The sequence below is a fragment of the Lissotriton vulgaris genome, chromosome 5 (assembly GCF_964263255.1).
Source record: "Lissotriton vulgaris chromosome 5, aLisVul1.2, whole genome shotgun sequence".
In the NCBI taxonomy this organism is placed as follows: domain Eukaryota; kingdom Metazoa; phylum Chordata; class Amphibia; order Caudata; family Salamandridae; genus Lissotriton; species Lissotriton vulgaris.
The window spans coordinates 1,798,458,519-1,798,602,697 of NC_141693.1; the positions used below are offsets into that span (position 1 = coordinate 1,798,458,519).

Sequence of the window (144,179 nt, forward strand, 5' to 3'; positions counted from 1 at the left end):
GTGAGGGTGAGTGAGGGGTTGAGGGTGAGTGAGGGTGAGTGAGGGGTTGAGGGCGAGTGAGGGTGAGTGAGGGTGAGTGAGGGTGAGTGAGGGTGAGTGAGAGTGAGGGAGGGTGAGGGGTTGAGGGTGAGGGGTTGAGGGTGAGGGGTTGAGGGTGAGGGGTTGAGGGTGAGGGGTTGAGGGTGAGGGGTTAAGGGTGAGGGGTTGAGGGTGAGGGGTTGAGGGTGAGTGAGGGTGAGTGAGGGTGAGTGAGGGTGAGTGAGGGTGAGGGTGAGTGAGGGTGAGTGTGAGTTAGGGTGAGTGTGAGTTAGGGTGAGTGTGAGTTAGGGTGAGTGTGAGTTAGGGTGAGGGGTTGAGGGTGGGTGAGGGTGAGGGGTTGAGGATGAGTGAGGGTGAGTGAGGGGTTGAGGGTGAGTGAGGGTGAGTGAGGGTGAGTGAGGGGTTGAGGGTGAGTGAGGGTGAATGAGGGGTTGAGGGTGAGTGAGGGTGAGTGAGGGTGAGTGAGGGTGAGGGGTTGAGGGTGAGGGGTTGAGGGTGAGGGGTTGAGGGTGAGGGGTTGAGGGTGAGGGGTTGAGGGTGAGTGAGGGTGAGGGGTTGAGGGTGAGTGAGTGAGGGTGAGGGGTTGAGGGTGAGTGAGGGTGAGGGGTTGAGGGTGAGGGGTTGAGGGTGAGGGGGTGAGGGTTGGGGGTGAGGGGTTGAGGGTGAGGGGTTGAGGGTGAGGGAGAGTGAGGGTGAGGAGGTGAGGGGTTGAGGGGGTGAGGGTGAGGGGATGAGGGTGAGTGAGTGAGGGTGAGTGAGGGTGAGTGAGGGTGAGGGGTTGAGGGTGAGGGTGAGTGAGGGTGAGGGGTTGAGGGTGAGGGGTTGAGGGTGAGGGGTTGAGGGGTTGAGGGTGAGGGGGTGAGGGGGTGAGGGGTTGAGGGTGAGGGGTTGAGGGTGAGGGGTTGAGGGTGAGGGGTTGAGGGTGAGGGGTTGAGGGTGAGTGAGGGTGAGGGGTTGAGGGTGAGTGAGGGTGAGGGGTTGAGGGTGAGTGAGGGTGAGGGGTTGAGGGTGAGGGGTTGAGGGTGAGGGGTTGAGGGTGAGGGGTTGAGGGTGAGGGGTTGAGGGTGAGTGAGGGTGAGTGAGGGTGAGTGAGGGTGAGTGAGGGTGAGGGTGAGTGAGGGTGAGTGTGGGTGAGGGTGAGTGAGGGTGAGTGTGAGTTAGGGTGAGTGTGAGTTCGGGTGAGTGTGAGTTAGGGTGAGTGTGAGTTAGGGTGAGGGGTTGAGGGTGGGTGAGGGTGAGGGGTTGAGGATGAGTGAGGGTGAGTGAGGGGTTGAGGGTGAGTGAGGGTGAGTGAGGGTGAGTGAGGGTGAGTGAGGGGTTGAGGGTGAGTGAGGGTGAGTGAGGGTGAGTGAGGGTGAATGAGGGGTTGAGGGTGAGTGAGGGTGAGTGAGGGAGAGTGAGGGAGAGTGAGTGAGAGTGAGGGAGGGTGAGGGGTTGAGGGTGAGGGGTTGAGGGTGAGGGGTTGAGGGTGAGGGGTTGAGGGTGAGGGGGTGAGGGGTTGAGGGTGAGGGGTTGAGGGTGAGGGGGTGAGGGGTTGAGGGTGAGGGGTTGAGGGTGAGGGGTTGAGGGTGAGGGGTTGAGGGTGAGTGAGGGTGAGTGAGGGTGAGGGGTTGAGGGTGAGTGAGGGTGAGGGGTTGAGGGTGAGGGGTTGAGGGTGAGGGGGTGAGGGTGAGGGGTTGAGGGTGAGGGCGAGTGAGGGTGAGGGCGAGTGAGGGGTTGAGGGGGTGAGGGTGAGGGGTTGAGGGTGAGTGAGTGAGGGTGAGTGAGGGTGAGTGAGGGTGAGGGGTTGAGGGGGTGGGGTTGAGGGTGAGTGAGGGTGAGGGGTTGAGGGTGAGGGGTTGAGGGTGAGGGGGTGAGGGGTTGAGGGTGAGGGGTTGAGGGTGAGGGGTTGAGGGTGAGGGGTTGAGGGTGAGGGATTGAGGGTGAGGGATTGAGGGTGAGTGAGGGTGAGTGAGGGTGAGGGGTTGAGGGTGAGTGAGTGAGGGTGAGGGGTTGAGGGTGAGTGAGGGTGAGGGGGTGAGGGGTTGAGGGTGAGGGCGAGTGAGGGTGAGGGGGTGAGGGGTTGAGGGGGTGAGGGTGAGGGGTTGAGGGTGAGTGAGTGAGGGTGAGTGAGGGTGAGTGAGTGAGGGTGAGTGAGGGTGAGTGAGGGTGAGGGGTTGAGGGGGAGGGGTTGAGGGTGAGTGAGGGTGAGGGGTTGAGGGTGAGTGAGGGTGAGTGAGGGTGAGGGGTTGAGGGTGAGTGAGGGTGAGGGGTTGAGGGTGAGTGAGGGTGAGTGAGGGTGAGGGGTTGAGGGTGAGTGAGGGTGAGGGATTGAGGGTGAGGGGGTGAGGGGGTGAGGGGTTGAGGGTGAGGGCGAGTGAGGGTGAGGGGGTGAGGGGTTGAGGGGGTGAGGGTGAGGGGTTGAGAGTGAGTGAGGGTGGGTGAGTGAGGGTGAGGGGTTGAGGGGGAGGGGTTGAGGGTGAGTGAGGGTGAGGGGTTGAGGGTGAGTGAGGGTGAGGGGTTGAGGGTGAGTGAGGGTGAGGGTGAGTGGGGGGTTGAGGGTGAGTGAGGGTGAGGGGTTGAGGGTGAGGGGTTGAGGGTGAGTGAGGGTGAGTGAGGTTGAGGGTGAGTGAGGGTGAGGGTGAGGGTGAGTGAGGGTGAGTGAGGGTGAGGGTGAGGGGTTGAGGGTGAGTGAGGGTGAGGGGTTGAGGGTGAGTGAGGGAATTTCACGGTATATTAATCTAATTATTATACCAACCAAACTTCACAAGCACCACACTACCCAAAACACACCTTCTCAAAACAATCTTTCAAGCAATGACCTCAAGCGATGCCTCGAACTGGAAAAAAATTACGTTTTCCTTACTCTAAATATGGCCGACCTGAATGTAATATGCTAGAATTGAAATTGCCCAATTAAAAATGTCCGCCGGCGTCTTAGACTCTGCTACGGCAAGCCAAAGCTGCCAAAATATAAATGCACTTAGCCGCCTGCCAGTTTGACAAAGTTCACTGAGGTAAAGTTATGAGCGCAAATTAGACAAAAAGACATTTTTTTTCTTAATTTTCCCTAAGTAGGAGCTGAATGGAAAGCCGCCCCCTTGTAACGCAGTAACTTTGCATGGACAGCTCGCATGGTCAGTCATGCGTTATCGACAAGCAAGCAGTCTGCAAACGCTGGTATCTTCTACGCGGGCAGTGAAGGCGGGAGGCTGTCAGAGGGAGCCTGGCTGACGAGCTGGGAGAGAGGGTGAGAGAGACGGCAGGATGAGAGAGAGGGTGAGAGAGACGGGAAGATGGTAGGGGGATGAGGGAGACGGCAGGGTGGGAGGAGAAAGGGTGAGAGAGAGATACCAGGATGGGAGAGAGAGATGGGAGAGAGGGTGAGTACAAGACGGAGGGGAGGGGGAGGAGAAATGCGACACGGCGGGAGGGGGCGGAGCGGGTAAACAAACACGGACGTGCACGCGCTTTTAAGGTCAATGCGCATGCGCATAAGCTCAATGCGCATGCGCATTGACCTTAAAAGTCACGGGCACTGCAAGGAATCGCCACGATTCCTTGCAGTGTGGATAAAGAGTGGATAAGTCGCAATAGTCTCGCTTGCTCGATGCGCATGCGCATCGACAGGCGAGACCTAATGACTGACCTTCCACTAACCTACCAGATACCTTCAATCGGCTCCCTCGCCGACACCCGTTGGATCTGCTGAACCAACTGCAGAGGGCTTTCTTTCTTGCACCTTATTAGCCAAGACTTGGGACAACCTTCCCCTGTATTTCTAGCAGTTCAGGAGAGAACTCAACACCTGAATGTTGGAATGAGCAACACTACAGGAACACTTTTCCAGTGCCTCGAAAACCTCATGGGTGATGTACCACGCTGTATAAATGTCGGATTGATTGACTTGCATGTGGTGGTAGGTGGGAGTAACCTTGATTCTAGGGTCTCCATATACATTACCAGTGCATGCAGAATGAGCAGATAATAATGCAGTTTATAAAAGTCGGCCATGTGTCCATCTTCTAGACTATCTATATGTAGCTATATGTATTGCCTCAATGTGCAGAGGTGCAACTGAACCCTGCCAAGATTGGAATGTATCCATCTATTCATACAAAGTGATTTCATACAAGCGTTGCTTATTCAGTAGGTAGTTCACTGTGGATTGAAAACAACACAATTGTTTGTATTGCGTGGCAAATGTTTCCAGTATTTCTCCACTTTGAACTGTCTTTGCCTTCATCATTTCTTGTAGCTATGCTTATATTTTGATTGATTTGTCTTCAAAGAAAGCCACGTATAGCCAGCCCAACTGGCTCCTCTCTGTACTTCCTGTCGGTGACATCTGTACCCAGAAAGACAATTTCGCTGTGAGACAATTCCTCGTAGTCAGATAACAGCAAGTTGAATTCCACAAGCAGTTTTCTTTCAGCCCAGCAGCACTGCGCTTCTCCAGATCTGCTAATTTCAATTCCCGCCTATCCAATTGAACACATAGTGACTAAGCACCACGTCTTGTTTGGAAATGTGGAACCCTCTTATAATTCAAACAATTCCCATACCGTGGCATATTTGGGCAAAGTTCTCACATTGGTATCAAATAGTCTTTGGTAGCCATAGCAATTTCCTGCTTAAACACTGTCTTTCAGAGCCCAGAGGGAATGCTCCAAAATCTACTTTGTACTCCTGAGAGAGGTACATTTAAGCAGTTTGTAAAAGGAGAATGATTTAAGTGAGCAAGCGATTGAGGGAAATAATATCTCAGTCACTGATAGGAATCTTGTTTAGAACCTAGCCGTACATCTATTTGTGAAGAGTAGTGTACCGTATAATAATAATAAGATTTTATTGGGGTCTGTGGTCAATCTCCAGATAGTCACCACCTCCAATAGTTAATGAATGTGTGTTACAACTGTTGTCGCCAAGCTGGTAGAGCAGTGAGGCAAGTGGAACCTCTCTCAGTTATCTAATACTAGATTAAAGTGTCAGTAGAATATTAAGAGAATTATGGCACCTACACACGTCCAATATCAAATCACAGAATTCAGAAGTCAACACTGGGCAATAACACGTTGGTTAATGTGTTGGGTGTGTCATTGAATGAGCTCTATGTAAACAAATACCTTACAGACTTACCAGATACAACAATGCTACACTCATTTAAAGGTATTATGAATGATAATCAGGTTTTCATGTGATATAACATAAAGCCTGGTGGGGTATATAGGGCGACTACAATTTAAGGCAAGATATAATTTATACTCTCAAGCAAGACGTGAGCTTGAGTACATTGATAAGACACAGGCCAGGTGTTACAGGAGAGAAGTTTCTACCTGGGTGGACTCAGAGTTTGCAGCTTAAAGGAGAAATGGAAGATTCTTTGTACTCATGAAAAATGGTGATTGTTATTCATAATACCTTTAAATGAGTGTAGCATTGTTGTATCTGGTAAGTCTGTAAGGTATTTGTTTACATAGAGCTCATTCAATGACACACCCAACACATTAACCAACGTGTTATTGCCCAGTGTTGACTTCTGAATTCTGTGATTTGATATTGGACGTGTGTAGGTGCCATAATTCTCTTAATATTCTACTGACACTTTAATCTAGTATTAGATAACTGAGAGAGGTGAGGAAGTGGGAAAGAATAATTCTGTTGGTTTTATGCAACATAATCACCATTTTTCATGAGTACAAAGAATCTTCCATTTCTCCTTTAAGCTGCAAACTCTGAGTCCACCCAGGTAGAAACTTCTCTCCTGTAACACCTGGCCTGTGTCTTATCAATGTACTCCAGCTCACGTCTTGCTTGCGAGTATAAATTATATCTTGCCTTAAATTGTAGTCGCCCTATATACCCCACCAGGCATTATGTTATATCACATGAAAACCTGATTATGTTGCATAAAACCAACAGAATTATTCTTCCCCACTTCCTCACCGCCACATTAATTTTCTAACTAATCAGTAAGCCCAGCATACCAGTTATAAAAAAAGATTGTCCAACATTTACCTAACCAATTTCTAGTGAAGTACACCAGGGAGTGTGGTGTAGTCACACCATCAAATCAGGGACATTTGTATGGCGCACATATCACTCGGAGGTCTCATGGCGCTTGCAGACGGCTCTGATAAGATACTTGCTTATTTGTCAAATAGCCAAGATTTCAATTTCTTTCGAAAAGATCTTGAGATGGTGCATAGGTGAAGAGGGAGTTTATTCCAGAGCGCAGGGGCAAGATGGGAAAAGGACTTTCCTCCATACCTTGCCTTGTGTATTCTAAGGGGCATTAGGAGGGACTCATTACTTGATCTATGCAGTCTACCCAACTGGTACCATTGTAGTTTTTTGGACCAGTAACCAGGGCCTTTCCCGTACATGTTTTTATGAGTCAGACAGAGGGTCTTAAATTGGACTCTCTGTCTGACAGGGAGCCAGTGTAAAGGTCCCAGACAGGGAGCAGACGAGGATCTAGGCAGAAGGTTCAGAACCAATCTTGCCGCTGTATTCTGCAGGATTTGGAGTTTAGTTAAATAGGTTTCATTTATCGATGACAGCAAGGCATTTCCATAATCCAGGTGGTTAATTATCAGGCCCTGTACTAGTGGTTTCCTGGCCTCCATAGGGATCCATTTGAAAACCTTCCGAAGTTGACGCATCACTCCGAAACATGAGCCAACTATATGGCTGATCTGATTTTTCATTGACAACTGACTGTCCATATAGAAGCCTAAGTTTCGCACTGTTGATTTGGGTATTGGACATGAGCCGAGATTCAAAGGCCACCAGTCATGAGACCAATGCTCGCCAGCTTTGCCAAAGAGCATGATCTCAGACTTACCTCCATTTAGTGGAGATGATTTGAGCTCATCCACCTGTCGATGTGAGACATACAATTTTTAAAACGCTATTTAGTTTCTGATGGATCTGGGCCCAGGGTGACCAAGATCTGCGTGTTGTCAGCGTATAACACAACATCAAATCCATATAATCTAATCACCCCGGCCAAAGGGGTCATGTACAGATTAAAAAGAGATGGACTCAGAATGGAGCCCTATGGCACTCCCATCTTAACCTGCCTGCTGCTTGAGACAGAGTTTCCGACCTGGACCGTTGTAACACGGTCACTTAGATAGCTCTGGAATCATTTTAAAGCGTGCCCCTGGACGTCAATCTCCCAGAGCCGATGTAATAAAATACTGTGGGAGATGGTGTCAAAGGCCGCGGAGCGGCCCAGCAGAACCAGAATTTTTGACCTAGCCATCCCTCAGCCTGTAACAAAAATGTACACGATTTGTGATTGAAACTTCTGGAGTCCAAATGGATCATCTAGACTTGAAGAACCGGATCAGCAGTTTAGTAGGAAGTGTGTTCGATTTAATCATGAGGAAAGCAATTAATGGTGTGTATTATTATCCTGTCTGTCTCCTAGACTCCAGAGCAGTCAATATTGCTGGTTTCGTGCAAACACCAGAAAGCGGTCTGTGATTCCATTTCCTCTCTCCTCTCCGTTTTATTTTCCTTTAAGGGTTTCTTGATAAATTTAGAGGCGTTCTCTGGTATTGTACAGGTATGCATCTTGCCATCCCACCACACACTTGTTCTGTTTGGGTGTACCATAGCGCACTATCTACTTCATGTGAACATATTTTTTTTCTTGACAGATCTGGAATCAACTACAAAGATTGCCTCTGAGTAGCAGCCTTGGAGGTAGAGGGTTCTACATAAACATCACACCAGATTTGCAGGGACAGGAAAAGGGTAGTGAGTGAATAACGGTGACATTAAAAAGGAAACTCTGTGCCGCCCATCTCCCCACTCCATTCTGAGAAGAGAATGTTGCCTCCCATCACAATAGGTATGACTAGCTTTCTTTGGGGCAATCTACTTCCGTTGACAGTGTCTTGGTATAATTAAATGTGCTGTTCGGTTAAAGCTAACATAGTCCGCTATTTTCTTTTCTATTCAAATGATGACAAACTTGACTCCATAGTGTCCTGCTGAAACAGTTGATATTAATGGTAACTTTTTATGCAATCTACTTCCAATATTACTACAGTATTCTTAATGTTATCATTATTAAATGTGTATGTTTGTGGTGCCTTTTTAATGTACAAGGTCACTCACAGATCCCACTGAATTTTCTTCTACACCAAAATCTTAGACAGTGGTTGTGAGTGATTGAACTTGGATCTGTGGGATTCAAATCTACTGGGATTTTATTATTGAAAGAGAGTTAATAAAGTAAGTGTGATGTGGGATCCGGTCAATTACTGTGTCCTGACGAGTGGGCTTGTTCAATTACGTAGATACCCCACAGCACTCTCCTTTCTGTTTCACATTGAAATGCTAATAGTTAGAATGCTGAATTCCATTTGCTTTTGTGTTTATTGATATTGTGAATAACAATAGCTTTTGGTGAATAGTCTAACAGTTGTATTTTTCAGGTGCTGGAAGTGGAGTAGCATGGCCTTTAGTTTACCCATAGGTTACAAATCAGAGCTCAAAACAGGAGATTAGCTTGTCTACAAGCCTCACATATATGTTGAACAATGGCTGATTGAGGAACCTTAAGGGATCCCCCATGCTAAATGGCCCGGACCAGATCAAAAAGGTCCCAAATGCTGAGGTCTGTCTGTCAACAACCAGATGAGAATGAATGAATGAATGAAAGAAAATGTATAGAGTGCGAACTAAGCCCAAGGGCATCAAGGCGCTAGCCATTGAGGACTGTACCTCCACAGCCTGCCTCTGTTAGCTGGTACTACAGGATTCCGAATTCAGAGGGAAGAGCACTGCAGAGAGAGATATAAGGGCAAGATGTATAAAGCTTTTGTTTAGTTCGCTAATCGTTTGTGAATGAAAAAATTGCATTTTCCAATTTACAAAGGCCCAATTTGCAATTGGGTAAACTATTTCTGAATCGCAAATTAGGTTTGCTATTCTGTATCAGGAAGGGGCGTGTTTAGGGCGTCCCTTCCTAATACAGAATTTCAATTGTATATGTGAATGTTTTGCCACCGAAATGCCCCATTAATATCCTTTCCCATTGGAGGGCGACTCTGCTGTAGGGCATGAATAAAGCATGCCAGGGTAAATCTGGACCATCTTCTATGAGAAGTGTATAATCCTTTAGTAGCGATAGGGGGATATTAGCTAAAGGAATAGAGAAAGCAACAAAGACCACGGAACTGCAGTTCGGGGTTCAATTTCTAACTCTACACAATTAGTGAAAATAGGGTCTAATATATGCCCTTGCTGGTGTGTAGGGAGAGTGGATTTACGTATTAGCTGAAGGACAGCTGGTTCCTGCCGTAGAGATTGGGTTTCATCGTTAGTTTGGTCATCAAAGTGTAAATTAAATTCCCCTAAAACTATCAGTTTCTTATAGTGCAGTGCAGGTTGTATCATTTGCTCCACTCAACTCAACTCAAATTGTCAAAAAAGAGTCTGCCTTCAGAACACAAGGCAGGAAATGGCACAAGATATCTTGTTCTAACTTAGAACAACATTATCATAACAACTTAAACCCGTTTCCTGACGATCTAAATGAAGCGGTTCACACATTTAGCAATGATCTTACAACTGCTATTGAGAAATTAGCTCCGTTACAAACCCTCACCTCCCGCAGACAAAAACCGTCAGCTCCCTGGTTCACTCAGGAACTAAGAGATCATAGAAGTGAATGTAAAAAGATAGAACGAAAGTGGCGGCAGGCTTATGACACAGAAGTCAAAGCGCTCTACAGACAAACCCTCAAAGAGTTTCGTAAACTTAAACGCAACTCCATGAGCACCCATTTCGCGGACTACATTGCAAATGCAAAAAACTCTTCCAAAGCCCTTTTTAATATCGTTAAAGATTTTACCAAACCCAGTACTATGTCCACCTCAGTCCCCCCTTCCCAAGCACTGAGTGAAAATCTATCAGACTTCTTCGAAAAGAAAATATCCAAAATTGCGGAAACTATTCTTCAGAACGCCACCATAACTACCAAGGAACCTGTCATCATCAGTAAGCATGCATTCACCGTTTTCAACCCTCTTACTAAGGAGCATGCCCTGAACCTACTAGTGAAATGTAAATCTGGCTCTCCTCTAGATCCATCTATCATGAACAAAATTGCCCCACTAATTATTGACCCCCTCCTTGAAATATGGAACTCTTCCCTACTCTCAGGTATGGTCCCTTCCGCCTGGAAACACGCCATGCTTATCCCAATCCAAAAAAAACTGGCATTGACCCCTCCTGCCTAAGCAATTACAGGCCAATTTCACTCCTGCCCAAGCCCGCTAAGGTGCTTGAAAAAGCGGTCCAAGAGCAACTATCCCAATACCTTGAATCCAACTCTTTGCTTCATGATTGTCAATCTGGATTCAGACCGGATTTTAGTACAGAGTCAGCTCTTCTTGAGGTATCTGAGTTGATTCGAGAATGCACGGATACGGGTGAGGAGGCCATGTTGGTTCTCTTCGACCTATCCGCAGCATTCAACACCATCTCCCATGACATACTACTGTCTCGTCTGCAAGAGGTCGGTATAAGCGGAACTCCCCTCACCTGGATCAAATCTTTCATCACTAACAGATTCCAACAGGTGATGCTGGGTTCTTTCCATTCCACCAAGAAACCACTGATCTGGGGCGTTCCGCAAGGTTCTGCTCTTAGCCCGCTTTTATTCAATGTATACTTAAAACCTCTGGCAAAAGTGATTGAATCTTGGGGCGTCAAAGCAACCTTTTACGCCGACGACACCCAACTGGTATTCTCCTTCAAAGACCACTCCGAAAAATCCTTTCATAACTTTCGCCAATGCATGATGAATATTGCCTCTTGGATGTCGGCTAACAACTTAAAGCTTAATACGGACAAGACTGAGGTCCTATTTTTTAATCAAAAATCACCCATACCCTCCACCCTATGGTGGCCGAGTGAACTAAACCCTCCCCCGGACCCAGTTCAAACAGCCCGTAACCTGGGCTTCCAATTTGACACTGCCCTCTCCTGTAAGACGCAAATAAATAAAGATACCTCAGTGTGCTTTGGAAAGCTACGCATGATAAAAAAATCATCCCATACCTGCCAATAGACTCAAGTAAAACAGTTGTCCACTCTCTCATCACAGCCCACCTGGACTATGCAAATAGTCTATACGTAGGTGCCCCGGCGTATCTCATAAACCAACTTCAGAGAGTCCAGAACGCAGCGGCCAGGCTGATCTGCAACATCCCCTTCCGCCACTCTATCTCCCCCCATCTGATCAAACTTCACTGGCTCCCAGTAAGACGCCGCATCCAATTTAAAGCCTTAATTCTGGCCTTTAGAGCGATGAATGATCGAGGCCCTCTCTACTTGCGCCACAGAATTAAACACTCACAAGATTCCCGAAACCTCAGATCCAACCATCTACGCCTTATGATCTGCCCCCGTTTTCGCCTGGCCCGCACGGGAGGAAGAGGTTTTGCAGTGACCACCTCCAAACTGTGGAACCAACTTCCCATAGAACTTAGATTCTTGACGTCGGAGCCTCTATTCCGAAAAAAACTCAAGACCTGGCTTTTCTCCCTTGTCTAAATTATCCTAACCCAGCATCATCCCACTGACCCTTGAGAGGGTATATCTTCAGCGCCGGGACACCTCCGTTGGAGGTAGCTGTGCGCTCTACAAATTGCTAAATAAATAAAATAAATAAAGCTGGGCATAAAGTTGGTGGCAGGACCAGGAGATCGATAAATCAAAAAACCCTTCACAGTATGATTACCAGCTGCTGTGATTGAGAAAAAGGCTGCTTCACTTTTATCTATGTTGCCAATATCCAAAACATTGTAAAGATAATTTATAGACTATGGCTATTCCTCCCCCACGATTAATCTGGCAATCCATTCTAAGGATGCCATAATCCTGTAGGAGGGCTTCCAGGAGCAGAGTCCTCATTCAACCAAATTTTCATGAGGAATAAGGTATCAAGATGGTTATCTAAAATGCAGTCATGAATTTGATCTTGTGTTTGCTAAGAGACCTGCAATTAATGAGCATTAATTTCAGCTTATGCCTTGCCCCCGGTCCTACCTTATGAGCAGTGGTTTTATATGTGCAGTGGGTGCAATTCAGAGGCGCTGCCTCCATGAGTAGATTGTGCTTACAGAAATCAAGAATCAGAGGACATAGTTCTTTTAATTGCTCTGCTGAGTATATTCAATGCTAATTTAACCCCAAACAGACAGGGGTTCTGGCCCGTAGGCCTAACCGGCTGCGGACGGGCGCAGAGGGGCTTGCCGGTGGCACGTGTCCGTTCCTACATGCGTCTGAAATAGACGCCCAGCCGGCAAAACTAGCCTGCTAACTTCGTAGGCTCAGCGGAAGCGAGGAGTAATTAAGCAGAAGTGAGCAAACACCTGGTCCGCTCTCTGCTCAAACGGCACAGCAGTCGCGGCGGAACAGGGTGGGAGAAACAAAGAGGACCAAGAAGGAAGTAGGTAAGAGGGGTAGCAGAGGGGTAACAGAGTCTTAGACCCAAAATGACTTTAAAAGTTAAAAGCACTTAAAACCAGTTAAAAGCATGGGCAGAGCAGGCGTACCTGAACACCGTCCATACCTCCTTCGCGAGAGAGTTATGCGTTAAGCAGACGCTGCCACTGTCTGCGTCAACTTCAAGTCCACTCCTGCATGGGTCTGAAATAGACGCCAAGCCGGCGAACTAGCCTGCTAACTTCCGTAGGCTCAGCGGAAGTGAGTATGCCACATCCCTCTTTTACATCATGAAACAGGGAGGAGGCCATTCATTCTTACTATCTTGGCAAGCGTTAGTATTGAGTGAGCAGACCATAGCCCAGGATATGTTCTTCCTGGTCTCCATCAACAAAAGGTGGCAAATGGAATGCTTGAATTAATATCATCCTCTAGTAATTAATCTGGAACGCTTGCAATAATCTAGCCCACTATTAACTAACATCGATTCATCTAAGCTCCATCATTTTTTATTTCATTAGGCCCCTACGGACAGGCATTTGCCTTATTGGAAATCAGTTTAGGCCCTGTCCTAAAAGACACAATTCAGCTCATACTGCTAGGCCCTGTCTTTTCCTCTGCACAAGCAACGCCAGATGTTTTTGGGCTCTCTTGGGCCTAATCAGTGAGGTGGAGTTAGAGGCAGTGAGCATAGGGCACCATGGGGGCCCAAATATCATTACACCCTTTACACGGATGGTGACTTCATAGAAAGGAAAGAAAACATTTTGTATGGGATGCTTCAATTTGAATAATTGTTGTTTTGCTCACTATGGAACCACACAGACGAACTATATACAAATCACTCTTCGTCCAGAACTAAAGAGCAGTGAACAGATTGAGTAGACATATACACTCTCCACAGCAAATGGGACTAAGTCTTCAACACTTTGAGACATTATACTCGTATAAATAGACATAATCTGAAGGATCTTAATTAAAAAATGCTATTGCATGCCACCTGATGGGCAGGAGTTTGGGATTCAGAGAAGACTAACTCATTATGGAGCAGTCAGACTTTTTTTGCCTTTCCTCCAACTCCTCTGCTACTGAGTGTTCTAGAAAGGCTCAACAGTAGTCCTGGATACTTTGGTCAATGTTTTGGCTGGAGCAGAGCCCTTAAAGGTCTGGTTCTCAGACATCATCTATCGATGCATGTACATATGTATGAATGTGGTATTAATACAGCTCGAATGTAGCCAAAACGCAGGGGAAGCTCTGTATAGGGCCAAATCTTCAGCTGGAAGCCATTTATCTTCCAGTGAGGCAAGACCTGCAGACTAAAAATGGTGATGTGTTCCACATTTCTCTGTAGAATTCCTCAGCTTGAGCTCCTGAGGATGTTGACTTTGCTCACCGGGGCTCTTCTCTTGCCACCTAAAGAGAATGGCTGGCACCAGAGAACCGAAAGACCTCATCCAATATTATAAGACTTACTTGGTGTCCAATTGACTCATAAAACCAGGGTAATAATTCCACCGTTAATATGGCAATCAAGCACCACCTGACTAGCTCCCTGTATCTCTTTCAGCCAGTCGGAAGGCCAATTGCTAGATAGCATATCAAGGATGTCCTATCTCTTCTTCATGACAAAATTTATCAAACAATGATGTCCTCGCCATCGATTTCCCGTTAACATTCCTTTTTCCATTCACCTTTCACTAACTATACAGTCACCATTGAAATTGCATTCATCATTCATTCATACAACATGAGCTGCCTTTAGATGTTCAACAAAGAGGTTCTAGGTTTGCAAATAAAGTCTACATTTTTCTTAAGCCTGTGCCTAAGGGCCTAATTTAAAGTCTGATGAAGTAGTGTATGTCGGGATGGTGGAGAACTTTACTTCTGCCACCCTGAGGGTCCTCCATCTGCTAAATTTAGAGATGACCGCTGGCCTGTGGTCATCTGTTGTCACAGTGGTTCCTTGCAATGTACTAAATGTTTGCTGTATAGCGGCCATCTGTTTTGACAGCCATACACAAAATGTCAATTTTTTTTCTTCTTCAAAAACAAACTCCCATTCTGGGAAAACTAATGACCTTACGGCCTGGGAGCATTTACCTAAGACAAATGATTGTTTTTCCCTATCTCTGAGAGATTGCAATAAAGGATTACAGTGTCACCCTCTAACTAGGGAAAATTGTGTAATGTCCTTCCTCTGAAGGCCCCTACCCCATTGGGCTGTCTAAGTTAGTATTCCTTTGATGGAACCAATGGCAGCTCTGTTGACAGAATAATTAAGGTCTGCCCATTTCTAGATGAAGCAGGCGGGCAGGGTATTCTTGCGACTGAGTACCCCTTCCACGAAAATCCTAATTAGGTCGTAAATTTTTCCCACATTTCTGAGTTTCATGGAATTCTCACAGATTTCCAGAACTACTTCTGCAAAGTTGGAATGTTGCAACTTTATTGAAGTGGCTCCATGCATAAACTCATCAGCATTTTGAAAACTACAATGTGTACATTTCCAAATTGTTGATCATAACACACTCGGGCATCTGCTTGTTGATGGGAAAAACACTATACCTTTAGGGAAATCCATTCCATCACACCTATATCCTGCCCATTTCCACCCTGAAAATGGATTTACTGTTGCTTTTAATCGGCATAAATCTGCAAAGGTTTTGAGGTAATGAAACACCCTTCAAAAGTTGTGCGCATTAGAGTATTCACCACCTTTTAGAGGTGAATTTACCAGCGCAAATTGTAAATTACAATCTTCAATAGTAAGCGAGTTTTCCTTTGTAGTTTACTTGCAGCCATGTTAAGATTTTAGTGCCTTTTTAATTCGGTATGAGTGCCTTATCATATTCTGAAATAGGGGCCAGGGGAAACTTGAACAATTCCACAGCATTCAGCTTTTCTGAACAAATATGTACATAAAAATATGTAATTAGCAGTTAAAATAGTTTCTTCCATATAAATCCCCACCAATAAATAAAGAATATACCTAAAAACGTGTTTTTTGTCTATATCACTGTTTTTTTTGGAGTTTATTTAAAAAAAATTCCATGGATTAATACATTTTTATCTGCTGGGAGGTCTTTATTGGCTAAATGGAGTTGATCATACTGGTAGCGTACTTGTAGAAGCCGAAAATTTGACTTCGTCTCGCGATGACAGGCCAACGAAGTTGTCTCTCCGAGCTGAGTATTCCCGCACGTTGGCCAGCCCTGGCACAACGCAGCAGCTCAGAGCGCTACGGTAGATGCTCATGTCACGCGCATCGTACCACTCGTCAGTCTTTTCGTCGTAGCATTCCACGTTGAATGTGGTGGTGAAGCCGTTGAAGCCTCCCACCACAAACAGCAGGTCATCTACCACCTCTATGCCAAAGTTGCTGCGGGGATTGAACATGGTGGGAATGGTGCGCCAGGTGTTGGTGATAGGGCTGTAGGCCTCGGCGCTGCGAAGGCGGTTGGCTCCATCAAATCCTCCTACCTGAAGATCCAGAGACAAGAGCAAGTTAGTTTTTTTTCCATTAAAGTGTATATAGCTTACTCCTAAATAAAGCTTTCAGATAGCTACACGTCAGTGGGACACCAGTTTTCTAGCCCTGGAATGTCCTTTCGCAAATCATTATTTGTTGTGTTAATCCACCTGGTTCCATTGAAGCAAATTAAAACTAAAATTCCACCAATGCACTGAATTTTAATAAAAACCAATGACTGAAAATACGGTGTTTTAACGGCAAAGGCACTAAATAACATGTAAAAATGACTATGGGGCAAGAAAATGCTAGACGAATGTATTAAAGCCTTGAAGGAAATGCCCTCACTAATAGAACTTTTTAAGTCAAAGGGCAGAGATAGCAAAATCTCAGCCAGCACTTTTCCTTGGTTCGAGCATTGTAAAACCTGAAATTAGCTGCTGGTTGAAACTGAGCTGAATCTAGGGGTGGTTCTTATTCAGAGCGCTGCGGCTATGCCCACCCCTTTCCAGCATTCTCGTATTAGCATTAATCAGTGCAAGGTTCATAAATACCTCAATGAGCCTCTCCACTATTCAATGGGAACCGAGCCTGTGCTGCTGATCCAACTTCACTGCGCATGTGTGAAGAACCGCAGAGATGAAGGGCGTTTAGCCCTGCATTCTAGAAAGAAAGGGGCTTATTTACAAGTACCTTGAGCACCCGGTGCGTCATGTTGCGTGGCTTTATGTGTGCTTGTAAATATCGTCCCTTTTCACGCAACACTTTGCGTGTTAGGGGCGTGACATGGGTGTTGCCGTGGGTTTTCCCACGGCAACACCCATGTCCACTGATGCATTTCTATATATACGAGCAATCGTAAACCTGGAAATGCGTCAGAATGCTATACCACCTCAGGGGGGGGGCGTAGCGAGGCACAATGAGGAGAAATGTTTTAATTTCTCCTCATTTTTTACCTCTTTCAATGCATGCTGCATTTTACAGCACGCATTGGAAGAGAAAATCACCTCAATTAATTGTTTTTGTGCAGGAAGTTGCCCCTTCCTGCACAAAAACAATCTCCCCACATCGCAGGGGTGGAAGGGTACCAGTGCATGGCAGCTTTTTGTGCCCCAGCCCAGGGAAAAGCACAGAGATGCAACATATTGTTGTAAATATGTTGCATCCCTGTGCTTTGAAACTAACACAGCGTGGCACAGCAAAATGATTTGTGGTACCGCGCTGAGTTTGTTTTTCGTAAATAGGGCCCAAAGTATTTTTAAACCCCTTGGGCGCAGCTCGGTCTATGTCTGTAGGAGGAGCCATGGTCCAAACATGCCTTTCACTCTGTCCCTTCATATGTCACATGCCGGGTGGAGTTATATTTTGATTTCCCTGCCCACAGCATTTGATGTAGCATTAAGTTGGTACATGCAAGAATCCTTCAAAGGGCCGGGGGGGGGGGGGAGGGAGGGTTATTAAGCTGTGGTCATCTTCTGCGTAGATGAGCACAGTACATGAGAGACGCCACAGCCCTCTGAGATGAGTAAGTTGCCAGTCAGCCTTTCTCTCAGGCAAACATGACCAAGATTGGCATTAAGCAGTGCGACTGGTGCAGCCGCACCTGGCGCTGACCTCTGGGTGTGGCGCAGTGTTTAGAAATAAAACAGGTTTAAAAGTGTCAAGATAACTCTGAGTAATGTTCCTGCTGACGCAAGATTAGAGTGTTGTCTAGCGGCAGTCTTCTCTCGTGCTAAAGTAGCACAGTGGGTTAATATGCCGACTGCAAAGAACGTGTACCATGCAAATGACTGAATTGTATTTTATGTACATCACTCAGTAGGTTACTGCTTTCATCGCAAAGATCCTTTTTACTTGCAGTTCATAGGTTACAGCCCTAATATATCATAGTGAGCTATGAACTGTCATCAAGGAGTGCATGCAAACTGCATGGTATAGGTTAGAACGTCATTTCCCCCCATACCCTCCCTTGTCTTTCATTATCCTAAAGTTGCTAAAAAGGGTTCAAATTGGGTAGAAATACATTCTTATTAGTAAAGCCAACTACTATGGTTTGTTTTAAATCTAGAGTTTATATGTATTTATTTAAAAAGTTTTGTATAGCGCGAACAAGAACCCGAGAGGTATCAGAACGCTTCACAGTAATGGGAGGGGTAACAAGGTAAAAAGGGAACATTGTAAGGCAATAAATAGTGGAGGATAACAAGATAAGCTAATAAAATGTACAAGGAAGCGCACAAGAAATTTCTTGGTACAATAAGGTGGACAGTACTGGGTAATACAAGTCTTGGAGAAAACAAGAGTGGATGGTGGCCTGCAATGAACAGCAGAAAACCTGCATGTTTGCATTTCTAAATAAGAACTTTTTTAAACAGCGGACTTAAAAAAAAAAAGGTTTCCTGGTTGGGAGTGCATCTGGAGGAGCAGGCAGTGGTTCCCTGGACCCCTCCTTGTCCCCCTAAACCTTCCTTCCCCCCACGGAAGTTGCAGGACCAATTTACAAAGGGGAAGATGTCCTCAGAGGACACTTTCCCCTCTTGTGAATGCGTTGCCATCTATGAGATGTTGGTATGTCACAAACCATTGAGACATGCTTCTACAATTCGCAAACAGGAGTGGACACTCCTTTCACACTCCCCCTTAATTGTGATTCAGAATGGATCACAGAACCCATTTTGTGAGTCAAAAAGGCTTGTCAAACTGGCAAAATTGGTTTAGTAAACAGAAAAAAAGCCATTTTTGAGGATGCAAACCCGGTGATTCTGTGAATAGCAGAGTTTGGGATTGCAAAATGGCTTTGTACCTTTGGACCTGTGTTTGTGAAACTGAAAGGTAAACAAAATATAGGCCTTGCAACTGCATGGCTCAATTCATACCGCGTATACTTGGTCTCCATAGGCAATGACGCCTATTCCACTTCTTCTGCTTCTCATGGGAGCTATTATGGTCCACTGATTGGTCTCAGGGCTGTACATCTCTGCTGTGAACAGGCACTCGTTTCCGTTGAATCCACCACATATATATACCTGTTCAAAAAGAAACCAGCACCTGTGTGAACATGTATGGAGGAAGATTGGTAAGTTGGAGAAACGCACGCGCAACAGCCAGCAAAATATCTCAAGGCAAAGAAACCAACTTCACAACACACAGGCACCACTGGGCTTCTCTGAAGAGCAGCAAATAATGCTTCGGCTTCAGGGGCCCAACTCTAAATCATAACAATCGAAAGGGGTGGATATGGTCCTGTGGGTTTTTACTGTGAGGAACCTAGACTGTCTCTTTATCCCACCTCATACTGGCCTCCAAACTGTAGTCCCTGATGGTCTGCAGCCTTCCTGGAAGTCCTTGATTGCAATTCTATCTCGTTCCACCTGGGCATGAGATACCCTAGCTAAAAGCTTTGCACTGCGGAGGACGCAAAGACTGAGGTCCATATATGTGAGTGTCCCTAGTCCACTGTTTCCTTAACCCTTTCGATGCTGATGACGAGCTCAGCTCGTCATCACCCAAAGGTGTCGTGTGCTGATGACGAGCTGAGCTCGTCATGAACAAATGGCATCAATGATTTTCCAGCACAGGGGGGGAAAACGCCCAGCAGCCATGTGGTTAACAAACATAAGTGCCAGTGTGCTTATCAGGGGGCCACTGCAGCTTGTACCACCCATTGCCTGTACCGGAGCTGGTAATGACAGTACCAACTACAACCCATCACATCCTTACAAGTGTGACAGCCTGACTGTTCCAAATCCACAAAGCTATAAAAATCGTTGGCTGCTGATATTAGTACGTTTTAAGGTATATTGAATTAATAAACAACTGTTGCTGTGCTCATCTCTAAATTAGACAAACAGTGCCACTGTGTGGCAGACTATCATAAATGCCAGTGTTGACAATAAAGTGCTGGTGCTGAGCACCAGAAACTACCAGCTCAAATTAAGCACTGCTGTTGTCCCATTCAGGCTAACCTTAGTAAAGCCCTTTGGCGTTCACAAGCATTTATCAGCCATGAAGTGACCTATGGGCTTTTTACTGCCATTTTCTATGTTTTTCCAGAGACGTAACTCTGCTCCCTTTTATCCTTTCAAGGCTCATTTGCATGGTGTGTCAATATTGGTGCTGACATGTACCTACATGATTTTTCTTGTGGTCATCATCAAGTGTGTGCAAGGGGTAGAGATAAATATCAAACGTTATTCTTTTTTTTTTTTAAAATACATCTGTGCTTAATCCTGGTTTTCGAGGCCTAGAAACACACACTTCCAGAAACCCAACATAAGTGCAACATCCGCAAATCAAAACTCACAATTTAGTGAAAAGCAAACACAAGGAGATGATGGCCGGAGCACTGAAACTTTTCAGACACTCACCCCCAATCACAGATCTGGGTTGCATCCATCATCGTTCTTTAGCTCATTTCGCCACCCCAGTTCAGACCCAGCCATATGCATAATTAAATCAACATGCTCACTTTGCCACTGAATTCAAGCTAACCTGGCTGATGAGGGCTGTTAGCCCGAAACCGATCCCAGGATGCTTGTTTCCGATCCAGGAAAGACCTGGCTTGGTAGTTCAGGCTGGACTGTTTCCATGATGCACAGGGTCAAGACTGATTTGCATATAGCTGTGTCTGAACTGGGATGGCGAAGTGAGCTAAAGACTAATGATAAATTAAACCCAGATCTGTGACTGGGGGGTGAGTGTCTGAAAAGTTTCAGCGCTCCGTCCATCATCTCCTTATGTTTACTTTGGTGGAAAGGCACAATACTCTGGTGGTGATTCACATATGTGTGCTGCTTAATACAGATCATACTCCTGGAGCTCTCTGGCTTCATTGCAAATCAATCTGAATTACATGCAAGGTACCACCACCAAACTGTATAGCAAGAAACACGCACAAGCAGTGGCGGCTCCTCCGCTAAGGCGGAAGACCGTCACCCCACTGCTTTTATAGCAGTGAAATAAAGAGAAAATAAAATGATAAAAACACATTATTATCATTTTATTTTCTTCTACTTCTGCAGCTTTGCCTGAGGGGACGGGGGCAGGCGAGGAGTGGTAGCACCCTCCTTAGTGCACATTGACTGCTTGGCTGGCCCTCTCGGGCTGCCCAGAACAGTCTTGCGCACTTTGCATGTTCTCAATGCAGGCTGCATTACAGCCTGCATGGAGAACATGCCCAGGCTCCAAGTCAGTGTCTGCACGCCTAAACATGGCGCTCAGACCAATCACAACACTGCTAAGGTGGCGTTGTGGATTTGCTGACTGGGAGCCTGGGTGTGCTTCCTGTTGTTCAGGTCACTGAGGGAGGACTATGGAGGAGAGGCGTGGAGAGGAAGGAGCGAGATGGTACTTTTTTTTAGGGCTCGCAAGAGAGCCCTTTTGTAGGGAGTTTCAAAATTTACTTAGAAATTCCACATGCTTGTGCATGTGCTTCTCTTTTGTGTTATGGGATCGGCTTGTGAGTGTGTGTATTACACAAACAGAGCCCCAATAGGCCAAAGCGGGGCGCATTGCTCCGCCCATGGCCTATTGGTGTCTGTTACGAGCACCGGCCGTCATGTGGCTGCAGTTTTCAGGTCTGCCTCTTCTATCACCCTTTCGCTATCTCCCCCGCCCTCCCACCTTCAGCCTCTTCCTCTGCAGTCTCCGCTGGACCTGCCCTCCCTTGCCATTGGTATGGACAGCACACTCTCTCCCCCCTCTCTCCTCCTCACAGCACTACACGAAGGTCGGCACCCCGGCTTGGGACGCACATCAGCCTCGTTCTATTCCAGCACACAGCGGCTCCGCACAGGCGCCGAGCGTCTCTGTGTTAGAGAACCTTGCATTATTATTATACATTTGCACGAGCGATTTTTCTGATATTTTTTGCAGCAACATCTCCAACAATCAGACATAATGGGGTCTTCTGGCCCTAAACAGGGGCCAGAGCAGAAAGACATCTTAGGGAAGGGAATGGACTGCAATAGTTCAGAAATAGACTAGAAATCAGGCTTTCAGTTAAGATAAAATATATATATATATATATATATTTGCCCTCAAACTGCGTACATTTTATCTTTGACCATATATTATGGATATATTATGTGCATGAAAATTCTGAAATTCATGCATGGGAGCCTCCATAGATTGATCATTTGATAAATGGCGAAAAAGCAAGTTTCCTGAGGTCATCACTCAAAATCCAGCACAGGATGGTGGTAAATGGATGGTGTTTCTGCCTGGAGTGTTTGTTGAGTAAATGATTCCATCTTTTTTTCTCATGGTGGATTATGTTTTGCTTTATCACAACCTTGAATGGGTGTACTTTTGGAATGCTTCCAGTTTCTAAGCACACCACCACACACACACACCACCAGCCATCAGTGCACGCTTCCACCACACACACACACACCACCAGCCGTCCATGCAAGCTTTCACCAGGCTCACACACCACCGGCCGTCAGTGCACACTCACCAGGCACAGATACCATCAGTCGTCAGTGCACGCTTTCACTGGGCACAAACACCACCAGCCGTCAGTGCACACTTTCACCGGGCACAAACACCACCAGCCGTCAGTGCACGCTTCCACCACACACACACCACCAGACGCCAGTGCATGCTTTCACCAGTCACACACACACCACCAGCCGTCAGTGCACGCTTTCACCAGGCACACACCACGAGCCGTCAGTGCATGCTTTCACCAGGCACACACCCCACCAGCCGTCCTTGCACGCTTTCACCAGGGATACACACCACTGGCCGTCAGTGCACACTCACCAGGCACAGACACCATCAGTCGTCAGAGCATGCTTTCACCACACACACACACACACACACCACCAGCCGTCAGTGCAAGCTTTCACCAGGCACACACCACCAGCCGTCGGTGCACGCTTTCAACAGGCACACACACCACCAGCCATCCGTGCATGCTTTCACCAGGGATACACACCACCGGCAGTCAGTGCACACTCACCAGGCACAGACACCATCAGTCATCAGTGCACGCTTTCACCGGGCACAAACACCACCAGCCATCAGTGCACGCTTTCACTGGGCACAAACACCACCAGCCATCAGTGCACGCTTCCACCACACACACACCGCCAGCGGTCAGTGCACGCATAAATTGTTAACGCATCCACAATTAACTATTGTAGCAATCGCAGTATGGCGCACTTTACTTTTAAACATGTCAGTACACACTTTTCCACCAGGCACACACACCACCAGCCTTCATTGCACGTTTCCAGACACGCACACCACCAGCTGTCAGTGCATGCTTTGCCACCAGGCACACACACCACCGGCCGTCAGTGCACGCTTTCAACAGGCACACACACAACACCAGATGTCAATGCGCGCTTTCACCAGGCACACACACCACCAGCCGTTAGTGCACGCGTCTACCAGGCACACACCACCAGCCTTCAGTGCACGCTTCCAGACACACACACCACCAGCCGTCAGTGCACTCTTTCACCAGGCATACACAACACCAGCCGTCAATGCACGCTTTCACCAGGCACACACAACCAGCCGTCAGTGCATGCTTTCACCAGACACACACACCACCATTCATCAGTACATGCTTCCACCAGGCACACACACCACCAGCCGGCCAGGCACACACACACCACCAGCCGTCAGTGCATGCTTTCAACAGGCACACACACACCACCAGTACACGCTTCCACCAGGAACACACACCACCAGCCAGCCAGGCACAAACACACCACCAGCCATCAGTGCACACTTTCACCAGTCGTCAGTGCACGCTTTCACCGGGCACAAACACCACCAGCCGTCAGTGCACACTTTCACCGGGAACAAACACCACCAGCCGTCAGTGCACGCTTCCACCACACACACACCACCAGACGTCAGTGCAGACTTTCCCCAGTCACACACACACACACACCAGCAGCCGTCTGTGCACGCTTTCACCAGGGTTAAACACCACCAGCCGTCAGTGCACACTCACCAGGCACAGACAGCATCAGTCATCAGTGCACACTTTCACCGGGCACAAACACCACCAGCTGTCAGTGCATGCTTTCACCAGGCACAAACACCACCAGCCATCAGTGCACGCTTCCACCACACATACACCACCAGCCGTCATTGCACGCATCAATTGTTAACGCATCCACAATTAACTATTGTAGCAATCGCAGTATGGCGCACTTTACTTTTAAACATGTCAGTGCACACTTTTCCACCAGGCACACACACCACCAGCCTTCAGTGCACGCTTCCAGACACACACACCACCAGCCGTCAGGGCACTCTTTCACCAGGCATACACAACACCAGCCGTCAATGCACGCTTTCACCAGGCACACACAACCAGCCGTCAGTGCACGCTTTCACCAGGCACACACACCACCATTCATCAGTACATACTTCCACCAGGCACACACACACCACCAGCCGTCAGTGCATGCTTTCAACAGGCACACACACACCACCAGTACACGCTTCCACCAGGAACACACACCACCAGCCAGCCAGGCACACACACACCACCAGCCATCAGTGCACACTTTCACCAGTCGTCAGTGCACGCTTTCACCGGGCACAAACACCACCAGCCGTCAGTGCACACTTTCACCGGGAACAAACACCACCAGCCGTCAGTGCACGCTTCCACCACACACACACCACCAGACGTCAGTGCATGCTTTCACCAGTCACACACACACACACACCAGCAGCCGTCTGTGCACGCTTTCACCAGGGTTAAACACCACCAGCCGTCAGTGCACACTCACCAGGCACAGACAGCATCAGTCATCAGTGCACGCTTTCACTGGACACAAACACCACCAGCCGTCAGTGCATGCTTTCACCAGGCACAAACACCACCAGCCATCAGTGCACGCTTCCACCACACATACACCACCAGCCATCATTGCACGCATCAATTGTTAACGCATCCACAATTAACTATTGTAGCAATCGCAGTATGGCGCACTTTACTTTTAAACATGTCAGTGCACACTTTTCCACCAGGCACACGCACCACCAGCCTCCGTTGCACTTTTCCAGACACACACACCACCAGCTGTCAGTGCATGCTTTGCCACCAGGCACACACACCACCAGCCGTCAGTGCACGCTTTCAACAGGCACACACACAACACCAGATGTAAATGCGCGCTTTCACCAGGCACACACACCACCAGCCTTTAGTGCACGCGTCTACCAGGCACACACCACCAGCCTTCAGTGCACGCTTCCAGACACACACACCACCAGCCATCAGTGCACACTTTGACCAGGCATACACACCACCGGCCGTCAGTGCACTCTTTCACCAGGCACTGACACCACCAGCCATCAGTGCACACTTTCACCAGGCATTCAACCCACCCGCGGTCAGTGCATACTTTCACCAGGCACAGACACCATCGTCGTCAGTGCACTCTTTCACCAGGCACAAACACCACCAGCCGTCAGTGCACGCTTTCACCGGGCACAAACACCACCAGCCGTCAGTGCATGCTTCCACCAGGCACACACCACCAGATGTCAGTGGACGCTTTCACCAGGCACACACACACCACCATCCATCAGTGCACGCTTTCACCAGGCACACACCGCCTGCCATCAGTGCCCGTTTTCACCAGGCACCCACCACCAGCCGTCAGTGCACGCTTTCACGAGGCACACATACCACCAGCCATCAGTACACGCTTCCACCAGTAACACACACCACCAGCCAGCCAGGCACACACACACCACCAGCCATCAGTGCACGCTTTCACCAGGCACACACCACCAGCCTTCAGTGCACGCTTCCAGACACACACACCACCAGCCGTCAGTGCACTCTTTCACCAGACATACACAACACCAGCCGTCAAAGCACTATTTCACCAGGCACACACACCACCAGCCTTCAGTGCACGATTTCACCAGGCATACACACCACAAGCCTTCAGAGCACGATTTCACCAGGCATACACACCACCAGCGGCCAGTGCACACTTTCACCAGGCACTGACACCATCAGTCGTCCGTGCACGCTTTAACCGGGCACAAACACCACCAGCCGTCATTGCGCGCTTTCACAGGGTACAAACACCACCTTCCATCAGTGCACGCTTCCACCAGGCACACACCACCAGACGTCAGTGCACGCTTTCACCAGGCACACACACCACCAGCCGTCAGAGCACGCTTTCACCACACACACACCACCAGACGTCAGTGCATGCTTTCACCAGACACACACACACACCACCAGCCGTCAGTGCAAGCTTTCACCAGGCACACACCACCAGCCGTCGGTGCACGCTTTCAACAGGCACACACACCACCAGCCATCCGTGCACGCTTTCACCAGGGATACACACCACCGGCAGTCAGTGCACACTCACCAGGCACAGACACCATCAGTCATCAGAGCACGCTTCCAGACACACACACCACCAGCTGTCAGTGCACTCTTTCACCAGGCATACACAACACCAGCCGTCAATGCACGCTTTCACCAGGCACACACAACCGGCCGTCAGTGCACGCTTTCACCAGGCACACACACCACCATTCATCAGTACATGCTTCCACCAGGCACACACACCACCAGCCGGCCAGGCACACACACACCACCAGCCGTCAGTGCATGCTTTCAACAGGCACACACACACCACCAGTACACGTTTCCACCAGGAACACACACCACCAGCCAGCCAGGCACACACACACCACCAGCCGTCAGTGCACACTTTCACCAGTCGTCAGTGCACGCTTTCACCGGGCACAAACACCACCAGCCGTCAGTGCACACTTTCACCGGGAACAAACACCACCAGCCGTCAGTGCACGCTTCCACCACACACACCACCAGACGTCAGTGCATGCTTTCACCAGTCACACACACACACACACCAGCAGCCGTCTGTGCACGCTTTCACCAGGCACACACCACCAGCCATCAGTGCACGCTTTCACCAGGCACACACACCACCAGCCATCCGTGCACGCTTTCACCAGGGTTAAACACCACAAGCCGTCAGTGCACACTCACCAGGCACAGACACCATCAGTCATCAGTGCACGCTTTCACCGGGCACAAACACCACCAGCCGTCAGTGCATGCTTTCACCAGGCACAAACACCACCAGCCATCAGTGCACGCTTCCACCACACATACACCACCAGCCGTCATTGCACGCATCAATTGTTAACGCATCCACAATTAACTATTGTAGCAATCGCAGTATGGCGCACTTTACTTTTAAACATGTCAGTGCACACTTTTCCTCCAGGCACACACACCACCAGCCTTCATTGCACGTTTCCAGACACACACCACCAGCTGTTAGTGCATGCTTTGCCACCAGGCACCCACACCACCAGCCGTCAGTGCACACTTTCAACAGGCACACACACAACACCAGATGTCAATGCGCGCTTTCACCAGGCACACACACCACCAGCCGTCATTGCGCGCTTTCACAGGGTACAAACACCACCTTCCGTCAGTGCACGCTTCCACCAGGCACACACCACCAGACGTCAGTGCACGCTTTCACCAGGCACACACACCACCAGCCGTCAGAGCACGCTTTCACCACACACACACCACCAGACGTCAGTGCATGCTTTCACCAGTCACACACACACACACCACCAGCCGTCAGTGCAAGCTTTCACCAGGCACACACCACCAGCCGTCAGTGCACGCTTTCAACAGGCACACACACCACCAGCCATCCGTGCACTCTTTCACCAGGGATACACACCACCGGCAGTCAGTGCACACTCACCAGGCACAGACACCATCAGTCATCAGAGCACGCTTCCAGACACACACACCACCAGCCGTCAGTGCACTCTTTCACCAGGCATACACAACACCAGCCGTCAATGCACGCTTTCACCAGGCACACACAACCGGCCGTCAGTGCACGCTTTCACCAGGCACACACACCACCATTCATCAGTACATGCTTCCACCAGGCACACACACCACCAGCCGGCCAGGCACACACACACCACCAGCCGTCAGTGCATGCTTTCAACAGGCACACACACACCACCAGTACACGCTTCCACCAGGAACACACACCACCAGCCAGCCAGGCACACACACACCACCAGCCATCAGTGCACACTTTCACCAGTCGTCAGTGCACGCTTTCACCTGGCACAAACACCACCAGCCGTCAGTGCACACTTTCACCGGGAACAAACACCACCAGCCGTCAGTGCACGCTTCAACCACACACACCACCAGACGTCAGTGCATGCTTTCACCAGTCACACACACACACACACACCAGCAGCCGTCTGTGCACGCTTTCACCAGGCACACACCACCAGCCGTCAGTGCACGCTTTCACCAGGCACACACACCACCAGCCATCCGTGCACGCTTTCACCAGGGTTAAACACCACAAGCCGTCAGTGCACACTCACCAGGCACAGACACCATCAGTCATCAGTGCACGCTTTCACCGGGCACAAACACCACCAGCCGTCAGTGCATGCTTTCACCAGGCACAAACACCACCAGCCATCAGTGCACGCTTCCACCACACATACACCACCAGCCGTCATTGCACGCATCAATTGTTAACGCATCCACAATTAACTATTGTAGCAATCGCAGTATGGCGCACTTTACTTTTAAACATGTCAGTGCACACTTTTCCACCAGGCACACACACCACCAGCCTTCAATGCACGTTTCCAGACAGACACCACCAGCTGTTAGTGCATGCTTTGCCACCAGGCACCCACACCACCAGCCGTCAGTGCACGCTTTCAACAGGCACACACACAACACCAGATGTCAATGCGCGCTTTCACCAGGCACACACACCACCAGCCGTTAGTGTACGCGTCTACCAGGCACACACACCACCAGCCGTCAGTGCACTCTTTCACTAGGCATACACAACACCAGCCGTCAAAGCACTATTTCACCAGGCACCCACACCACCAGCCGTCAGTGCACGCTTTCAACAGGCACACACACAAAACCAGATGTCAATGCGCGCTTTCACCAGGCACACACGCCACCAGCCGTTAGTGTACGCGTCTACCAGGCACACACACCACCAGCCATCAGTGCACACTTTGACCAGGCATACACACCACCGGCCGTCAGTGCACTCTTTCACCAGGCACTGACACCACCAGCCATCAGTGCACACTTTCCCCAGGCATTCAACCCACCCGCGGTCAGTGCACACTTTCACCAGGCACAGACACCATCGTCGTCAGTGCACTCTTTCACAAGGCACAAACACCATCAGCCGTCAGTGCATGCTTTCACCGGGCACAAACACCACCAGCCGTCAGTGCATGCTTCCACCAGGCACACACCACCAGATGTCAGTGGACGCTTTCACCAGGCACACACACACCACCATCCATCAGTGCACGCTTTCACCAGGCACACACCGCCAGCCATCAGTGCACGTTTTCACCAGGCACACACCACCAGCCGTCAGTGCACACTTTCACAAGGCACACATACCACCAGCCATCAGTACACGCTTCCACCAGGAACACACACCACCAGCCAGCCAGGCACACACACACCACCAGCCGTCGGTGCACACTTTCACCGGGTACAACACCACCAGCCGTCAGTGCATGCTTTCACCAGGCACACACACACCACCAGCCATCAGTGCACGCTTTCACCAGGCACACACCACCAGCCTTCAGTGCACGCTTCCAGACACACACACCACCAGCCGTCAGTGCACTTTTTCACCAGGCATACACAACACCAGCCGTCAATGCACCATTTCACCAGGCACACACACCACCAGCCTTCAGTGCACGATTTCACCAGGCATACACACCACCAGCCTTCAGAGCACGATTTCACCAGGCATACACACCACCAGTGGCCAGTGCACACTTTCACCAGGCACTGGCACCATCAGTCGTCCGTGCACGCTTTAACCGGGCACAAACACCAGCAGCCGTCATTGCGCGCTTTCACAGGGTACAAACACCACCTTCCGTCAGTGCACGCTTCCACCAGGCACACACCACCAGACGTCAGTGCACGCTTTCACCAGGCACACACACCACCAGCCCTCAGTGCACGCTTTCACCAGGCACACACAACCAGCCGTCAGTGCACGCTTTCACCAGGCACACACACCACCATTCATCAGTACATGCTTCCACCAGGCACACACACCACCAGCCGGCCAGGCACACACACACCACCAGCCGTCAGTGCATGCTTTCAACAGGCACACACACACCACCAGTGCACGCTTTCACTAGGAATACACACCACCGGCCGTCAGTGCACACTTTCACCAGTCGTCAGTGCACGCTTTCACCGGGCACAAACACCACCAGCCGTCAGTGCACACTTTCACCGGGAACAAACACCACCAGCCGTCAGTGCACGCTTCCATCACACACACACCACCAGACGTCAGTGCACGCTTTCACCAGTCACACACACACACACCAGCAGCCGTCTGTGCACGCTTTCACCAGGCACACACCACCAGCCGTCAGTGCACGCTTTCACCAGGCACACACACCACCAGCCATCCGTGTACGCTTTCACCAGGGTTAAACACCACCAGCCGTCAGTGCACACTCACCAGGCACAGACACCATCAGTCATCAGTGCACGCTTTCACCGGGCACAAACACCACCAGCCGTCAGTGAATGCTTTCACCACACATACACCACCAACCGTCATTGCACGCATCAATTGTTAACGCATCCACAATTAACTATTGTAGCAATCGCAGTATGGCGCACTTTACTTTTAAACATGTCAGTGCACACTTTTCCACCAGGCACACACACCACCAGCCTTCATTGCACGTTTCCAGACAAACACACAACCAGCTGTCAGTGCACGCTTTGCCACCAGGCACACACACCACCAGCCCTCAGTGCACGCTTTCAACAGGCACACACACAACACCAGCTGTCAATGCGTGCTTTCACCAGGCACACACACCACCAGCCGTCAGTGCATGCGTCTACCAGGCACACACCACAAGCCTTCGGTGCACGCTTCCAGACACACACACCACCAGCCGTCAGTGCACTCTTTCACCATGCATACACAATTCCAGCCGTCAATGCACGCTTTCACCAGGCACACACACCAGCGGCCGTCAGTGCACGTGTCTACCAGGCACACACACCACCAGCCGTCAGTGCACGCTTTCAACAGGCACACACACCACCAGCCATCAGTGCACGCTTTGACCAGCCATACACTCCACTGGCCGTCAGTGCACACTTTCACAAGGCACTGACACCACCAGCTATCAGTGAACACTTTCACCGGGCATTCACACCACCGGCCGTCAGTGCACACTTTCACCAGGCACAGACACCATCAGTCATCAGTGCACGCTTTTACCGGGCACAAACACCACCAGCCATCAGTGCACGCTTTCACCGGGCAAACACCACCAGCCGTTAGTGCACGCTTCCACCAGGCACACACCACCAGACGTCAGTGCACGCTTTCACAAGGCACACACACACCACCAACTGCAGTGCATGCTTTCATCAGGCACACACCACCAGCCATCCGTGCACGCTTTCACCAAGCACACACCACCAGCCATCAGTGCACGTTTTCACCAGGCACACACACCACCGGCCATCAGTACACGCTTCCACCAGGCACACACACCATCAGCTGTCAGTGCACGCTTTCACCAGGGATACACACCACCGGCCGTCAGTGCACACTCACCAGGCACAGACACCATCAGTCATCAGTGCACGCTTTCACCAGGCACAAACACCCCCAGCCGTCAGAGCACGCTTTCACCGGGCAAACATACCACCAGCCGTCAGTGCACGCTTCCACCACACACACACCACCAGCGGTCAGTGCACGCATCAATTGTTAACGCATCCACAATTAACTATTGTAGCAATCGCAGTATGGCGCACTTTACTTTTAAACGTGTTACTGCACACTTTTCCACCAGGCACACACACCACCAGCCTTCAGTGCATGTTTCCAGACACACACACACCACCGGCCGTCAGTGCACGCTTTGCCACCAGGCACACACACCACCAGCCGTCAGTGCACGCTTTCAACAGGCACACACAACAGCAGCCGTCAATGCACGCTTTCATCAGGAACACACACCACCAGACGTCATTGCACCTGTCTACCAGGCACACATCACCAGTCTTTAGTGCACGCTTCCAGACACACACACCACCAGCCGTCAGTGCACTCTTTCACCTGGCATACACAACACCAGTGGTCAAAGCACGCTTTCACCAGGCACACACACCATCAGCCGTCAGTGCACTCTTTGACCAGGCATACACACCACCGGCCGCCAGTGCACTCTTTCACCAGGCACTGACACCATCAGTCGTCAGTGCACGCTTTCACCAGGTACACACCACCATCCGTCAGTGCACGCTTTCACCAGGCACACGTCCCACCAGCCATTAGTACATACTTCCACCAGGCACACACACACACCACCAGCCGTCAGTGCACGCTTTCAACAGGCACACACACACCACCAGCCATCAGTGCACTCTTTCACCAAGCATACACACCACCGGCCGTCAGTGCACACTTTCACCAGGCACAGACACCACCAGACGTCAGTGCACGCTTTCACCGGGCACAAACACCACCAGCCGTCAGTGCACGCTTCCACAAGGCACACACCACCAGACGTCAGTGCACGCTTTCAACAAGCACACACACACCACCAGCCGTCAGTGCACGCTTTCACCGGGCACAAACACCACCAGCCATCAGTGCACGCTTCCACCAGGCACACACCACCAGCCTTCAGTGCATGCTTTCACCAGGCACAAACACCACTACCCGTCACATCACACTTCCACCAGGCACACACACCACCAGCCATCAGTGCACCATTTCTAAAGGCACACACACCACCAGCCATCAGTGCACACATCAATTGTTAACTATTGTAGCAATCGCAGTATGGCACACTTTACTTTTAAACATATTCATCTAAAGCACAGCATGCCACCATTGCTACAAAAAAAAAATACACATTTTTTTGGCCTACAATTTATAGACTTTTGTTGCAATTGGTGTAGCAATATTTCGCAATGCCAATAGCTCAAACTACTTAATTAATGCGAGACCTATTGCATTGCAAATGCTTGTTTTATTTTTTGCTGCCTGCTTCCCCCGCAACTACTTTTCAGTCTTAGCTGGAGAATTTAATCTAAAAGTGGCAATTGGGAAGCCACCCCTTGTGCAGAAAGTGATTGCTTGTCGGCAAGTGCTAATACCAAATTAAATGAATATCTGTCAAAGCCAATATCTATATCCAGTTAGAAGGGTGGCACAGATTCAGTTTAATTGCAGTGGAGATTCTGTATGAAGTGAACACAGTCTACAAGTGCTACTGGGTGTCGTTTTGGCTCTTTTTAGGAGTAAATCTTTGGAGGAACACAGCCCTAAGCACAGCTACAGGGGAAACATCACTTACAACGCAACTTTTACAACGCAGTGCCTTTACGACGCAACTTTTACAACGCAAACCATTACTACTCATTGCGCTGGGGGGTGCTCTAGGATAGGGAATAGGTTTAATTTACTGTCCAACTCCTTCCCTACTATCCACGGAGACTGAAGTTGGAATAGCAAATTAAACTATTCAATATCCAGCGCCCCAAAGCACTATGCGTTGTAATGGTATGCGTTATAAAACCCGCGTAAAAGCATGCGATGTAAAAGCATGCGTTGTAATGTCGTACATCCCAGCTACAGTAACCTTAGTTTTAAAAGGCTTTTATAGCTTTCAGGGAGGAAGCACTAGGGTTGGTGACGCTTGTCGTTATTCATTGATATACAGACATGGCTACTTTGCTTGACTTTTTCCTTATCCTCAAGAAAAGAAATTAGAATCACTTGTTTGTTCAGCAGTTTTTTTAAACCGGTGGACAGTAGATTTTGCTCCCATAGGGTTTCTACCTGCAAATCTCGAAGAGCTGCGGACAATGTTGAATCCTGTTTGTGGCCCCAGCCGCATCTCCTTCCAGATGTAGGCTTTGAATGAGGAAACTTTTACATGCCTCAGAGAGAATAGATATTTAATCAATGATTATTTATTGTTCTATTAGGCTAAACTCAACTCTCACCTGAGCTTGCAAGGCATTGTTAGCAAGATGGAATAATAAATAATAATCTTTACATTGAGATATATTTAGGAAAGACCCAAGTTTGTCTGGATAACCTATGGAGGCAAAAGACAGCACTGGCAGGAGTTTAGCCTTAATCACACGAAGTGGCGGAGTACATGATGGGTTGGAGGATTTGAGGAAAAACTCTTGAAAAGCGCGAATTACGTCAGCCAGCATGGGTTTTAATGTAAATGTAAATTGATACTTGTATAGCGCACTACTCACCCGCAAGGGTCTCAAGGCGCTTGTACGAATACCGCTGTGGAACCCATCCTGGCTTTCCCTGTGAGGCGTCCACTCCTGGGCACCCCCAAGGTGAGGCCAGGCATCCTTAGCGTTGTGGGGGCCGTTGTGGAGATTAAGCAAGCTATTGTCCAGAGTTGCAGAGTGGGACTCCATGATTGGAATAGGCACCGAGGAGAGAATTATCAGGTCTGTGGAATTTTGAGCCCAAGACCAGCCGAGGCGGGAATCGAACCCTGGTCCCGGGCTAGACCTCTGCATCAGGGTCTGCTGCTCTAACCATTGAGCCACACTTCTCCACTAATGGATTGAGGTGCAGAAGATGCATACCACAAGATATTTATATGTATTGCTCCTTGTAACCGGTGTCCCTACAAAGTGCCAGGAACCTTTCTTATTCATTGTTTTTTGACAAAAATTAGAATATTTGTTTCCCCAAAGTTCACTGACATTTAGTTTTCCATACAAAATTTGTCCAAGGTGTTTAAAAGCCTCTGGAGGCCTATGCCAGTTTTATTAAGAAGCACTACTCCATCTGCATATTGTAAAGAACATCACTCCCTGGTGCCTATGGTAGAAAGGCAAGACTGTGCTTGATTTCAAATCCGAAATAAATAGATCAAAATGTGTGTGGGTGAGCACACATGCTTCTGTATGCCAGGGGGTAAAGTGTTGTTCCTCCACTCTGCCCAAGTGGTTCAGCATCCTTTGACTGATTTAACTGCTTAATATGGTCTGTCCATGTCGATTCGTTGATGTTATTGCCTGCTAACTAACTCTGGCCTTTATCTATCCGGTTGATAAGGCTCCAGAAGACCTTCTGCTTCTTTGCAGGCCTGGAAGAGGTTCAGCCAGTTTTGCTCTTTTGCACTTAGTCTAGTCTCCCATACTGCTTTTTTCTAAGCTTTCTATAGTTCCTTTACCCTCTTGGAATTTCCCAGCTTTTAAATGTTTTTGTTTCTTGGTCCAGATTGTTTTTGTTTCTTGGTCCAGATTGTTCCTCTGGGCCTTAACCGTTTATTATGATGCGTTCTCCTTTAGTAATTAGGTTGCCATTCTGTATCTCTTAACTCCCTCTGCATTACTTCTCAAACAGAGATGGGGTCTTTCGGCTGTCGCATAGCTGTGTCATCTGCTCGCTTCCAGGTATTGTACTTTGTTAGCAAACCACTATTCCAAGATATTCTCTTCCATTTGTAGTCCATTTGTTCAAAACTTCAGCTACAAAGGTGGTGTTTCCACTAGGTATGTAGTTGATGAAAGATGGTTATGCTTCCTATTACAAGCTCCTCTACACGTCCACTCTAACTAGGGACCGGGGAGACTAGGGTGCATACATCAACGAGATAGCTATGGTGTACCTGGAAAAAGGTATGCAGGAATTTTTAGCTACACCCATCACTCAGGATAGTATAGTCGAAGGCATTGAGGCGTTGAAGGGTTCCTCGGCTCCAGGCCTAGACGGCTTTTCTGCCGAATTTTACAAAGCCTACAAAGAGGACTTAGTTCCGCGATTGGTGGAAGTGTATGCGGAGGCACTTAAGACGGGGTGCCTGCCGCCCACGTTCAGAGAAGCAGTCATTATTCTCCTCCCCAAGCCAGGCAGGGACGCCACTTTGTGCAGCTCATATAGACCCCTTTCTTTATTAAATTTCGACTACAAGATTTTGGCTAAGGTCATCGCCATTCGGCTCTCTTTGTTGATGAGTCTATGATATCCCCAGCACAGTCTGGATTTGTCCCGCATCACTCCACTTCTTTGAACCTGAGGACCCTGTTCTCTGTTTTGCATCTTATAGACCCATCCACACCGGCTGCCGCAATCCTTCTGGACGCTGAGAAAGCGTTTGATTCCTTAGAATGGCCCTTCTTCCTGTCCATCATGAGATGCATGGGTATGCCGAAATGCTTTGTTTCCACGGTTGCATCATTGTACACCGCACCCACGGCCAAACTGCGGTCTCAACGGCACCATAACTGAATAGTTTTTCTTGTCGCACGGCACACGTCAGGGGTGCCCCCTATCCCCGCTGCTTTTCATCTTGGCGATGGACCCCTTGGACCGCCACTTTCAGGAAAAACATCTGCACCGGGGACTCCAGTTCCGCACTGGTCTTCTTTTGGTTTCTATATATGCGGATGACACAATTTTGTATGTCAGAATGCCCCACATCAATCTGGAACCTCTTATTTTGGAAATAACCCGCTTCGGCACATTTTCTAGTCTCCGCATCAATTGGCACAAATCAATCATTTTTCCGCTTACCCCGAGAACCACGGAGTGGAATTGCCCGTTTCCTCTTGAATGGAGTCACGACTCAGTCAAGCATCTTGGGGTGCATGTCTATCTGGATACTGTAGCCATCATTAGACTAAATTATGGCAGCGCAATGGATTTTTTAAAGGGCCAGATTGAAAGGTGGATCCGCCTCCCTCTGTCTATGGCTGGGAGAATAATCAAAATGGTTGTACTTCCTCGTTTTTTATATCTTTTTAATAACATCCCGTTTCCTCTCACAAAGATTTTTTCCCCCCAATTGCTCTCAATGTTGTTGCGGTTAGTTTGGGGTGACAAAAATCTGCGGTTGTCCTGGCGGCTTTTAACCCTCCCATATGAAAGGGTTGGTTTTGGCGTTCCTGATTTTTATTTATACTTTTTAGTTGCACAATGCTCATTTGCATATTCTTGGTTCCGCCCAGACGCCCGCATTCTATATTTAAAATCCGAGGCGGACTTGGTTCTGCCTGGATCGCTTTCCACGGTTCTTCCTAAGGGTTTCCCCCGAGACCCGCAAGACATACAGACGGTTTAATCTGCCTGTTGGGCCTGGGATAGAGTGCGCAGGCTCCTTGGCCTGGACCAACTGTATTCTCCTGCCCTTCCACTGCCCAATGCATATTGGCTCCCGATTACAGGAGAGGCAGTGGTCAAACACACCCTGGCCAAATTCCACATCTGCACTATAGGCGAGCTTTTCCCTGAAGGGCATGCTTTTTCTACATCTGAAGACCAACGATTTTCTGATCGCTCATTCATGGACTCCTTTGTTTTGCTCAGACTGCGATCCATGCTGCGAGCCGTGTTTCCCACATTCCCACTCGCTCCTGAGGACGCCCCCCTTTCACACTTATCATCCAACACCCACTGGGAACGCACCTGATTTCTAAATTATATAGATTATGCAGCGCCGCACTTCCCACTCTGGACACAAAGGTTCGCTCTGCGTGGGAGGAAGATTTGGGAAAGCCCATAACGGACGATCAATGGGCCCAGTGGTGCAAAGCTACAAGGGAAGTATCTCTAAACAGCAGACCTAAACTCATTCACTTTAAATTCCTCTGTAGACTTTATCACACCCCAGCACTTTCACACAAAATAGACTCCAATCGCTCACATCAGTGCCCCAAATGTAAGGCCCCCTACGCTGACTTTGCCCACCTATCTTGGACCTGTCCCCTTTTACATGACTATTGGTCTCAGGTACACCACACCTTCAGTGACATGCTAGGACTGAACCTGACCCCCACCCCAGAAATAGCATTACTGGGTTACGTTTCCAACTTCCCACGCACTGTTCGCAAACTTGCTGCATTAGGATTCCTGTTGGCAAAAAGGGAGGCTGCGTTACTCTGGTGTTCTAAACGAACCCCGAGTCTGAAGTCCTAGCTCAGGAGCATGGCTTTATGCAATATTAACTGCGTGGAATACTCGACACAGGTCCCTGGGCCGTCCCGCCCTACTGATATTTGGGGGTCATACCGCTCCTACATTGCTAAGATCAGGGCCGGACTGAGAATAAAAACCGGCCCTGGCAAAGTGTTCGGCCGGCCCCCTGGGGGTGCGACCGAGCTCTTTGCCGGGGCCGGTTTTCGGCCGTTTTTGTTACAGGGCCGATTTTGCAGCTATGCTGCAAAAATGGCCCTGTAACAAAAACGGCCCCCAGGGCCCACAACCGGCCCCCACCCTTGCGGCCCACCGGGGGATTGCCCGGTGCCCGCAATGACCAGTCCGGGCCTGGCTAAGATCACGGCTGATCAGCAGTCTCAGTTGGAGAGTCACATAGTCCCGGTGGGAGTGGGTTGAGATGCTGTGCATGTTTATAATTATGCATTTATATTTTTTAGTTATTGATGACCCTTTGTGCGGTTCCCTAGATTATTTTGATTATTTGGTCGTAGCATGTGTGATGATGTGTCAATATGGTTGTATAGGCCTTTGTTCTTTTATTTTGTTATTTTTCCTTTTTCACTTCCTCACGAGTAGCACCATTTAGTATTATTGTACGGCTAGTGAGATGCTATAAGATTTGCAGTGCCTTATCACCACGATGTATTTTGATATGTGGTATGTGTGCTACCTCTCCACTTTTGATATCTTTCATATGCTTTAATATGTAACTCATGATGCATCCTTGGCTTATTATTTGGAAAATGATCAATAAAGTTTTTTAAAAAAAAGATGGTTATGCTTATGCCTCTAAGCAAAGTTTCAGATTGAGATAGCATCCTTTGAGATACCAATGTGGCATGGAATTACAAAGAGGATAAGACTTTGTGATGTCTTTTGTGATCTGTAGTATCTTCACAGTGATTTGCTATAAGTAGCTTGGTTAGGTAGGAATTTGGGAATCTGAAGCCTGCAGTGTGAATGGCCTGTGCAATTTTTGGGGAATCAGGGATGATAGTCATTTTGGTGATGAAGATTGCTGCAGATTTTGACAGAGGTCATTTGTGGAGTGAATTTTTTTTAAGTCTGATGAACTGGGAAAGAGAGTTTAGGAAGTGTCGAACATCTAACTGACTTCTTTTTAACCTCTGTAGCATTTAATGTTGTTTTGTTTGGGGTTTAGATTCAAGACTTACGGTCCTAGACTAGTCACCAGCAACTGATGTCCTAGGGAGACAATTCAATAAACATATCCCACTTTATTTATACATTTTTATTCTATTTAAACTTTTTTTTCTGGAATTCGGCACACTGCTTAACTTGGTGGCCTCCTTGTGTGCCAACTAGATGGCTTCCCCAGTTCCTTATTTTCTTGTTATGGTTAGATTGTTTAGAGTCATACATGGTGGCCTCTTAACCCTGAATCAAGTTGTTTCTTGGAGGAGTAATCTAAGAGTGGCATAAAGTGGGCTGGGCATGTACTTCTATTGGGGCTTGCTATGATACTAACTGAAACTAAAATGGTGGGCCTGGAGTAAGGTTACGGTTGAGTAAGTGCCACAAGAATGCCACAAGAATGTAGCCATTTCACTCTGCCTTCACTCAAGTCCATGTCAATGACCATGAACATAATGCGAAAACCTTGTCCAGTATCTGGCTGCTATTATTTGTGTAAATAAAATGCCCAGAAGCATTGCAAGAGGACTAAGGGCATGCATATGAGTTTTTCTTTGAGGTGTGTTTGGAAGCATGTGTCTGGCTGTTAGTTCTGAATAATCTTGCAGAGATATTCTAGTGTGCAGCAGTCTAGTACTTTGGAAACTAGGAACGACATGGATATCTATTAGTAGTACCCATTTGTCATCTGCTATCTCTATCTGACAGAGACATCTAGCCGCAGATTCCTTAACTTAGAATATCCCCAGGCATCAAACTGGTCCGGAAAATCTTGCGTAGCAGCAGCTCTGCGCCGTGTGGCTCCGTTCTGACGTCGTCCATGGACGTGACGTCAGCGGAGCCATATATGCCCCGCCCCGGCGCGCCGACATCAGTTTTCTTCTTTTCCGCGTCACGACGCGGATCCTGGAAACCAGCAGTTCCTGGCCTAGTTTTGGGCCTTCTCGACACCGTTGGTGTGGTACTGGAACAGTGTGCAATGCCCCTGGGTTCAAAGGCTGTGAGGCCTGTGTGCGTCAGATGCCTGGCACTGATCTGCATCTTATTTGCATGTGGTGCCTTGGTGTGCACCACGATTCCAAGCAATGCGGTGACTGTCAACAGATGAATCCGAAGTCCCTTCAGGAACGCCGTATGAAGCTGTTGGCCACGCAGCTGTCCAGCCCAGCTTCTTCTCGTTGCCGCTCTCCCTCTTCAGAAGGGGCTCGTCCCCTTCCCTGACCAGGGTTGTGTGCACCGACTCCGATGCCAAGGCCACAACATTGGGCCATGGCCCAATCCATCCTGGTTGCTCTAGCACACTTCACCAGTCAGCGCATAGCCCTGTGCGGCTTCCTGCGTGGACACCGCAAGCGGGGTCGGCGATGCCGAGCTCAGAGCTGGGCTCCACGTCAGACCCAAAGCCGGGCTCCACGCCCAAACCCACACCCAGCTCCAAGCCTGAGCCCACGTCTGGGGCAACGCAACATCCGACGCCGGTCGACGTCGGGGTAGCGTCCCTCGTGAAGGCCGTTGACGTCCAGTCGACTCCGGCATGGCGCCCACCGACGCCGCTGTCGACGCATCCATTGCTGCCATTGTCCATCCATTCATCGATACCGGTGTCCATGCCTGGGGTTGACCTCCCTCCGGATTCCTCGTTTCTGTCTCCTCAGCGGGGTCGGGCGACTCCGGTATCCGCTACAGCCGTTTCGGAGGCTGGCGCTTCCCCTGGTCGGGAGCCACTGGTGCAGGTCCCTAGTGTGGCATGGACTTTGAGTCGTTCCCCAGCCCCGCTCTTTATGGCAACTGGGAGAATAAGCCTCCAACCGCCTCCTACAGGCGGCCTCTTGTCCCCTCCTAGGGTGACTACTGAGCTAGGACCCGCCTATGCGCAGACTATCAACAGGGCAGCTGCTATCCTTGGCTTTAAGCCTTCTGTGGTACCCCTCATTCCCGATCCCTTAATGGATCTCCTTCATCTCAAGTCCATTACGCTGGAGCCCTTGGTACCCCTTGGGGATGCTTTATTAGAAGCCCGGCGTGGTGCATGGGCACGGCCCTCTTACGGAGCCCTGGTTGATCCGGCCATTACTGGTAGGCAGCGTCCCGCCCCGGGGGATCCACTTTGCCTGTCCCTCCACCCTACTGCTCAGGGCCTGATAATTCAGGCGGCTTTTGGGTTACAGGACTCCTCCACTTTGCCCTTGTTTCCTCCCACCTGGGAATCCAGGTGGCTGGATGCATGTGGAAGACAGCTTTTTGCTTCCTCTAGAGCCTCCAAGACATGCCGTTCAACGGAATAGATCTTTTTGGGTCCCAAGCGGACTCGGCGATTTCCAGGCTTCTGTCAGAGCTACCGTAATTCTGCTGTGTCATTGACTGATTTTCTCCTTGATTGCGGGTCTTTCTTACAGCCCGTGTTTATCAGAGACAGGTTGGTGTCTCTGTATGGCCTGTATAGCCATATGGATAATTGTTTTTGTTTTCAGTCCTCTCACTGTCTGTTTTGCCAAGAGGACTCCCCCTTCTTGCCAGGGGTTGACCTTTGCCCTATTAGCTGGTGGCAGGTGTCTGCATCTGCCTTTGTTCGCTCCTGTGGAGTTTTCATTATGTGTATCCCTCCGGGATTCATATACACCGTTACTGCGGCTTGCAGGGTCGCATCGCTCTGTTGTCTGTGATGCTTCCACTCCTGGTCTAGGTCTATGCTATGTAGTATCTACCTCGCATGGCCTGGCATCATGCTTTTGTCACATGGTCTGTTCTTTGACGCCGGCGCCTTCTGGGTTGTTCTCGCCGGTAAGGAGTTGCCAAGGGCCTCTCTGTTAAGCGATTGTTAGGGCCTTTTGGCTTATTCACCAGAAGTTTTCTCCACAACCCAGCTGCTTCCACACAGGGTTTACTACGTCCTGCTGGCATTCTTAATGTGGCGGACACGTGGAGCCAGTTCTCCATTACCTCCGCTCTTCCTGGCGTCTAGGACCCGTGAGTTGGCCCTGAGTACTCCCTTGTTAGGCTCGTCTTTCCTCCTAACTGTCCGGCGAGGGGACTACTCCCTCTTCCGGACCGGAGGCAGACGCTGCTTATAGCCTGGACTAGTCCCACTTTCTGTATAAATGCAGGTACTTTTGAGCGTACCCTAGTCCCTGGGTTTAGCCGGGTTTTGGCATCCTCTCTGGACCGTTTCTGCGCCATGATCTTCCTATTGGCTTGTGCGAGCTTTCCTGCTTTGGTCTTGGCCCTGTCCTATTACATCACCAGCTCTTCTCTGGCATTGTGGCCCGTTGCCATCTTGCTATTCTGCACATCTCAGCAGTTCCTGCTCTCTTGCTCTTCTGTTATGGTACTACAGGCATCCTCTGGCTGCGTATGAGCCACCTTCTGGTTGTGTGTGGGCTTCCTTTCAATGCTCTCACACATGTCTGGCTGGTGAGGGTCTCAGCAGTACTCTTCCTCTGTGGTACATGCGGGAGTGGTATGCGTTCTCTCCACCATACCACTTACCAGTCTTTTGGGCCCATAGGTTCAGTTCTACTTCTTGCAAGGTGCTGAACTCCCTTTTCACACCAGTCTCTTTACTGGGTGTGTGTTTTTGTTCCATATCGGCCCTTGCTGGACATGGGTCTGTATCCTGTTGCCCTTCGTATCTTACAAGAGCAGATTCAACAGTGTTTTACGCTGTTCGAGTTGTTTAGCTGGGGCTAGCTCTGACTTCTTGTCGACACCTTGGATCCTGCGGATTCTTCCTGCCTCTTTTGCTCGTCTTCGGCATTTCTTTCGCTCCGGCACCAGCGTTCTGGCCTGGTGTTTTCCTTCTCTCATTCTCTCAACATATAGGGGTTTTCATGTTATTCTGGATGGGCTGTGGTGCCCTAGCCTCCCCTTGGTTTCTGCTCTCTTCAGAGAATAGGGTCTAGTGGCTGGCTGTGCTGTCATTTTTGTCCCCACTGTGTTTTGCCCTTTGGTTAGCGACACTCTTTGGTCATTTTATTGACTGCTAGGTTCTCTCTGGACCTTAGTGGGGTTCAATAGCAGTCCCGCCTCCTCTAGGGGTATGGCTCTGGTATCTATTCTAAGTTAAGGAAGCTGTGGCTAGACGTCGCTATCAGATGAACAAGTTACCTACCTTCGGTAATGAGGTATCTGGTAGAGACATAGTTTAGCAGCAGATTCCTTAACGCACGCCCGTCCTGCGACAACCTTTGCAGGTTGGGCTTCTTGCCTTCGCCTCCCTTTAGGTGGCTTTATTCCTCTGTGGGGTGACGTCTTCTCTTCACTCCGACTCACGATGCTACATTCTGTTTCATAGCTCTGCACTACCCATTCTTGTGATTGGACGTAATGCTCATATGCCATGTGTCCCTTACAACCCTTACCCCTGGGGTTGTCCGATGTGGTTCCCTTCTTCTACCCCCGAGTCCTTCCCTTCTATCTTTTTCAACCGATGGAGGTCTCTTGCCTCCCCTGCACTTTAGCAGTTACAGTCTCTGACAATGCTATGTTCGGTATATCCATTATTCAGATCTGACGTCTCCTTTTGGATGATGCCTTCTGGTAGTTTGCCCTTACTTCTGGGTTCTGGACTGGTTTTCCTTTACTGTCATATATTATGGTTGCAGACTTTCTGCCGGCTGCTGTGACGGTTCGCCAAGGAGCTATGGCTCAATGGTAAGCCTTGTGACTCTGGTGACACAGGCTCTCACAGGCCAAGTGTTCGGATCCTGCCTCTGCTCTGAGTTTTCTTCTTCGTCTACTTCCGGGGGAGGTTTTGGACTTAACGATTGCGGGGGTCCCTCCCAGAGTGGTGCTCTTTACAATATATGGTGCATGGCACTGTCCTTCTATGGTGATGTTTTCCACCATACCTTGTTTTTTCTTTTTCAGCACACTGTTCCCATATTTCACAGTTTTTGGTGGTGGCTTTACGTTCTGACGCGGAAAAGTCTTTTGACGAAAACTGATGTCGTGGGGTAAGGCATATATGGCTCCTCTGATGTCACATCCAGGGACGATGTCAGGGCCGGGCCGTACGGCGCCGCCCCCAGCGCGCAGAGGTGCTGCTGCGCAAGATTTTCCGGACCAGTCTGACGCCTGGGGATATTCTAAGTTAAGGAATCTGCGGATAGACTATGTCTGTACCAGATACATCGTTACAAGGTAAGTAACTTGTTCGTTTAGTTCTTCAGTATTCCTGACACCGCCCTTTTTCCATTAGTCTCAGTGCTCATAGAGGCAGCAACTGAAGTAAATGGTTCTTGGAGAGCCCTCTTTAGTTGCTGTAGTTTTCTCTCTTTGCTCTTCACCTAACCACTCAGCAGTACATAGTAAGGAATTGAAAAGCTAGGAGTGGTAGAAATGGGGGAAACCTGTAATGTGATGGGGGACATCGAATGGTGTTTGATGTGTGTAGGAAATCCGCATTTCCTGCGTGCATAAACCCATTTGACAGGTAAAAACAACACTTTTAAACATGAATAAGTAGCTCCTATGTAGGCCTTGTAACAAGGCAGGTGCAAGGTATTTAAAAGTAGGACATGTAGAAATGTAATGTTCACATGCCAATAACAGAGACAAATACCCTAAAAGCTAATTTTCACCATGGCAGGTGTAGCTGCCTTTTGCAGAAAACCAGAGTAGGGATTAAAATCCTGATTTGGTATGGCAGGGATGGGTCCGACAAAAAAATGTAAACATATATTTTTAATACTTGTTAAAAATCCAATTTAATAGTGAAGTTGGATTTTTAATAAATATTAAATAAAGTAACTTTTAGAAAGTTACTGTTTTCCCAGCTTGAAGCTCCTGAAGGCAATTTTCATTAATTGTCCAGCTTCCACCAGTCTGAACTTAGCCTAAATAAGGTGTGAATGAGGTGTGAAGTTCTTCCCATGAGCTACACAATATGTCAATGTGATTGACAGGTCGACCTGAATGGGCAGGGTGACTCTTTTGAGCTCAGCAGAATGTCCGGGGTTGTGAGCATCCTTTTTGACATTACAGTGTCAAATCCTGATTGAGTGGCAAATCCTGCTTGATCAATCTGCAGATCTAAATGTAAGACTTGGAAAGGAAAGAACAGGATACCAATTCCTGTGTATCCACTCTCTGGCTGCTGAAGAATCTTTATTTATTTCATTTATTTAGGAGTTTATAAAGCGCACAGCTACTCCCAACAGGGCTGTCTCGGCGCTGAGGCAAACGACAGGTGACAAGGCGCGGAGAAGTGAACTAGAGGTTGGTGAACAACCTGGTTGTTGGACAGGCCACATGAAGGGCCGCTCTCCCCCGGCCCAACCAGGCCTGAGCCCAGTCCCGCAAGTACCACACACTACCATTGCACGACCTCCGTCCCCTCAGGGACCCCTGCCCTCGAGCCTGCCGACCTCGTGGGTCCGATCCACTGCCGGCCCACGCGCCCAGCCTGGGGCGCCATCTTGGACACTCCACCACGAGGCCGCCTGGCCCCCGATCGACCTCAACCCTGGGCCTGGCCCGGCCTCAGACATTCCGGCACCACCCTCCACCCAGGAGGTGAGCGGGCTACTTGGCAAGTCAATGGGAGAAAGAGGTGCCGATGGCTCTCCCCCACCAAGTGCCGCTCGCCCATCGCCTCCCCGGGCGCTGGCTCCACCCCCCTGCTGGGTGTCTGGACTCCCCCATCCCGGACCTCCCGACCTCCAAGTGCGAGGGTCCGGACATCAAAGCACGCCAGCCCTATAACTGGGGCAGCTCCAGAGCAGGAAGGCAGTTGTATCTTGGAGTCGAGAGACGTAAAGAGGAACTCATCCTGGACGGACTACTGGCGCTGCCATAGCTCTGTCCTGTGCACCATCGTCCTGCCTGTTGGCGCTGCCACAGCCGTCGTAACCTTCATCCTTCATCGTCGTCGGGATCTGCTGGCGTGGCCGCGGACCGTTGTAACCGTCATCTTCCACCGGGACCTGCAGGCTCCGCCGCGGACCGTCGTCCTTCCTTCATCCATCTCGGGACCTGCTTGGCTCCTCCACGGCCCGATCATCTAGAACGCCGAGCTCGAGGATTGAGAGCTATTTTGTACTCATTGGTAACTAAGACTGTCCCGCTACCCCTTTCCTAAACCAGAGACTAGAACCGAGGGGACCCCTGAGTCCAGACCTCCTTGTATCCATCATCGTAACCTAAGAATTGCATATAAAGTCTCGTTAACCTTCAACCTTGTGTGGTGTCCGTCTGTGGGGGGGAAGTTACTTATCTGTACAGTCGTTGGAGACGGCTCTCCCTGGAGACCTCTCCCCGTAACCTCGGCCGACCCTCCCGGTCCGTCTAACATTGGTGGCAGCGGTGGGATCCGAATCACCGCATAAACGTACAGAGAGTAGCTCACCCCACGACGAAGTCACAATGACCACGAAAGAGAGCGGATCAACCGAGAAATTCCAAATGGAGAAATTGGAGGAGTACAACCATCGTGAACTTAAACAATTCTGCATCGAACTGGGTATCGCTACCACCGGACTGAGTACCAAGGACGATTTTAAGCGTGCCCTAGAATCTTGGGCAGAAACCGGGGCTGCCGGAACCCCTGATCAAAGCACCGTAGAAAAAACGACCACGGCCCCGGAAGAGCAAAGAACGGGTCTCTCGCAAGGCGAGATCCAGGAAAGAGAAAGGACCCGACTACACGAACTAGAAATGGCCCGACTTAAAATGGACGTTGAACTTAAGTTGGCCGAACAAAAAATCAACTTAGAGCACCTGCGTCTCCGAGAAGAAAGAGAGGAGAAACAGAGACAAAGGGAGCTCGAGGAAAAAAAACTAGCGTACGAACACGAACGAAACCTAGCCGAGATCAACCTCCGCAAGCAGAATAAAGAAGCAGGGGTGCCCGAGCGACCCCCCACCCCAGGGGCCACAGACAAAAAGGTACACATCCCCAAGGATGTTGTCCGAGAATACTTCAGAGAGGACGACATCCAGCAATGGTTTAAAGCCTATGAAATCGCTATGACTGCACACCGGATCGATAGAAGCGACTGGGGAGCCGGTCTCTGGGGAAGATTCCTCAATGAGGGCCGCGACACCCTACTACAGCTCCCGGACCACCAGATGACCTCCTACGACCATATGAAAGCGGCCCTCCTCACCCGCTATGGTCTCACACCCGAGATGTACCGTCAGAGGTTCCGAGACTGCACCCGCATCCCGGGTACAACTTGGGTGGACTATGTAACATACTTTAGCCGAGCCTTCGAGGGCTGGATCCGAGGAAGCAACGTCACGACCTACGAGCAACTATTTAACCTGATGGTATGGGAGCATCTGTCGAACAATTGCTTCATTGAACTCCGCCAACACCTCCTCGACAGCAAGTTAACGGATCCCCGGCAGCTCGCAGCCGAAGCTGACCGGTGGGAGATCACCAGAGTGGGCCGGAATGGGTCCTACGAACAGAACCGGAACAACAATGGTCAGCACCGACCCAGAGGAGGAGGAGGGGGCCAAGGGCGAGGAAGAGACAACGCCCCGGTCGCCCCCGCTACCAACACCACCCCCCCGGCCAACCGGGGCAGCACCCCAGCGCGACCGGGGTACAGAGCCAATGTCACGTGTCACCGATGTCAACGAGTCGGCCACTATGCGAACGACCCAAACTGCCCGCAGTACCAGAGCCCAAGACCCCGCCAAGTGGCCGCTGCAGCCCTAGGGGAAGAACAGATCTCCGAGGAACAGGAAGAGTACGAACAAGAGCATCAAGAGTGGGAGCCAGCCGCCATGACTCTAGCCTGCTTAGGGGGGAAAGACATGGTCCCGCGGGTCCCCCTACCCGCTAACACCCAGAAGTACAGCCAATGGGTGAGCATCAATGGACACCAGGCCGAAGCCCTTCGTGACACCGGGGCCAGTGTAACAGCCGTCCGCTGTCACCTGGTGGCCCCAGAACAGTATCTACCGAACATTCTCTGCCCTGTACGATCAGCCGATAACTCGGAGAGCCTGTGTCGGATGGCCTGCGTCCCCTTCGAATGGGGGGGGGTCTCCGGCATGTTGAAAGTGACGGTCCGAGACGATGCCCCCGTAGACTGCCTCCTGGGCAATGACCTGGAAAGCTCTCCGTGGGCCGCCGTGGAGCGAAAGGAACACCTGGGGATGTTGGGCGTCCCAGACTGGGCGTGCGTCACCACCCGTTCCATGGCCGCCCGTGCCAACCACCAGCCAGAAGAACCCGAATGGCCGGCGCCACCGCCTCCGGTCGCCCCGGCCGAAAACACCGACCGTAACATTCCCGCCGAACCAGCTCAACCTACCGACCTCGCTAACCTCGACCAGTGGCCTCAAGAAGGGGGGCCCACGCAAGAACAATTTCGCAAAGAACTGAAGACCTGTCCCTCCCTCGAGGGACTCCGCCAGCAAGCGCTCGCCCAAAGCGCAGGGGATACCCCCGGAACTCATTGGGTCTACTGGGACAATGATCTGCTGTACAGCGAGCAAAGAATCGCCGAGCTGGGGAGCAACCGAGTACTAGTGGTACCCCTCCGGTTCAGAGACTTCCTGTTAAACCTGGCCCACGATGTCCCCCTGGCAGGACATCTGGGACAAGATAAAACCTACAGTCGCCTAGTGACCCACTTCTTCTGGCCCAAAATGAGAAACGATGTGCACCAGCATTGCCGATCTTGCCCCACGTGCCAAGCCAGTGGGAAGAGCGGCCGCAAACTAAAGGCTCCCCTGCAACCTTTTCCCGTGGTCACTACCCCGTTTGAGAGAGTCGGAATAGACATTGTGGGGCCCTTGGACCCACGCACAAAACAAGGCCATCGATTCATCCTGGTGCTAGTGGACCACGCCACCCGCTACCCTGAGGCTGTTCCGCTGCGAACTGTGACAGCCCCGGTGGTCGGCCGGGCCCTGATGGGGATCTTCTCCCGTGTGGGCTTCCCCCGAGAAGTCGTCAGCGACAGAGGCACGAACTTTATTTCCAAATACATGAAGTCCCTCTGGCAACAGTGCGGGGTCACCTACAGATTCACAACCCCCTATCACCCTCAAGGGAACGGACTCGTTGAGCGGTTCAACCGCACACTAAAGGGAATGATCGGGGGGTTGGAAGAGCCCCTCCGTCGCCAGTGGGATGTGCTGCTGCCGTGCCTCCTCTTCGCGTATCGAGAAGTCCCCCAGAAATCCCTGGGCTTCAGCCCATTTGAACTGCTATATGGACACCCAGTGCGAGGGCCGCTCAGTCTCGTCAAAGAAGGCTGGGAGATGCCTCCGCTAAAGAACCCTCCAGATGTCTTCCGGTACCTCCTCACCCTCCGCAACCAGACCCGGCGGTTCAGAGAACTAGCGAAGGCCAACCTAGAGGCCAGTCAAGAGGACATGAAAAAATGGTATGACCAGAATGCCTCATCCATTGAATTCGAACCTGGCCAACAGGTATGGGTGATGTCCCCCACTGAGCCATGCGCCCTGCAAGACAAATGGACGGGGCCCTTCAAAGTAATAGAGCGCAAGGGTCCTGCCACTTATCTCATCGACATGGAATCCTCCCGGAACCCTCTCCGGGTCCTCCACGCTAACAGACTAAAGCCCCACTTTGTGCGAACAGAACTCAGCCTCCTGATGGCCACAGACACTGGGGTTGAAGAAGACTCCGAGCCTCTCCCTGACCTCCTACGGACTCAAGAGCAAGACGGCTCCGTGGATGGGGTCCGGCTCTCAGAGGCCCTCACCAGAGAACAACGCCAGGAGTGTCAAGCCCTCCTATCACAGTTCGCCAGCCTGTTCTCCCTCACCCCGGGTGTCACTCCCTGGTGTGTGCACGATGTGGATACCGGGGACAGCCCCCCTATCCGCCACCGGGCCTACCGCGTGCCAGACCGGGTACGGGCCTGCATCCAGGAAGAAATAGCCAAGATGCTCACGATCGGGGTCATCGAGCCCTCAGACAGTCCCTGGGCCAGCCCTGTCGTACTGGTCCCCAAAGCAGCTGCCCCCGGCACCACACCAGAACTCCGGTTCTGCGTCGACTACCGGGGCTTAAATGCGGTCACCAGAACAGACGCGCACCCCATCCCCCGGGCAGATGAACTAGTCGACCGAATGGGAGCTGCCCGCTACCTCAGCATCTTCGACCTGACAGCAGGCTATTGGCAGATCGGCCTCACACCCCGGGCGCATTCCAGAGTTTAGAGGAATCTTACTTTTGTCTTACTGACTTTTGTCTCTGAGTTTTGCATCTAGCACTTGGGGCACACTTGAAAGGAAGGGAACAGATTGACAAAATAATTTTTGTGCATCCAATTTCGAGTTGCTAAAGCCTCCCGATTTTTTTCTACCACACTTCTGTCTCTGAGATTGTTAAGTGGCTGCCTAAAAGTGGATGCTTTTTTAAAAACAGATTTTATTAGTCAGGTTGCATATATCGTGCAGCGCCCTGACACCAGAGTCATCTGCCAAAGCATTTCCAGTACATCTAAGACAGCAAACGACTTTTGATTTGTAGTCTTTCATCCCCCCCGTAAGCAACAGCCCCATATACTGGAGTGTTGGACCCGGCCCATTAGGCAGGTTCACTTTTTGCGTTTTCCTAGCCTATTTATGGAACCTGGTGTTGGTGATTTTAGGCCTCTGCGCACTTTTTCACTGTGGTACAGTGTAAAGTGCATGAGCTCTCTGTATGTGTGGTGAGTGACCTGCCCTCCCATAGGAATGAATGGGGAGTATGTATGCCCATGGTAGTTCCTGATGTGTGGGGAGTGCAGGGGCGAGTTTGGTATGTATCAACTTGTGAGAGTGAATGCTGCAAAATGATGTATGCGACATGACTGTGTCTAGTCTAGAAGTACTACTTTTGGAAGTTGGCATATTTGTGTAGGTTGTTGCTAGCGTGTGATTGGCTGGTGAGCCTGGCCCAGAGTGCATGGGCCTGCTTGTGGATTGACTGTCTGGTTTGAGGATGACAGGGGCTGGAGAGCCCAGGAGGTTGTCTGAGTCAGCCCATGGATGAAAGGCAGCATCTGCTGCCAGGGAAGTGGGAGGAGATGGCACCTGATAGTGAAGGGCTGTTCCTGTGTAACTACAAAGCTGGCTCCACCTCCCGCTGGGCGACTGACACCTCTGTCCCTGATACTGAAGGGGACTTCCCTCTAAACCAGTCCAGCTGGTTCTCACACTGCCTGCTTCAAAGGACTTCAAAGAACTTCAAAGGTTTTGCACTGTATAAGAAGGGGTTGTATCCCCTTCCAAATTGTTCTTGTTTTCTAACTCGAATCTGCCAGGGGCATGCTGCTGCTGGGGCTCAGGGGGATCCCTGGGCCCTGCCCAGCTCCTGGACATCTGATGGACTTCTGGGGGACTCTTCCTGGCTGTCCCCCTGCCTGGCTGCACCTTTGAGGACTTTTTGCTGGACTTTGTTTTGGCCCTGGAAGCCTTAACCTGTAATGCCCTGCAGCTGCTGGGACCCTCCTTGCTGTGGGGGTCCTTTCTGGGGCGTTTTGGTGCTTTCTGGGCTCCCCAGCGCCTCGTGGGCTCTTTCTTAACCTGATTGATGGCAGAGCGCTGTGGTTATCCCGTGGGGGGAAGCGCTCCTGCCCTGTGACTGTCCGAGTGCTTCGTGTGCACTCTTATCTGATTTGCGGGTGCCACCCCGACTATGGCGCCCTTTGCGAGTGCCTACCTCGCTTAACTATTTTATATTACTTTTGAGGGTGCCCAGCCCTCGATTTGCCCCCGTAATCACCGCCGCGGCCCGAGCCGCGCCAGAAATGGCCGCACAGGAAGTCAGGCAGCGTTTCGCCTGATCATAGGCGGGACTTCCGGGTTGCAGAGGAAGTCCCGCCCCATTGCCGCGCTGGGATTGGCTGCCGGAGAGGAGAGCGGCCGAGAACGTCGGAACGGGCCGGCGGGGCTCCGTGGTGGAAGAGGAGCCCCGCGCTAGCCAGAAGAAGGAGCCGCCGCCCGGATGAGCCCCGCAGAGGAGAGCCCGGTGAGTCTGGGCTGGGCAGAATGGAGCAGGGGAGGGGCGCCGGGACACATTGTCGGTGTCCGCCCCCCCCCGCAGTAGCGCGAGTTCGCGCTGCTTGTTGTCTGAAGCCATGAGGGCTTCAAGGGCGGCCCCAGTAGGCAGTGGGTCGCCCCAACGTGTTTTGAGGGCCCCGTGGGGTCCAGTGTTGGTGGTGCAATTAGGGCGGCCCCAGTTGGCAGCGGGTCGCCCCAACGCAGTCCAGAGCCCCGAGAGGCTCCCTGAAGGCATGTTTGGTGCCAGAGCCTGAGAGCTCCAACGACCCCCCCGCAGTCTGAGAGAGCCTGTGTGGCTCAGAGGGGCCATATTTTGTCCAGAGCCTGTGTGGCTCCAGCGTGGCGCAGTTTACGCCTGAGGGCTAGTGAGAGCCCTGCCGCAGTTCTGCATCCCAGCTGCCCAGCAACTAGTGGGCGGCTGCACCGTTTAGGCGCAATTTCAAGAGAGTCCCCCTGTGTGGGACAGAGAGGGCACAGTGGTGCCCGGCCTTCCCAGTTGCCCAGCACTTTGTGGGCAGCTGCCACGTTTAGGCTTTTTGTACTTTGGACTGGCGCTGCATGGCAGCGCACCCTGACTTTGGACTCAGGGCATCTTTGCCCCACAAGGCCAGTTGGCCTAGGGACTGCCACAGGTAGTGGCTTATGTAGTGTTGGCGCAATGTGATTTCTATGCTTTTTAATAGTTATTGCTTGTGTGAGTTTTTGCGCTATTGATTTATTATGCACCTCTGAATGTGTTACTGCATCATGTGTCTTCCTTTCCAAGCGCTGCACCTCTGAATGTTTAGTCATCATGTGTCTTCTTGCGCTGCACCCCTGAATGTGATTTTATTGCATCATGTGCTCTATTCTTAACACCTCTGAATGTTTAGTCATCATGTGTTTCTCCTTATTACTCCTCTGAATGTGTTCATGCATCATGGGTAAGGTGTTCTGGTTTATGCCCCTAAATGTGGTTATTCTTAGGTGGTTGTCTTTTCTACTCCTCTGAATGTAGGTTTATTGCATCATGAGTAATGTACTCTTTCTTAGACCCCTAAATGCTGTGTGATACTTAGGTGGTTCTTCTTTCTTAGTACAGGTGGTCCTAGTAAGGTCCTGGTTCCTGTTACCAGTGGTTACTGGTTGTTATCTTTGATTATTACTTGATATTCTACATTTTATCTAGAAGTGCTATATCTGAATATGACAGTGGCCCTTGTGGCCCTGTCTTGTGTACATAATCCCTGTGAATATTGCCCGTGCCAGTTGGCACCATGTATATGTGTGATTTTATCTGATATGTTTTTACAATACAGAAGTTATTTTTATAATAACCTTGTGTGGAGTCTCTCTTGTGGTGTGCCTAGTATGTTGTTGCTGTTGTGCGCTGGCGCAAATGCTTTACACATTGCCTCCGAGTTTAGCCTTACTGCTTGTGCCAAGCTACCAAGGGGGTGAGCAGAGGTTATCTTGGCGTGTGACTTCCTTGCCCTGACTAGAATGGTGGTTTCTGCCTGGCTTTGGCGTCAGCCTTAGCCTACCAGAAACAGCCAGTTCTAACATGGAGCAACTCCCCCCCCCAAACTCCCACCCCCCCCCAAAGGTCGCACTAGTCCACATCGCCTTGTTCACAGTTATGCACGAAAAATACTCAAAAGATCCCAATATCTGACCACCACCCCCTTTATTGCAACCCTCAATAACTATTTGAAATCCTCTACTGGCAACAAGGGCTCTTCCATCGCAGGGGGTTCCAACCATAGACACTGATACTCCGCCCACTGGTTCCAAATTTTATAATGTTTGCGCGGGCACCCCCTGGCCACAAAAATGGGCTGCTCCATGCCCATACAGAAATCTAGGCCATTTTTCCAAGCTGCCACCGATGGAGCCCTTGTTGCTTTCCAGGCTTAAGCAATGTCCCACTTTGCCAGGGTGAGTCCCAAAAGCAAAAGGTGTTGTTTATAGATATTGCCCCCCACCCCCTCCATGACATGTAAAAGTGAAAGCTGTGGTGTGCGGGTAAGCTCCCAGCCCAGGACGAGCAATGTACTACCAGGGTTTGATATATACGCAAAATCTTCTTTTCCCCTAAATCCCCCATAAAGAGTTTAGCCTCGATGGGAGTGAACTCAGGGATGGAGTCCAGACCTTGCAGGCTAGGGGATAACGCATGCCGCAGCTCCAGGTACTGATAAAACCCCATTTGAGGCATATGAAACACCTCTTGGAGATCCCGAAAGGATTTAAGTATTGTATCTCCCACTACATCGCCCAAGGTGGAATTACCAATGGCGTCTCACCCCCTAAACCCCGGAAGGGCCGCCATCTGGTGCAGCCGCCCGTTGTTCCACAATGGAGTCTCCCGGGTCAAAACGCTCCGCCAGTCCATGCGCTGCAGCGCCTGCCTCCAAATCATGAACACCACCCTTGTAGCCGGCAGCAGTACACTCCGTAGCCTCGCCGAGTACAGTATCGTGTGTAGGTGTGCTGGCCCATAAAACAGCGCTCCAGCGCGTACGCCGGGTCTCCTCTGTCCCCATACCACCAGCCAGTGAGGATCAGCAGGTGCGAAGTCTGATAGTATGAGGAGATCCGGGGATGCCAACCCCACGCAATAAGTAGAGAGGAGACATGTACGCATTGCCACATGCACCCTCCCACCCTCTCACAGAAATTTCCCTAACACGGAGTTCACCATTCGGAATCATCTAGCCGGGATCAGATACGGATGATTCTGCAGCTGGTACAGAAGTCGGGGGAGCACTACCATTTTAAAAATTGCCAATCTGCCGAACAGCGTCAGGGGCATGCAAGACCAGGACTTGATGTCAGCCCGCTCCCACACAGGTGCCACATTACGCTCCCAGGCCACTGCCGGTACCTCAGAGAGCACTACCCCCAGGTATTTCAATCCACCCGCTGCTGACTGAACCGTGGATGCCCATGTGCCCACCTTCGTCTGCCCGCCAAGAACCCTCAGCGTGGATTTGCGGGGGGTTCATATAGAGACCCGACGTCTCCCCGAAAATCTGCATTATTCGAAGAAGCCGTGGTCCCGTCCTGTCCACAGCGTCAAAAAGAAGAGAACGTCGGCCACATACAACGCAATTCTATGGAAGAGGCCTGTGGCCCACTCAAACCCATGCACTTATGCATCCATGCGCACCCAAGCCACCAAGGGCTCCATGGCCAGTGCAAACAGGTATGGCGACAGAGGACCGCCCTGCCGTGTGCCCCTCTGAATCGCAAAGGTGGAGGAGGCTGCGCCCGCAACCCGGACCGTCACTGTCAGGCCGGTGTACAATAGTTTCACATAAGAAAGGAATCGCGGTCCCAGGTTGAGCCTAGGCAGCAGGGCAAACAGATAGACACAGCTCAGGGAATCAAACGCCCTATCCATGTCAGCCAAAAGTAAGGCCGCCGACTACCCTAATTGCTGGATCACCGCAACCGCCACCGCCACCTGCGCCCTTCTGATATTGTGTCGAGTAGCCCGCTGGGGCATAAATCACGCCTGGTCTGGGTGTACCAGACCAGATGCTATGTGTGGCAGCAGCCGATTGGCCAGCGCCTTTGCCAGAATCTTGGCCTCCACATTTAAGAGGGAAATGGGGTGGTAAGACGCAGTGGCGTAACAAACCTTGAGGGGGCCCCCCTGCAAAGTACCTGGAGGGGGCCCCCCACAATCTGGACCTAGTCAGGAGCACTTAGGTCAGCGACCTGCTGCCCCTGGACAGTGCCAGAGGGGGCCCACTCAGCATGGGCTACGGGTGCTATTGTTACGTCACTGACAGTGTCATGTCACTCCTGAAGGTATTAAGGTGTGCCTGTACATTTCTAGGTGCCATGGGGTACAGGACATTCCACCCAAAGTACAGGTGAGTTTACATATGTGTCTTAAGGGAGCCCTTAGCAAGAGAAATCTACAGCTTGGGTGTGGAGGAGATGCTGACTGACCTCTTCAGGACAGAAGAGTTTGAGTCTCTTGACAGTTTGCGTTTAGGTACCTAGTAACTATGTCATTGGGGCAATTGGAGAAAAAGCGTTTCAACACCTCGTCTAGTAAGTGCTACATAAATGCAATTTTGTTACAAATCAATACAGTCTAGCTAGTCATGTGGATTAGGGTACAGCCTTGCGGCGAGTATTCAACAGTGAGCTTGAAATATATCATTGAAGTAGATGTGAGAACGAGGACTAAATGACTGCCATTAGAGTGGATGGGTTAAAGTGAGTGTTGGAAAGTGAGTGGTCTGAGAATAGGTGAGCTGGTGTTTCTTCAGGCTAATGTGAGAGTTAATAGGACATTGAGGGTGTCATGTGCCAGATGTAGGCCTGGAAGGAAATAGTGCCAATTTACATTCATAACGTTCTTTCCTAAAGTTGCTTTCCCTTTGTCATATCGACTTTTGACACACATTTGCATTTGTGACACTTGGGTTAATTTCTAAGAAATACCAACCTTGCTGACACAAAAGAACTTCATGAGAACACTATCACACTGCCTTGGCATTATGCGCAAGGCCTTTATGTGGGTGATACAAATGTCTTACTACATCCATATGGCAATTCAGCTATCTGTGGAATACAAAAAATAGGCAGCCTGATCGCAATCACGACCCGAGGCCAGGATGCCAATATATATATATTATATATATATATATATATATATATATATATATATATATATATATATATATATATATATATATATATATATATATATATATATATATATATATATATATATATCCATTTGTTTCCAAGGGGTCCACTCTTTTGTTTAACAGCTGACTGACATCTCCGTGAGGGGTGTCCAGTTTGTGACCAAGACGGGGTCCTGCATTCTTACCCATCAGGTAAAGGGGTTAGATCATCTAGAACGTTGTTTCTAGGCAGATCATACACTCACGCCCTAAACACGTAGGTTAGGGTTTGCATTGTAGGAGTACTTTAGGTCGTTATAATGCTGTATATGTATGCCTATATCAGGTGTCTCAACAAGATGGTGGAACCCTTCATTTTATTCACCGTTTTGACACTCATTATAACTTTTGTCTAGCTTGGGGGCCCCCCCGCACTGCAGGGGCTGCGTGGGCCTGTGTTACGCCCCTGGTAAGACGCATGACATTCCGGTGGGCGCCAGGGCTTGTGGAACACCACCACCTCTGCCTGCCTCCAATCCGGGGGAAGCACCCCCTTGTCCCGCGCCTCCTTCACCACAGCCCAGTAGTGGCTGGCCAGCTGCATATTGTAACGACGAAAGAACTCACTCGGAAACCCATTGGTTCCAGGCGCCTTCCCGGGATTCAGTTCTCCCAGTGCCGCTCCCAGTTCCTCATCCGATAAGGGGACCTCCAACTGGTCCTGCTGCTCATCCGAAAGCACCTTGGGTGGCAAATCCGTAATTAATTTCTCTACTGTGGCAGCCTCCAGGCACTCCCGGGGGGCATAGAGATCGGCGAAATACTTAGAGAAGCTCTCCGCTATGGCAGGGGGATCCGTGATCGGGGTTCCTGCCGGATCCAATATTCCCGGTAGGGCCTGAGCATGGAAGGTGCCCTGGCACAGGCGGTGCAACATTTCCCCCGACTTGTTCCCCTATTGCTACACCCTACTGCTCGAAACCAGCCAGACCTGATACGCCTCCTCCATTAGCATGGCTGCACATTTCTGTCGGGCCAGAAGCAATTGCCTCACTCCCAGATCACTCCCAGACTCTCGGTTCTGCCTCTCAAGTGTCTCTATGTTCGCCTCTGCTCGGGTCAGTTCCTCCCTACGCTGCCTACGAGCCTCTGCGCACCCAGATATATCCACCCCCCGCAGAGTATGCTTCAGCGCCTCCCACAATGTGGCCGCACTGGACACGGTTCCCACATTCTCTGTCAGGTACTGGGCAATGGATTGCCCCATATGGGCTGTATATTTCATGTTTTGAAGATTCCACACCTCCTGGCGCCACCGGAACGGTTGCCTTTCCCTGCCAGTGTCTAACTCTATATATTTTGGGGAGTGGTTCGAGAGACCTCGAGGCAGTATCTCCGCCGCCACCACCCTACCCGCCCTAGCCCGAGGAACAAATATATAATCTAACCTAGAGAAGGATTTATGGACTGCCGAAAGGTAGGTGTAGCCCGAGACGCGCCAGGCGCCCGGCGCCATGTGTCAACCCAATCCATTCCCATCACGAATGCATGTAGTTTCATTGGCATACCCCCTCTAATACCGTCTCAGATCCTCGCCCTGTCCTGTACTACCTGCATGACATCGTTCCATTCCCTACCCACCACCGACATGACATCGGGCATATCCTGGCAGAGTGACTGCAGTCGTTCAATTAGATTTCATTGTAGCGGGGGTGGTGCGTACACACTACCCAATATCAGGGGTTCCTCTCCAACCCTGCCCCGGATAAACAAGTAGAGCGCCAGCAAATCGGACCATTGCTGTTCATGTGATTATGGGACCCTGCAATGCACCAGTATGGCCACTCCCTGTGACCCCCTGAGGAAGCCTGCGTGAAAGACCTGTTGGAATCCATATCATTGCAAGCATAAGGCCTTCGTGCCCATGAGGTGCGTCTCTTGTAACATAAGAACGTCTGCCCGTGAGCGCTTCGCATGCTGGAGTATTGCCCCCCGCTTGACCTTGTCTAATGCCCCTCAGACGTTCCAACTTACAATACGAAGACCACCCTGCATTCCATGCCCACCCACAGACGTACTAGCCATTGGGGAATATCTCGCCATGCAATACGAATGTTAAGCCTCGGTGGTGTGTGTGTGGGCGGTGTCGGGCCTGTGGTGAAAGTGCGACCTGAAAACCAAAATATCCCCTACCCAACCAACCCCTCTCCTGGCTGACCCCCAGATGCTCCAGACCCTGCCCCTGGGCCAGTAAACTTATCAATAGGCCCCCGTTTAGTCGAGCCGCTGCCTCCTTTGTCTCAGGTCATGGCCACGCCGTAGACCAACTGGACCGATCCAACTCACACCCTGTGACTTCCCCCTGACTGGTTACTGCCGCCCCTCCGTACTGGACCCAACGACACAGTCACCCCCGGGGGGCTTCAGTTCCACCTGGGTACGCAGGCCGGCCTGTGCTACCTGGCAGGTTCCTCACAACGTCTCCACCGGCCCACAGGCAAGGCCGAGCTCAGTCCACACACCCACGGCCAGTCCCACGGACCCCAGCAACCACAAAGTTGCGTGTTCCAGAGCGTGGAATAAGATGTGGGCCAGCGACCCAACCCCAGGGCTCAGCCTCTCGGCCCGCCGATGTCCTGCCCTCACCGCTACGCCATAGGCCCCACCAGGCCCGGGGCAATGTCTCTGGTGTGGGTGCCTCCGGCCGTTCCCCCCCGCTTCGCCACTAACACAGTCCGTAGGGGGAAATGGGGGCGCGCCAAACTCCTGCATAGAGGCCCAGCGGAGACGACATTTTCAAACGGAGAGGGGCTGTGCAACCTGCCCCAGTCACAGCGGCCCTCGCTCGGCCCGGCCGGGCCTCCAACCGCCTCTGAGGTCCAGGAGATGAACTGGGTGGGGGGGGGGCTTCCGCTCCGCCGCTCCCGCTGCTGGACCCCCTGGGGGCCACCTTGCACCCCCGATGAGGAGAGGGTAGTATGGGGGGCGAAGCAGCCAACCAAAACCCTGATGGTCCCCCACGCGGCCGTATAGTGCCGCTGGTCCCCAACACCACTCCAGGGGAGAGAAGCACTCTGGAGTACAGGCCTGCCGCCCCTCTCGCTGGCCGCCTGCTTCCTCTCACCTCGTCGTCCCCCTCCGGCCTCCGGATTAGCTGTCCCCAATCGAACCAGGCACTCCTCCTCACCCTGATTTGACCGCCGGGCCTCCCTGCCGCACCGCAGCACACCCGTCCGATACTCTAGGTTCCCTCAGGGCTCAAGACTGCCGGACAGTCGGTGGGCCCCCCGCTGCCACTCCAAACCGCCCACGCCTCTCGGAGCATCCGTCGGCCAGGCCCGGCTCCACACTCGGCCCCGGATCCGCCGCAGCTGTGCGACCTCACACTTGCGGGCCCTCTGCACCAAGCCAGGCCTCACGTCCGCTTCCGCAAAATCTCTGCTCCACGGCGGCCCACGACTCTGCAAAGAACGCCAGTCGACAGGGGGGCCAGTATTGCGCCCAGGTACTGTAGTAGCAGTCTCAGTAAGAACGGATTGACAGGATAGTTGTTGGATAATCATCGGGCTGGACGAAGCCGGCTCAGAACACGTCCGCCATGTTGGCTACAAGCCACCCCCCCCTAAAACTGGAATTTAATGTTAGATGTGGGAGGAAACTAGGATTTTCATGGTATACTCCCCCACAGATCCATAGGCCTCAGACCCCAGTTTAGTATATCAAAAGACTTTCACATCTTGTGAATGCCCGAAGCAGGTTGGGTTGCCCTAGAAACTTCTCCCTCATTGGTTAGAGTGTGCACATGAGTCATTCCCACTCACTAGACAATGCCAGGCATAAATGTGGCACTGCAGAAGTCTGTTGGACCTGAGAAAGAACAGAAGAGGACTGGGCCTGCTGTGTTTAACCTGAATGGAACCCTGAAGGGCTGGTCATGCTCCCACTTGTACCCGTTACAAAGGAATTGGACCCCACGGGTCATAAGGTTGACCTCCTGTTCAAGCTATTGGGATACAACAAGCTACAAGAGGCCTTTCCTGCAACTTACCAACTGTGCAGTGGAAACCGGACCTGGACTGGACCCTGCTCCTGTCCTCTACTCCTGTCCTCTACCTGACACTCTCTTATTGACTCCCCTGCTGTCCTGGGTCTTTCAATGTGCACTTCTGTGGTGAATTAGGACATAAAGGACCAAGTCTGAAGGTAAAATCTGAGACAAAATGGTTGGTTTATCCGGCCTCTGCTCCATCACGATCAGACTCAAATTCCACCTTGGTTCGGGTATACCGCAATATTGGCACTTTGTGCTTTTTGGTGCTATTTCTACTTAAAGTTATATAACTTCATATCTCTGGTTCCCCCTTATTGAACTTTTGCCATTTTCATATCATTTTTTTTATTACATTTTACTCTGTTTTTCTAATTTGGGTTGGAATGTTTGTTGTTCTGCATTTTGACTTAATTACTGTTTTGGTACTGCATAAATACTTTACACATTGCCCTAAGTTAAGACTGTCTGCTCTATGCAGCTACCAGGGGCTTGAGCTCAGGTAATCTAGAGAGTTGATGGGTCACCCTGACAAGGGTTATTATTATTCCTTAAGGTGGGTAGCCGTCCACCCCAATTTAATCCAATGTATTACAAAGTCACTTTCAATACCCTAGAATTTTGATCCCTCAACATGCATGCAGTACACAGTCCTCAACGGTTAATGGGGAGCCGTCATAGTGGATAGGAATCAGCAGTAGCAGCCATATTATAAATTGCAGAGTAAGAAGAAGATTTAGTACAAAATGGCTATGTGAAGACTCAATCCTCTCTGTATCTGACCATTTTCCCTCTCTTCAGTTTTATGCCATATTAGTGGTTTATTTCTAAAGAAAGCCCTCTGCGTACAGTGCCGGAGAACTTTAATTAGAAATAAATGCTTGTGGAGCTTTGTTTTTGAGAAATAAAAACAATGACCATAATATGCAAGGAGTATCTGTCTTCACAAGGAGGCCATAATTGACTTTCCCTGTCCACCATGGTGGACCCATGCAAGGACAATCTGCTTCAAGAAATCCAGTGTAAACCGAGAAGGGGCAACGGCAAATGTGGCGGAAGTGGAGCCTGCCGATTTACAGTGGAGATCCCACTTAACGGAATTCTAAATGACGCCCTGGTATTTTTCAAGGTGGGGGGTCTAGGTTATGATAGTTCATGCAGAAGGAAAGGTAGTTTTCTCTTTGATTCCCTCCACTCCATCCTGTGTGCCTGGTTGGTCTGTTGGCTAGGATGATGCTGTTATCAGTTTTGGAAGAGTTATCGACAAGGGTGGAGAAGCGTGGCTCAGTGGTTAGAGGCGGCAGACCCAGAAGCTGAGATCGGCCGTGGACCAGGGTTCGATTCCCCGCCTCAGCGGGTCTCGGGCTCAAAAATTCCACGGAGTCGACAATTCTCGCTCTGGTGCCTACTCGACTCACTAGGTCACACTCTGCGACTCTGGGCAATAGCTTGCTTAATCTCCACTACGGCCCCTCGCGGCGGGATGCCTGGCTTTCACCTTGTGGATACCCGGCCGGGGTACCTCACAGGGGAATACCAGGACGGGTTCCCTAAGCAAGCACCTTGAGGCCCCTGGGTTAAAGCGCGCTATATACATCGAAACACATTTACATTTACAAGGGTGATGGTGTTACCAAAATGTATTCTCAGTGGATGACAATTGCTTCGCTCTAGACCATATTGTTCAGGAACTGTAGGTTAGGGACTTTTATAACCCCAATGGGGAGGCAGCTCTTTGAAAGCTGGGCCTCTCAGGGGCAGATTTTGAATAAACGAGAAAGAAGCAGGGTCACAAATGCCACTGCAAGTCACCTGTAAATCACATGGGTGCCCTTTGTTTAGACCTTATCGGTGATTGGAATAAAACTCCAATCTCACTAGCGTTTATCATTCTGCAGAGAGGCAGGCAGACCTATTATAAACTTAAAAGAATGCCCCTGCATTTGTGGAAGAAACAATTCCTAAAAAATAGAAAAGCTGGCATGCCGGTATCACAGTTCAAGAGCACCTGTCTGTAACTGAGAAGCAGCAATGCTCTCTCATTAAAATTACTGCACCCCTACAGAGAAATGCAGGTGCACTCCCTTTCAAACTACAGAAGTGCAGGTGCTCCTTACCTGACAGCACCTGCTCATTTAAAGCATTGGGAATAAACAGGAACCAGGGTTTTCGAGAGAGTTAACTTCTTGCCAGAAGGTAACCCTTACAAAGCTGAGGGAAAATGCACAGCACTGAACTCTCTGTTGGTCGCATTACATGTTTAGCACCTTATTCGCTTCCACGAACTCTAAAGATATTGTTTGATTTGAGCCCAATGCATGAGGCACATTTCTGCTGATGCTGAAAATTGCTAGCAAGGGTACGTAATATACATTGGCACAAAAACCAACTCCGCTATTTTGTTTGACTTCATTAACGACCATTTTAACTGTTCAACCCCCTTTAACAAATACTTATTTATAAACCAGACACCAAACTATAAAATGGGAGCTCAGATGTGTTATCATTATTCAGCTCAGTTATGGTAATTTTATAATTGTATCCACAGTGAATGGCTATGTCTATCTGGCATCTGACCCGTTAGTGGGCCTTTGGACAGGCACTCAGCTCACTGGGCTAAGGCATTGCCTTTTTTTAAAAATGTTTTTAGTTTTATATAGCGCAAACTCGACCAGAAGGGTTCAGAACGCTTTACATGAGCACCAGTTGAGTTACAGACGGACACATTCATTTTGCAAAACTACAGTTGATGGACAGATTGCAGAACAATTTCATACATTCATCCCAGTTCAGACATGGCCATATGCAAATCAGTCTTGACCCTGTGCCTCATGGGAACAGTCCAGCCCGAACTGCCAAGCATGTCTTTTCTGGACCGAAATCAATCATCCTAGGACCGGTTTCTGGCTATCACCAGTCTTCAGCCAGGATAGCTTAACTCCAGTGGTGTGGAGAGCATGGGACTCACGTCTGAGCATACCCATCCCACTCGGGGTGACAAATGCAAAACCACAGTTGATGGACAGAATGCAGAACAATGTCATACATTCACCCCAGTACAGAGATCTGGGCCTAAATCCATAGTTTTTTGCACTCCAAACCACCCCAGTTCAGACATGGCCATATGCAAATCAGCCTTGACCCTGTGCCTCATGGGAACAGTCCAGCCCGAACTGCCAAGCCATGTCTTTCCTGGACCGGAATCAAGCATCCTAGGACCGGTTTCTGGCTATCAGTCGTCTTCAGCCAGGATAGCTCGACTCCAGTGGTGTGGAGAGCATAGACTCACGTCTGAGCATACCCATCCCACTCGGGGTGACAAATGCAAAACCACAGTTGATAGACAGAATGCAGAACAATGTCATACATTCACCCCAGTACAGAGATCTGGGCCTAAATCCATCGTTTTTTTGCACTTCACACCACCCCAGTTCAGACACGGCCATATGCAAATCAGCCTTGACCCTGTGCCTCATGGGAGCAGTCCAGCCCAAACTGCCAAGCCATGTCTTTCCTGGACCGGAATCAAGCATCCTAGGACAGGTTTCTGGCTATCAGCCGTCTTCAGCCAGGATAGCTTGACTCCAGTGGTGTGGAGAGCATGGGACTCACGTCTGAGGGTCCTTTTAGTTCTCTCTGAGCACGTGCACTCTATTTTCCCACTGTACTAACAGTCTACTCTGATGCTAGAAATTCTACAATTTCACTGAATTTTTTACTGTAGCATCTGATTCCTGCAATTAGTGACACTCTTATGTTGATTGATATATCAGCCGTCTTCAGCCAGGATAGCTTGACTCCAGTGGTGTGGAGAGCATGGGACTCACGTCTGAGCATACCCATCCCACTCGGGGTAACAAATGCAAAACCACAGTTGATGGACAGAATGCGGAACAATGTCATACATTCACCCCAGTACAGAGATCTAGGCCTAAATCCATCGTTTTTTTTGCACTCCACACCACCCCAGTTCAGACATGGCCATATGCAAATCAGCCTTGACCCTGTGCCTCATGGGAACAGTCCAGCCCGAACTGCCAAGCCATGTCTTTCCTGGACCGGAATCAAGCATCCTAGGACCGGTTTCTGGCTATCAGTCGTCTTCAGCCAGGATAGCTTGACTCCAGTGGTGTGGAGAGCATGGGACTCACGTCTGAGAATACCCATCCCACTCAGGGTGACAAATGCAAAACTACAGTTGATGGACAGAATGCAGAACTATGACATACTGTAAGAAATGGGGTTACCAAATCTCCGAGGGGGTAGCATGGAACCTAGCGGGCAGGCCAAACTTCGGAGGACATGTGAAGCATCCACGCAGTACCCACATACGACTCAGCAGGCACACCACAAAAGAGGCAGGACACCAGTTTGAGTTGGAAAATTAGTAAGTAGTATAGTATATCTCCAACCTGCAAGGCAAAAATGCATAAACAGTGGTATCACAACACGGCGCCAACTGGCACCAGAGCCAAGTGTGTCAGGGGGGATCATTTACAAGGGGGACCGTGCAAAAGAGGTCCAGTCCGTAAGTCCATGGCTGAAAGGAAAAGAATGTTATTGAATTGACATAAAACCTGGAGTCAATATGGCAGGGCCAACTCAGGCTCTAATCCTTAGTAGTGGGCTGGAATTGCTAAACACAACATTAGCATAAGTACACACCTTGCACTATAACTCCAACACGACAGGAACACCTGTAATAAATCAGCATGGCTTGCTCATTAACATGGGAGGTAACCAGGGGCTTGGAATGACACATCAGGCCAGCATAGGGGCAGGACACCTACGGTAAAAGGCACATCAAGGTTTACTCCATCATCAACCTTGGTGCTGCATGAACTCTTTTTAACATGGGGGCCTATGCCATCAACATAAATCACATTAGTAGGGCCTAAATCTCCCCAGGCCCAACCCTGCACACAAACGTCAGGCAGTACATTGGCAACACCATTAGCATAAAAACAGTAACCTCAGATAACTGTAGGCCGTGAGTCAACAGCTTCCATTAAGCAGGCCTAAACACCTTAGTGAAAATCAGGTAACCTCGTGCCGTCCTAATCCTTTAGCATTCAGGTAACATCTTATTAGGAGAACAATCGCTGCATTACCCAGCCATCAATGTTTCCTAGCTGCAGGAATCAGCCGGTCATTAAATGGAGGTAAAACACTTCATTACTGGTCAGGCTGGAATAAACGTTTCATTAATTAAAAGTAACCCACTCAGTAGATAAGGACCACCATTTCAGTAGGGTAAAGCCCTCCCGTCCATTAGATAGGAGTAAAACATTTTATGGGGAGCAACCATTAAAGAATATCACCGTAAGCCTGTAGGCAGGTAGTTAACATTTCCTCACTCAGAAACAAGCCGTGCATTACCCTGATTAATCAGGCCTACCATTTCATGAGGTAATAACCATTTCAACGGAAAAGCAAACATTCCATTAAGGCAAGGATGAGTATGTTACTGGGCCGGAACATTTCATTAAAGATGGGGCCACAGTTCATTAGGCAGTAATGCCCCTTTCATTAGGCAGGAATAGACAGGAAGCAAAACACTTCTTCAGATCCCAATATTTCTCCAAGAATCAAGTATTTCATCAGGCATAAACCTGGTCTCCACCTGTCAGGAACTATTCCCCAACCAGGGGTTAACTTTTATCCATGGCAGCCCTCCCCTCGCGCCTTCTGGGGGCCTCGGCCCAGTCTCGAGTACTTACATGGGCTGATGGGGGCCAACGGGGCCCAATGACAGTTTCTCCCAGGGAGGGGCGGCCGCGGGGCTCCCTTTTTGGTTCTCGGCTAGCAACGCGCGAAGCGCGTTTTAGCCAGAGAACTATTGTCAGCGTTTCAGGCAAAAATCTCCGGAAAAACGAGACAAGAGCTGTGCACGCGCGCAGCATTGTGAATGGGAGAGCTGGCCATGCGCCGATTTGCTCTCGCGTACGCTCACGGCGCCAGCGTCTCCTGGTAAGTTTCGTTTTCGCTTTTTCTACTTCCTTGTTCCCGAGCAGTCATTCATTCCCTGGCATGCCGTTTTCAGTCATCCGTGGCACCCACCGCTCTCCTCAGTAAAATGCACATGGTATGGGGAGAGGAGAAGGAACGAATCCAACCTAGTTCCGACCTAGTTCTAGGACACCCCCGCGCCGCACGGCCACCAGCTGCTGCGTGTGCTTCCCTGCCTTTCTGCCTCGCTGCCCGGCTGCCACGTGACCACGCCCCCTCCTTCGAGCAGCGTGGTCCGTGCTTGCCGCTTCTCACCCTGGTGTCATCACTGTTAGTATTATTGTAAATTGTGTATTTTTCACTTCTGTTCTGCCTATATTGCCTGTTTTGCTGTTTGCTGTCCGTGTAGCTGCCCTCCGTCTTCCCTCCCCGCTCCCCGCTTCCCGCCACCGCCGCTAACCCCGCCCCTTTTTTGCCTTCTGTACCCTCCCCGCTCCCACCTCCCAGCTGCTCCGCCCCCCGCGCACTTGGCCATATATGGCGACCGTGCGACGCAGGTGAGTGTGACCTAGTTCTAGGACACCCCCGCGCCGCACGGCCACCAGCTGCTGCGTGTGCTTCCCTGCCTTTCTGCCTCGCTGCCCGGCTGCCGCGTGACCACGCCCCCTCCTTCGAGCAGCGTGGTCCGTGCTTGCCACTTCTCACCCTGGTGTCATCACTGTTAGTATTATTGTAAATTGTGTATTTTTCACTTCTGTTCTGCCTGTATTGCCTGTTTTGCTGTTTGCTGTCCGTGTAGCTGCCCTCCATCTTCCCTCCCCGCTCCCCGCTTCCCGCCACCGCCGCTAACCCCGCCCCTTTTTTGCCTTCTGTACCCTCCCCGCTCCCGCCTCCCAGCTGCTCCGCCCCCCGCGCACTTCGCCATATATGGCGACCGTGCGAACGCGCAGCGGTCACGCGCAGCGGGCGCGCCGATTGTGCGCCGAAGGCCCGCCAAAGGTAAGCCCGTCTACGCCCGTCCGCGCCTGGACCGCGCCCAGTGCCAGGACCCCTGGCCCACGAGGACCCCGACCGACCCGCCTGACGTACACCGCCGCCACCCTCATCGCACTCAACACCGGCCGATTCCCAGGATGCTACCGAGCCACCCCACGTCGCTCCCACGGACCCTTCAGCTGTCACGCCTGCAAGTTCACCTGCATCCGGACCTGCCCGCCACCAGCACCTGGCAAGCCGAACACCAGCAGCAACCACCTCAAGTGCATCCTCCTCAACACCCGCTCCGTCCACAGACACGCCATCGAACTCTGGAACCTCCTAGACACCACAGCCCCGGACGTTGCCTTCCTCACGGAGACCTGGATGAACGCCTCTTCAGCGCCCGACATCGCCATAGCCATCCCTGAGGGCTACAAGATCACCCGGAGGGACCGCACCGCCAACCAGATGGGAGGAGGCATCGCCATCATCCACAGGAACACCATCCGTATCACGACCAGCACTGACAACTCCCTAACCACCGCCGAACACCTGCACTTCCAGATCCACACCGACCCGAAGACCACCCTCAGAGGCACCCTGATCTACCGACCCCCGGGACCACGCACCCAATTCAGCGAGGACATCGCCGACTTCGTCAGCCCGCATGCCCTCCCCTCCGCTGACTACATCCTCCTGGGGGACCTCAACTTCCACCTGGAGAACAACAACGACCGCAACACCAGCACCCTGCTCGACAACCTCGCCAACCTTGCACTCAAGCAGCTGGTGTCCACCCCCACCCACCTCGCCGGACACACACTCGACGCCGTCTTCTCATCCAGCACAGACATCGCCTTCAGCCACGCCACAGAACTCCACTGGACGGACCACAGCTGTGTCCACTTCACCTTCAAAAGAACGACAATCCACCACCACCAGCAACAGGTTGCCCGTAGAAGCTGGAACAAGATCACAGCCGCCCAGCTCGCCGCCTCCCTGAGCCAGCACCCTCCTGCCAGCTCAGCGAACCCCAGCCAGGCCGCCGACAACCTCACGAAGTGGATCAGCAACTGCGCGGACGAACTCGCCCCTCTGAGGACCCCGCCCAGCAGACCCGGCAGCAAGAAGGCCCCATGGTTCACCAACGAATTCAAGAGCTCCAAGAAGAACTGCCGAGCCCTCGAGAAAGTCTGGAGAAGGGAACCAACACCGGACAACATGACCACCCTCAAGCTCGCCACCCGGAAGCACCACCAACTGATCCGCGCCACCAAGAAAACTGCTTTCAAGGACCGGCTGGACAAAAACGCACACAACTGCAAGGAACTCTTCAACATCGTGAAAGAGCTCTCCAACCCCAGCGCAGGAAACAACGACATCACCCCATCGCAAGACCTCTGCAACTCCCTCGCCTCCTACTTCCACAACAAGATCGCAGACATACACAACAGCTTCAGCATTCAACCGACGCACGCCACGCCCGCAGCAACGCCACCCACCACCACCCTCCGCGCCTGGACTCCGATCAGCACCGAAGACACCGTCCGCATGATGAACTCCGTCCACTCCGGATCTCCGACCGACCCCTGCCCTCACCACGTCTTCAACATGGCCGACGCTGTCATCGCACCCCACCTGCGGGACATCATCAACACCTCCTTCGACACCGCCACCTTCCCTAAGAGCTGGAAGCACGCCGATCTCAGCGCTCTACTCAAGAAACCCACAGCGGACCCCACCGAACTCAAGAATTACCGCCCCATCTCGCTCCTCCCGTTTCCAGCCAAAGTCATCGAGAAGACCGTCAACAAGCAGCTGGCCGCCTTCCTCGAGACAAATGGATCCCTCGACCCCTCACAGTCGGGCTTCCGAGCCAACCACAGCACCGAGACCGCCCTCATCGCTGCCACCGACGACATCAGAGCCCTGATGGACAACGGAGACACAGCGGCCCTCATCCTCCTAGACCTCTCCGCGGCATTCGACACGGTCTGCCACCGCACCCTAGTACAGCGCCTCAGCAACGTCGGAATCCAGGAGAAGGCACTGGATTGGATCATCTCCTTCCTCGACGGAAGGACACAGAGAGTCCGCCTACCACTGTACAAGTCAGAGGCCACCAAAGTCATCTGCGGCGTCCCTCAAGGATCCTCGCTGAGCCCCACCCTCTTCAACATCTACATGAGCCCCCTCGCGGCCATCGCACGCCAACACAACCTCAACATAATCTCCTACGCCGACGACACCCAGCTGATCCTCTCCCTGACCAACGACCCCTCCGCCGCCAGAGCCAATCTGCACGAAGGGATGAAAGATGTGGCCGAGTGGATGACGACCAGCCGCCTGAAACTGAACTCAGACAAGACGGAGTTCCTCATCCTGGGCCCCTCGCCCTCCGCCTGGGACGACTCCTGGTGGCCCTCCGCCCTGGGCACCGCACCCAAACCGACAGACCACGCACGCAACCTGGGCTTCATCCTGGACTCCTCCCTCTCCATGACCAGGCAAGTCAACGCCGTCTCCTCGGCGTGCTTCAACATCCTACGCATGCTACGGAAGATCTTCTGGTGGATCCCCACCGAGACCAGGAAGACCGTCACCCAGGCCCTCGTCACCAGCCGACTGGACTACGGCAACGCCCTCTACGCCGGTACCACCGCCAAGCTCCAGAAGAGACTCCAGCGGATCCAGAACGCCTCAGCCAGACTCATCCTCGACATCCCACGAAACAGCCACATCTCCGGATACCTGAGAGACCTGCATTGGCTCCCCGTCAACAAAAGAATCACCTTTCGTCTCCTCACCCACGCACACAAAGCCCTTCACGACCAAGGCCCGAGCTATCTCAACAACCGAATCAACTTCTATGCTTCCAAACGCCACCTCCGATCAGCCAGCCACGCCCTCGCTGCCATCCCCCGCATCCGAAGAGCGACGACAGGAGGAAGATCCTTCTCCTACCTGGCCGCCAAGACCTGGAACTCCCTCCCGACCGACCTGCGCCTGACCCAAGACCACCTCTCCTTCAGGAAGAAGCTGAAGACCTGGCTGTTCGAGCAGTAACGCCCCCCCCCCCCAAGCGCCTTGAGACCCTACGGGTAAGTAGTGCGCTCTATAAATGTCTTTGATTGATTGATTGATTGAATTAGTCCTAACGCAGTTAATGCTGTTGAAGGGAATTCTGAGGCAAGTAATGAGTCGAGGTGGGAGGCTGAAGGGCTATTGACGCAGGACGAACGATGTGCTGATCATCAGAGTGTAGTTTGCTGATCTGGTGATAACGGTCTATTGGTAAACTTGAGGCGTTTTGCGGTGCTGACGCGTTTTTAGGAGCTGTGGGTACACAAGTGATTGGTAGTCACAATTTCCCAGATGGTGGTGGGGATCAGGGGGCGGGGGCGGGGATGTGCGTTTAGGTTGTTTTTCCATGAATTACTGTTTAATAAAACAACGTACTTTTGTAAAAATGAATGAAGAGACTTTTATTCTAACAACTCAGTCCTACTTGACAGCCTGTCATATTTTTTTAAAGTTCATACCTTCCTAATCACTTTCTAAATAAAATACATAGGGCATCTCTGGCAAAACCAAATGCTTGTGACTCTTTCCAACTCTAGTGGTGTCTAAATGTTTCTTAGGGCACAAGCTCCAGGCTGTGCTGGTAACAGAGCGAGATTGGCATTGCAAAGTTACGAGTTACTAAACTGGAGGAGAACAGAGTCACTGAGTGTTTCAGTAGCTGCAGGGTAGTCAGAACACTGGACGGCCAGCTGAGCTCTGGAGACTTCGTTAAGAGTTACTTCTGGGCCTCACAGGGACATGTAGTGAAAGATCAAGGATTGTTTTTGCTTTATGCTCATTAGCTTGTCTAAAACATTTGATATAGTTAAGGGGTTAATAGAACGGGACATAATAAAAGCGAGGAAATGGGTATCCATTTCTTCCGAGTCCTCAGCAAATGATGTAGCACTGCACCTCTGGACTGTTCAAATTGGGATAATGAGACGATGGCCAGAAAAATCAAAACCTTTTTTTTTAAAACATTTTTTATTGAAGATTGTACACAATATGCAGGCCTCTGTACCCCAGAGGTAGCTGCAGGACATTAAGGCTTCAGAAAATAGAGCACGATCCAATTTTCTACTTAAAGAATCATTCAACAAATACAGAAGTAAGGGTAAACATTGGACTGCCCAAACTCCCCCCTCCTCCAGCCCCGACCCCCCCCCCCTCTCACCCCCCATTGCACGGTCATCATTCTTGTCATTTTTGACATCAAGTCTTCAAGGTTGCCGTTGTTTGACTTTTCATTTTTGGCTTTGGAATCAAATTGAAATTATCATAAATTATGCTAACATCTTCCTTGGTAGCCGGCTTAACTTCCATGTTGCCCGTACCACCTCTTTGCACCAGATGTTTGTCTAATTCTTCCAGGTGCAGTCTACCTCCGCCCCTTCCATAAAAAGCTGAAATGTCATATTGTGGGTTCTCATAAGTTCTGTGGGCTAGAAGGAAACAGCGGTTGCTAATTGCGAACCGTTGCATAGTCCAGATTTCACCATGGACTTTATATTTGCTTCAGTCTAGTGGCAATAAAGCTAGTTCAACAGCCGTCAGAAACCATTGTGTGACATCTAGGTGGTTGTCCTCAGAGTAGCTTACTCATGAACAGTTAAAACCAGGGGTGTGGGATTTTATGAAATACCTGCTTGTGCAAGAGACGGAATGTTCAGAAATCTGCTTTTCTGTAAACAAAAAAAGTCCACTTATCCCTTTTGTTATGACTTCCATATGTCTCAACTACATAACTGATGTGTAGTTGAGACATATGGCAGTGTTCTCATCTATGAGCCCCGATAGCCTTTCTGATTATGCGTGAGGTAACTTTTTTTGTACATTTTATGAATGGATAGCAATTGAGTTATTTAGACACCTTTCAGACAGTTTACATATAAGGGCTGGAAGCAGGGTTGGAACGTCCTGTGGGTCTGTGCACATCCACAAAATAGCATGTTCAGTAGTATTCACCATTTTCTCTCCAGTCTGTTTGCGCCCTGAAAGGGGGTTGGCGCTACCTCACTCTCTCTCTGCTAAGGCAATATGTCTAATGCAATATATAATACATATGCAAACACTTAAGCTATTGACAATAGAAATGACAATAACATTTACTTAGGGAACAAAAAAAAGCAACGCCGATAGCTCTACCTATAATATTGCCGAGAACATTGCATTGTAAATGCTTGTTGCTACTTGGGGGTCCCGCTCTTCCTCCTGGTCTATCGCCCGCCTCCCCGGGGAGTTATCACACTCTTCGGGGTCACTACGGGCACCTTGCGGCGTCTCCGGGATATGATGGGGGCTCACGCTCTCCTCCTGAGCCCTCCGGCGATGTCCGTGGCGGGCGGGGGCTCCGGTGCACTTCCCAAGCCCCCATGTTGGTGTCTCTCCCGGTCCCGGGCGTTCCTCTGTGCTTGCCGGGCCCGGGGACCAATCAGGAGGAAGGTCCGTGGGTGGCAGCCAATGGTAGGCAGGACTGGCGTGTGCTCAGCCCCAGAGCCAATCCGAGGCTCGATTGCCGGGGGCTCGGCCTCGCGGCCTATCAATGCGCGGCGGGGGCGGGGCTTGACGCGCCCCCGTCACGTGAGGCAAGTAATCTCGCTCCTAAGGCCTAGCGCCGCCTTTTCTCCACATTGGCGGCCCTCCCTTGGCTCCGGGGGCCGCCGCAATGAGGGCACGACCAGCGGGGAATGACCCGCGCCCACAGAAGCCCCGGGCTACAGCGGTGAGTTGGGCTCTTGCAGGGGTCACGGCGCTTGAGGCCGGAAAGCTCCTGGGAGGCTATAGCGCCTTGGGGCCACAACGCTGAGGACGTTAAGCTTCACAGCACCTCACAGCAGTCCTGGCACTAGCGCTTGGAGTACACGGAGCTTCAGGGGCAACTACAGTTCGCGGGACACAACGCGGCCCAACACCCAGCAGGGGGGAATAATCCAGCGCTGGGGGGGGCACCGCAGGTCTGGGGAGGCCAGCGCTTGGTAGCTTCTTTAATAGCGCTTCAGGACCCCATGACCGGGCACAAAGCAGAGCAGCACTCTGCAATTTCAGCGCTTGGGCAGCAACAGTCTTTGGACTCGCATCGCTTAGGGGGGAAGGCAGCAGTTTATGCCGGTCAGCAGTCCACAGCGCTTCTGAAGGGCCACAGCTTCCCAAGGGGGGCGGACAGTCCCACCACAGGCCCCAGGGGCACACTCCTTACCTCCTGGGTGGGATCCAATCGGCTCCTTCCCTTCTCAGCGCTCTTTCAGCGCGGCGCTGGCGTGGTTCAAGGTCCCAACAGTGACAGGACCTAGGTGGGCCCTCCTTCAGGGGCCCAGGGGACAGCAGGGGGGGGGGGGGTTAGGGGTGCAGGGCCCAGCTCACAGGCCCATGTGGCGGTAACTCCTCGCAGCAGGTCCCCTCACATTCCTGTCCCAGCTCTGTGTGTCTCTCTGGTGACACATCCCCCTTACTTATACCCTCCTCCCAGGCAGTGCCAGAACCTTCTAGAATGTTGGCAAAGCTGGCCTAAACTGGCTCAAGGGGAGGGGTTGAGCACCCGGGGTGCCAGGCTTTCCCCCCAAAAGCTAGGGGGGACTGGGTAATAATATCTAGACCGCTGACCTATGGCAGTCAGGTGGAAAAACCCATGGCCATGGCATCCAATTTAAATACAGAACATTTCAGTCAGGGGCATTTCTAAAATGGGGGAACATTTCCTGCACACCATTTCGTGACATTACAATTTTAAAACAGGGCAACTTTTAAACTTGTGGTGTAACCCGTGGCCGCCGTGGTACTGCGCAAACACAAGTCCTATCCCACCGCTTGCCACCAATGTAAGAAATGGGGTTACCAAATCTCCGAGGGGGTAGCATGGAACCTAGCGGGCAGGCCAAACTTCGGAGGACATGTGAAGCATCCACACAGTACCCACATACGACTCAGCAGGCACTCCACAAAAGAGGCAGGACACCAGTTTGAGTTGGAAAATTAGTAAGTAGTTTAGTATATCTCCAACCTGCAAGGCAAAAATGCATAAACAGTGGTATCACAACACGGCGCCAACTGGCACCACAGCCAAGTGTGTCAGGGGGGATTATTTACAAGGGGGACTATTTACAAGGGGGACCATGGGAAAGAGGTCCAGTCCGAAAGTCCATGGCTGAAAGGAAAAGAATGTGATTGAATTGACATAAAACCTGGGGTCAATATGGCGGGCCAACTCAGGCTCTAATCCTTAGTAGTGGGCTGGAATTGCTGAACACAACATTAGCATAAGTACACACCTTGCACTATAACTCCAACACGACAGGAACACCTGTAATAAATCAGCATGGCTTGCTCATTAACATGGGAGGTAACCAGGGGCCTGGAATGACATGTCAGGCCAGCATAGGGGCAGGACACCTGCGATAAAAGGCACATCAAGGTTTACTCCATCATCAACCTTGGTGCTGCATGAACTCTTTTTAACATGGGGGCATATGCCATCAACATAAATCACATTAGTAGGGCCTAAATCTCTCCAGGCCCAACCCTGCACACAAACGTCAGGCAGTACATTGGCAACACCATTAGCATAAAAACAGTAACCTCAGATAACTGTAGGCTGTGAGTCAACAGCTTCCGTTAGGCAGGCCTAAACACCTAAGTGAAAATCAGATAACCTTGTGCCGTCCTAATCCTTTAGCATTCAGGTAACATCTTATTAGGAGAACAAACGCTGCATTACCCAGCCATCAATGTTTCCTAGCTGCAGGAATCAGCCGATCATTAAATGGGGGTAAAACACTTCATTACTGGTCAGGCTGGAATAAACGTTTCATTAATTAGAAGTAACCCACTCAGTAGATAAGGACCACCATTTCAGTAGGGTAAAGCCCTCCCGTCCATTAGATAGGAGTAAAACATTTTATGGGGAGCAACCATTAAAGAATATCACCGTAAGCCTGTAGGCAGGTAGTTAACATTTCTTCACTCATAAACAAGCCGTGCATTACCCTGATTAATCAGGCCTACCATTTCATGAGGTAATAACCATTTCAATGGATAAGCAAACATTCCATTAAGGCAAGGAACATTTCATTAAAGATGGGGCCACAGTTCATTAGGAAGTAATGCCCCTTTCATCAAGCAGGAATAGACCGGAAGCAAAACACTTCTTCAGATCCCAATATTTCTCCAGGAATCAAGCATTTCATCAGGCATAAACCTGGTCTCCACCTGTCAGGAACTATTCCCCAAAAAGGGGTTAACTTTTATACATGGCGGCCCTCCCCTAGCGCCTTCTGGGGGCCTCGGCCCAGTCTTGAGTACTTACATCGGCCGATGGGGGGCCAACTGGGCCCAACTACAGTTTTTACCGGGGAGGGGCAGCCGTGGGGCTCCCTTTTTGCTCCTTGTGGGGCCTGCTCTTCCTCCTGGTCTATCGCCCGCCTCCCCGGGGAGTTATCACACTCTTCGGGGTAGCTCCGGGCACCTTGCGGCATCTCCGGGAAATGATGGGGGCTCACGCTCTCCTCCTGAGCCCTCCGGCGATGTCCGTGGCGGGTGGGGGCTCCGGTGCACTTGCCAAGCCCCCGCGTTGGTATCTCTCCCAGTCCCAGGCCTTCCTCGGTGCTTGCCGGGCCCGGGGACAAATCAGGAGGAAGGCGCGTGGGTGGCAGCCAATGATAGGCCGGACTGGCGTGTACTGAGCCCCAGAGCCAATCCGAGGCTCGATTGCCGGGGGCTCGGCCACGCGGCCTATCAATGCGCGGCGGGGGCGTGGCTTGACGCGCCCCCGTCACGTGAGGCGAATAATCTCGCTCCCAAGGCCTAGCGCCGCCTTTTCTCCACATCGGCGGCTCTTCCTTGGCTCCGGGGGACGCCGCAATGAGGGCACGACCAGCGGGGAATGACCCGCGCCCACAGGAGCCTCAGGCTACAGCGGTGAGTTGGGCTCTTGCGGGGGTCACGGCGCTTGAGGCCGGAAAGCTCCTGGGAGGCTATAGCGCCTCGGGGCCACAACGCTGAGGACGTTAAGCTTCACAGCACCTCACAGCAGTCCTGGCACTAGCGCTTGGAGTATACGGCGCTTCAGGGGCAACAACAGTTCGCGGGACACAACACGGCCCAACACCCAGCAGGGGGGAATAATCCAGCGCTGGGGGGGGCACCGCAGGTCTGGAGAGGCCAGCGCTTGGTAGCTTCTTTAATAGCGCTTCAGGACCCCACGACCGGGCACAAAGCAGAGCAGCACTCAGCAATTTCAGTGCTTGGGCAGCAACAGTCTTTGGACTCGCATCGCTTAGGGGGGAAGGCAGCAGTTTATGCCGGTCAGCAGTTCAAAATGACATTCCTCGATGTGGAAGTAAGAGATGTTGACGGTTCCTTGAAGTCCTCACTTTTCAAGAAAGCAACGGACAGGAATACCATACTCCACTATGGGAGCTCACATCCCAGAAACCTGAGGGCAAACTTGCCATATGGACAACTCCTGCGAATCAGGAGAAATTTTTCAGAGCTGGCACAATTCGAGCAACATGGATCAAAATTTTGTGAAGAACTAACGCAACGGGGATATCCTAGAAAGCTTCTCAAACATTCTTTTAAAAGAGCAAGTTGTACACCGAGGGAGTGCCTTCTTGAAACAAAAGTCAAACGTGATCTTGAAAATCTAGTTTGTGTGACGACATTTTGTGCTGAAACTCACAACATACGCCAAATGGTATTAAAACACTGGCACTTGCTGGAACAATTGGAGACACCTATTCCTCGCCCAATATTCGCTTTTAGAAGAAATCAGAATATTGGCCAACAACTAGTCCGTGCGGACATCAGAATAGCCAAACCCAAAAGTGACTTGTTGTCAAAATGGGGTCTTAACCCTATCGAGGGACACCATAGGTGTGGGAACTGTATCGCGTGCGATACAACCATTGAGGGTACCATCTTTCAACATTCCAATACGACTTGGTCTCACACCAGTTTCACCAACTGCAGAACAAAAAATGTCGTCTATGCCATAATTTGTCCCTGCCACAAAATTTATATTGGTAAGACCAATCAGCAGGTCAACACGCGTATGACACAACACAGGTCGCGCGTTAAAAATAAAGTGTTAACTGCGCCCCTTGTCCAACATTTCTCCGACAAACAACACGTAGAAAATGATTTTACTTGGACCGTGCTATTCAGCATTAACCAACCGAAAACAGGTATCAACATAGAACAGATCCTATTGAAAAAGGAGGCTTATTTGATACTCAAGTTCAACAGTACCCAAACGGGGTTGAACACACTTTCAGAAATTTCAAGATTGTAATGAGTTTATGTATTCCCCATTGATAAACTACAACATCCATAATGCCCAGCTCCAGGCTCACTATGATGTAGGAGCCCTGTACAGCCACTAGGCTGTTCCAGCGTTTGCATTTCCTGGTTCCAGGCTCCAAATGCGTGAGACTTCAGCACATCAAAATTGTATCAAGTCAGGGACTAAGGGACCCTTTTATGTCTTACAGCGCGAGTGAGCCGCGCGTTTGTAAACAACGGGGAGGAACATGTGTCCCCACCACCGATTGAATCTGGGTTCAAACTAAGACAACGAGCAAACGGCATGGCGATCGGCGCCCCGTGCTCACCACCAGAAATTTAGGTATGTGGCTTCACTATTTTCCGCAACACTTCACGAGTGTTTTTGTGCCATAATCAATGTCAATACTGAGCGCGACCCTTATGCTTTGCAGGTCGCACGGAAATGGTAGAATGAGCAAACAGAGGACCTAATATAGCATCCAATGCCACACTCGACGAAGGTATGAGCGTCTAGTTTTAGGTCTGTAGTAGTCACATGGCACTGCTTCAGATGGCTTTGTAAGTTTTTGAATTATTTTTTCCAGAATAAACCTTCTATTTCACTGACTTTCTGCGGCGTACAGCCCCTCATGTACAACTGAACCACGAGAGCCCACACCATTCTGTATAAAGGTAACTAGTTCAGCACAGTTCAGCCATCTTAGGGGGTCTTTAAAACAAGTCGCAAACACTTAAACAAGCTTCGTTTTATTTTTGTGTAGATTGAAAACACTGAGAGAGCCCTGAGGAGAATCTGTAATCTTTTACAGATTCGAAACGCGTCGGCAAACAGCAGACAGACACCCCAAAATATCTACCCTTGACGGGTGCAGTCATTTTTGTTGGAATTAACTGTGAATTAATTTCTGATTTCTGTCGCATTTTTTCTCACCTTATGGGTCTAATACGGAATTGCTATATATTTTTCACACAAGAAGTTTGTTGATAACTGTTTGATCCATTGTTTATGTGATATTTGTATAGTAGTTGTAAATATGTATAAATGTTTTGTATTGTGTATAGGTGTATATAAAGTGTTCTTCTTGCCTATGAAATAGATAAATCTTACCAAAAATAATGAGTAAAAGGGTTAAATAAAATTACCCATACAAACAAAGTGACTTGGTTTTTTGTTTGTTGTCTCATAAGCCGAGAGCGAGACTAAATAAGTAGGAGGGCTAGCAATCTGTTCTGTTCACGGTCAGCAGTCCACAGCACTTCCGAAGGGCCACAGCTTCCCAAGGGGGGCGGACAGTCCCACCACAGGCCCCAGGGGCACACTCCTCACCTCCTGGGGGAATCCAACCGGCTCCTTCCCTTCACTGCGCTCTTTCATCGCGGCGCTGGCGTGGTTCAAGGTCCCAACAGTGACAGGGACCTAGGTGGGCCCTCCTTCTTCAGGGGCCCAGGGGACAGCAGAGGGGGGGGCTTAGGGGTGCAGGGCCCAGCTCACAGGCCCATGTGGCTGTAACACCTCGCAGCAGGTCCCCTCACGTTCCTGTCCCAGCTCTGTGTGTCTCTCTGGTGGCACATCCCCCTTACTTATACCCTCCTCCAAGGCAGTGCCAGAACCATCTAGAATATTGGCAAAGCTGGCCTAAACTGGCTCAAGGGGAGGGGTTGAGCACCCTGGGTGCCAGGCTTTCCCCCCAAAAGCTAGGGGTGACTGGGTAATAATATCTAGACCGCTGACCTATGGCAGTCAGGTGGCAAAACCCATGGCCATGGCATTCATTTTAAATACAGAACATTTCAGTTAGGTGCATTTCTAAAATGGGGGAACATTTCCTGCACACCATTTCGTGACATTACAATGTTAAAAGAGGGCAACTCTTACCACACATGGCCTATACAGGTTTACTACCATGGGGGAGACCTCCTAGTCAAGGGGGTCAAAAGCAAAACATTTCAGGGGAGAAGGCCAAGTCCAACACATACATTCACCCCAGTACAGAGATCTAGGCCTAAATCCATCTTTTTTTGCACTCCACACCACCCCTGTTCAAACATGGCCATATGCAAATCAGCCTTGACCCTGTGCCCCATGGGAACAGTCCAGCCCAAACTGCCAGGCCATGTCTTTCCAGGACCGGAATCAAGCATCCTAGGACTGGTTTCTGGCTATCAGCCGTCTTCAGCCAGGATAGCTTGACTCCAGTGGTGTAGAGAGCATGGGACTCACGTCTGAGCATACCCATCCCACTCGGGGTGACAAATGCAAAACCTCAGTTGATGGACAGAATGCAGAACAATGTCATACATTCACCCCAGTACAGAGATCTGGGCCTAAATCCATCGTTGTTTTGCACTCCAAACCACCCCAGTTCAGACATGGCCATATGCAAATCAGCCTTGACCCTATGCCTCCTGGGAACAGTCCAGCCCGAACTGCCAAGCCATGTCTTTCCTAGACCGGAATCAAGCATCCTAGGACCGGTTTCTGGCTATCAGCCGTCTACAGCCAGGATAGCTTGACATCAGTGGTATGGAGAGCCTGGGACTCACGTCTGAGCATACCCATCCCACTCGGGGTGACAAATGCAAAACCACAGTTGATGGATAGAATGCAGAGGCACAGGGTCAAGGCTGATTTGCATATGGCCATGTCTGAACTGGGGTGGTGTGAAGTGCAACAGAATGATGGATTTAGGCCCAGATCTCTGTACTGGGGTGAATGTATGACATTGTTCTGCATTCTGTCCATCAACTGTTGTTTTGCATTTGTCACCCGGAGTGGGATGGGCAGAGGCTCGAAACCTGTTCCCCAACTTAGAGTTCGACGCTATAGCCATTAGGCCACATCCCCTCCTTTTAGGTTTTGAATGCAATTAAAACACAGAAACACACTGAGCATGCTTTCAATGGTTGTTGAAACTCCTTCCTGCAGTAGCTTTCCTTGGAGCTGCTATGTCTGTAGCCCACGAAAGAGAACAACAACGTAGGCTCTTCAAAAGAAAATTATGCTTTATAATTAAACAAGGTCAAGAATTATCGCAATAAACATAAGAAGGGTGTCCGATAGTTCGATTAATAAAACGGCACATGTGAAAGTGATTAAAGTGACATGGTGAGTGTGGTGACACAGTGACCAAGTTGGTGTATTGGACACAAAGGTGATATAATACTGTACATATATTTACAATAAGAGTTTTTTAGGAAAAATGGCTCAAATTTCAATTACAAAAGGCAAGGTAGCTAGCTTGATAATTGAATTATGTAAGTGTGTGCTCTAGCTGGCCTGTTGGAGCATGAATGGAAAGAAAAACGGTCTCCAAATCCACCACAGGTGGCTGCGCTAAATGAGAAGTAGTCCTTGCTACCTGGAACATGCAGTGCGGTAACAGGAGGTGTTTTGATTTCTGATGTAAGTTCTACCTCTGAAAGAGGATCCATCCAGACTTGTGAGAAGTTTGAGACCTGGGGCAAAAACGGAAGTCCACGAAGCAGCATAACAAACTTCCCCTTTGCTCGACAGACTTCTGCACAATGGACCAGAGTGCCCCTCTTTAACCCCCCCCCCACTCCCTGTTCCGGGGGCACAACCTGATATGTATCTGCCCAGTCCTTAAGTCTTTCCAAGATTATTTTGACAAAATACTTTTTCACCTATGTCCAGTAGGTTAATTAATCTATAATTCCTCAGGCTGTTATATCTCCTCGTTTGTGGATGGGTCTTATGATTGCTCCTCTCCAATTTCCTGGTATATGACCTGTATTAAGTATTCCCAGGAACCACTCTGGCCTGGTTTTTATTACTACTGCCTGGAGATTGTCTGGGCCAGCGGCTTGAGAAAGGGTGAGGTTAGAATTTTATTTTTAAATATTACTAGGGGTGAAGTGTTCCTTAGTGAGCTCCCTTACACCTGACCATAGTATGGAACTCAATCTGTCTTTTACAGGCCAATTTCCGTATATTTCCCCAAAAAAACGTACCCAATCATCTTCTGGGACAACGCAATTCAAGGACCTTAGTATTTTGCCTGAACTTTCTTGGACCACCTACCAAAAACCTTTCAAATCTTTAGATTCTATTACAGGTAATAATTTCGCACAGCAACTCTCTTTGCTTGTGCTTTTTTTATTTCTAGTGTTCATGTTATATTTTATCCTTAATTTCTGAAGGTTGCCCAAAGGTTTACCTTATAATTTCCTCTAAGTCTTCTTTCCCTTTGTCTTATACTTGCTTTTACTTTATGACATTCTTCATCGAACCAGGTCTTCTCTTTATTCTGGGTTCTCTTTTTCCTACCATCACCTAATTTACTAGGTTTTATTTTAACTCTTATGCATTCCACCAGTTGGGTGATTATATTTTCTCACCATCCATTATCCTTCATATATGGGATATCTTCTAATGTTTGGGTCTGCTGTACAGGGGGAACATCGTTTACGACGCGGTTTTTACACCGCAGTGCCTTTACCCCGCAGCTATTACAACGCAAGTCGTTACTACGACTTGCGCTGGATGGCGCTGTGGGATAAGGAATCTTGCAATTTTATATTCCAACACCTTCCCTACTGTTAAGGGGACTGGTGTTGGAATATAAAATTATAAGATTCCTAAATCCACGCCCTACAACGCAAGTCGTTGTAACGACTTGCGTTGTAAGACTTGCGTGGTAAAGGCATGTGTTGACAACAAGGCGGCACTACTCTGCTCTCAGAGCAGGGCAGGGGAGAAGTGGTTTGCCTACTCCTAAGTACGCAGTGATTGTTTGGTCGGCCTTCTCGGGCTTACAGCATGCTTGGAGAACAAGCTCTGGCCCCATTACCTGGTTGAGCGTCGAACAAGGAAGCTCAAAACCAACCACAAGGCTCCATTGCAGCGTTGTGATTGGTCAGGTGAGCCTGGGTGCATACAAATCACAACGCTGCATTGCAGCGTTGTGATTGGTCAGTGGCGCCTGGCTGTTCATCCTGCCTTTCTGTCCCACGAGGAGAGCAGGAGCAAGGAGCAGAGATTTTTTTAGTGAGCAACCCCTTACCCTCCCCCATGCCCTGCCTCGCCACGCCACCTGTGCGTCATGCCGGCCGCCACTGCCTGCCCCATAAATTGACCCTTCCCCGACACATAATTCCAGAGGTCCTCCTGAAGGCAATGAGGACTAAAATGTGTAGGAGTCCCATGTCTTCCATACTGGTAGGCATTATATGTTAAGAATGCTTAGCCTGAAGAAATACTAACGTGGGATTTAAAACATAACATAGGGGTTGAAGTTATTTTTACTGATAAGTAATTATTATTACCCAAAAGAACACTATTTAGCAACCTTAGAATATTGAAAGATTAGAGAAAAACAATAAGGCTGTAATTTGATTATGGTTCATAGCTCACTATACTATATTAGGATTGTATCTTATGAACTGCACTTAACAAAAGGGACTCTGTGACAAAAACCATAACCACTGAACTATCTACATAAAAAACAATTCTTTGATCTGCATGTTACATATTGTGCTTTGCTTGAGTCACACTATCCTTCTGCGCTACTTTATGAAGAGTCAAAACTCAGACCAGGCAAAACTCAGATCTCAGGAACAAATACATTAATTTCCAGAGTTAAAATGACATTTTATTAGCACCTCAAATTGTTGGCACACAAGAGACTAGAAGTCTGTGATTTTAACCCTGTAAGATGTGTCAAAATGCAACCTCTCAAAGCTTGGCGCCTGGTGGGGTGACATCAGCCCCTGGACAAAAGCAGAATGCCATGTCCTAGGCTGGGACAGGAGGAAGCCCAGCAAATGCTGTAGCTACATAGAGAGGCCAATTATCATTCTGTATGTGATAAAAGGCCGGCAAACAATAATAATGGGCCAATTGCAGTCTATACCAGGCCGTGGAGTGGCTGCCTCAGGCCCTTGGGTTCACAGCAGGAGTGTGAGCTGGCACCTATATTGTTACAGAACTCTGAGGCTTCTTCCAGGAGGACAAAGCAGCCTGCTGTAATGTCCATAATTACAGACAAAATGTGTCAGTAAAAGGGATCATCATGGACAACGGACATGAGGCCCAAGTAACGGACGGTCACCCTGTATGGATTTAGTAAAAACCCCTGTGTCACAAAAAGAACAAATGTAGCAAATGGGGGCATGCCCATTCAGCGGAGAGTGGTAAGGGTGTGGCACGTAGCCGTTAGTAATTTTGGAGCACAATGTCGCAAATATATTATTAAAGTATGGTGTGGTAGCACACTGTCATTTATGGACAGAACACTTTCCACTGAAATGGCCATACAATTCATACTGTCATGCAGTTTTATTGATAAAACTATATAGCTTATAAATAATATGTGGAAATTGAGTTCGAGCAAATATTCATCATTTGGACATCACCATGTTAAGTGTATTGATTTAATTTAATTGTATTAAAATCTTTTTTCAATCACACTTCAAAATGATTTTAAAAAATGTGCTTCATACGTTCTTTCCTAACTGCAGTTCTATGCTGTAAAATTTGGGCAATTAATTTACAAGTATTTAAATGTTGTTGTATGTTAGGAAAAAACTGACATCCTCCAGTCTTTTCTTTCAAACTCTGTGTTCCCCATCAAGATTTACAGATAGTTCACTTTACAAAATCCTTCAACTATGCAGGCAGAGAATGAAAAGTAAGTACCAATCTCCATGGTAAAAGTATAAGCAGCAATGTGTCAGAAAACGTGCTCATTGACTTTCTGAACTCTAGCAGGGTCAATTTGAGGATTCTGCAGCATCCCCTGCAGCCTATAATAAGATCACAACAAAACTTTTAAAATGTTATATTCACGATGATTCCAGGACACTTGAGCACGTAGGGCCCGATTCACAGAACTAACTTAAGACAAAATCCTAAACTTACTACTTTTGGTATTCACAGAAGTTAGGATTTTGTCTTAAGTGTGTCTTAAAATAAACTTAAGACAGATTTAAGTTAGGATTTTGTCTTAAGTCTGTCTTAAGTCTGTTTTAAGACAAACTTAAGACAAAATCCTAACTTCTGTGAATATCAAAAGTAGTAAGTTTAGGATTTTGTCTTAAGTTAGTTCTGTGAATCGGCCCGAGGGTCTCTACACCAGCTAGGGTACCCATTTTCTTTGAGGCAGAACGTGCATCAGGGATTCGCAATCATGTAACATGTAGTAAGGACCTAAGCCAGGCCATAATGGAATTATGCCTTTCTGTGACAACTACATTTAATTATAGATGTGGCAGATTTACCACATAATCTGTCAACTGCTGCATAATCTGCAGTGTATGATAAAAAAAATTGTTTCTAACTCAAACGTAAAAAGGTAGTACAAATTCAGCAGCGCATATTGCCGCACAGTGGAGGCCATTTACAAAGCTTGACTGGTCACCTTCTAGTTACTTATGGCTATATTTAAATGTTAAACTGGCAATAATGCGGTGAAACCTCATCAGACAAGGTTAACGTATACAAATGTCAAAATAATGAACAAATGCTGTCATAAAATGTACTGCATATTTGGCCTTTTGCCGCATAATTTAGCCACCCTGCCGCATAATTCCAGTAGGCCTGACCTAAGGTAAGTAAATATATTCACTGACTGTGTAGCAATTCGCTTACCTTTCCGAACAGGGTGGTTGCACTGGCATCACTCCTTTGCTCATGCATGGGCATAATTAAAGTCCACTGGTTTGTCTCCGGCTCATAGCGTTCCGCTGTGTTGAGCCGCACATACCCGTCAAAGCCCCCCATGGCATAAATGAAGTTATCGAGCACCGTCACACTAACGTAGCAGCGCCTCGAGTGCATGGGCGCCACCTGATGCCACGTCTTCTTCACGGGGTCAAAGCGCTTGACGCTGTTGAAGTAGTCCACGCTGTCGAAGCCCCCGATGATGTAGACGAAGCTCTTCAGGTAGGCCGCCCCGTGGTAGGCGCGCGGGCTCTCTTCCTCGCACGTGACGTTCACCCACCTGTCCGCGCGGGCGTCGTAGGCCTCGATGGCGTTCGTCGGGCTTCCGCCGCTCCAGCCTCCTATGGCAAAGAGGATGGCGTAAGGCAGGCGCGGCCTCGTCAGGGGGTTGCTGAAGTCGGAGCTGGACGGGCCGTTCATGTTCAGGTCGTACATGGCTTTAAGAGTGTTTATGATGACGGGTTTGCACTCCTCGTTGTCTTTCACAAAGTCGTTGATTTTGACATTGTTCATGAAATATTCCGCGTGCATCAGTGCCAGCCGAACCTGGAAGGAGTGCAGCACAGTGTTAACACAGGCAGACTAGTAATTTCGTGTTATCTCACAAAGTGAGCAATGCATTCATTTAACTGGTATAATCATTCACCACAGGTGGCACCCAATAACTTGGAGGGAGAAGGGAGAGGGTTCGGGAGGGGGGAAGGGTGGATAAGGGGGATGACCTTCAGATTTTCCGACAATCAGGCTGGCATATGGCATATAATGTGTAAATACATAATACGACAAGCAGGGTACATGAGAGGGGCCTAAGGGACAGAGCAAATGGAGAGGAATGCGGATTGGTAGGAAGACTAGAAGAGAAAAAAATATTTTGGTAAATAACCAATATTTTTGAGGATTTTCAAAATAGAGTGAGAGAGCGTGTGTGCGTTTTTGTCTGTTTGTATGTAAAGATTCAGCTGAAGTCCGACTGACATCTCACAATACCTGACTGCAAAAATGCTTTTACATATGTACAAAACACAAATTGCAATTCGATACCGAATCGCAATTTGTGTTAGCAATTCGGTATTTGAAAGGGGCGTCCATTCCAAATACCGAATTTGTATCAGATGTATGAATGTTTTGCGACCAAATTACAGTTGCAAAACATTCATATTTTACCGACTCCTTGAAGGACGTGGTAACGCATTTGCAAATGGGAAGGGGTCCCCACGGGACCTCTTCCCCATTGAGAATGGAAATCAAACTACTTTAAAGAGCAGGCAGTGGGATCACGGACCACTGCCTACTCTTAAAAAATCAAACTTCAAAGTTATCTTTTTTTCTTTTTAACCCCTTCGCTGCGGCGGCCGCAGCGCTAAGGGGGCGGGGGGGTAGAGCGGCGCTCGCATGCTCGTGACGGAGCCGCTCCGTCACGAGCCGCGGTTGAGCTCTGCTCACGACGGAGCGGTTCCGTCATGGCCCCGCCCGCTCAATGGAACGTCCAGCGCAGGCGTGAAATTCGCGCCGCGCAGGCGCGCCTAGCAGGCCATGACGGAACCGCTCCGTCATGAGCACAGCTCAACCGAGGCTCATGACGGAGCGGCTCCGTCATGAGCATAGAAGGGGTTAAATGTATCGCATTTTCCTTTTTTGCTTCGTTACTGCCATCCTGTACAAATTCTGTGAGGAAGCAAAATTTGCACTGCTGCTGCCTGATTTGTTTGTCTCCTTTGATGGAGAAAACTGCCACTGCTGTTGTCCTACTTATATTTGTCCTGTGCAGGAGGAAAGCTGCCCTATTTCTGCCCAAGTGTACCTTTTCTCTGAAAAAGGGGGGGTTTCCACTGCTGAATGAAGGTGTCTCCACTGCTTATGAAGGAAAAAAGGGTATATTGAAAGCAGTGCTTGTAGTCCTCAGTGAGTTCCTATCCCCAAATGAGCAGTATTTGAGCGCCAAAATATGCTGATGGGAAAGAGAAGCAAGATCAGTTGCTCTACCCTTTATTTTTAATCTTTTGGCAGGGAAATGGCAGTATAACTTTTTTTAGCTGCCCCAGACACAAGTTTAATATAGGTCTTATAGTTTAACAAAAGGTAACATAAATGTTGACGTAAGGGACATAACCTTACCAAAACTAGGAAACCCACTACGAGGAGAATGTACAACTAGTGAACAGTAGTAATCTTGAATGTTTACAGTGCTATCTGTGAAACCCACATTGTGAAGCATGTCCTGGGGCTCATTCAGTCTCCACCTACCTTGTGAATCTCACAACTCTAGCTGAGGTTGCGGCTCTATTATTTACAGTTTGAGTCGTTACCCCCGACATCCCTCAGTCAAGCCATTCCTTGACCATCTTCATTGATGTTTCCACATTTTCCCTCCAAAACTGTGGTTCTTAAATTTTGTATGGAGTTTTCAGTGTACTTCCTTGACTGTTTCTGCCATACTAACCTAAGTCTTGATGATGATCCGATAATGAAAGCGGATTGAAACTCCGTCAACTGAATGTACAGAACTCTTACCCATCCATAATAGCAATCTGAAATAGATGGACTGCCCTTATGCTTTATATACTGTTATATCCATATTTCACAATTTGTCATCTACATTTGAATACTGAGAATGTATTTTTCATCATTCCGCTGTTATTTGTAGATACATTGTTTTATGGACTATGTTATATTTAACATTGTTTTGCTATATACATTTGTTATGGTATTGGTTTAAATATTTGTTACTACCATAGGGACCATTATCCTTTTGGTGTACGGCAGATCAAAGTTCCACAGGGTATGCAGGTCAGTTAGGAGGTTGTGCCTGTTCAGGTCTGGTGATGGACGGTGTATTTTGTGTCTGCTTTATGTGCACAGTGTATGTGCAAGGTTGAGGCTATGCCAATAGCAGAATGTTCAGAATACATATTATTTATTTATACCACATACTTAACAGACCTAGCCATATCTAGGTGACGAACAAGTGCAACCCTGGGAGCTAACAAGAAGCATGATGATTGACATGGGGAAATCTTAAGTCAAAATGAACGATTCCTTGGGTTATTGTTCAATTCTCAATGGAGCCTTTCATTACCTTTCAGAGAGACAGCAAGGGTTGCTCCTTGCAAGCTGAAGAGAACGTTCAATCCTGGGTCTAGGTGCAATTCCAGAGAATGGGCGATCTTCCTGCAATTTACATTTTGCTCAGCAGACTTGTCATAACATAATGTCAGTCAAACCTAGAGTTCTGCTGACAGGTACCTAATGATCTTTTGTCCCAGATACTAGTGAGAAGAGCTCTGAAGACATTTAAATCATAGTGAAGACATTTAAATTAAAGTCAATATCTTGAAGCTGACCCTGACTTTAATAGGACGACAGTGGACTGATTTTCTTAGACATGATACAGGCCCCATTTTGTGGAGCCCAATATGATATAAACATAACACTGCGCTCCAGTGTTAGCCTTTGGTCATCAGGATTGTCTCTGAAGGAGTGCATTAATTCCCTTGTGAAAACTTGTGTATCAAGCCCCTCAGCACCTTGTGGAATGCCTTGTATACAAATGTCGTTTCTGCACTGTCTGTTTTCAAGGTCTTCATGTATGTAATTATTCATTTTATTCTTGTAAGATTTGGACCATCTCCCACATCTGATGGTAGTCATTCTGTGTCTACCGCACCTTTTTTATTCTGTGTGGCTGTGGTTCTGTAGCATTCTGCTCTACTCCCCGGCTTCAAACTTTTGCATTTCCACATCTTGGCACAAAATGAGCGAAGCTGTCTAGTGCAAGGATTACTTCTTGTGAGTGGACTGAATGCACATGGGGGTCAGAGTATTTCTTCTCAGCCCACAGAGAGCACTGAGGTATCTGGCGGAAGAATAAGTAATGCCCTGCTTCCTTAATAGCAAAAGGCTTGAAGTTCTGAGGATACTTTGTCAAACTCACAGTCCTCATGGGGACATGGCCAGCAGGGTAGTAGAGTAGCTGAGTTTCGATGTGTGTCCTCTGAAACCTGACTGAAAACAGCCATATGTGAGTAATCTGTGCCCCCAGAGAGAAGATAGGGAGTCTGGTTTGGACTTGCAGTACACCATTGCTGCTGCTGTAGTAATACCGCTGGCTATACAGAGAGTGCCATTGAGTTCAGATCCAGGCATTTGAGAAACTGTCCCACTACACATCATGTGATACAGGCAGGGCAGAGCAAGCCAGAAGCGTTACTATAGGCAACATGTCAGCATAAATGCCTGTTGGATTTACATTCTTCCAATACGTGTTTGATTCTTGAGCTATGGTGAAGGGAATCATGTTACCCAAATCCTCTTGCTAAAACTTTCAGCAAAACCTTGGCTCGGATGATATGCACTGTATTACAGAGAAAACGTTTTTGAGTAATAGTTATCAAAGACGCAGTCAGTTCTTATATAAAATAAAAGGCATTGACATTTTGGCTTTCTAAGTACAATGTCATCAGAAAACAAAATCAGTTAAAATGAGACAGCATGCCTGGCTGGCTATGATACCAAGGACAGGGAGACTGAAGGGAACTAGCATACATACATGTAAAGCACCTTAATAGTATTGCACAGTCTCCTATTAGAATGCAATCCCATTTGTTTCTGCAGAACGATCGATCAGGGGTGACTTTCCAAATGGTTAATTGGCTTCCATCATAGGCTAGAGTCTAATCATGTTTGTTGAGGTGGAAGTAAGGTAAGGAAGGTGCCTTTATTAGGTGAATGTGTCAGAATTAGTGGGTTATGGTTTTGCAAGGTGAGATCAGAGGACTGTACCAAGATTGTTTATGTACCTTCTCTTTCAGTACATATACCCATTGACTAGCAGATGTATATGTGTGTTAGGTAGCTCATTGAGCCATCTTCTGTAGGTGCTAGTATTGGAGGTGTGGTCAGAGTTCTTTATTTATGCATTCCGTTGTAGGAAAGGTGTACATCATACATTATTGCATAGTGTTGTGTGGATGTGCTTCCTTAAATACATTGGACATTAATTTAGTGCTTTGTTTAATGAGTGATGTGTATGTTATGGTAGTAAGTATTTGGTTACAAATGTGTTGCGAGCATGCTGATATCCAAACATGCAACAGATTTGCCCTGTGTTGGATGTCTGCGCGATATTTTGTCTAATGTGTGTTGCCCTGATACTGGCCTGCTAAGCCTATGTACAGTCTAAAATACCCAGATATAGCTTCAAATACCCTGTCGAAGCCGCACATCCGGTGACATGGTAAGTGACACTTCACATACCCAGGTATTGCCTTTATGTTCTAGGAGTGGTCATACATTGCTATGCTGACTGGGTATTGCAGTCTTTGATTCAGCCTATATGCCACTGTACAGCTTATTGAGGCCATGAAAGATTGATATGCACAAGTATATTTATCACATACCAGAAACAGTTAAAATATACCTATGTACAGTTGTTAGGTATCAGGTTCTGTCACAACAGTAAAAGCTGGTATTTAAGAATAAAAGAAGGCCCTCAACCTAAGCCATACCCCTGACCAGCAAAAATTGTCAATGTTATGGCCCCTGAGGAAAGCATGTGCCATGATGCGTGTCTCCAAGACCAGAACAGTGTATGGTGACTCCATGGTCCCAGTGGCATTGATATATGGGATCAGCCTGTGGATTATAATATGAGGGCATTCTCATTTGTGGACCTGGATAAACCTGTCTGTAGGCCATAAGGTTTCAGGCCAGCAGCCACCCTGAGGGTTAATACTTGTGAAATGTGACAAGTCTAATAAACGATCCAAACCCTTGGACAGACGAGACTACATGGGATCGCTTAATCGTAATTTACTGTATTGTGCCAGTTTGTTAAGGATCCCATGGAACATTTGCATTCAGTTAGTGACTGCTCAGGGCAGAATTGTAAACAGAACAGTGTGCCCTGGTGGCACACATAGTTATGATGCCTTTCTGACTCTACTGTATAACAAGACAAGGGTCCAGAGAAAGGTGCTTTGTAACGTTAACAGCTGGGCTAGTCTTGCCATTATAGAGTCCTTCTGGAGTTTCCTCCTGCAGAGTTGCCTTGAGGACTGGAGGGCTTTGACCTAGACATCTTTGGTGCCTTTTTGTATAGTAGGTCATCTCTGGGGCTACAATGTCTTCTGGTTGCCGGCCAAAAGCACCCTTGATAAAAATGCAGTAAGGTTCCCGGCAGCTCTCTGAGTCAATAAAGGCAGTTCTTGGTCATACCAACTGATTTCTTCTCTTGTAAGGTGTTGTGATCTACGTCAGAAATTGCATCCTTTTCTGTGTTAATACAAGGTGAATCTCTGATGTGCAGTTCTCTGGGAACAACTTTTCTGAGTAGTACCTCTCGTCAGTAGTCCTTTTGGAAGAGAGATGTGCTTTAGAAGTGTTCAATGTTCCTTCAGCATTTGTTGCCTCAGACGGGTGCAGCCTCATCTGCCAAGACACAACCATTAGTTATTACGTTCAGCCTCAGGTGCCATCATATGGCAGATTGTTCTATCATACGCCAGGTGCAGCATTTTATTCTCAGATACTAGCCTCATGTCCCCAGGTGACCCGTTAGGATACCATACACAGGTTCATATGCACAGCGACTGCACTCCTATGTGCATATATAGCATCACATGAAAAGGCATAGCATCTTAACCACAGTTATAGCCTCACTTGTAATGATAAAGACATTACATATCAAAGTACACCTGACATGCGCAGGTATATGTACTTTTATGCCCCAGGCACTGCCTTCATGGGTTATTTGTAAATTAATATGCCCAGGTACAATCATTATATGTTCAGGTGCTGCTATCCGATGTGAGATGCCCACGTAAAATCATTGTGCGTCTAACACAGACATCATATTTCTGGTTCCACCACGATATGTCAACCCCAAAAAGCTCTTTAGCGGCAGACCACATCTATATCTTGGAACACAGTATGAGGCTCCATAGACAAATTTAGAGTTGGTTCTCCTCTTTTCTAACCAACTAATGCAAGATGGTAAAGATTCAGTGGCATTCCTCAGGTTGTGTGGCAGTGTCATCTAGTGTGCCTGATGGCATTACAGCACATACCTTCTTACTAACTATGCATCAGGAACACAGCAATCAGTTGATTTTCAGAAGCAGATATGGCTGTGATACCTGAAGACAGGGAGACTGAAGGTAGTTGGTATTGTAGAGCCCACATTGTTCCAGTGTTTTCTTGAACTGTTGAGTTTGTTGTTTGAAGGATTGGGAGCCTCAATACATACACCTATGTGGGGATGACATCCAAATCCACTTCGAAAAATCCTCCTTACACCATACCTTCACCCTAGCCACTGTCCTCACCAAACTCAAACCATGTTTCTTGACTTCATTCAGAAACACAAGGCCAACTTTGACCCAATGACTCTTGATCTACAGAGCAATATCTAAACTGCTCTCTCGAATTTCCTCTTTCGCTGGTCCTCAATGCAACAAAACCTCCACGATCCCATTAAATGAACTCTGTGTTGATGACCACCCATCTAAGATCTGCTGCCCACACTGATTATTTTAAGCTTTGACCTAGGCAATGCCATTCTTGCAAGCTCACCCTGGACTTCACTCAACCCGCTCAAGTCCATTTTACAGTCCACTGCCAGACTCCTACTTGCAGCTAGAGAGATCACCTCAGTCTTTTCTAGCATACATTGGTTATTTATTGAAGGAAGAGCCACATTTTATAACTGGATGTTAAGCTTATGATGCCGGCATATGAATTTGAATTCTAACCTTGTCAATCTTCTAAACTTCAAGGCTAAATAAAAGAGCTTAGAAACAAGAACATGCTATTCCCAGAAACACCAGATACACCAATTGCAGTCTTTCTCTACTGCTGTGTCAAGTGTTTTGTGGAACTTTTGTTCAGTAGATGTATAGTCCAGTCCTCCTCTCATGTCTTCAGATCCCATCTAACAGCTCACCTACTGTGGCTACACTTGTAAAACTAAAATCTTCTTTTATTATGCGTAACTGGCTAACTTATCTTGTCATAGGTATCCATTGATGTAAATCTTGTTCAAATGTAATACGCCTGATATGTTTTTATGGGTTTCTTTCCTTTGTTTTTCCCCCCGGAGTTTTATATAGCGCAAACTTGACCCAAAAGTATCAGGTATCAGAGCGCTTTACATGAGCACCAATTGATTACACGAGGACACAATATTTTTTTTGTAAGGCAAAGGAAGATTAATTGATTTGCCCAGAATCACAGGATGTTGAGCGTCATTGCCGAGACTTGAACCCAGTTCCCCAGATTTGAGATCAACCGCCCTAGCCGTTAGGCTACATCCTCAGAAACGCTGTAGAAATTTTTTCAAATAAACAAATGTATAAATAAGCATTGCTATTACAGGCATTGTACACAATATTGTGCCCATATGTTGCTATCATAATGAAGTGAAACCTCATATACTCAGGCTCCAACTGTATACACGCAGATGAAGGTTTTTAATCCCATGAACATCCTCATATGCTTAACTACAGCTATACAATGATAGGTACAGCTTCATGCTAACAGGAACAGTTGCAGTGGTGCTGGAACAATTTTCAGAGTAGGGATGTGCTGCCATAAATATGACATCACTAAAGTCTTAGGGAGTTTGAAAAACCCAAGCGTTACTCGAAGAACAAGTGTAGTAAATGGGGAGCACTCATTCAGCAAGAGAGAGATATGGTTGTCAGTGGCGGCTGGTGACATTTGAAAGTGGTGAGGTGTAAAAGGTCTGTGGTGGGTGGCTGGTGGCGAGCGAGTGTAGGGAGCAAGTCCGACTGCCATAAGGAAGGTTCAGAGGCTTCTCTGCCAGAAAAAATTTTGAAAAAGTATGGGTAAATGGTGGATTTATAAGCAAATCTGACATAATAAAGCACATTTGAATGACATCAATAAAGAGAATTCGTATGGTAAGGAAATTTGGTGTGATGACTATTGGGCCTGCATATCCATTACATGATAGTGCAGTGAAGAACACTTCTGACTAATACTCTGAGCACATGATAACTCCTTAAAGGACATACCAGCACTTGTCCTTGGAAAGGAGTAAAATGTCTCCTCAGCAGTAGCCCAAAGGGTAATGTCTGCAACACAAGTTAATTTATAAGTATATGGGCGTCATAAAGAAGAAGACTACCGAAACAGGACCAGTTAAGCAAACACTCCCTGAGAAGAAGTTTTCATCTCAGCAAAAGGCCCAGGAGTGTTACTCAAAATGTGCTCTGAGGAATACTCCTCCTTTCTTTCAAACCCCTCTGCCCCCTTTACCTACTACTGACACAAACACCTTTATAACACGGCTATCAGTGACACACAGAGAAAAACAGATCACAAGCAGGTCAACAGTGGCATAAAACAAAACTTTTAAACACTCTGAAATGAAAGATTCTTTTAGCAAAAAACCCATAACTTAATAGGCATAAAATGTGCTGGATTTTACTTTCTTTAAAAAATAACAATAATGCACTATATGAACAAGCATTTGCAATGCAATAGGTCTCGCATTTGCGAGAGTTTCAGCTTTTAGCATTGTAAATGACAATACCTTTGTTTTATGTGTTTTGAAAACCTGCAATTATTGTGTAAACACGCACTTTGTACTTGTAGGTGTTTCTTATGACAAGCAAGGTTGGCAGAAAATGTGCCTCTTTGTACTTGTAGTCTATGCTTACCAGAAGCCAGGCTGGCGGTAAAAGAGACGCAGTTACTGTCAGCCTTGCTTGTCATAAAGAAATTGTGTTTACGCACCACATTATAGGTTTTGAAAACACTTAAATAAAAGACATTGTCATTTACAATGCCAATAGCTCAAACTCTCGCAAATGCGAGACCTATTGCATTGCAAATGCTTGTTTACTTATGTTATTTTTGTTTCCAATGGAGTGATCATTTAGGAAAAGAGAGTTAAAGCTAGTGGCATTGTAAATGTAAATATTTTTCAAAGCACATTTGCAAACAAATCTATTTCAGGAGGTGTTCTGACATGCTAAGTGGTTAACAAGCGGAATTGTGAAGCGCTGAGAGCAGAAGGTGGAAAGCGAACGGGGCAGGGAAAGGATTGCCTGGCCCAGCGACAGAACCGAGTCACACAGGGAACCAATCACTCTAACACATACCTGATCTATTCATGGACAAGCACTGAACACAACTATACACAGGAACCGAGCCCACCAGGAGTGCTTCCCTACATAACGAGGGGCCCATCATGGTGATGGAAATAAAAGGTCTGCATGATAGAAGTGAGGATTGTTAGACATGGCCCAATCCGAACAGCAAAATATCTGACCCAAACACTGATGGAACAGAGCCACAGCTGCACACTGTGGAGGCCATCTTGCAAGAAGAGGAAGTGCAGGTGCTGCACTGTTGGAGGACCGTCAGGCAGGGCCCAATATGCACAGGGAAATAACTGATCTGAAGAGGGAGCAACAGACAGAGACCGGCATTCACGTGGAAAGAGACCGGGAAATGACTGGCCCGCAAATAAACAAAGCAATCTTACACAGAGGCAGCACCGACCGCAAATCAGCTCAGTTGTATCCTCCTGTTTTCTCTATCTCCGCCTCATTCGAAAAATCTCTCGTTGTTTTTCTACGGATGCCCTCAAAACCATAGTCATGGCCCTTCTCACCTCTCGCCTTGACTATGGGAATGGCTTGTACGTGGGCATACCCGCCTACGAAACCCGCCGTCTTCAGGTCATTCAAAACCAGGCTGCCTGTCTCATTCTTCGCCTTCCCAAATCTTCCCACATTACTCCTGCACTCAAGTCCCTCCATTGGCTTCCTGTCCACTTCAGATCTTTTTTTAAATTGGCTTGCATGGCCTTTCGCGCTCACACCCACTCTGCTCCCCTCTTTATCGGATCTCTTATCTCTCCTCACGTCCCTAGTCGCACTCTCCGCTCCTCCTCTCTCTCCCTTCTCCATATTCCCCGCTTTCGCAAATCCAGAATGGGAGGCACCCGATTCTCGGTTTTGGCCCCCCGGTTCTGGAACAGCCTTCCTTTGTCCATCCGTTCCATCCCTATTTACACTCACTTCCGCAAAGCCCTTAAAACTTTTCTGTTCTCCCAGGCCTTCCCTTGTTAGTTCTCCCGAGTCCCCTCTGTGAGTCTGGTCTAACCCTCAGCGCCAGGAAGCCGCTTGGCCGCAGTGCGCTTAATCAAGTCCTTTTTTCATTTCATTTCATTTGATTTCAAATAGAAAAAAAGAACCAACCAGCCAAGAGACTGGACAGTCCGGACATGCGAATGAACACTGGCTCTGCATAAGCAGCTAGCTCCTTTTTGCAGGGTCAGAAAAGCCTTAGAGGAGGGAAATACCGCACATTGAAGGCAAAGGGCTGACTCGCAATACAGGGAAATAACCTTTGGGGAGAGGTGGCTTAATAGAACTGCCGACTCGAGAACTGCTGAACCAGGTTTGAGTCCCCTTAATTCTGGGCAAATCACGTAAACACCCAGTGCCTAAAAACATACACACAGACAACAAGGTGGAGCGACAAACACAAAAGCTCACCTTCTTCCGCCTCGTCTGAATGTCCGTGCACTCCAAAGAACAGCACTGGGCTTCCGCCGCCGGCCCGAAAACCGGAAGTTCGGGAGCGTCATGCCTGTCGTGGGGCAGGACTTCCGCCCCACGACCGGCGTGACGGGAGTAGTGTTGACGCGGGGCTCCCGTGCCTGAGGGAGAGCCCCGTGTGTGCCAGCAGACATAAAGAAGTGGCGGCTGAGGGCGCCGATGCAACTGCGGGGCTCCCATGAGTGAGGGAAGCCCCACGTGTGCCAGGTGATGCAGCGTAGTGACGGAGCCTATAGCAGCGCAGCGAGAAAAGAGCCCGGTGAGTTGGGGGGGCATGTGCGCGCGTATGTGACTGTGTGTGTGCGTGTGTGACTGTGTGTGTGTGAGTGTGTGCGCACGTGTGTGGGTAGCTGTGTGTGTCTCTGTGTGTGGAGCTGTGTGTGTGTGCGCGCATTTGCGAGAGGCTGACTTGCTCTGGAACTGGGACAGGAGATGTGCACGGCGCGGGCCTGTACGTGCGCGCACACATGCTGAAATCGCCGACGGCCATGCGCGTGCCCATCCCCTGCCCCAGTTCCAAAGCAAGTGGATAACAATAAGGTCTTCGCTGGAGAGCAGCGCTTTGCGCTGCTTACACCAGCTCGACCTAAAAAGGTGGTCCGGGCGGTTCGGCTGTGCAGAAAAAAAGCTTGCTGTTCTATTTAAAATAAGCTTGCCACTGGCAACAGACTTCCACAGGGACCCAGAGCTATTTACAGGATAGAAAATGACTTCAGCAGTAAAATCCACTCTACATATTCAGGCGATTCCACTGCCTCATATTCCAGCTGGGTTTGTACTTAAAATTAAAGTCTCAGTCAATCATGGTGAATAACGTTACATTATTTTACAACAGTCCACAAGCCAGCCTGCGATTCCAAGCTGGGACACATGCGTGAACACTCAGGGTTAATGGTTAAATATCTTACATTTTAGCCGCAATGAAAGAAGGAAGGCATTTAAGTCGACCATTTGGTACACTAATCAGACCTCAGATCGAAAACCTCTCCGCATATCAACTCATCCCTTCCCCATAGGCACTAGAACCAAATCAAACTCTGCCCGCGCAACTCTCACTCGGGCACCGCCAAAAAGAGACCACTTAAGTGGCGCACCTAATGAGACATCTCACCCAGAGGGAGGTGCGCACTGCACCAAACTTTATTTAATTGTAAATTAATGACAAATAATGAATTAAACATTTTTGACTCACCAGTGGTCGCAGCTCAGTGGTTTGAGCCGTGGCTGCTGAGGTGCGTGTGCTGTGCGGCACCCAATGCCTCAGGATGCGCCGGGAGAGGCCTGGCATACATCCGTGCCTCTCAGCCAATCCTGACGCTTCTCAAGCAGCACCAGGATTGGCTTGAGCAGGGATGCGCCCTGCTCATTAGGAGACCGGGGGCTGCGGTATGAAGCAACCCTCGCTCTCCTAATGTGCAGGCTAGTGAGCATGTTCGGGCTAGTCACAAAAATTACCAAACCGAACATGCGCACTCTGTCTTGCTGTTGCGCTAGACCACCCTTGCTAACACAAAATGCATTGTCAGTAAAACCCTGCTGTCCCACCCCCTTCAGAGTGTATTGACTGTTTACTGCTGACTCTTAGTGGGTCAACGCCCAAGTGCCCTAATGGACGCATCGTCACTGAAGGTTGTCGCATGAAGCTGGTGGTGCATTTTGGAGCACATTGTCACCAATATGTTACTAAAACATGATGTTGTAACACATTGTCATTTGCAAACAGCCAATTTGTCATACAGTTTTATTGGTAAATAAAAACGATGTGGGGAAGGCGTATTTCAGGCAATATTTAGCATCAAGTAAAATGTTTCGATTTGCTTTTGATTCTATTACAATCTTTGTTTCCTTCACACTGTAGAGTTAAAAAATGTGTTTCATGTGTGCCTTCCTACCTACTGATATAGTTTGAAATATTTGACAGTTCCTTTACAGGTATTTAGGTTTTGTGGTGTGTTAGAAAATAATTGACATCCTGCAGCTTTTCCTTTCACACTCCCGGGTAACCCAGCAGGATAGTTTCGTAGTTGACTTGACAAAATTCTATACATTACAGTCAAAGAAAAGTAAACCTCAATCTCCATGATAAAATAACATGCCGTTAGTAAGAAGACATAGCCTGAGATTTGATCATTGTCTTTAAGCACACAGGTAATGATAAAAACACAAGTTACAGGGATCTTTATTGCTCATTCACCTTCTGTACTCCAGAATTGTTATTTTGGGGTGCTGCAGCACCCCCGCAGCCTAATTTTCAGTGCCTTTGAACATTAGTATAATCCCATGTATAGGCTCTGCATTCACATGTATAGGCTCTTGGTCAAAAGTATAAGCATTTTTCCCCCAGATTTTTATATAGCGCAAACTTGACCCAAATGTATTAGGTATCAGAGCGCTTTACATGAGCACCAGTTGTGTTACACAAGGACACATTCATTTTTGTTAGGCACGGGGAGATTAAGTGATTTGCCCAGAATCACAGGATGTAAAGTGTCATTGCAGAGATTCGAACCAGGTTCCCTTGATTTGAGATCAACTGCCCTAGCCGTTAGACCACACCCTCTCCCCATTAAGCATTAAACAAGAATAATTAACAATATGCCAGGATAGTCATCATATACTAGGAACTACTTCACATAAAGATGCACAGGTCACAGAATAATATGCTTGATCCAGCACAATTTGCCCAGCATAACTTCCCTAATGAGGCATGATACTCCCAGGAGTTGTACGTTATGCTCCGCCATAGACATCACATAGATCCAATAAAGTTCAAGAGATCCCACCAAACAACAGCACCATCCACATAAACTACCATAGTCTGGACTACAGACTACCTTAGGTTTATCTTAACCCTGAAAAACCTCACTACCTTACTCACTAGGAACATTATATGGAAATGATCTAACTGACTATATAGAATCCTGACCACTTACATCCATCCCAAGACCTGCCACTCAAAGCACATCTTTTGCTTCAAACCTCAGGCAGTCCTAGCAACTTCTGCTAGCTGCATGAGCAGCAGGTATCAAGTGCCACCTGCAGAAGCAGCTGTTTCCAAGTGACATGCGAGGCCCCACCCAAGAAGGGCATTTAAAACAAGTTATCATTACACAATGGGTTCAAAAGCATGCTCGGACATGCTTGGCTCAATACTGAATTCATGGCCACATTCCTAATTCACTGACAACACAGTCACCTTCTTCGATGATCTGCTCCCCTTGAGCTTCAACATCATCCACATGGATAGAGAAGCAAACCGAGGAATGTGTATCTTAATACAAAGTACAAAATGGCCTTCTCTGAACTCCTAAACATCTAGTATCCTTCATAGAGTGCACAATAAACCAAAGAGCTCTTTCATTGTCCCAGTGACCTAGCATTCAAGGAACGACTGGACAACAACGCACACAACAGCAAGGAACTCTTCAACATCGTTAAAGAGCTCTCCAACCCCAGCGCCGGAAACAACGACATCACCCCGTCGCAAGACCTCTGCAACTCCCCGCCCTAGGCAACGCACCCAAACCAACAGACCACGCACGCAACCTGGGCTTCATCCTGGACTCCTCCCTCTCCATGACCAGACAGGTCAACGCAGTCTCCTTGTCGTGCTTCAACATCCTGCGCATGCTACGTAAGATCTTCCGGTGGATCCCCACCGAGACCAGGAAGACGGTCACCCAGGCCCTCGTCACCAGCCGTCTGGACTACGGCAACTCCCTCTACGCCGGAACCACTGCCAAACTCCAGAAGAGACTCCAGCGGATCCAGAACGCCTCAGCACGACTCATCCTGGACATCCCCCGTCGCAGCCACATCTCCGGACACCTGAGAGACCTGCACTGGCTCCCGGTCAACAAGAGAATCACCTTCCGTCTCCTCACCCACGCACACAAAGCCCTACACAACCAAGGCCCAGGATACCTCAACAGCCGCCTAAACTTCTACGCTCCCAAACGCCAGCTTCGATCGACCGGCCACGCCCTCGCCGCCGTCCCCCGCATCCGAAGAGCCACCACAGGGGGACGGTGCTTCTCCTACCTCGCCACCAAGACTTGGAACTCCCTCCCGACCCACCTCCGCCTGACCCAGGAGCACCTCTCCTTCAGGAAGCAACTCAAGACCTGGCTGTTCGAGCAGTAGCGGACCCCCCTCCCCTAGCGCCTTGAGACCCTCTGGGGGAGTAGTGCGCTATATAAATGCTGTGATTGTGATTGTGTGATTGTGACCTACTGTTTCCAGACCATAGCTGTTTGTTCTTGGGGTAATTCCTTGAATGACCTTCTACCTCCAGGCAATTGTCGTAACATCCTTATTAAATATGATTTCAACCACTGGATCTACAGACCAGATTCAAATGCAGCCTCAGACTTTCGGGAAAACATGGAGGCCTTAGACTTCACTCAAGCTGTGCTTTGACCAACTCTTGTAGCTGGTCATCCTTAGGACAGTGTACTCATAATTTTGACATCAACAACATGTCAATCAAGCTGCAGTTACGGTCAGACCATTTGTTTCTACTGTAAAAACTCATCCACTCCAGGAATTAGCTACTTTGCGTACCAGGAAAAAACAATTAGCAGGAATATATTAACCACATTAAGGGGAGAGAATGTGACCTAATGGCTAGAGCGGTTGACCTTGAAGCGGGAGAACCAGGTTCGAGACTCATCAGGGATGCACACCATCCTGTGATTCTGGGCAAATCACTTAATCTCCCCATGCCTGACAAAATGAATGTGTGTCCATCTGTAATGCAACTGGTGCTCATATAAAGCGCTCTGATACCTGCAGGTCCAGTTTGTGCTACATAAAACAAAAACAAAAACACTAATATACTAACAAAAATATATTTTGGTAGATAATTTAGTCCTTAAGCTGGAGTCAGCTTTCACTCCTTTAATCTGCGTACTACTATATAGACCGCCCAAGAATATGTCCTTGTTGCCCTATTCCCTAGCTGAACAGTTGGTTTGGCTAATTATCCACAATGCAAAAAAAATTCTGATTGTTGATTTTAAATATTGGGCCAACTATACATGGGCGGACCCCATGCCAAAGAACTGAATGATCTGCTTATATGGATTAAACCTCACTCAACAAATAACTACGGCCACACATAATAAGGGACACATGCTGGACCAGGTGTGGACAGCCAATATTACAGTATCTGCATTGACTGTCTCCTCCTGCACTTGGTCTGATCACTCTTTAATTCAGTTTACTATCAGTGACATTGCCATAGTAAAACCCCCAAGTCTAAAAAGACTAGTAGCTAGGAATTGGAATAATATGAATAGAATCTAATTCCATGCCTCTCTAGCAAACACAGTTCCCATTCACCACACGTCAATCAATTCAAGCGAAAAAAATCTCACGCATGGCTTACTGCGGACATCAATGAATACGCCCCACTAAAATCTATTTGGTTAGCAAGACACCACGAGGCACAAAAATGGTTCTCCCCAGATTTAAGAAGCCAAAAACTAGCACTTCGTCAAGCCTAAAGGAAATGGAGAACTAATTATTCTCTAGATAAAAAAAGAGAGATATTTGATCCACCTGAAAGAGTATAAAAAACCAATTTCTTCAGCTAAGGCAGGTAATTTCTCTTCAAAAATAATGAGCCCACCAACAAGTACAAAGAAATATTTACCATTGTGGACGAATTATCCAATCCTGATAGAATTACATTAAAATCTACTCCCAGCCAAGCTTTTTGTAACTCCCTCAATTTGTTCTTTATCGATATCATTGTTACAATAAAAGCCAGTATTCCCTGCTGCCCTGCTCCTGAGGGTTCACCATCAATGCTGGAAAACTCCTTCTCTCTTGAACAGTTCTCAGCAATAGACAGACAGACTTTTTTGCACCTTCTGTCTAAAGTAAAGTCAGGATCTCCTAAGGACAGTTGTCCGCCACATATTTTAAGAGAAGTTTTTACCATTTTTCTCGGACCTGCCTTGGCACTCCTTAATAAATCTCTAGCAAAGGACTGTGTTCTGAAGGTGTTTAAAGAAGCAACAGTTGTCCCCCTGATAAAAAAATCAGGTGCGGACCCTGGGATTTTGACTAACTATCAGCCTATCTCCCTGCTTCCTTATCTGGCCAAAATACTGGAATCTCTCGTGGCCAAATGCCCCTGTACTTTCATTGAGCAGTCGGAGTACCTTGATCATAACCTAGCAGAGTTCCATCCCACCCATTCTTCTGAGGCAGTAATACTCATTGTACTGGATACGCTTCAAAAGAAAGCCGATAAGGGCTCCCCCCAGGCCTTGGTGCTGCTGGATCTGTTAGCTGCATTTGACACAGTTGATCATGATATCCTGATCGACTGTGTCAGGACGGCCGGTCTCAAAGGGATGGTGTCCAGCTGGGTTGAGTCATTTCTTGAGGAACGTACTCAGTCAGTGCGTCTCTCACAATTTTCTGCACCTAAAATGGCTACGACATGTGGAGTACCGCAGGGTTCCTCATTGTCCCTCACTTATTCAATCTTTACCTTCTTCCCTTACTTCACTCCTTGAAAAATAGGAAGGTATGCACGTTTAATTATGCAGATGACTTGCAACTGGGGTTTTCAATCGCTAATTCATCTGATTCGATATCTGAATTCCAGGCAACGATGTTACACATTCGTGACTGGATGAATAACAACCGGTTAAAACTGAACCCAGATAAAACAGAAGTGATTCTGATAGGTGACCCTTTGAACCCTTGGAAGGCACAATTCTGGCCAAGTGAACTAGGCTCCCCACCTAACCGTTCTTCCTCCGCAAAAAGTCTGGTAGTGATCATCAATACTGATCTCACTATGAAATCTCAGATAGGAGCAGTGACCTCCACCTGTTTCTTTCAGCTGAGGAAGATAAAGAATATTAGCAGATTACTCACTCAGGAAGCCTTAATCCAGGTGGTTTTAGCCATGGTGATATCTCACCTGGATTATGCCAATTCTTTATACTTTGGCATTCCGCTTTATCTCACCAAATGACTGCAGATGGTTCAAAACCAGGCAGCAAGGTTGATATCCGAACAACCCAGATGAGAACACATCTCTCCCACTATGAAAGAGCTACATTGCTTCCCATCCCGCAAAGATGTGCGTTTAAAGTTGGCTGCTTTATTTTTAAAGCTGTGCATGGGCCTAGCCCAAAATGTATATCCAGACTTGTCCAGAAATACCTACCTGCGCGGAGCTTATGAACAGCCCACAGGAACCTTTTAACTATTCCTTTCTATAAACGGACACAAATAGGTGGCTGCAGGTTTGCGGTATTGGCCCCCAGCTTCTGGAACACTCTCCCGTTAGATATTAGAACCTGCACTGAATTCGTCAGATTCCGTAGACTTCTATTTACCCAAGCTTATAACTAGATTCTGCAGACAACTAAACACATGCGGTCCCAGCAAAATTCTTAAGTTCAGCGCAAAGGAACCAATCGGTGTACGAGCGCTTTATAAGAAATTTTAACATTAACCTTAACAAAGAGTTTAATGTGGACCCAGGTGAGCTTAAATTCACCAGCATATTCTTGAACACCGATGGTGAAAATCAAGGATAGATGAGCAAAACTATTTATTAAACCAATAGGCTTACCTCAACAAATGAATCAACAAGGCCACAAATTAAACTAGGGAGATTTTTAACAAAATGTAACTACCAGGAAATGATAAATCCGAAAGCCTTGAAAAACTGTACTGTGAATGCAAAATGTTCAAAATATGCGAGTCCATCTCCAGCAATGCAGAACCACCATTTTATCCTCTGATGACCCCACCTCCGATTTAATCTTCGTTCACATCCTTCCACCCAGTGACAAAGGAGGAAGTTTCAAGGATGGCCCAACTGACAAAAGCTTTGAAATAAACACCTATGGTACCCTTCATGATGACATGTAAGACACAGCTCCTCCCATTCCTTGAGGCTTATCTTACTACTGTGATCAACTCATCCTTTCTGCATAGTTCAAAACCGTCTGCAAACGCAAATGTCTTGACCAACTGCTGCCCAATTTCCAACCTACACTTCCCTAGCAAGAGCATATAAAGTGAAGTTACAAGACAGCTACAAAAATGCATCAAGGACAAGCTAATTCTTCATGACCACCAATTTGGATTCAGAACAATTAGGGTACCCACCATTCTTGGTGAAGTCAGAAACAAGATAGTGTTACTATTTGACAAAAACACAGGTCTGTAGGGATGCTGTGTGGAGCTTGGAGGGGCTCCAGGGGCAAGCGACACATCAGGGACCAGCAAGTCTAGTCAGGACAGCAACAAAGTGGCTGCAGCGGTTAAGAAGTCACACATTGGAGCTGTTGGGGATGTGGGAGCACAAAGAGCCGAAGGAGGGGAGACACACAGGTGTTGCACTTGGATGGAGGAACACATAGAAGATTCAAGGGCAGGGCAGGCCGCAAAGAAAACCCTTTCATGAATTATAAATAATATATGGACAAAGGTGTAATTATAATGACAGATATTCCAGCATGTAAACATTGAAAAATACCATTCCAAAACATATCTACATAGAAAAAAAACACTCCATCATGTTCCCATAAATAACATATTGGATAATATGGAGTAACTCAATTCACAAGTTACTTAATCTTATACAATTCATCAAGTCCTTGCTATGTCTAAATACACAATGTGAAAGTGTCAGAATAGGTTTGCCTCCTGATACTGGTAAATCAGCGTACAGCTTCAGATTCTTCTCTCTTCCCTGCCAAACACCTGCAATACTGAAATTAGGATCCTTCTGCTCTGACTCCCACCAAGTCTCTTGTGAAGTTGCCCCAGTGTCCACCTGTCGGCTGTTCTCCAACTACATTTGAGCCCTTGCCTCTGGATCACTCGAATTATGATAAGCAATATCACTCCTACACTGACAACCCACAACTGTAAACATTACCAAACAACATGATCAAAAATTATCATTGTAAATGTTCTTGTCCTACCAAAATATGAATGACCACAAGCTTTTTTCAGATTAAAGTGGTCCAAAGCAGACACATGATTTAATAAGCCTTCATGCAATGCGGATCAGCATCTAAACATGTTATGCACATGGGAAAAACAGCACAGCGTCATATCTACAAAGGTTGACCTACTTCTGCTGTCATCTTCAGGGATGCTGCACAAACTGGCTGCCTTGCGTGTGACACAGCCTCACACTAGCACACAGAGAAGTGCGTACACTGCCTTCCACAGGATTTGCACTGGAGTCATCCCTTTCCAGTACAAATTATTGTGTGTAGACAACCCCATACGAGTCAGATGCATTGCTTGTGTGCTGTGCACTGAAGCTTTGTTTTCTGCAGAAATCAACACATTCCAACTTGTTTGGGCCTATTTTTACTAGGTGTTACTTTTGATGTTTTGATGCAAAGTCTGGGCAGGCGGTCTCAGTTGATCGGCCTTGCATCAAAACCTATGAGTGTTTGTGCTAATCTGCCCATAATGACTCCCCATAAATTGGATTTGACGTTGTGAAATGTCTCACAGAATTACAAATTATAGCTCTGGCTTTGCACCGGTGCAAAGCCTAAGTACATCTGGGCCCAGCTGTTTATGGGATACCAGAGAAATGCATCAGACCCTATCTTCCAGGCTGTCCGCACCAAATCTCAAAGTCAGAATGCTGTAACAAGACACATATTTGGAAATAGCCATTGCATTTGATCACCTCCTCGCATAGGACACAACACTCACTCCCTTTTAAAAGCTGAATCACCTCCAAAACCTGCGCTCCACTCACAAGTGTCTGTACAGTAAAGCCGCCACGCTCCGCTATAAAATATTCTTACATTTTACAAGGCACACTCTTCAAACAGACAACCAACTCCTAACCTCACACCCAGAACACACTGTAACTCAGGAGTCAAGGATTGCTTGGGAGTTTATAGATTCAAACATCTGAACTGAGCGGTGATCAAACCAGAGGCAATGGACCTGGCACTCAGCTAGAAATTGCAATATTTTAGCTGCCACATTACCACCTCACCCATCCACAAGCCACCAGAAGTGATTCCATTTGCAAATTTGTCTTTCACATATCTCCTAACTCATACAAAATGTTCCAGCAAATTGCATTTTAAGGGTTATAGCAATGTTAGTCTTTAGAAACTCTGAAATGTTCTTGGGTCTTTAGAATTCTTATGGTACAATTCTGAATGATAGCAGGAATTCCAAACCCAACTCTTTGAAGGAGCACACATTCAAGTGAATTTTTCTTATATGGCATTTGCCTTCACTTGGTAAAGTATTCGGGGAATGGCAGGGATTCATATCACATCCTGCACTTAGACATTTTCTATAAAACATGGAAGAGGTAGGGGAACAAGTGACGAAGTAACTTACAATGGAAGTACATCTCAGTAAGATGCGATTACCTTCGGCAGAAGAATGGAGATATGCTGCTTCCTTCGTGCAGGGTCATGTGAGATCCATTTCAGAATGGCTTCGAAGACTGCATCCTCCTGCTTCACGTTGAGCTCGTCCTTCTCAATGATGTCCCGCAGCTCATACACAGAGAGCTCTAAGAACTCAGCCGACACTTTCACCATCTCTTCAAAGTTGTGCAGTATGTACATATAGGCCTTCTGCCGAAGTTCCGGGCAGTGGTAATAGTCCGTGAATTTACATATGCCAATGCAATTGTCCAAACACAGCTGGGACTTTAAGAACTCACAGCATGCCCTCACGATGCCCATGATGTTGAACTGGTCTGCTGCTGCTAAAAGCCTCTCGACATTGTCAGCCGTGATGGGGACTGTCCTAGTGTATGCATACTCGATGATCAGCTTCATCATGTCGGGGGAAACCCCGGGGATACTGTAGACTTTCTTCTCTGTGTTATTCCAACCACTGGTAAATAGAGCTCTGGAGGTGTAAAGAGAAAGATGGTTTTCAGCAGGATCTTCTGTAGCAAACACAAAGCATCTAGAACTGAACAAAACATGAAACTTGGGCATGTATTAAATAAAAACAGAAGTAGTCTTTATGTTATAATTGGTATCCTCCATCTCCCAAACCTGCACTATCTTTCAAGCACCTGTCATCGCACCTTGATTGAAAACAAAATTTCATTATTTTTTACTGAATATATTGATTATAAACAAAGGAGCTAATTTAGGGTTCTGCGGGTGGTCCTTTGGCCCACCTAGTCAGTGAGAGGCTTAGCCTCTGTCTCGTTGGCAGAGGACTGCCTGCCATAATTGGAGAATACTGCATGCCAGAGGGGGTGGAATCCTTCTGAAGTAAGGGCATCCCCCTGTGTAGTGATGCACTTTCAACACACTTAAATTCAGTGTAGGCCACTACGTGTTTTTTGTCTGCTCTGCATTCACTTTTGCTTTTCAACAACACACTCCCAAAGTTGGTGTTTCAAGTTTTAAGACACATTTCATATTTTCTTTTCATGGAGCATCAAATTCTGCATGGCAATACTGCAAGGAAAATCAGTGATAGATTCCAGCCATTAATTAAAAAAGACAGGATGACTGTCATTGTGAGCCAATGGCCATTGGTGGTTCAACCGGGTCAAGTGTTTTCATTGGCGTAATCAGCTAAGACTTCACTGGCAGAGACTCTGTGGTACATTCACCTCCAAGTAGAACATGAGAGCTGCAAGGTTGGCATAGAGGGCATTCACCATGTTTTGTGGGCCATTCTCTTTGGGGGTGGGGTTGCCATTAATTGTTTAGTGTATTTCAAATTGTGGTTTAGAGTGCGCTATTTTTTCAAGTTTTGAGTGGGGGATCATCAGTTGTGCAGAAGCTGCTTTGATTTCCCACTCTAATCCTTGGTGGCCAAACCCTTTGTCAACACAGTGTTGTGTTGTGTTGTCATGGACATTTCCAAGGTGGGATGTATGAAACAGGAAATACAAGACTCTAAACTGCACCTCCTGATACTGAACACTGTTCTTCAGGACTGATGACTTAGAAGGTAGACTGCAGCCTATGTAGGCAAGGTCAGTATGGTGATGCAAGTTCTTCAAGTGGTTTAGAGCCAGCAGCCACCAGTGAGCCCAGATTTGTAGCAGCCAAGTAGCATGTCTGGTGTGTTATAGGTTGGTAAAGCCAAGGAGGAGATCACAAAGGTGAGTTGCTAAATGTTGCAAGCCATAAGTCCAATACCCAGAAGGATAGCAACGTAAGCTGCTGCACACTATAAAACACTTCATTTCCAACAAGGATCTCACATCTGCACATGACAGCTCAGATTGGGTATAGCAAGATCTTATTCACTGTCCTCCGAAGACTCACCTCCTTGCACCCATCAGATTCATCTTTCAGATTGCACTAAAACATTTGATGTTCTCACACATGTATAGAAAATACCACCAGTGGCTCCCTGTGAAACCCATGTGACAAATTAAACAGCCTATTTTGCCTACAAAGCTGTCCACATCAACTGATCTCCACAACGTTCAACAAACACTTATTATCTGGTACCATCAGAATGATAAGATGCAAATCCTACTATATTTTGAATTCCACCACTTCAGGAAGACATCCTTTCTCCTTAAGCAAGGCCCTCAAGATCTAGACCGTACTCCTAGCACACATTAGACACGCTATTCCCCTTGCAGATTTTCAAATCTGATCTTAAAGAGCTCCTTATAGCTAAGTTCTTATTTTTCTCTTCCTTCTTACGGTCATTCACGTCTGCTCTTACGCTTCTCTGTCATATTCTATATGGAACATTTTAGGTTTTCTCCTCCCACTCCTCCGCATTCTCCCGTTTCTCCATGATCTCTCCCCATTTATTCCAGTTTATATTGTCACTCTATGCACTTGTGATTGTAAATGGTCTTGCAGTTTTGAGATTAATACCACTAATCACTACTGATTGTTTGTTCTTTTCTGTTTTCCTAAAGTAAGTTTATTCATTTTTCAATGTTATCAAATCGTGTACATGTAATACCATGATCTATACACAACCCTCCACTCTGCTGCCCCAGCAGTGGTGTTTGAGGCAATATACAGAGAACTGGTAAGAAAAGTATGGTGACAAAGATAGATTTTTAGGCTGCAATTCAATATATATGTGGCTGAGCGTGACAAAACAATAAAAGATTGGGGGGAAAGATCGCTTTTTTAAATGGGAAAAATGTATTCTTTGTTCTCAATGTATGGAACCGTGCGTATCAGATAGATCAGTGATTCCCAAACTTTTTAGACCTACAAGCTACTTTTTAGAAGGACAGATTTTCACCTCCCACCTAGCCTTAATGGACATGAGACGGGTGATGTTTTAATGTAACTAAATCATCATGCGGCAGCGCACTGTCATTTTCAGCGAGCAGATTTTCTACTGAAATGGACACTAAATTACCACAGACATATAGTTTTACTGATAAAACTACATTGCACACGGATGATAATGCGTGGAAATAAGGTTTCAGAGTATACTTCTCATTTGTGCATTACCAAGTAAAGTGTCTTGATTTGTTTAGAAGCTATTAACAACTTTGCTTCCATCACTCTTCAGAATTATAAAAAATGTGCTTAATTTTTTCTTTCCTAAGTGCTGAATTTGCGAGGTTTTATACAGCTATTAACATTTTGTCGTGTGTTACAAAAATGGCAACAGCCTTTCATCTCACGTTCACTTTACCTCAGCAAGATTGTCACATTTTCACTTTCTTTTTCTTTCTCTGGCTGCAAAGCGAAAAAAGCTTGTAAACACTAATTCCTATGTTAAAAAAACCAGAAGCAGCAATTTGTCAGCAGGCATATCCTGACATTTGACCTCTGTCTTTGAAGCGTATTTGAAGCGTTGACATCTTCAACAAAAAGAGGTACTAGAAAGAGGTTACCTCTAAACTAAGTAGTATCTAAAGAGGCTTTTTTTTTATATAGAAGGGCATGACCTCTGCAGGACATCTAAACTGCGGACTAATATAAAGTAACCAGTTCTGCAAATATTGGAGCCAGTAAGACAGCCAGATCTTTCAATATTAAGCTAAGCCATACTACTAATGGACATAAAGTTAACTTTAATCTATAAACTACCTGAATCATTATTAGTAATCCTGATCAATTCCAATGTATATGCAATAGTTGAGTGAGCAGTTAAGCTTTTGGCAACCCCTTCACTAGTGTTTAGCCCATCATGTAGAGGCTACAGATAGTGTGCCATCTGCATGAACCTAAAAAAGAAGAAAGGAAAGGGAAAAATATCTTTCGATATAAAACTTGAGGTACTAGCATGCCATACATCTGTGAAGTATTTATCATATTAAGATTTCTTTGAAAATTAGTTATTTACTTAGCTGACTGAGACTACATCATCTCAAAACCTACACCACAAAATATGCAGTTAAAAAAATATTACTGGTAAAAACCCTACATAAGAGATGTTATAAAGTGTGTATTTTACAGATTTTCCATAGTTGATGTTGAAGGTTGTTGCATTGGTGGGTCACTTGAAAATCTTCACCATATACACAGATGCTAGGGTGGCATGTTCCATGTGTGAAGACTCTGCAATTCAGGCTTGGCCTTCTGTGCTCAAGTCTTCAATTTGAATCTGCTTCTCAGCCGACAACTAAAGCAGCTGCCTGAAAACTGGTGAGGATCCATTGTGCCTGGAAGTTCTGGTTATTAATTGAGCTGCAAATGTCTTGTTAGGAAAAGAACCGTAGATATATGTAGTTGATGTAATCTAGTTTAGATACGTCGGTAAGATTGCAGATTGCACTTTTTGAGATGTTCCAGGTAGGGAAATATTTTTTACTTTGGATAAATGATAGATGCCTGTGTGGTTATTTAGGTCAACTGTTAGGCCAGTGACAGTTTTTTTTATATAGTCTTTATTGATTTTCACAAAAACAAATAAAGCAGGAGAAATCCAGCACAAATGCGCAGTCCCCCAATGATGGAAGGAGTGTCCACAATTAACAAAAGTGATAAGGAACATTACCCAACACCTTACCTTCCCTCCCACTTCGCACTCGTAATCTTTCTTTCTGAAATAACAGACATATTATGGTGTCTCTACTTATCACAGAACTTCGGCCTAAGCTTCGTATCCACAACCTAGGGAGCACCCGTCGCGGAGACCCCCGGAGCCCTCTGGTTGTCGCAGGTCCCCTTCCCTACCAACCGGGTCAGACCCTAACTCCCCCAGTCTGTGAGTCCAGCATATCACACATCAGCGTAGGACTATCCTCATGAAGTTCTCGGTACATATGGGATATCAGCCTACGTGCATCCGCAATGGATAGTAGCGACGTCAGTGCATGTGAGGGCGCCAGTTCATCTGGAAAACAAGGCCAAAATTCTCGGGCTGTCGCGGACAGCTTCATATATTGTAAATATTGCCCCTTGTCTAAGGTGAAGGAGTCAAAGGCATCCTCTCTGGTTATAAAATAACCCTCTAGGCATAGGTCTCCAAGTACATCACAGCCACCCTCCCTCCATTTTAAAACATCACTTCTGCAATCTGTGCAAAGGGTTTGGACAGTAACATAGTTGCATCTCTCAGAATTTGGTGGGGGAAAGGTAACCAGGAAGTATTTAGCAGTCAATTGACATTTGGTAGGAAAGCTTATGCAAGTCATAGAGGTTGTTGTGAATTACACTTGTGATACTCCTGGCTAACATTTAGGAGCAACTTAGAAGTATTCACATGTACTGCTACAGCAATCTTTGAATCGTGCCCAAAATCATTTAAAGTATTAATTGCCTGCAAGGGATTTATTCTGAAATATTATTGACAGCATGTAGAATCTATACTGAAAACAATTGTTGAGATTCAAACTGTAAACATCAGTTGCTGTATTTAGTTGAGATATCAATTACTTGAAAAAACAACTACCACACTAGCTAGAAAAATAAGTATATGCAACACAAGGGTTTTTTTATCAAAAGATGTTATTATTTGTTGTAAAATCACAAGGGTTCTTTATCAGTCATGAGAATGAAACAAATGGAGAAATCTGATATACAAGGAATATTACATTCATTCCTATATTACAAAAGATAAAAGTCCAAACTGTTACAAAAAAATTATTAAACAATGACTACTGTTAAATAAGAGGTAAGTCACTGGTAGCAAGTTGTTTGTTGCACAGAAATGGACATATAAGTCGACGTTTCGGTCTTAACAGATCAATTCACAAGATCATCATCAGGACGGGTAATGAAATATATACCGATGACCCTTTGAAGGAGAATTGTTATGGCCAACTTAAAGATGAATTAATTTTGTTGGTGGCTGGTTCTCACTGAGGTAGAACACTCAGATTGGAGTCGACGTGCTCATGAACACTTTGCCGTGATTTTGCCGGATGAAGCTCCAATTTAGACTCTGAAAACTGAATACCGAATTCAACTGAACTTTCTCGAGAGAAGACCTGTGATTCAAATACACGTCGACTCCAATCTGAGTGTTCTACCTCAGTGAGAACCAGTCACCAACAAAATTAATTCATCTTTAAGTTGGCCATAACAGTTCTCCTTCAAAGGGTCATCGGTATATATTTCATTACCCGTCCTGATGATGGTCTTGTGAATTGATCTGTTAAGACCGAAATGTTGACTTATATGTCCATTTCTGTGCAACAAACAACTTGCTACCAGTGACTTACCTCTTATTGAACAGTAGTCATTGTTTAATAATTTTTGGGTTTTTGAGTCCATGCCACACAAGAACCTTGTTGTGCGGGCTTAACCTTTGAAAGAAGCACAGCCGCAGGCCCGCAGCGCCACCCATCCACCAGACAACTTAAAATTCATAATCTGGCGGGCGGCAGTGACCTTCAGTGGAGCGGTGGCACAGCGATCTTCCCCTGCCACTACCCTGCTCCCCTAAAAATGTGAATCAGGACCTATATATTTACCCATTTAGCCATTGGAGTTATTAAACGGGCTGCCGACTTTGCTCTCATATTTGTAAACCACGTGATTCCTTTTTCAGTGACGTTGCTTACCACTATGCATTCTTTTCCACCTCACTGTCACTTTAAGGGCAAGGGCAGGTGCTGTGCAGTCTCCCTCTGCTCCTGCCAATGTCCTCCTGCTATCTCCCCAACTGTACTCTTGATCGCCACTCCTACTCCCTGTAAATAGCCTGTTTTTTTCCTGCACTGTTCGCCTGCTCCAATTTGTATCTAACTTGTTTTTACTAAATCTTGTATATAACTGGTATTGCTGTAAAGCGCTCTGATACTCTAACGGGTCACGTTAGAGCTATACAAAACACTAAATAAATTAATTAATGAAAGTAAAATCTACACTCAATGGGCTGATATTTTGTAAACAATATTTTAAAGTCAATATGCATGTAAGACAATATGCTCTTCAATGATATTCTGACATGCAACCAAGGGCTAAAGGTAAATTACATCTAAATAGCTTCAAAGAACTTTGGGGCAAAGCTGCAAAATGTATTTTCCCTTGAAACACCCATATATCATTCGAAGTAACTAATTGCTGAAATAAACATTAATCTGAGTTATGAAAGCCATTGTGAGTTTTAATGAAACAGTTGATTTGAGAAATGCTAGATGCAAAATATTTCTCACCTTCGTTGATAATAATAGCAACCATAGTATACAAACGTTTTACAATAGGCTATATTATGTATATGGGTTGCATATATTAGATAGACTCTGGTATCATTTTGCCAAAATTAAAGGGGTAACAGATGTGATATTACTCACCATTTGACTCTCCTCCTTACATCACATCAGAGACACTGACATCTTATGACCTTTGATCTTAATACATCACAAAAAATTACTTCACAAATCTCAAAAAGTTGTGAAAAATATATTACATTACTCTATCAGGGTCACCTAAATTAAAGAGATAACAACAGGTGCAAAAACATCAGGATGCAAATAAGAACACTTTTGTAGGTCATGCGTATCTGCACCTGATTATGACAATGATGGTAAGTAATAGGGAATAATATGAACCATGCTTTTTACACATCATGTGCATATGTTATTACACTGTGCACATTAGTTTGCATCTTTATTTATTACCAGGTCGTAGCAGATCAAAGTGACTGTGCATAAATATGCACTTTGCGCCCAGCCCCTAACGGAAAAAGCAGATATTTGTATGCAAATTATTTTTGTGCACACATTTTATCACTTATCCAATGAGTCCAACGCTATTGCAATAAAAAGCTATACAATAACATTCTACCAGAAGCAGATAAAAAGCTGGAATATCACTAGCAAGCAAACACATTTGCAACCTTAATACTTTGGCATCAAATAGCTTGTTTATAAGCTGGTTCACAGACCCTCTTATTGGTTTTAGAAATTCAAGAAACTGCTAATTTGAAAGTTACAAATCTATCTCAGGAACATTAAGAAACGATTAGAGGCATTACTACTGACCCCCGTGTTTCCTGAATCCTACATTATTATTACAATCGACCAGCACCTTATAAGAGCTCCATTTCAAAGCACCTTGGATTGCAATGTCTTTGCTTTCATGGTTAATAAAGACTTAGGAGACATTTCACTTAAATGTTGAATATATGAGCAGGATATGGAATTTATACAAGTTTCTACTGCCATTTGTGGTACCTAGCAACATGGTTTTTGTAAAGTGTGCTGTATTAGTAACTTTCCATCAACTCAGCCCAACTCAACTCAGTTCAACTCAACTCAACTCAAATACACCTATGCTACAGGAAGAGTTTTATGAAACCCCAAATTTGCATTGACCCAACCTAAGTGGCCCCTCTGAATCAAAAGCTGCCAGTATCATTTAGTGGGATTTTGTTACAGGCAGTTGTGACCCCCTTCCATTGGCTACACAAGTCAAATAAGTCACTGGGATTTTTTGCCTGACTCTAGGCTGTCTTAACAAAGACATGGGCATCATTGTCATATGCATAATGGTGCCACTGAAGCCTGACACACTTTAAAATCATTTCTTGAGTAGGAATGTTGTTTTGTAAACTGACCTAAAGTATGAGCTGCAGCTACAAAGTATGTTCTTATGCGCATTGAACTCGATCCCATTGACCTTAATGACCACATCACAGAGCTTCCCTTCCAATCTTAGCTCATTGAAGATGGTGCACGCCATGGCACTCATCTTCCTTTCCATGTTGCTCTGGTGGAAGCCGGATGTGGCCGCTGGTTCCTCTACATCCATCATGGCAGTTTCGGCGAACGGGAGACGCTCTCCGTACAAGCTACCGGCCTTTTACTCTCCTACCCTTCATGTTCTTGTGTTGGATGTATGGCTCAGAGGTTCTAGAGCACATCCCATGGTGACCTCATTGGTCAGCTGGTGTTCTGCATTCTAGAATCTTCTTTGTGCATCTAGTAACCGGAGTCACAGGTTGGAATGACTGGGCTGTAGGAGCACAGAGGGACTGTTTTGATGGGATCTTGACTCACAATGCCTTTTAGGGAACCTTTGACCCTTGAATGAATCCTACCAAAAGAGTGTGTTACTTTTCTATTTAAATATGGACTATGGTGAGCTTCTTGAAGAATACCGCCCAGTTTGTAGACCCACTCTGGCAAGCACTGGGCCTTTGGAGCAATATTTCTTCTTTTGTGAGACATACAGGTTTTATTGGACAGAAAGCTCCATAGTTTGGAGCAGAATGGGTAATTTTCTAATAAGGTTAATGCTGGCCTGATGAGACCATGCGCGTGTACAGAGCCTCAACTCAATGATGACATTGACGCCCCAAACATCATTCTCAAGCCTGCTGCAACTTTGACTTCTTTCTACCAGGAATTCTACTACTTGACGATACAAAGAGAATCAACTACATGAAGAGTGTGGAAGCAGGAGAGGCGCAGTGACAGCTGGTAAGATACAAGATACACGTTTTTTATTACCTTGAACCCAGCTCTATGCTGAGGCTACAGACACCCTTTTAGAGAACAAGTTACAAAATGTCATACAATTGATTCCTTAAATGTTTGGAAGTCTGTCCATTTCTCTGAAAGTCTAAATGCCATTTGTTAAATCAATATCCAGGAAGACAAACGGTATTAAAAGTAAGTTTATTCCAAAGTAGGAAGCAATCCCTGGCACACATCCGATGGCTCCGTGCAACAGCAGTAACTGATCTCCAGTAACTGAATGGCACGGAATGGTACATTACAAACTGCACAGTGTAGCGAGACATATACATTTGAATGAATACAGATCACGAGATACATTTGAAAGGAAATACACTCGCGAGGCAGGCACGAGTATGTGCACATGAATGCAAGCGCGAGGCAAGCAAGCACGAGAATTAACATGTGAACACAACACACCTTCCTCCCTTATAAAATGAAACAAATAAAGGAATAAAAAAAATAAAAAAAATAAAATGTAAAACTTAAAATTTTCCCACCATGTAGGCAACAAAATCTGACAACCACTTTGGTTTCTTCGTGGCTCTTTTCTGCAAAGAAACATTATCACTTTGGGATTGAGGAATACCCTGATTGATATTGCTGGTGTTGGAACAACAAGGTGTTACATCTCCACCATGATTGATGTTGCTAGTGGTGGAACAACAAGGTGTTACATCTATTTCATCACAAACAGCATCTCTACTCAAATCCTCATCCAAATATGAAAAATCAGAATTTTGTAATGTAGGTTCTTTACAATAAATATTCTTATCAGCTTTAAGAATAGCAATTCTACTGAGATTCCAAACTTTACTGTCTGATTTAAGATTTCAATGACTTCAAAAGGACCCATAAACGCACTTTCCCCTTTCTTGACCTTCCAGGGTTTTTTGACCTTAACCATCATCCTGCTGTTGCACGGAGCCATCGGATGTGTGCCAGGGATTGCTTCCTACTTTGGAATAAACTTACTTTTAATACCGTTTGTCTTCCTGGATATTGATTTAACAATTTGGCGACGAGGATGGGATGGTACATTACAAACTGCACAGTGTAGCGAGACATATACATTTGAATGAATACAGATCACGAGATACATTTGAAAGGAAATACACTCGCGAGGCAGGCGCGAGTATGTGCACATGAATGCAAGCGCGAGGCAAGCAAGCACGAGAATTAACATGTGAACACAACACCATTCTAAATACATTCCTGCTTAAAACTTTGGGAATTGATGAGCTTCCACCATAAAAATTCAAGTCATGAGTTAGTGGAGGTAGCAATCTCAATCTCTGTGATTCACATTTATGAATCCTGAGAACAAAAACAACAGCCAGTGGAGCTTGTAAAACAGTCTGGGAGCACAGGGCAGAAAAAGAGACTCAAGGAGAAATTGAAATAAAAAGAAAAAAGCAGTCCTCCCAGTTTCAGAATACGTATATCCTTCAAACCTTGTAGTCAGAAATGAAACAAAGATCCCCTTAAATATGTTAAAAGGCACTTGAAGGTCGGAGCAGGATAGCCATTTACCAAAGACTTTAAGTTCATTTTCAGATCAGATGTTCTGTCAAAGTCTCAAGTGAACGCTAAGTCGTGGATGATCTATTCTGGTAGCAAATAATTTTAGAACATCAGGGCCTTAAGTTTCTTTTTTAAGGTTTTAATGGGCCTGTGGTGTTCTTCCTATGGTGGATTGTTGTTGAATTGTTCCTATCTTGAAGACCACAATTTCTAGCACGAGAGTGTCTGCACTTCTCATGGAGCACTGGTCACCATGATGGTCGGTTTGCTCGCCAGATAATTAAGGGTTCCTCCTGCATGAACAGCTTGGTATGTGATACAGGGTAGCTTGAACTGCTTCTTGTTTTTTATGGTAGCCATTTAAATTTGATCAACAAAGGAGTAATATTGTTGAATTTCCTCGCCTCTGTGCGGCGTCCTCTTGCTGCATGGATCGTTCTTTTGAGAAGAGCAAGGTGGAGCTTGGGAATATCAATATGTATGACACTGCCAAAATCCAGTCTTGAAAACTTCCTAGGGATGAGATGCTTAACTGCTAGTAATAGTCTCAGTTGGTTATGTGCTCTTTTAGCTAATACACTTCTGTGTGCTTGTCGGTCGAGACTACTGTCCAGTAAAAAGCCAAGCCATTTTGTGCAATTTACGATCTCTAGTGAACTTTTGTGTTGAAATTGTTGAGCCATTGCTGCAGAGGTATGGAGCAGTGTGGGCAGCGATTAGTAGAAATTCCATTTTAAGAGCGTTTGGTTTAAGATAGTGATAATTCATCCAAAATAATATGCTATGTAATTAGGCAAGCAACTGGATCAAGAAGCAACCATATTGGTGTAATGTTTCCAAATGTTAAGTTCAACAAAGGCATTGCTATCTGCTATTACAGAGAGGGACGGCAGTGGTACAGAATACAAGTGCACAGGAACCTCCTTATAGTTGTGGTCAGTAGAGAAATATGTTAACGGTGATGCCACAGACTATACCGCTGCTACCAAGAGGTGCTGATGAGTCAACTGGATAGAAAAATGACTTCTACAACGTATATAAAGCAAAAAGAATACATTAATTCACAATATTAGCAAAAAACGTTACTATCTGACAATATCACAATTGAGTTTAAAGCTTTAACATTTAATAATACATTGTAATGTATTTTATTGTAATTGCATTTATATAGCGCTTACTACCCCTGACGAGGAGTCGAAGCGCTTTTTCTACTCGCCAAAATAAGCATTTCAACCCCTCATCGGGGGTAGTAAGCATTAACTTAAATAACTAAATAGCATATCCACCACTCAAATTACTTTCATATTTATCTATACTAATATTCAACACTAATCCTTTATGAGTTCCGGAGTAGCGTGCTACTCGCCACAAAAGTGCTTCAACACCCTATAAGGGGTAGCAAGCACAATATATATGCAAACCTTTTTCCCTCTTCTGTTCCGCCGCTACCCTTCTCATGGTGAACATAGGCCTTCAAGGTTGCTATTTATGCACAATCTGTGTAGATGAAATAATACATTTAGATGAGAACAGCACAGCCAACACCTGTTGAAAAGACTTTGTCAGGGTCGTTGGGCATTCGCAGCAAGGTTTGCTAACACATGGAATGTTTATCATTGTAGGAGCCATACAACAATAAAATAGAAAAGTCTCTGAACGCTCTAGTATTATGTATGAGACCAGTCCAGGGTGTAGGGTGTCCCAGTATTAAATGAAAGGTATATGTTGTATGGAAGGAAATAATCCAGGAGAACAGGTACGTTGTTAAGAGAAATCTTTTATTCGTCAAAATGAAGCATATACATTGAGCTCATCCTTCAACGACCTAGGTGCCCGTAGCTCCGTTGCTGAATGGCGCTACAAACTACTAATTCAGCAACGAGACCAGCAGAACGAGGAACGGCGTTTATAGGATGCAGGAATACAAAGAAAAATAACACGAGGCATGCACACGCTAACAGTCGTATGCTACAACATTGTTAGCATACAAGACATGCACGCTCTAACAGTCATGTGCTACAACATTGTTAACATACAATACATCTCCACTTTCCGAAAAAAAATCTAAACAAATAAAGAAATTTACATGGTAAAGTCTTGTAGATACAATGGTTTTTTGGATACTCTACCACTTCTAGTAGTAACACAATCATTAGCAAGATGTGCTCTGGCGGAATCCACTGTGACTCTTGAATTCACATGAGAGCTAACACTGATCAGAAGTATGTTGATAACCTGCACCAAGGACTTGAGTTTGGTGAACACCAGACTGAACACTGTTCCAATCATTGAAACAAGAATCCAGGGAAGGAAAAAACAAGGCATTTTTAGGAGGTTGTTGCAAATGACTTCTAACAATCTTACTTTGGAAATCATTCAAAAGAACCAAGTTCTTTATGGCCGACCATCGTCCATCCTCCTCCAAAAGTACTGATGAGTGAGCAACCTTGGTGACTTTGAAAGGGCAATTGAAGTTGAAATCCACTTTGGATCTTCTTGGTTTCATATTCCTCAACATGACCCATGACCCTACCACAATATGTGGTGTGCACACATTCCTTTTCTTATCATGAAAAGTTTTGGTTTTCATATGTGATTTTTTAACTCTAGATTTTACATCTGTAATCCACATGGGACACAAACCAGTGTGAGCTTGTCTGCCCCGTAACAGTACCAAAGGAGAATCTCCAGTGACACTATGTGGGGTATTATGATACGCCCAAAACATACTTTGGAGGAACTTGACAACATCTTTGTTGCAAGTGAGAGCAGTTTGGATACCCTCCTTCATCAATCTATTTGCTCTCTCAACAGCACCACTGGAATGAGGCGAATACAGGGGAATATTGTAGTGTTTAATACCTCTATCCTTTAAGAAAGATTCCATAGCATCTGAAATTAATTGCAGACCATTGTCAGTGACGAGTTCATCAGGGTACCCTTTCAAGGCAACAATCTTATTCAAAACCTTGAGGATATCTCTTGCACAAAAGTCACAGTAAATCCAATTAGAAAAATAATATATTACAACAATTACATACTTGTTATCAAAAGGTAAATATCCCACTGTCCCTGCCACGTCAAGTGCAGGTTTGCGCCAGGGACCTTTGGGTAATGGTGTGGTGACCAGGGGAGTATTGTGGGACTTGTTAGACACAATGCACTCCTGACAGTTGTCCACCAACTTGTCAACATCAGTGTCAATGTAAGGCCACCAAACGTAGCACCTCAAAGTATTTCTGGTAGCACTGGCTCCCAAATGACCGTTGTGGCCTAATGCAAGAATGTTGGGCCGAAGCTGACTGGGAACCACAATCTTGTCACCCCACATAAGGATGTCATTTTCAACAGTAAGTTGATCAGCTAGTTGGCAAAATACAGAGAGGTCCCCCTTGAAATTCTTAACATGGGGCCAACCTAGATGAACAAATTCCTTCACCCCTTGACCTTGCTTAAAACAGTATAATTGCAACAGGCAGTAACCCACTCCCCTTCGGAAAGAGTGCCTTTGCAAAGCTGCATCATATCTACATTTGCAACAATACATTCGGTGAACAACACTTACAACGCAACTTTTACATCGCAGAGCCTTTACAACGCAACCATTACAACGCAAACTATTACAACGCATTGCTCTGGGGGGCGCTCTAGGATAGGGAATAGGGTAATTTACTATCCAATAACCTTCCCTAGTGTCCACGGAGACTGGAGTTGGAATAGTAAATTAAACTATTCACTATCCAGCGCCCCAAAGCACTATGCGTTGTAATGGACTGCGTTGTAATAATTGCGTTGTAAAGGCATGCGATGTAAATGCATGCATTGTAACGTTATACATCCATACATTCATTTTCAAGTCATAATTATGAGTTTCATCCAAAGGAATAGGTAAACGAGGTAGGCAGTCAGCCTGGGAATTGGTAGCCCCAGGAAAGTTATACTCTTGTAGCGTCAATAGAATTCTGATAAGTCTTGAAGAAGCACAAGGCTTTCCTTTGTCCCCCAGCAAATACATAAGAGGCTTGTGATCTGTACATAGCCTGAAAGAAGTCCCCCATACATAGGTTTTGAATTTAGCAATAGCCCACGCATGAGCAAGAGCTTCTCTCTCAATAGTACTTTACTTTCTCTCTGCAGAGGCCAAAACTCTGGAAGCAAAAGCCACAGTGGTTTCAGGTGAGCTAACCTTTTGACACAGAACAGCTCCCAGGCCTTCAGCACTGGCGTCCACCGTTATGATACATTCATGTCTATTCACATAAGACTTAAGAACATGAACATTGGATAGAATTTATTTTCTCTCTTGAAAAACATTCTGTTCCACAGTGCCCCAAGAAAAGCTCTCTTTTTTCCTTAGCATTTTATTTAGTGGTTCCATCAGAGTGGCATACCCAATAACACATCTTGCATATTAATCGCTCAATCCTAAAAAGGACCTTAACTCCTCTTTATTAGTCGGTGCAGGAACTTCCTTCAAGGCCGTAACAAGATCCTCCTTTTGCTTTATACCCTGTGCAGTTATATGGTGACCTAAATATTCCACATTGTCAGTCAGGAACTTGCACTTATCCTTTGACACAGTCATTCCATGGTTGGACAATATTTTCAACACATTGTCCAAGATGCAATTGTGTTCACGGATGAGGATATCCTCTTGGAAAGCCAAAACGCCCTGTACATCTTTGAACAAGGAAAACATCAGCTGTTGAAATACGCTTACCGCTGATGTAAGACCAAATCGCATTCCTAGATACTTAAAAGCGCTGAAGGGTGTGATGAAAGTGCAGAGGGCTTGAGTCTCATTTTTTAAGCCTGCCTCTGCTCTGAGATCAATAATGCTGAAGATGGTAGCCCCATTCAGGGTAGAAATTAGCTCATTAATTTTAGGAAGGGGATAGCAATCTGTTAAAATATTCTTGCTCAGAGCGCTTAAGTCCGTGCACAGATGAATTTTTCCATCTTTATTTTAGAGATAACCACAGCACTGACCCACTCACCAGTATTTATAGGCTTGATAATCTTATTTCCACACAGATGATCTAAACGCAATCTCAGATCTTGCCTGGTAGAATGGGGAACATCTCTGACTTTCTGTTTGACAGGAATAGCACCAGGTTTCAAAACAATTTTGTGTTCGAAATTCATAACTGTACCAATTTTGTCAGAAAACACCTAAGGATATGTTTGCAGAATTTCAACAATTTCTAAGGAAATGTTCTCAACAATCATAACTGGCACAGTGGTATCTGGTCTTAGAATGATGCCAAGTCTTCCCTGGTCTTTCCCGCACATGATATCACGTCCATTCATAGCTACATAAATCTTTGTGGAAATGGATCTGCCAGAGAACTGTAGGACATCCACAAAATACCCTTTTGTAATTACATCAGACTCACAATAAGCTATAGCTTTGATGTCAGGGGTTTCCAGTAGGTTATTAAACCAAAGCAATTTAAAGGTTTATTCAGAAAGCATAGTTACAGGTGAACACGGATCCACCATGATTGGTAAGCACACGGTACCAATGGAAACTTTGCAAAATGGACCATTTTTCCTAGCAATATTTGCAGCATCCTGTTTAACTACAACAGTGGTACCATCCGTAGGTTTAGTTTCTAAAGGTAAAATCATGACATTGTTAATACTCTCATCGCTCTCATAAGTAATTTGCTGACATATATCAGGCACACAATTCACTCTAACCACATTGAGAGCAGAACTCCTGCATACCTTCATGAAATGACCTAATTTCCTACATTTATTGCACCTCTTCCCCATGGCAGGACAACATGAATTGTTACCTAAGTGGTTAAAGGAGCCAAACCTGTAAAAGGCATTGATTTTGTTTACCTGATTACTCCTAATATTCTTTACTGTATTCACCTCTGTACTGTTAGCATTGCTAATCATGGTGGATACAGTGGATGCTTGTGTAAAGGTTTTAACAGAGGAAACAGAACGTTCAATGCCTTGAGCAATTTTGTACGGGTTGTTCTATGGTAGGATTAGTACAGCACAAAATGTTTTCCTATACTTTATTTGACTGACAAATGAGTACATTCAGATCCCTTAAGTGTTGATCACTAGCATTTGCAAAACAAACATTCCTGGCTAAAATGCGCAGACTGGCTACATATCGTTCAATGATCTCTTCAGGCGACTTTTTCCTCAAGTAGAATTTAAAACGCTCTAACAGAAGATTGGGTTCGGCAGTAAATTGTATTTCAGGTCTTTTCTCAGACTCTACAAAAACATTCCAGGCACCACCAGCAGCTTCTCCCCCAGAGCAGGGATCACAGGTAGATTGTCAAAAACGTTTTGCCCTTCAGTGCCCAAACTACCATACGGAATTGCCTGTTTCCTGGCTGGAGTGTACTCTACACCATCTAAAGCCCACAGATAGTTCTTAAATACTTTGAATCAATGTTTCCACTCTAGTATACAGTTCCTAGGACTATCTAGACATTTAGGAGGCTGCTGGTGTGAATTACATCCTCCAGACATGGTATGTAGCGCTAGGGCCGCCAAAGAGTAGAATAACTTGAATAGTTGAGGTAAGTAAGAGGAGTAATGTCACTCTACAAATGAAGGGCAGGTGCAAAATACTGGGTCATGCTTTAGTTATGTGTTATACTTCACCCAATTTGGCATCCAAAGGTTCAGTTGGTGAGGAGAGAGAAAAAAACAGCTTGTTGTGCATGTACCACAAGGTAAGGACCTTCAATGTGGCAGGCGCTTAAATACCCCGGTACTGTGCACCGACTGAGACATAAGTGGCTGAAAAGCCCTTGCGTGCACACAGAGAAAGATGAGCAGTAGAGAAGGAGTCATCAAAGAAGCCAGCAGTCGACCAGTGAGGCAAGCGGAAGGAAGAGCTGGTCCGCTTTGTCTCCAATGAGAATGACGGTCGAAGAAGTGCCTCCGTCCAGGAACAACCTTGACGAAATCATCAGCAGAGTACGGCCAATTAGTGGCAGAGAGGCGTGTGCTCCGCCCACACAGGATGCTAGGTGGCAACAAATATGAAGCAGTTGCGGCGGCAGCGCGCCGAATGAGGTGAGCTCCAGCGGCAATGGTGGCTCCATTCTGTTACAAGAAATTGGCAAAAATGGGTCCAATTCACAAATCCTGACGCCAAAGGATGTTGTATTAAGGAAGGAAACCGTAAGAACAGATACGTTGTCAAGAGAAATTATAATCTTTTATTTGTTGAAATAAAGCGTATACATTGAGCCCATCCTTCAACGACCTCCGTGCCCGGCAGCTTCGTTGCTGAATGGCTTTATAAAGAACCATTTCAGCAACGAGACCAGCAGAACAAGGAACAACATTTATACGATGCAGTAATACGAAGAAAAATAACACGATGCATGCACGCTCGAACAGCCGCGTGCTCCAACATTGTTAGTATACAAGCCATGCACGCTCCAACAGTCGCTTGCTACAACATTGTTAGCATACATGGATAAGTCAAGATGTGAGTGAATGCTGAAAGAATAAGTTGCTGATTGGTGGAGCCACTAGAGTAGGATGAAGGTCAAACAATCTGAGGTAAAGGATGTCAGCTTAATAGTTAGTAATGGAAAATTCACGAACCGCCACCTTGATAAGGGGTCTCCTCATGCCAAGTCCACTGGCAACGCCCTGGCGCCACATGGAGTACACGTGAACTTTGGCATTACCAGCGGGCGTGGCGCGAGGACACCCCTTATGAAGGGGGCGGTTTGCACATTTTCTATTACTGCGACGTCCTTTACCTTGGATTGTTTGAGCTTCGTCCTACTCTAGTGGCTCCACCACTCAGCAACTTATTCTTTCTGCATTCACGCATATCTTGACTTATCGACGCATACCTTTCATGTACTACTAGGACACCCTATACTCTGGACTGGTCCCATACATAATACCAGCATTTTCAGAGACTTTCCTATTTTAGTCATGTACGGCTCCTACATTGATATACATTCCATGTGTTAGCAAACCTTTTTGCTACACACCAACAACCATGAGGAAGTCTTTTCAGACAAAACACATGTTGGCTGTGGTGTTCTCATCTAAATTTGTTATTTCATCAACACCGATTACATCTTGTGGATAAATAGCAACCTTGAAGGCCTATGCTCACCATTTATTATTCAATGTTAAAGTTTCGATGGTAAGTGTGATATTGTCAGATATTAATGTTTTTCACTAATATTATAAATGAATGTATTAATTTAACTTTATACTATAAATGACTACATCTTCTTTCACATGTCTCTGTGCTACAGACATTAGAAATATGGTATTTCTTTTGGATTCACTGTCCATGTTTCATTAAGTCTGAGTGGTCCCAATTATGTTACGATGGTGGTGCCAGCACTATATGGGTTATAATTATGGGGTGACTTGGTAAACAGAAGCTTCTGCCTTGCTCTTTTCAGAAATTTCCTGGGTGACATACAGGGCCTGGTGAGGGATCGACATCCACAGCACTTAGACTGGTATAAATGAAAATACAGTGGTATCGTGTTGAATACAGTCAGTGAATGTACTTTAGTAACTGTAAAATAGAAGGTTGCATGACGAAATATCAACCATAAAAATATTGTGGTAAAAAAATGTAACCACAAAAATAGTGAATTTACACAGTTATATTGCTAAGTACAAAAATATTGTGGCCCAAAATGACATTTTAAAGATAAGTGTATGTATTTAATTGTGGTTGAAGGACAGCTAATTGCCAAACGCCATAGAAAGAAGATAGCTGGAAACAGTATTGCCAAGAGCTATCACCCTACGATCCTGAAATGGAGTATCCTATTTGGGGAATTGATCGGGGCCAAAGGAAATTGTTCTACCAAGGATGAGAAATCTTAATTCTTAAGTAGACTCCAGGAGAGGGGATATCCTAATAAAATGCTCAGAATAGCTCAGGAAAAGGTAGCATCTACAAAGTGGGATGATTCAGTCTTCACTAAAAAGCACAAGGGTTCGCCTGCAAATCAGATTAGTTTTTTTTACAGATTTTAACAATAGGTCTACTGACATCAGACGACTCATTAATAAACATTGGGGTAGCCTAAGTGTGGATCCAGTATTAAAATCAGTTGAAGGGACTAATTTAGATGTAACATACAGGAGAGCAAGAGCACTGAAGGACACATAAACACATATGCACTTTAGAAACCAATCACTGACACATGGTTAAGTAGAACAAGTGGTTTCCAGTGCCCCAAGTATCACTGGAACAACTTCGTGCTAACAAAAATCATGATATACCATATCTATTTTCATATCATTTAAAGCAAAAACATGATAGTAACCCTGACCTTTTAAAATATTTAGTAATCGATAGAATTAACAAACCGTCAAGAGGTTGGGACAGAGAAAAACTACCATGTATTTCTGATTAATGCTTTTTCATTGACCAGAACACAATGATTCCTCGAGTTTTGAATATGGATGAGGAACTTGCTGTACATTTATAATTATGAATACTTCTCCCCTTAATTAGATATGCCACGTACAATAGGGGCCTCAGGTCCATATATGTTTGCTTTGTAACAGTTATGCTTATTTGATTCTACGATGCATTTTATTGCATATGAATTGTCGCCATCTTATTTCCTGACTGTCTTCATCAATGTATTTTTAGATGATTACAGTGCCCTTAAGGATAAGGTAAAGTAATGCATGTATAGAGGTTTTTTAGGAAAATTGTTCAATTCATGTATGACTCCACCAGGACTGTGTATGACAGTTCTCCTGGGCATTAATTGATGTAAATATACAACATTTTTATTGGAATAATTTATCTGGTATGATATCAGATGAAATAATTTCCACATTAGATTATTGCCCACTTGTCTGTAATAATCATCTTACCAAAACTCACAAATTATCTTGAGCTGCTTCTTTTATATTTTGAGTGGAAAAGAAAATGTTTATTAAATATTGTGTCTCTATGGATCACTCGGTTGACAGTCATTTACGTCATATATTGCTTGTTTGTAAGACTATTGATTGGAAACATCCATATGAATTAACTGATTATGGTACATTTATATTACAAGGGATTGCATTTTTGGGTTATTTCCAATGATTACGTATGTACATTTGGTTTTCAATGTAGATTTGCATTGCATAAATGGATTAAGTGAGCTTTTAATTATAACTTAGGAAACCAAGAACCTGAAATATTGTGTTGCGAATGTGTATTTTGATTTCTCTGACGAATAGTGATCAATGTCATTGTTTGGCCCTATATGACTACAACTTTTATTTTTCATGTTTTGTATATGGTGATTGGTTTGTATTTTTCTACATGGGGGATTTGGCCTGCTCTTGAGAAGGCTGAAGAGTCGGAACGCGTTGTTACTGACATCATGAATAAACACAAATTATCCCTGCTGAGAGAGCTTCATTGGATTTCTTTAATAATTGTATTTAATTGTAGCTATTATTATTATATTTTAAAATAAATGTTAAATAATTTTTTAAAACAGTATATTTAAAAATATAAACACAGAACACAAAAATAACATTTAAACGATAATGTATTAAATTAAAAATAAGTATAAATTCAGAAAAAACATGTTCATATTAAATGATGTATATCTTATAAAAACCTGAAATAAAAATAGATAATAATTTTAACACATGCTAAACAATGAAAACACCACTCAGCCGTTTTACTAAACTTAAGAAAAGACATAAAAGTGTCTTTAGCATGAAAAAGCTGTTAAGTTGTATTTTTCACATGGTTTGGTGTTCACAAATGCTTGTAAGTGTCTTCTAAATGTTTTGTGAATAGTTGTAAGAAAATGCGTAATTTACACATTATTGAGTAACTTACCCCATTATTGCTATTATAAGAAATTCTTTAATAACATCCATTTTTATATTCAAATCACAACAAATATGTAATATTAAGGTAATTGTAATTGCATTTATATAGCGCTTACTACCCCTGACAAGCCTGTTATGTTGTATATAGTTATCCCTATATAGGCTCCGGTAGTCAGCTAACCCGTACCATTACACCACATAACGGTTCTTGGGACTAACCATTTACCTAGTTACAGTACTGCTTACAGGAAGTATAGTTTTTCTTGAAAACTAGCCTTATCCATTGTGCATGAGGATTCTTGGAAACTCAGCAGGACTACCATCTCCTACATAATAACTATGTATGAGGGTCATTCCTTCCGTCATCCTAAGTTTGACATGACACAGCAAGGTAGAACCCCTCAGGGTACCACTTTGAGTATATAAACACCATATCTTGCTGAGGTAGTCAGAGGAGAAAAGTACTTCCTTGCTGACACACTGATGCGAGACACTGAGGCTCCAGCACGGTCTGACATCCCTTGTGGGGTGTCCATCTCGAGACCAGGATGGGGTCCCACAGACTCTCACTTCAGGTAACGGGGTTGACTTTATCCTAGAGAGATTCTTGGATTTACACTTAAATACATGCTATGTACACTTAGGTACATCTAGTTAGGGTCGCATCGTAGGAGTACGCATTTTACTTTCATGTATTTTATGTACTTGCCTGTATTCACTGTTTTAGCACGATGGTAGAAATCTACCATCCTTTTACTCTGCTAGTGCTTCTAATCATTTATATCTGTTTCTGTCTTATGGTTGTTTCAGCACACCTATTTTACACTATAATGAGGCTGGTTCAATAAATACTTATTGGAAAACGTCCCCACCGTTTATTCTATGTATCTCTCTGAGACAAATTGAGCACGAGTGACTGAGCGAAAAGTATTGCACTGTTTCCTCGAACCTGAGGGATCAGGGTTGTCATGTTCGATAGTTGCCAAGAACTATTCTCTCCTTGGTAAGAGGGGTTTCTAGTAGCCCTGTGAGCTAGCTGGTATACTGGCTAACATACCCGGTGGGGGTGTCTAGAATCAGTCTGGACACCAATCCTACAGTGTATATTGTCTAAATGCGCGGAGCCTATATAGGTTTATAGGAACTACACGACAAGGTGTGAAAGCACTTTTTCGGTGAGTAGCACGCTACTCCTGAACCCATAAAGGATTAGTGGTGAATTAGTATAGTAAAATATGAAAGCCATTTGAGTGGTGGATATATTAGTCTGTTATTTGTACTGAGAAGGATAGTGGAGGGATAGAAAAGGGAAAAGGTTTGCATTTATATAGCGCTTGCTACCCCTGATGAGGTGCTGAAGCTCTTTTTCAGCAAGAAGCACGCTACCCAGGAACCCTTAAAGGATTAGTGGGTAATTAGTATAGTAAAATATGAAATTCATTTGAGTGGTGGACATGTTAGTCTGTTATTTGGATTGAAAAGGATAGTGAAGGAATAAAAGGGAGAAGGATTTAGAATGCTCTTTTTTTGGAGCTGATAGCTGTGGGGGAGGCTTGGGATGAGTAAAAGGGAGGTCAAGGGAGAAGAGTCAGAGGGAAGGGTTTAGAAAGGCTTGTTTGGGAGATCTGAACAGTGAAAGAGGTATGAGATGATGCAATGATGGGTAGAGTAGGAAAGAGTCTAGAGAGGATTATTTTGGGGATCATAGTAGTGGTATGGAAGGTGGAGGTAGAGGATATATTGAGAGAGGTATAGGGTGAGAAATAGGGTAGTGGATTGGAAAGAGTAGTAGAATGAGGTTTGAGATGAGTCAGAGTGTTGAGGTAGAGGATATCCTGAGTGTGGTATAGGGTAATAAATAGGGTAGTGCATGGATATGCTGAATTAGAAGAAAAGTAATAAATACATACTTTTTGTTTTGCAATTCAATAGTAAAGCAATTGTAGATAGTTATGATAAAAGATTTACTCATGTATGCAGTCACTTATATACATGTTAAAAACAGAATAATGTAACTATCAGTAATATTAACATTTGTTAAGCAGAGCTAACATATTTATATTTTTGAAAACAATTATTATGTACATTTATACAAAGCAATACACATATATAGGTACATATCTATAGTCCAAATAAATGCTTATATACAGAGGAATATGCTGTATATTTCTGTTTGCGTATGGTGGTTATGTAGGGAAGAGCCAATTCTTGAGTAGTTTTCTGAAGATAGGGTGATTATCCGTGGATCTTATGTTGGGGGGTAAAGAGTTCCATATATTGGTTGCTTGAACAGAGAAGTATGTGCCACACTTTTTTTTTTTAACGTAGTTGGGATTTTGAGGCGAGGTGCCACTCTAGGGTAGAGGTTCCTTTGTTGAATGTGTTTGGTGATTTTTTTCCTGATGAAGAGCGGTCCTGTTCCATGTATTGCTTTGTGGGTGATACAAAGTAGCTTGATCGTGGATCTTCTAGCAAGCAGTAACCAATGCAGAGTTTTCAAGGCAGGGGAAATGTGGTCTCGCAGCTTTATGTGTAAGAGTAGTCTGGCAGCCTAGTCTGAATCCGTTGTAGTCTTTTTATAGTCCTTAAAGGTGATTCGAGGTAGAGGCTATTGGCGTAATCGAATTTGGACAGAACAAGACAGATGGTAGCCTGGACCTTGTGTGGAAATTCCAGATGGGCGAAGATTTGCCGCATAGTTTCTAAAGTAACAAAGATTGATCTTGCTAGTTTGTCCACTTTGGCATTCAGTGATTGCTTAGAGTCCATGGTAATTCCGAGGTTTCTTACTTCCATTGATACTTTAGGCAGTGTTCCCAGATCATCAGGCCAGGTGGCGAGTGGTTCTTAATTTTTCCAGTCACCACACTTAGGTATTATGATTTTAGAAGCATTCAATTTGAGATGGCTCCATGTCATCCATGGATCCACGGCTCTGAGACAACTGAAAACTGGTGAGTTTCCAATGTCTTTGGGGCATTCCACCAGTTGAAGGAGTATTTGTGTGTCATCTGTATAGTTATATAGTTATAGCACGTGAGGTGAAATTGATTGATCAGTGCCGGTAATGACTTCATGTAGATGTTGAAAAGCATGGGCGAGATGATAGAGTCTTGAGGGACCCCAGCTTTTGTGAAGTATGGTTTGGATGAGAAAAGGGGGTATGGATGACATTAGTTCTGTTGCGAAGGTCGGATGTGATCCAGTCTAGAGCAGTTCCCCCATGCCGGCTTTGTAGAGTCTTTGTATCAGTGTTAACCGTGACAAATGCAGCAGAGAGGTCCAAGAGAAATAGTTCAGCAACCCCATTGTGGTCAACTGTGTTCTTCAGGTCTTTCCAGATGTCAACAAGGACAGATTCTGTGACTCTTCCTGGATGGAATGCCGTTTGGAAGTCTTAAAGTATGGCATTAATTCAATGAATTGTGACATCTGGGCGAATGCTGCTCTTTCCATCTGTCTGCCCAGGAAAGCTCTGTTTGTAATAAGTCTGTAGTAATCCTGGTTCAGGGTTCAGTGAGTCCAAGTTTCTTTTCTCCAGTAATGGGCATCTCTATGACTTTTTGAGTTCTTCGGGAAATATTCTGGTTGTTAAGGAATTGTTGATTCTTCTTCTTACTGGTGTGGCAGCAGAGATTGTTCGAATTGTCTTGAAGGTTTGCAGTGGACACGGGTCAGAAGGGCTGCAGGCAGGCCTGCTTGCTTTGACCAGGTCCTTAAATCTGTTGGAAGGAATGGAGAGGCTGGGTTAGTGTATTCTTGGATAGTTGTTTTGGGAAAGGGTCGGTTCTGGTGCTTTGTCTTGTTTTAAATACAAGTCCAAATTGTCTTCTTTGGCCATGTAATGATTTGCCAGTTTGTAAAATCTTGAATAGCGGGATGAGCTCCGTCTAGGCAATTTAGTTTACAAAATTCATTGAGAATTTGATGGAATTCTTTATTTGCACATTTAGCCTTTTGAATTCTGTCTGAATGGTTACTTTTCTTAGCTTTTTTGATAGCTGACTTGTATAATCTGTAAATTTTCTGTGGGCAAAATTTGTCTTGATTGGTGTTTGCCTTGAGCCAGGCATGTTGCAGCTTTCTAATTTGGTGTTTTATCTCGTTTATTTCTAAATTTCTACAAGGTGCTTGTTTTCTTTTGTTCTGTTGTGTCATTGTTAGTGGTATCAAAAGCTTCTTGTAGCCATTGATATCGTTTTTTTTGTCTAGATCTCTGCTGGATGTTAGTTGTGCTTCTAAGTGTTCCAAATTTAGTTTGTTCCACGGTCAATAGGTGGATGCATGCAAGGTGGTTTTAGGTGCGTAACTTTGTGTTGGTATATGTTGGAAAGTAAGCAAATGGTGGCCGGCCATGTGACTGGAGTCATTGTTTGAAAGAGAACTAGTTCTGTGAAAGCAAAAATGATATCTAGGATATGTCCAGTGATATATGTGGGATTTTGGAGGATTTGATGCAGGTTCAGTGTATCAAGGCCAACAATTATTGTTTTTGGATGGGGCATATTGGGTTTGTCAAACCAAATGTTGAGGTCACCCAGAACGCATAGGTTGGAGTGTAGTGTTATCAGGTTTGACACCATGTCTAGAAGTGTGTCCAGGAATCTCACAATCTTTTATGGAGACATTGTCAGCTTTAGTGATGTGTAATGTTTGTCTGAACACGACAGCTAGACTACCTCCTCTTTTACCTATACGATTTTGGGTTATTGTTTGCTATCCTAGAGGAAGGGCTTCTTGCAGGAGGAGTGGAGCCATATCATCTCCCAACCTTGATTCAGTTCTGAATAGTATGTCAGGTTTCGCGTCAGTGAGAAGGTCATAGATGTGATGTTTGTTTTTAGAGAGCCATTGAGCATTTATTAGTAGACAGTTTAGAGAACGTGCTTTGGCAATAGTGTGACTTTGTTTTGTAGAAGAGTAAGCAGTATTTTGTGGGCTTGTTGCAGGTGTGTCTTTGTTGTTGGTATGAGCTGTATGAGGAGAGCAATTGTGTAGCTGTTCTGTATTGTGTTCCTCGTCCAGCAGGCTGAAAAGGCATTTTGATGGGTCTGCGTGTGTAGGTGATGGAGACAGTGGTTGAGAGTAAGTTGGTGTGCTGTCTTGTTTTTGTAGTGTAACCTTGTTGTGCAGTAGACACTGAGAAGCGAACTTGTGAGGTGTGGCATGTTGCTTATTTTGTTTAAGTCTGTCAAGGTTGAAAGGTGTATGAGTTAGGGGTGGTGCTGCAGCATGTGGGTGTATAGTAAGTTTCTAAATTGTCCAATGGATGAGAGGAGGTTAAGAGAGAGTTGCTGTATTGCTGTATATGTGGTAGGTGTGTTGGAAGGGTGAAAGCTTGGCATTGGAGTTTACTCATTTGTGTAGTCAGAAAGCTGGGTGTATGTTTGTAGTTTGTGATGGAAAGTATTATGAGGTGTTAGGCTTGAGAGGTTTTGTTGTGCTGGAGTGTGTTTTATGTTTTGTTTTTGAGAAGTAGTGAAACGAGTTGCTGATAAATTTGTTTTATGAGATGGATTTGTTTGTATAGTATTGTTTGTGAGTGGAAGTTGTAAGGTAAAGGGGCGGTGATGTGTTTGCGATTAGGGTGTATGTTGTGTGTAAGAAGGGATGAAGTAGAGTTAAGCTTGTTTGTCTTAGACTTGATTGCTGCAAGAGGTAATATGTGTGGTGGAATGGAGTATAAGTATTGTGCGGTTGTTTTATTGTGGTAGAAAGAAGAGGAGGGTGTTGGTCTGAGAAACGATGGAAGGCTGAGTATAGGTTTGTTCGTGACAAAAAAGGGATCTGTTAGGAGTAATTAGAGAAGAGAGTGTGTGTTTGGATGAAATATATTTAAGTATTGTGTGAATTTGGGCTGTGTTAGTGATGAGTGGATTGGTTAGTTGTATAGGATAGTGTTGTGTACTGTATGTAGGTGATGGTGGAAGTCTGTGGTAGCTGGGAAAGAAGGGTGTATGGGTTTTATTTCTGGGGTTTTATAGTGGGTGCTGAGACATTGGACTTTGTCTTGGGTTAGTTTGTAGTAAATGAGTTGAATACATGTATTGTGAGTGTGTTACTCTGGTTGCGGATGGGGTAGGGTGGATGTTGGTGTATGCAGCTGACCTTCTCAGCCCTTAACCTCAATGCCCAGGCTGAGACGCACTGAACCCTGGCCTTAAAAAGCCCTAGTGATCAGGTGACCCCTTCGGCCAATGGGAACCCTAGCCCTAACCCTAACCAGTCACAACACTAGCCCTATGCCCTAGAAAAAATAGGACAACTGCCTCTTACAGCCATTCTCCGCCCTAATCCCAGCATTCAATCAGGCATGAAACCCTAAGCCCTACTTCCAATAGAAAGTCTAAACCCTACCCTAGTCCCAACTGCAGTACCAGCAGCCAATCATGCAGGAAACCCTTACCCCTACATCCAATGAAAGCCTAACACTAGCCCTAGTCCCAGCAGCCAATCATGCAGGAACCCCTAAAACCGACGTCCAGCCCCAGGAACTAATCCGAAACCCTAAACCTATCCACCAATCAGATCACTAACTCTAAGCCCTACATCAATAGAATCACTGGCCTAGAAACCAATCAGCCCCCTCAAATACTCAACCAATACGAACATTAACACTAATCCAATAGAATCACCAGATACAACTACCAATCAGTGCACACATGTAGCATCCAATAGCAGCCTTTAGAAGGTCCCTGCATCATCAAGCAATATTTGCTAGCCAGGGGGCTGGAAGCTGCTCCTCAATTAAGAATCTCCTAGGAGACAGACAGACTCAATCCACACTCTGGAGTTCTGCAGGTAAGGGCCTAATAAACTTTGCCCTCTAACAATGCTGTTTGTCTAGAACTTTACTCACTCTCCTAGCCAAATAACAAGTGTAAAAGACCTAAAAAATCAGCTTAAAACAACTAACAGCAGATTACTGCTGCCTCAGAGTACCCTCTGTTCAGTCTCTGATGTATAACATCTCTGTTGCCAAGGGGGGAATGGGTGGTTAATCTGGTTTCACTCACTTGCCAGGACAAAATGTGAGCTGGGGGTGGATTGCTTAACACACAGGTCTGAGCACAGAGCAAGGGAGAAACTAGGAGGGAAATCAGGTAGTCACATGCAATTTGAAAATACAAAAGATTTTGAACTGCAACGCCCACAATTCAACTGGTAAAATTAAACAGTCAAGGGCAAGTAAAAACATCAAATTTCTAAACAAAACAGGTGAAAAATGATGCAAAACTGGCAGGTAAAACCTTCAATTTTTAAACTGTAACAACCATAAGCAAAACAGGTGAAAATGAGCAATCAAAGGTAGATATAAATCGCTTTTAAAATTTCAGGAAAGAGACAGCACAAGTCTGCCTTTTAACCACGTCCTGATCCTTGGTTGAATGAATGATATAATCAAAGTTGTAAGTAACTTGTTTAAGGGCCTCATTACAAGTCTGGCGATCCATGGACCGCAGCGGTGGCGGTCTTCCGACTATCATATTACAACCACTGCAGTCGGACTGCCCTCGGATCACTGCAACCAGAGATCCCTGGCAGTGTTGCGGAAGTCTTGAGGCCGCAAAACGCCCGTAGGGACTATAGCAGTCCCACCAAACCTATTACAAGTTTCCCCTCCACCATGGTTTTCATGGCGGTGAGCAACCCATGAAAACCGCGGCAGAGAGGAAATAAAGGGGGTCCTACATGGCCCCATGTTGCCTTAGGGCCATGGGGTGCATGCAGGGGAGCAAATGTTGTGCCCCCCTGTGTGCATGCGCCCCAGTGCCTGCAGGGCATGGTCTGCAGCAGTCCATGATGCACAGGTACAGATTTTGGCATTCCCATTGCCGTGCTCTGGCTTGGGAACGACGAAGGAACCGCTTGCCAAACAGGAGAAAACTCCTATTCTGGCAGGCGCTTCAACCATGGGTTTGGCAGTGCGGGCCCTGTTTGTCACAGCGGATATGAGGGAGAAAATGAGTATCTTACTTAACTGTTGCGTGCAAAGGATATTAAGGACATCATTATGATGTTGCGTGGTTGGACCGCCGCTCACCATCATGAGGGTCCAGGAAACGCCCGACAAGTAGCCAGCGTTCCAACTGCCCAATTAAGGTTTGACCACTGTTGTGACAGTCGAAAAAGTGCTCTCTAACACTGCGGCTTGTACTGCGTACCAGGAAAAGGGCTGCAGCATAAATTACAGTGTTAGAGAGCACTTTGGGCCATACACCCCGTTGTGCATGGAACACGGTGCATGGATGTGCATGGGAGCACTACATGTGCCTCCTGGGCCACTTTGCAGTGGCCCACGAGGGGTAGGGCTCAGTTTGGCTCAGCAGATATGAGGGGGAAAACGAGTATCTAAGTCAACTGTTGCTTGTGAAGGAAAGTAAGGGCATCATTATGATGTTGCACGATCGTACGGACGCCCGCCATTACGGTGGTTCAGGAACCTCCCGACAAGGAAGAAGCTTGTCCACCCTGGTGGCGGGCGGAAAAGTGCTACCAACGCAGCTTGTGCTGGGGACCAGGAAAAGGACTGCAGTGTTAGAGAGCACTTTGGACCATGCAACAAGTTGTGCACTGCACACAGCGCATGGATGTGCATGGGGGCAGAGTCCCAGGGGCGGCTGGTGTTAGGCGGCGAAAGGGGCGTTGCCCTCCCTGCCATCTTGAGCCTGACGGTAGAGGAAATAAATAAATGTAATAAAAGACCAAGCAGCTGAAAATAAATTTCTAGGTGCTGGCTGCTCTATAACAAACAACAGACGTCCTGCTGCGAATATGCCTGCCAGGGTGAGGTCATCTATTGACCTGCAGGGGGCACAAGCTACAGCAGTGACATCATGGCGGGGGGGGGGGGGGGGGTGCTGAGTGAGAATGCTGTGAATTTGGCTGCTTATAGGGCGATTACAAAATAGACCTGGGAAGAGTTGTCAGAACTCTATCATTTCAATGGCAGGGAGGGGGGGGGGCAGGCTGGGAGGGAGAAGGAGGTAGTGGGTGGCAACAATTATCAGCCATCAGGAGAGGGGCCGGGCTGTAGGAGGGGTGCTGCTCGCTGCTCTCTTCATTCTTTTCCGCACGTGGAGTCGAGTGTGCTTTTACTTTTAAAAGCGTTATGCAGTTGAAGCTGAGCCATGTCTCGTGTTTGTTACAGCGAACGCTCAAAAGAATACAGGCTGGTAGGTGCCTATTTTCACTTTAAGCTGAAATTATTTAATACACAAAACTAATTTGTTTATGGATGTATTCTTTGCGTGCAGTTCAGCCATGTGGTTTTCATGCAGGTATTAGCGTGCATTTAAGGAGCGCCTGCTCCATTACTTAAGGCAACAGAAGGCTAAGAGATTTGCCCAGAATCACAGGATATACTTGGGTGGGTCAAGCGCAGAGAGTGACCTCACAGTCTCCAGGAGGTCATTCGTCTGTTCTCTGTCAATACAATTTCACTCTCTCCGTTTGGCTGTTTGTTTCTGGACCTGAATGCTTGCCACTCTGCTGTGTCCATTGTGTTCCTGTAATCCGGTTTCATTGCTGTGCACATTTTTTGGGCAAAATATTTCGTCCCGAGATGCGCCTTTATTTTATATATTTACTTCCCAGCGCTCGCTCCCTTCATCCCCCCCCCCCCACACCCCCCCGCTTCTATCGTTCCTGCAGTTGCACATTTATATTTTTGGGATTTTCCTCGTAGATTACAGCCACAGCAATTTAATCATTCGAATGATCTCTCTGATTTAAGCGGACGCGCCTTTCTGTATTTGACAAACAGGCAACGATTAGATGCTGTAAAATGAACTGTGTTAGCGTTAGAAAGTCTTAATTTGTCACCTCAGATGCTTAAGGTCAAGGGTTTCCTGTATTTTTTTTACCAGCAAAATAGAAAAGTAAAATGTGATGTGTGAGGGAACAAAAATGAGAAGGAAGCTGCATGCACCTAGTAAAATAGGTAACCATTTAGAGGCACCACTCTACATGTGTCATTTGAATCACGCTCTCCGCTTTAGATTGCTTCAGCTTTAAGATCTAGCCATTTTCATTTTGTTAATGTATTGTTAAGGCTTCCGTTTCTTATGTGGATACATTCAAAGTGATGTTTGCCTCTAATTACATAACTTCTACTGGGAGCACACACCATTGTATAGTCCTGCAAACTACCTGCTTGCCAGGGAAAAGCCTTATTTAGAAAATATGTGCCAGGGTAGTACTACCCCAGTACTCGATTTGTAGGGTGCCAAGGACCCAAAGTGTTCTAAATACCAAGGATTTGTAGTCTTGATTCAGCCTCATGCCTCTATAATACGCCCGCAGGCACTCCCGGCCCATTTAACTAATTCTTTCAGGTTTGACACATTTTTTCATGTTTCTCCTCTTTTCCTTTCCTCTTGAGTGTTTTTCTCTCTCTTGCTTTGGGTCAAATTCTGAGGACCAAAATTGGTGCAAGTTGTCCCCATCTGCAACCACTGACCCCAACTAAGCACTTTCTACACCTACTTGAGTGGGGTGTTGGTACACGCAAAGAGGTCCACACAGACAGGGGCTGTGGCTACTGTGTTGGATACATTAGCCACCTACCAATGGCAGCACATGGAGAGAGTTGCAAAGTCCCTGCGGCTCATTTGTTTGCACAAACTGTGCTGTAAAATGTACCTCTGTGTGCTCTCATTTTCAGCATTGTCTTGCAAGAGAATGCCCCAGTGCCCTCTTGAAAATGCTGGGCTGGTGTGCTTCGCTCACTAAATCCAATGTGGGGCATGCATTTACGCCTCACCATTTTAAAATTGCACCAGCCACCACTGGGGCAGTCCATGTGCACGCTGGGACACTTTGCAGGTGCCCAAGTGGGGAGGGCCCTGTTTGGCTGTGGGACTGCCACGAAATGGCTGTAGGAAAGGGACCGTGTAGTCCCGACGGCGATACCTGCCTCACCAGTGCCTCGATTCTAGGGATACTGGTCTGACTGCCACCCGAAGGGTATCTTAGATTCTGTTGGGGGCAGCATTCTTCCCCCCAATGGTTTTGGTCTGACCGTCTGCATCTGTATGCGGTGATCGGATCGAAGAGCTGTCTGTCAGTGGGACCGCCACCAAAAGGCTGTCGGTGGCTGTCCTACCAACATCATAATCAACCCATAAGCCTTTAATTACCAGTCTAATATGATTAAACAGCAGAGACATTAAATCCCCCACCTCCTGACACTGAAATCGCAAGATGACTGGGGCTCTAGTCTGATGGGTTCCATATAGGCACGAAAGTCAAAAACTCCAGGCAGTTGTATTGTGGAGATGCCCTACCTCGAGACCTTGTTTCTTAAGAGGTATTAAGTGCCTGATTATGATGGTGGTCGGACTTTCATCTGACCACCATCCTATTGGGAATGAGACCGCCTGAATAGCTGTCGGCGGTCCCGCCACAGAGATTTCGATGTGACCGCCTTCAAGGCTGTCACAACGTGTATGTTTTGTATTGCGGCTTGGGCTGCAAGCACACGCTGCAGTACATAAAAATACATATTTTGTATATCCCTTCACTACATGGTGCAGGGATATGTAGGGCAGCACCATAGGTGCCCACCAGGTCCATTATCAGAGGACCAGGGGCCAAGGGGGGCCCATTATGGGCCCCTAAAGTTCCTTTCCGCCTGCCTTTTCATGGCGGCTAAACCATCATGAAATGGCCAGCGGTTACTGACATTGCAGTGCCTGAGCAGGCACCGCCTCCATTGCAGGCATTCCTCTGTCCGACAGGCTACTTGAGCCTGTTGGATCCGTGGGGGTCGGTCTTTCCAACCACAAACCATCCGCCGACCAGTGTAATGTGGTGGGCGGACCTCCACGGTCTGAATAGTGTTGAGACTGCCACCAACGGGGTGAGGGTGGCGGTCTTAGTGCCATCATAATCAGGCCCTAAATGCTGACTTGGTTTGATGCAACAGCTGCGAACCCCTGTAAAATATGCAGGAAACATGGAGTGCCGGGATTCACCAACTGAGAGAAAATTAATTTTAGAGGGGGCACAGAGAATGAAGTGAATTGTCCCAAGAGGTTTGTCCTCCTGCGGTAAATCCTCAGAATAACAGGAACAAAGTGATTGAGATGTTCATGGTCGGTCTCTTCTAGGCCACGCACACCCTGGTGATAACAGTTCCCATTTCCTCCTCTCTCTTCACTGGCAATTCAAAAGAGAGAAAAAGTTAGAGATAAGGCAAGCGGAGAGATAGATAAAAAGTGAGAAGGGAACTGCCCCTTCCAAGGTACACATGAAAGCAACATCCAATGAGGAAGTGTGTAAAACACTTTGGGCCTTATTATGACTTTGACGGTCTCAGAGCAGGCCACCCTGCTCCGAGACCGCCAAAGCCATTAAAGTCTGCCTGCCAGAATACAACTTATTTTTGCTCTGGCGGGTCATTCTTTGGCAATCCCTCTGCGGTGCATTTGAAAATGGCACGGCAATGGGAGCATCAGAGGCAGTTCCTACAGGGCATAGACTATCAAGTCAATTCCCTGCAGGAACTGGGGATGCGTGCACACAGGGGAGGACAACATCTGATCCCCTGCATGCACCCCATAGCACAGAGGCAACAGAGGCTCCTGTAGGGCCCTCTTTGTATCCTCACCCCACACTTTTAATGGCGGTCGCACCACCATGAAAAGTGTGGCGGTGAGGAAACTCCTAATATGCTTGGTGGTGCCGCAACAGCTCTATCATCATATTAGGGGCCTCAGACTGCTGGGCCACTGCCAGGGATCATGGCGTCAACAGTGGTCCTGTGGCAGTGCAACCACGGATTCAGCTGCTGTGGTCCATTGGCCCGCCAAACTCACATTAAAGGCCTTCATTTCCTTGTGCATTAATCTGTCTATCAAAGCAGCCCTACCAAGTGAAACAAAACGTTTATTATACATATGCATTTAGGTGCCTCCCCCAAAATATTGCACGGTTGGAGAGCAGTCACACAAATGAACTGAACAAATAAAAACTGAAAACATCATCATCATGCTCTTGTGATCTATGACTGCCCTAGTCAGTAGGCACAAGCTGACACATCTGTATAGATGGTATGGTCCTATCCTGTTTGGAGAGTGCTTGTAGCTGTGGTGCCCTGCATGAGAGCGACTATCTCTTACACCCAAGCACTGTGAGTCACGCATGTCAGTCTTAGGGAATGTGTTTCTACAAAATATCGAAAAAAATATATTATGATACAAAAATATTGTGTCAAAAATATCGGTATGTCAAAAATGTAGGGCCTGATAACAATGTTGGCCTGATCGCAACAAATCCGACCGACATCTTACTCTGCGTTCTGCCTGCAACCTTATGATGTGGCAGTCAGAGGCATAATGCGGGGGACCGACCACTGGTGTTCCAATGGGCTCAAAGAGCCTGTCGGCCCAGTGGTTGAATGTAATCCTACAATAAGGGCGGTGCCTTTTCAGGCACCGCCGTAGGGTTTACGATGTCCCGCTGTGGCCTACCTTTCTATGGCAGACAGACCGCTATAGAAAGGCAGACAGAAATGGACTTTGGGTGCCCCTAGCTGGGCCCCTGCCCCTCCTCGGCCTCCGCTATGAGGCCTCAGGGGGCACTACACTCAGCATTGGTGCTGCTTGAATCTTTTCTCACAGGATGCCAACAAGTGGTGTCATTTGGTACTTTTGAAGTCAGGAACTTTTTGCAAGTCATGTAGGGTTCCTCAGGGATCCTCCCTGTCCCCCACTCTGTTTAATCTTTACTTTACACCGCTTGCTGCTAAGATTAAATCATTTGGTCTGTCCTTGGCGTTGTATGCCGATGATACACAAATCATAGTCTCACTGGCAAAAAATGAAAGCAATGCTGGCAATACTTTTTAACAACTGTATGAGTGCATTCAGTAGCTGTATGGCCAACAATTGCCTGAAGCTTATCTCCTCCAAAACAGAGGTTATTCAGTTCACCCATAATCCAGCCATCTGGTCTTCTTACTGGTTGCCGTCCAACATGGGTATGGCACCTGTGCCAACTTCCAAAGTAAAAAATCGGGGTTTTCTCCTGGACAGTGAAGTAAAATACAACAAACAAGTTAACCTGATTACTTCCTCCTCCTTTTATCGACTCAGAATTGTAAAGAAAATTGAAACATTTTTTCTGGCTGATCTATTAAAAACAGTGGTCATCGCCTTAATTCATTCGCGGCTGCACTATTGAAACAGTTTCTATATCAGCCTGTCAGATATTGCCCCGCTCTTTGGGATCCGGGTGATGCTCAAAGGATCTACCTCCAGACCTCCCCAAGGGAAAATATATAAGGCCGGGATGGTGCGGCCCGAAGGGTATCAACCTGAAAGACAAAGGAAGAACCCGTTACAACCACTCTATGGCACCTCACTACATTGGCTTCTCTAAGAAGTGGTAACCGTAGCTTGCTAATAATACAGGTGTAGAACAATCAATGCGGTCACCTGACGCTCTTCTCGTGCGTGAAACCTCTGAGGGGTACCTATAATGACACAAGTACAGGTTATTCCCTTCCTGCTCCCCGTCATAGGCCTCTATACTTCCAGCCTCCCCTTTGTGTACGTACCAGAGCCTCACT

General features: G+C 47.0%; 1 protein-coding gene across 2 annotated transcripts; it reads right to left on the reverse strand.

Moving 5' to 3' along the window:
- Positions 1-15,600: 15,600 nt before the first annotated feature.
- KLHL10 (kelch like family member 10) lies at positions 15,601-116,546 on the reverse strand. 2 transcript variants are annotated; one of them, XM_086920494.1, is made up of 5 exons: positions 116,350-116,546; positions 107,802-108,291; positions 85,739-86,356; positions 18,841-18,990; positions 15,601-15,975 (listed from the first exon to the last, which is right to left on the reverse strand). In XM_086920494.1, exons 1-5 carry the CDS (start codon positions 116,544-116,546, stop codon positions 15,601-15,603), a joined length of 1,830 nt encoding a protein of 609 aa, XP_086776620.1. The 2 variants fall into 2 exon arrangements, with proteins under 2 accessions (XP_086776620.1, XP_086776621.1); XM_086920495.1 differs by lacking the exons at positions 18,841-18,990; positions 116,350-116,546 and having other exon boundaries at positions 107,802-108,221.
- Positions 116,547-144,179: the final 27,633 nt, after the last annotated feature.

Coding starts and splice junctions, on each gene's coding strand:
- KLHL10 (XM_086920494.1), bottom strand. CDS start 116,546: ATGATGGATGTAGAGGAACCAGCGGCCACATCCGGCTTCCACCAGAGC. Junction 108,292..116,349: donor AGCTGCAGCTCATACTTTAG/GTCAGTTTACAA, acceptor TTACACCTCCAG/AGCTCTATTTACCAGTGGTT. Junction 15,976..18,840: donor ATGGAGACCAAGTATACGCG/GTATGAATTGAG, acceptor CTGGATCTTCAG/GTAGGAGGATTTGATGGAGC.